A 144179-nucleotide genomic window follows, 5' to 3' on the forward strand; every position below is an offset into this window, starting at 1 on the left:
CAGCTGCCACAGTTCAGACCTCAGCCAGCTCAAATGCACACGCCAGCCTGCTCACATACTCAGCCTGAGAGCTCCTCTGAGAGATAGGCATGTAATTAATTAATTAGTCAATAAAAACATACACTCAGTTGCTGTTTGTTGGTTACTAGTTATCATACAGAGCTGTATTTACCCAATACCACTAGAAAGATATCACCAGACAGACCTGACCCCACCCTGTTGACTGCTGCCCTCAGCAGAGATGGCATCAGGCGTAGGCACTGCTGCATACCTGCATGGCCAGTTGCTTTGCCTTTTGGGAATCCAGACCTTTGCCTTGGGGAGACAAAATTTGTTTTTCTCAGGCAGACTGGATGCCTTAAAAACCTCCTGGAGAAGTAGTGTCCAACCCTTTCTTTCTCTTGCTGTATTGGCAAAGGGATGCAGGAGCAGGAGTTAAGGAAAGTGGAGACAAGCACTCCTCTGTCCAATACGCCCTTTCTCACTTGCACAGGAGGATCAGCTCCATAAGTGATGACGTTGGGAGCTTCTTAGAATACAGAAAAAAATCTTGCTACGTCTGTGTCCTAATGCCTCATAACAGAGGTGGCAGTAACTAAACATTTTAATCTTTCCCATTATCTTTACTTTGAAGAATGCTGTAATATTGCTTAATAAGTTTTCATTTAGATAAAAACAACATGCTTCTGAGTGCAATTCTTCTCATGCTTTAATGCACTCACTCAACTGTAATATTCAGGGAACTGAGTAATATGAGCAATATATACCCCTAATTCAAACTACTTAGTGGAAGGGTGATCTAAATTGAGTTTCTTCATTAAATGCAACCAGGACCAAAAATACGTTTTTGACTCACTGCAAAACAGTCAGGCCTATGAATTTTCAGTATCCTTTGTCAAACCCCTAAGTGCACAGAAATTTGTCAGCTCTTTCCAGAGGAGAAATGGTTATCATCTGCACTCAGTGTTTTCTGATGAGTTTATTATGCCCACGGTAGCATTGTTAATACATATTACTTGATTTTTTCATGACTTTGTTTCTGCCTCATCAAATGAAGTTGATTATATTACTTATGGTTCAAATCCAGCTAGAGTTTTCAGTGTGTATTACATGGACTTGGTACACACAATTTCCTCAATAATTAAGTAATTGCTGTGGGTAAGGCATGCCTTCAAGCATAATGCTTGGAGAACCTCTTCCTTCTTTACAAGCCTCATCATACATAAACGTGTCTTGTCATACCACACATCAGAAATTGAAGATGTTGGTACAAATTCGGAAAAGAGATGGCAAGCTGCCATATCATCTCAGGCTGTAAGCACAGCAGAGGTTTAAACTGACCACAGGTCATCAGACCTGAGGCAAGAGAAACTCTTTGGCCCTGTTTCACATTGGAGGTCAAACATAGCAGCTGCTGTTCTCCATTTGAGCTTTATCATTTATGAATCAACAGTCTTACCCTAAGGAGAGCCAGACCTGGTCAGCCTGCAGAGGGAAAGCCTTTATAGAGCAACATGAGTCACTTGTGGGAAATTACTCTCTCCTACTGGGAATGCAGAACGTCTTGGTGGAGACATCCTGATGGAGATGTCCTGATGGAGATGCAGGCAGTGCTATGCTGAGGAAAGGCCTTAGTTCACTGGAGGCTGTTGTCTGGTCTCTCCTAAGGAGAAACACCAGACCTTACAGTGCATCTATGGCTACAATGCCTCTGTAATCCAGCGTAGGACTGAATCAGAACCCAAGTCTAGTACAGTTGATCTCGATACGTATTTATGTTGGGATCACCACTTCCATTCTGAATATAAAACCAGTTTCCTTTAGCCAGGCATGCTTTTTCCTACTTGTCTATTTTTGTGTGTCCATTACACTAGGTGGCAAAGGAGCAGGGCCAGCAGTGACCTGCAAACAGTCTCTTCTTTTTATTTTGGGGTGTTTCAGGTTCTAAGATGGTGGTTTTAAATTCTCTAAGTCTACATAACTACTAACCCCAGCCTGACCCCTGTTTCAAATATTGCCCCAAATTCTACTCTCTATCCTTCCTTCTCTTACAAAAGGAGGATTGAGAAGACCCTGTACAAGCTAAAACAGATTGAGTTTCCTGAGGGAGTTGTTCTGGCACGGTGAGAGACCTAGTCCCTGGGACCTGGCCAGACTGAGACGCAGCACAGTGTACAAGGGTGAATAACTCCTCATAGATGAAGAAAAACACATTCTGAATCAGTGAAAGAACAAAAATAAGGCCTTCACATTTATTAAGGTATGTGATAAATTTTACCTGTAAGGGATTCACAGTGATTATAGTTATTATCTCACTGGTATCTCTTCAGGTATTGCATAGGAACCTCCTTGATTAGGAAGAGAGATGATTTTTTTTGGAGATTATTCTTTTTGTTTCATCTACTTTACCATACTGCATGCTGTTAAGCCATGTTGAAGACAATTGTCAGTGTTGTAGCACAAAGTAAGTAAAAGTTGAAACAAAACACAAAGCCTGTCCTTAGCTATGTTATTTCTGTGCTTTTACCTAGCCAGCCACTGCACCATGGAAAGCAAAGGTCTTGGCACAAAACCATGTGTGACCAGAGCACAGTGTACTCACTTCCCCAACAGGGCAGAAGCAACCAAATCTGGCCAGTCTTTTTTCTGGGAACTCTATTAGCTTAAACCCGCAGTTTTCCAGATTTTTAAGCAGAAGAGGGTTCAAACAATTTATTTCATTAGACAGCAGTAAGCCTCACCTCCCATGCCCCCCATCTGCCCCCATAGGCCTGGGCTTATGTATTCAGAGTGGTGTTCTCTGAAACAAAACATGGACAGCAATGCTCAACTGCAGCAAATGCTACTACCTCTGAAAGGCAATCCAGATGCTCAAACAACAACCCAGCTGCCTGGAAGGTTTGAGAGGTGTGGGCAGGCTTAGGTCTCTCTTCATCCTTCACTGCTCCTTGTACCTGCAGGTGCTGAAACCTGCACCTCACAATGGCAACGTTAGCTTATTATTTTGGGATGCTGCCAAATTTGCAGAAGGTTAATGATGGAAAATAACATCTGTAGCAGTTTATAAGTGAGCTAATTCTAAAACAGATTTTTGTGGGTGAAGACAAGGTATATCTGTAGATTAATATCTCTCCAGATGCCAAATTCCAACCATCTGCTATTGGCAACAACAGAAAAAGAAATTCTTAAAAAAAACCAATCTCTTGTACAGGAAAGCAGGCAACAGCCCAACTGTATAGGTAGATATCAGCAGCCCCCAGGCTGTACTATTTAAAACAAAACTTAGGAAACTGAAGGGGAAAGCACCTCACAAAGCTTCTGTTTTATTTTAGTTTTTGTGTTTCCAGTACCAGGTAGAAGAATTATATGAAAATCTGTCAGTGAAGAGTTACTTGGATATTTATTTTCAAAAAAAATGTGAGTCAAGCTACTGAATATGTTGTCTTTGCTGGAATACAGACATTATTCCAGGGCATTGTCATGGGTATGTGAATCTTCTTATTGCAGCCCACTGGCTTTGTTCAATAGCCTTCTTTTCAGTTACCTCCCTAGATATGCACCAAGAGCCAGGAAGCTATGTCACTCAAACCTCAGATAGGCACGTGCATGGTGGCAAAACCCTCATGTAGTCTATAGGGCTTTTGCTGTAGAGATGTCTGCAGACAGAGTCCAAAGTGCTGAACTAGAAAACTGGGGAGGAGCTGAGAAGATGACCAAAAAAAAGAAAAAAAAAAAAATCTTCTTGTGAACTGTACATCACTAAGAATTTAACAGTATTTTTAGTGAGGATTCCTATGACATTCATGGCAGATGTACCTTTCTGCACATATCCCCCCAAACATAAATACACTTTAAGATACTCAACAGAATAGAATGCTGTATTTTTCTGTAGTTGTCAGATCACATTGAATATTACAGCAAGTAATGTTACTAATGTATCATTACTGCCATTATTCAAGCCATTCCTTCTTTAGAAGTTATGAAATATGTATCATTAATAGAACCTGAATAAGCACATATTTTCTTTGTTATGTTAATGGACTGGCTTGTGTGTGTAGCTGATTGTTTTGTTTCAAACCTCTGGATACTTTACATACAGGCTAGAAAAAGGGCACTCAGCACAGATCTGCTCATTTGATGCTACTTCAGTCAGGACTATAGCCCTGTTCAAAACCTGGTTTTTTTAATCAAGACATTCTTACAATAATGAAAATAATTTCATAACTGACACCTGGAGAAAAATTTTCCCAGCTATAGGCAATATGACATACACTTTTGGGCTCCTCCTATAAAATATAATGTTTCTAATGTTTATCAGATCCTAATCCAGTGACATGAGGTGGTTCAGTTAAGTTACAGGATCACATGGATGAGCCAGCTACTCTAATAAGATCCAGTTCCTGTGATGTAAAAACTTGCCCAAACAATGAAAACACAGTTAAAGCACAAGCTAAAGAGATGGGTGAGGTTTTGAAAGGTTGGCCATTAAATCCTTTCAAGGCATACCCACCAGCTTGGTTTAGGAAAGCTGCTGGAAATAGAATTTTCATGGCATTTATGGTCTGATTAGAATAACACAGCAGTGCGAATATTCTGGTTTTCAACCTCTCATTCTGGTGTCCTCATGTTTTAGCCCGTCACCTGATCGGCATCTAGGCATGCAATCATGTTTGCTCAGACCTCAAGCTCTTTGCAATCTGGCAAAAGGCCATCGTGAACATTTTTTTTCCCAACAGGAAGCTGGGTAGACCATACAGCTGAGACTCATTAGATGCTCAAACACCTGGAAATAGAGGACACGTAAGGTGATCAAAAGTATACAACCACCCTTCAGTCTCTGAAAATGTCCAGGAGGAAGTGATATAGTTTCCCGAAGTGTTCAAATGCAAGGCCTTTTCATCTACAAAATAGTCCTGTGAGCCCTGGGCACCTGCCATAGCCCTGGCAACTTGCTTTGCAAGAACTTCCTGTGAGCTGGTTGCATCTAGCTGGATTAGTAAGAGAAGCTACCCCAGATATAATCTCTCTTGACACATGATATTCACTTCTTACATGCACTTACAATGAATAGTCATAAACATATGATCAGAGCCTCTGTTTCTCAGTGCTATAGGAATTTAGGCTGGTAAATACACCAGCAGCCTACACTTTTGTATTGTTTTACTGACATGGGTTTGGAGGTTGTGAGAGCCTCCCCGCACCAGCCATGATGCAGGAGTACCATGCACAGTCACATAGGACACATGGAGTTCCAGCAGCCAGAGTATGAGTTCACTTGCTCTGTGCCATGATCACATTTCACGACTGAACTGGACGAAGCACATTTGGTTGCGTCTCCTCTCTTTAACTCAGCCTTTTGTCTCTCTTTCTAGACTGAGAACAGAAGTGCCCGCTAGCATCAGTTGTGATATTAATACCTTTTAGAGACATTTCTAAGTACCTAATTGGTGTATGACAACATACCACCTTCACCACATCTAGGCTACCAAAAAAACTGCTGTTTTCTTCACTCTCTACAAGCTCAGGGAGGAGTGCAAGGAGTGGGGCAGGGAGGAGAAGGCAGGACTGCTGCTTTAGACACGTATGGTGCAACCAAAGCCCTAAGTGCTCCTCTTTCCTTATCCTTTATTCTTAAGCCAGAAGTAGTTATTGTCTTTCTGAGCACAATGCTAAGTCATCAAAGGTGTTGTGTCTGCCAAATCACTCACAGAAGATGAAGTTCCTTTGAGTGGTGCTCTCTTGGAGCCATTGTCTCCTCAAAGCACAATGCTGACACCACACCAGGTAACCAAACAGGAGAACTAGTTCCCAAGGATTTGCAGGCTGTGGGATCTGGCATCTGAATCTGCTTTTAACTTCTTGTGTAAATCAAGGGTAATGCCCTCCTGTGAGTGACTTTAGATCCAGGCTCTCAAATGGAGACATTCCACTTCAGCTTCTAAGATGAGCCCTTGAGCTATAAAAGTGCAAACCATTTTATGAATTCTCCCATACAAAATTTTCAAAAGGCATAAATACAGACCTGCAATTTCAGTCTGGAGCTGGCCAGAAACTATGTATTCAAGGGAGGCACCTGGAAGTATAGTAACAAGAGAGGGGAGGATTGCACCCATGTTGGACCTTTCACCCAAAGCAAACACCACCTGCTGTGCCAAGGCTGCAGCTTCACCTGCCACATCCTGCCTGCCTGACCCTTTCTTCTTGCAAGATCCCAGGCTGGAGCTGGCAGAGGCAAGTGAAACTCTGAGCCATACTGTGGGTGAGAAGCTTTCTGCAAGGAAGTTATCCTATTCAGGGAATCCAGCAGTCTGTAAATCACAAGACTAATGTTCATTGTAAATTAAGGCAGAGTCAGCCGGGCAGAAAACTCCCATGGTTGAACATTTTACACGTTATAAATAGAAGCAGTTGCCTTGTACAACATGAAATCACCAAGAAACAACAGGACATCCCTTACATTGTGGCTACAGAGACTCCCTCCATGCACCTGGAGGAAGCATGAACTGTAATAGTCTCATATATTTTATGATCAATGCTTAGGCTTCAAAGACAAATTCAACTCCTTTTTCTTGGTTGCTCTCGGGTGAAATTGAGTTTGTTGTTCACCTCCGGCACTAGAGAGGGAACAAAGTGTTATGTGTTGTTCATCTTTTATCAATGTGGAAAAGAAATAAACAGATTTCAATTTAATGTTTCCCTGTCTCCAATGCTTATCAAAATGCCATTGAGCCTGCTAACAGATTGAGCCTTAATAGCACACTTGGACCAATGGAATCACCCAAATCTGACTCAAGGCTCTCACAAGGTCAAGAGAGAGTCTAAGGACCAGGCTTGGAGCACGCTATCAACAGAATATATGGTGGACATGGCAGTGATTCTGGCTTCCAGGAGGGTCCCCTCATCTGCTGAATTTAACCCAATTCCTTCTCTCAGCTCTGGCTTTTCAGAGCTCTCGCACAAGCAGAGAAAACATCGAGATAATATTCATTTTAACATCATTGCTCCCACCCTTCCTACCCCAGCTGTCTGCAGCCTGAAGCAGTAGAAATCAGCTGCTCAGGAAAGAGGTATACCTCCAGAAACAAGTCAGATGTCTGACATTAATGAGTTATGTCACCGGTTTTTCTTTCTTAAAACAGAAATTGGTATGCCTTCATCCACAGCGATGGTGCTTGAGTCACATCTGGCCATGGCAATCTGCCTATTGGGAACTCCTGGGAGGTGTAACATTTTTCTCCACCTGGAATGGGAAGCCACATGGGACCACCAGCAGATGTAAAAACACATCAGCCCAGAGCCCCAGGAGGAATAACTGAACAGACCCTGTCACTCCCATGCTCTCTATCACTTCCCTGTTTCTATAGTAGCACTCATGTCCCACAAGCCTTCACTTTCTGTTTTTTAAAAAGCTCTAGATGTTCACAGCCAACTGCCTTTGAAGCTCCCTTGACCTTCCCATGCATGCACAACTCTTGCTGGTGTCCGAAATGATGAAGTCAGTGGTCTGCAGCATGAGCAGCCAGGTCAGGAATCTTCACTGCAGCAGCTCTACTTAAGTGGTAGGAAAATGCCATTCCTGCCACAAAAATATCAATCATCCTCAGTCTTCATGGGGAGATCACAGTCTCACCATGTTTCTAGGGATTCATTGTATTTTTTTCTCCACTTCTCCTTATGTCCCAGATATCAAACCTTAGCTCATTTGTGAACAACACTGATGAAAAGCATGCTCAAGGTAATGAATGTTATGCTTTGCTTTCTCTATTTGCTTCAGTCTATAACTTTCTAATTTCCCCTGAATGATGGCAACACCAGAGGGTCTCACACTGGTTGCAGCCATGGGTGATGTAACCCTCATTCCCTGCCAACCACTGGGCTCTTCACAAAATACCATTCAGCATCTTGAATCCCTGACCTAATAACAGAGTTCATTCAAGTCATTAGCAAGTGTGACATCAGCTCAGCAAATAACAGATGAGCACTCTACAGATAGGCAAAGCAGAGGCAGAGTGTTTGCATTGCAGAATATCCAGAAGACATGTAACCATGACTCTCTGCTGAGGAATCTGCTATCATTGCCCATCGATGCCTCTACTGGTTTACATCAGTTGTCAGCTTGCTCCCATATCTCAAGGAGTGATGTGTATTAAGGACCTCAAAGTCCCAGCAAGCTGGGAGGTGCCCAGTTCCACTATGCTCAGGGGGGGTTAGGCAAGGAGGACCACAGAGTTCAAATGCCTCTGCTGTAACATGTGCTATGTGGCTTCACATGGCTCCTCAGGATCAGCACAGGGCACCTCAGATCTGGTAGATGACAAATGTGGTGAAGTTACTCACCTGGGGACACCCAGGCTGTGTGGCTGCAACTGCAGCATGGGAATTGCATGGGACTCTGCACCCTCTCACAAGACATTAATGGGAGAGGTAGAGATTACACCTCAGTAAATCTGTCTGGTCATTTACAGATTCAGAGAGCAGGGTTTTTTTTCAATTTGCACTCTCCTTTATCTTCAAGTGTCCTGTTTCCCTCATTAATGGTGCCACTATCAATGAGCATTTTTAAGGCTTCAGATGAAGTCACTATGAAATCTTGCAGTCTTTAAATCTAAAAGGACTTTCGAAATATGGTTAGGGATTATTATAAATATACATGTTTGGTCACAAATCTACTGTTGGAATACTGCTGTATTGCTTCCCTAAAGCCTAAGAACCAGATATAGACTGAAAGTGTGGGACAGTGTGGTTTCCCATTCTGAAAACAGGTCTCCTCTGCCATGAGACGAGCAGTGTGTATTCATACTTTACAACGTTTTTTTTTCCTGTGTGGGGAACCCAAAATATAGCATCCAGGCTTCAGCTGGTTTGGCTTTCTTCAACAGCGGTGCCTGGAACAGCCTCATTTTCTCAGTGATAATCGAAGAAACTCATGACTTCACAGAGATACTGTGACTTTGACTGTCATCTGTGTATAATGAAGCAAGCAATAGAAATAGCACATCTTCTGTTACTTATGCTTTCAGTGTGTCAACATATTCACCTATATATATCTTACATCATCCTGTGTACATTGGCTCGAACACAATTATTTAGAAAATCTATGGAAAAAGCATGTGACCGAAAAACTGAAATGTTGTAAAATCCTAGGAACCCCTCAGTAACCTTACATAGTTCTTATCAGAATCTCTCTACTCATTTGATTTACCTACCAAATCCCTCATGCTTTCTCAGGCTACTTATGCTTGCAGGCTGGAGGTCAGGTTGCACCCAGAGTGGCAGATTGCTCTCTGATAGCATGTCCAATATGAGGGAGATTCCCTGCCTTCAGCAAGTGTTTTAAATTAGGTTATTGATTTCACTTTGCAAGCAAATCAAACTAGATCACCTGACTGAGAGCACTGGGACTTCATTTGTGGGGTAAGGACAAAAGGTGAAGGTTTTCCCGTGGAGCGATGAGCAGAACAAAGAAAGATAGACTACACTAGTTTTAAAAGTCCCAAATGTACCTTGGACATTATCAGAGAAAACAGAGCACAACGGAAACCTTCTTTTAGAAGCTCATTAAGTTGTGGTTGCTTAAAACTATGTAAGAGTTTACTTAAGACGCTTGGTCAATACAAGATATTACCTTCTCTGCATTGGTTATCAGATCTAGTACTGAAACCTTTAAGTGCAAAAGGTCCTTCATCTCTGAGTCTGTGGAGCATGTGGAAGGAAGGCCAAGCAATCTGAAATAGACAATAGCCCCAAAACGAGATTCTCCTATGAGGCTTGACATATAAACTGTTGCACTATCTTATAGCATCACTGTTCCTAAACTCTGCCCTGGGTAAGGTAAGGAGAAATATACATAAAAAAGGGAATAGCTATAGGCTAAGGGAAGTCTTGAAAAAAGCAACTCATTTTGGTAAAACAAATGTGGTCTCTTCACAGAGGTTATCACACACACTGTTCCAAAAGTCTCTGTTGGTTTATGGGTCATTTGTACCCCTGAAGCCAGTGCCTGGCACCAGTACATTCACCCCTGGGATAAGAGGCTCTGTCAGCAAAAACAAAGATGCTCTGTCCTCTGGTTTCTGGAGGGAGTGACAGAATGCCAGGCTCTACAGAGCTGAGTTGGTTTTCTTGCTAGAGCACCAGTTTACATCAAAGGCATGATCCTCTCTCCTGCCAGCTTGAAGGCAAAGCGTTTTGATGCCTGTTTCTGTTTTTGGAATAGGAGCATGTAGCTTTCTCCAGCCTCTGAAGAAAGGAGACTGAACTCCTGAAGTCACAGAATCACAGAATGTTTGGGATTGGAAGGGACCTCAAAAGATCATCTACTCCTATCCCCCTGCCGGAGCAGGAACGCCTAGATGAGGTTACACAGGAATGTGTCCAGGCGGGTTTTGAATGTCTCCAGAGAACGAGACTCCACAACCCCCCTGGGCAGCCTGTTCCAGTGCTCTGTCACCCTCACTGTGAAGAAGTTTCTTCTCATGTTTAAGTGGAACCTCTTGTGTTCCAGTTTGAACCCATTACCCTGTGTCCTACCGCTGCTTGCCACCGAGAAGAGCCTGGCCCCATCCTCATGACACTCACCCTTTATATATTTGTAAACGTTAATAAGGTCACCCCTCAGTCTCCTAGTCTCCTCTTCTCCAGGCTAAAGAGACCGAGCTCCCTCAGCCTTTCCTCATAAGGGAGATGCTCCACTCCATCATCTTCGTTGCCCTGCACTGGACTCTCTCCTGCAGTTCCCTGTCCTTCTTGAACTGAGGGGCCCAGAACTGGACACAATATTCCAGATGTGGTCTCACCAGGGCAGAACGTGTGTCAACGTGGCCTGCCCCAAGCTCTACCCTCATTAGTAAGTCAAAATAATCACGTTCTCAGCCAAATTCTTCCATGGGTATAGATGGGAAAGGGTGGTTCAACTGCAGGAGCCTTCAACCTCTCCACAGATCCGTGTCTAAGGTATTCCAGCCTCCTGGAGTTCAAATCTATGGCACATATCCCAGGCTGCAGCGAGGGAGCCCAGAGCATGAAGAAAGAGAGGCAAGCAGAGCTATTGCTGTTTCAGCCACTCTGGCTCTTGAGATCCTGGCTCTGTTCCCCGGCATAATTTCCATTACCTTGAAGAACAATCCAAACAACTCCCGTAGCAGGATCAAAAGAGTATGAAAATGGTTCAGAGGTGATTCAGCATGTTGGTGCCACTGGGGCATAAATGTACTGACATATGTCAGTCATCACTGTTCTTCCCTGGCTCCCACGCTGAAGGGGCTCTGCGGACCATCTCCCTTGCAGTAACAGAGAAAGCACAACTCAACGCATTTTCTGCAATTGCTATCTTTGGCCATTGATGGTCCCCTTTGGAGAGGGCAAACACAGAAAAGTTTCACTGTTTCACATTGCTGTGTGTTAGAAGTAACAACCTCTGGAACTGTAGGAGTTAATTTCCACACACAGTTGTTGGGTTTTGTATATTTTTGCTCTTTAGAGACTTCCATCTGCGGAGTGTAAGACAACAGCATAGGGAAAAATCCCTGTTATTGCCTGCTATTTTGTTTGATGTTTTTTCTGCTTTGCTGCTAATGTCATTTACAAACTTATCATAATAATGAACTCATTTATTGGTTACTTGAATTGTGTAGCATATTGAGTTTCATTACAAGTATCCAGAAAATATTTCTATTCAGATAATCATTTATGGCCTTAATGTTCGAAGATCAATTTGTCTCACAAGATGAAACAGAGGTCAGAAATTCAATGTACTGTGACAACGCTCTGTTATTCCACTTACTATTATGGCAACACGCACTGGTACCACAAGTGTTAGGACTTGCATAAACATTCCAATTTTAAATCTTATTTTTAGATGTTTGTAGCTCAGTCATAGAGATTTGCTGTAGGCAGAACTTGTCATACAAATATTCAGCATAGAACTAATTTTCTTTAACATGTTTTAACACCTTCCAAAACAAACAAACAAAGACTTCAGCACGGTTCTCTGTATCTTGATCAAAACCACAGGACTTGATTCAACAATGTGCAGCTCTAGTTTGAAATTAATATAAAGTATAATAACATTAAGTTAATTGAGTTACTCTAGAAACAAACTAGAATAACACACTGGTAGACCAGGCTCAATGTCTCTTTGTTCATTAGATACTCTGAGCCTCTACTAGATTCTACTTTAACACCAGCCTGAAGCCAGCTGAACTCCACTCCTCATAATAACCTGTCTGAAAAGGATAGAAATCCCGGGTTATAAAAATCTGTTTCCAGATGATCATATATCATTTACTGAGGCACCCAACAATGCTTCAAACTTGTCTCAGCCAAGATAAGTTAGGTGAGTGCATCTCACATCTCCTGTTCTCATTTATTCAAAATGAAAAATCACCTTTGAGGGATAATACCTTCTGTAGAACACAAACCAAGACTGACTTCAAATAATACAAACACTGATCATGCTTGCTAGCTAAAGCAGCTCACAATGATTTTCATTTTGTTCAAGACGTTAAAAAAATCATTTAAACATTAAAGGCAACAAAAGCAATGAACAATTAAAAACTCTGGAAAACAGAATGTACTGCAGAACTCTGCACCTGAGCTCCTTTTTTTGGTGCTCCCCTCATGTTGAAGAGATAGAAGCCCTGTCAGTGGGTGACTCACTTCAGAGAAGCCCCATGATACCGCTCAGCTGAACCATCCTCTGCAAACCCTTGTTTTCCTTCTCCAGCTATTAACAAAATGTACAGGATGAGTTCAGATATAGGAGGCTTCATCCAGACAGTTCTTCCTTGGGAATCTGCAGAAGACAGACAAGTGAGAGAATTGCTGCTCAGCACCCTTCTTGGATTTGCAGCAAATAGCAACAGCATGTTTGAAAAGAGTCTTAAACTAAAGGTTCTTTTCTTTTCAGTAACCACACTCCTCTGGGGAGTGTCAGCTTATGTAGATCTCACAGAAGGTGTACGTATGTGTCTTTTACTTCAACTTTTGCCCAACACCAACACTTCTGACTGTGTCTATCAGGACCATGTGTGCATCTGCGGATGTCTTTACCCTTGTCGCCACCTCCACAAATGACATACACAGCAAAGCATCTCCTGTCCTCAAACCACAGCCAGACAAAATCCCAGATGTAACAAAAAGAAAAAACATTGCTGCATCTCCAAAGAGTGCTGATGTTGGTGGGAAAAAGAAGCAGAAACTACAGTTATGCTGCGTGTCCCTGGATGGATGGGGTAATTAACTGTGCTGGTAAGGCTTCAACTGGAATACTGGGTTTGGTATTGCAGTCCCAGTATGAGATTGATGGTAATAAACTGGAGAGAGAGCAGCAGAGCACTGCTAAGATCCTCAGGGGCCTTAAGCATATGGACTAAAGGGGGTAGTTGATAGAATCAGGCTTGTTTAATCTTGTTTGATAAAGAAAAGAGCAAGGGATGATTTAATAGTAGTTTACAGCTATTTGTAGGGTATTTACACGCACAAAACAGCCAAAATCTTGGATAAGAAGGGGCAACAACCCCAGATTGTGGCTTGGGTGGACATTCAGAAAAGAAAACTTTACTGGGGGATAATGCAGTGTGCCCAGGGAGGTTATGGAATCCCCATCCTTGGAAGTTTGTAAGACTTGGCTAGACAAAGCCATACCTAACTTGACATAGTGCCAGTGCTAGTTCAGGAGGTTGGACAGGATGACCTCCAGTCATTCCTTCCAGTCAACATTTTTGTCACAAACTGTAAGTCCTGCTAATTGACAGTAACTGAAACAGCTTAAAAAGGAAATGTGTTTGCTCACAGGGGAGGGAAAAAATGCATGTATGAAAAATGGACTCTAGACCCTGCAAATCCATACAGTCCAAATGAAGAAAATGCACTTAAAGATGAATGAGAGCATGTACTTTTCTGGAAACATTGCCTTAGCAAATTTAAGGTCATCAGATAATTCGAAGAGAACAAAAAGCAGTCTCGCTAAAAGTTGGAGCTCTCCATACTTCCTGCTCAGAATTGGAACATAAAGGCCCAAACATACAAGGCTTCATAGAGAAGGGCTTTTTTAGACAACACAATACCTTATACATACTGGGGGTTGAAAATATTTGGAAAGGGATATATTTTCAACTGTACAGTTGGCTGCTTTAAACACCAGAAAAAATACTTATGCACGTTAAATATAACACCTATGGTTACTCCCAAAATAACTTAGGAACCTGAACCTGTTTGCCACTAGTTAAAGTTCTCCAATGTAGTTTTGAATCGTCTCAGGGCTTCTGTGATATTTGTTAAAAATTAAAACCACATTAAAAATTTATTTTAAAAATCCTCCTTAGGCAGTGAAGACTATCTAGCCAAGGAATATAGTTTATCCTCAAAATATGTGAAGTTTCTTGTACTGCTTCTCCCTGCAGATGACTTGAATGAGACAAACCTGTTTACATTTTTTTCAAACCCACTTTATTTCCTGCATTTCAAGGTGCAATCCACCGTTTGTACTCAGTACTGGTACCACCAGATTTTCCAGAGTAATCACTATATGACCACAAGCAAATGTTTCTAAATCACTCAGGTAAGTGGGAAGGACAGATAGTATCTCTTCTATTTGTTTGTTCACTGTTTACTGCATATGTGGTGTATGGATATGGATAGTTTAAAAGGCTACAGGAGAACAGTAGAAAGGCAGGCTGCTTTACTGTGGCATGCAAGCAAGCAGCTTGCTGCAGCACACGGGCAGGTGAAATACACTGAAGGAAATGAGGGAATAGAGAGCAGGCAGCATACTGGGTGGCTGGAGACTCTGAAAGGAACAGAAGACTTGCCAGTATCAAAAAGAGAAATAACCTGCAGGCTGCTGGGGCACACAGCACTTTCCTCAGGTGCCAAACAGGACCATGCAATCCAGGAAGCTGCTTTAAATCCACATTACGAGCAAAAGGAAAAAGCCAGCCCTCATGGGCAGGGGCAAAGATGTGGCTTGGAATACGAGGGGAAAAAAACAATCTGTCTCCATCAGAAGATTAGAGTTTCTCTGTCAGCAGTTACCTTGCTCTCATCTGTATTCTCATCAAATCAAGAAACAGAGACTTGAAGCTCTTTTGATATTTCAGGCATATTTCCTTCAAGAAAAAGATGCAGGTATATCTGCCTTGGAGCAACTCAGTTTCTTGCCAGCACAGTTCAGCAATCCCACTCATTCATACCACTGACTAAGGGGTTCATACCATTAACAGTAAGTGAGTATTTCCACTACAATTAAAAAAAAAAAAAATGCAGCTTGCATATTTTTGAGAACCTTCCTAGAAATGAAAAATAGTGATTTTTATGGAGGGAATTTGTAACATTTCTTGTAAAACATTGAGGCAAGTCATTATTACCATATTGTTAGTCACTCACTGCAGTGTGGTTTGCTGTCTGCATGGCTGGACAGAGAACCTGTGGTGCATTCAGGAATTATACACTGCCCTGTTAAATATGCAAGCCTAGCTATTTCTCTTTTTCTAAGAAGATTATTAAAGCAATATTATGATGTTATAAAAACACTTTAAAAGGATGCTCATCTGTGCTAATCAGAAGATTGATTTCACTTTTTCTCCTTAGGTTTCTTTCAGTCTCTTTTATTTTGTGTTTGGGGGTTTATATTAAAAAAAAATAAAGTAATAAATCTGCAGCTGAACAACACTGGGCTGTTCAGCAATAATAAACTAGGACAGACTGGGAAGGAAGGTACCGACAGAGTCTTAGCAAGAATTCACACTTCAAGAATCCAAGAGGATTTTATGCATGAACCTTAATAAGGCTATTTACAGATGATGAAACTCTCCTGTCAGCAATCCTTTAAAGAGTCTCTGTATAAATATCAACAATCTTGCCGGACAATTGGCGAGACGTTAGGAGGCTTACTGCACACTGTGCTGTGAAGCTATCTAGTTTTAGAGAGCAAATGACTCATTTAATAGATATGGTTCTGTTGAAAGAACATTCTTCAGAGCTTAGCAAGAGGTTTAAACCGCATTAACATTAGAAATCAATGAGCCAAAAAACTGTGGACTACTGAGGTCATGCTTAATAAAGAAAGGCTTCAATTTTATTTTCATATCCTGTTTTTTGGTCCAATCATTTGACCTCAATTTTTAAACATGGTCGGGATGTAATTCACTATTTCACACAAAGAGACCGATTCTTTTTTCCCAGTTTTATTTTCTTCAGCAATTTCAGTGATATTAAAGGCGATTTACACCAGAGGAACTGAATATATGTGCTGGTATTTTCAAAGAAATCAGCCACCCAGCCCACAAAGCACAGTCCAGTTTAATGGTACTATTTGGAGCTTTCTCTGGCTACATGATACACAGTTTCTGTTGGCTGTGCAACATTTAAATACATAGGAATGAGCCCAGTGTTTGCTTTCTCCTTTGAATGGCAGATAACTCATTCCTCATTCCCCAAGCCACCGTGAACTGGAACTGATGGAACGACATTTCCTTCACTGCACAAACAAGGTTGCCTCTGGTCTGCAGGCAGGGTGAAAGCATATTGAATAAAATTCTATATTAATTAACGCTTGTGTTAAAGATCCCCTGTATTTCCCACAAAATTAAGACATTCCAAGTCTGAAGCAGCTTTTTGTTTTGTGCTTATTTATGCTGAAACCCCTAATGAGAAACCCAACTCTTAACAAAGGAAGGGAAGACCAAGAATCTGGGAGCTGTGTGGCAGAAGAGAAATAGTCAACCTTGAGCACAAACAGCTTAATAAAGTTGTACTACTGCTAGAATATACTTCCTAGAGCACTGTTCTTACACACAAGAGAAATATTTCTTGTTCAAAAGAAACACTCCTCCTTGAGGTTGTGAAAGAAACGTCCATCATCTTGAATAAAATGTCTATGCAGAGGGAGAAACACAGCATTGATGAGAATGCAGATATCTCAGGTTTCCACAAAAAATCTTCAGAAAATATTATCTATCAAAGTTATGCCTGAGCTAAAAGCAAGACTACAGTGTTACCAGTAACAAGAACCTCAGACAGCTAGACTAGTTTTTACTACTGGACAACCCTCTGGTCACTTATTTATTCTATTATTACCAGCTTGGGTCACTCAAATAGTCACACACTTTAATTGTTTCCAAATAGGAATCAAAGACAAAATGAGTAAGCTCCTAGCACTTTAAATTTGAGTTCAGTATAACCAAGTCCCACTGCTTAGACATTGAGTCATAACTCTCTGAATACTGCACACCTTCTCCCAGATTTCTGGTCAGGGCTAACTCATGGTGAGCGTTTTTCCCCTGAGGTATTCTCACAATTGCTTTCTGGGTTCCAAAGAGTGGATTTACAAAAGATAAAACAACTTACACGAAAATTACCCATTTTATTAAAGTTCTAGTCTTTGGACACAGAGTTATCTGCTATCAACAGAAGCACAACTCATATATTGCCCATGATCACTACTGGTGCACTTCACATGTCCCACTTTCTGACATGGCATGTTTTTGTTTCCTTACTTTTCATCATGTGTCCTCAGAATTAAACACCTCCAGCTCATGTCTAGACACAAGGACACCTGAACTGGTATCAACAGCATATTATTATTTTTTTTTTTAAATGACATTGGTCAGAAAATGCCCATCCGCTGTTTTTTCCGATTTTGAGATTTAATGATTTGCTATTACATAGTAGGAACACAAAAAACCATGAAATAGATTTATAGCCTTTCTGCAAGACTAACACATTTGTATTTTTCATCTATCAATCAGCACCAGTTTGTTCCAATAAGGACAAGGTCAATATGACTATTAGTAGATTAATTCTGTGATGTTATGTAGCAAAGAAGACTTTAAATATCAATGGTTAGCAGAAGAAAAAGTTTTACATGTTAAAAAAACTGGAACAAAGGACACAAATCTCTTTCCCTAGAGAAGACAATAAAATAAATAGGATTCCAACATGGATATGTTTGAAAGCTTTTAGTGATTTCTAAAATGGAAGGCTATGAGCAATTTGGCCTATTCGTTCCATTCTCTGGTCCTGCTATGTCCCTGTAAGTTGGTGCAAAAGTAACCAATGCTGGTGGTCTGTCTCAACAGAGAATCAAAGCAAAATCTAAGAAAACGTCCTCTCTACCCTTCCCCCCCCCCCCTTTTTTTTTTTTCTTCCCCAGTGAAGGTTTTAGAAATCTTCTATAAATACAGTTAATCTGGAAATACACATTCTTGCCTGGTTGCTTTACCAATGACTGGAAAACTGATTCAGAAAACTAGTACTATGGTAAGACAGTGAGTGACTTCAGTGTCTGTAAATTGTACCTGTCTCAATTTCTGTTCTGCAGCCACTGACAACAACGAGGTAGGAGCACAGACTGCAAAACGATTAGGTCCTGCCTCTCTATGGCTTTGTCTAAACTCACACAGAGCTGTCCCTGGCTGTCCAGACCAGGGATCTGCTGCAGAAGTTTTTCTCCTGGCTCATGTGCCATTGGGTTCTTCTTGTGAGAAAAGCAAGGGAACATGGTGAGGCAGTGAAATAAAGGAAGTGCAGGGAGTTGAATGAAAACTACAACCAGTGTGCATGAAGAGAAGAACTGAGATGAAGCTTTATATTCCTAGCAAATTCATTTCCAGGATTGCTGAAGTATACCTTTCCCTCTCGGTTTGCATAATCTGCTGCCAAACACACAGAAGCAACCTTTTGTTTGCTTTTGAGTTGAAAGACATTCTTTTTCTTGCATTCTGTGGAAGAGAGAAGCTGGGGTGAAGAATAACTTGTTTTGGCAATAATTAATGGTTCTGATCATTTCAAATTGTACAATGCCAATTCCTGAGTTTCACTGACTTTCTTAGAATCAGCACAGAGAGATCAAGAAATGCTACAACAACAACATAATGCACTTAGCAATTCTCCTCTTTTTTTTCCAGACTGAAATTTTTTTCCAAAGCAACGGCCCACAATAAGCTAGTTTGTATTACAAATATTTTAAACATTTTCCCCACATAACTGGATTTCACACATGAAAAATACTAACTACTTTGACAATTTATATTAAATAATACACAGAGGACGTGGACAGCTTCAGTAGAAAGCTATCACATGCCTAAATCACAGTATGACATGCTCTCAGGAACAGGTAATGTACCAAAAATTATCCCTCATGTTTGTAATAGTGGTCTCAGAAAAAAAAGCTATACATAATAAAATACAGTCCACATTGTGAGAAACCTCTTAGTAAAGATCCCTTCAATAAAGATCTACATATAAATTAGGGTGCCACTTTTAAGGCAGAGCATTTTGTAATTTTGCCATGATTTGTCTTTGTCCCTTTTACAGAAGTAAACAGTCTGCTGTGCTGGGAAGACTTTGTTGACATTAAAACACTTCCACATTAGTGTTTTAATTCAGATCACAAAGACATCTTTGAAGAGAATTTCCCAATTATCCCCACTGATTCGGCTTTGGTTCATGTGGATTGGCCTTAGAGCACAGAGCATTCCAGGTGAAGCTAAGCCAGAGTCCACCTAACATACAGTTTTAGCCACAAAAAGGTGTCTAGTCACAGAACTGGACAAGAAAGAGACCGAAACATCTGCCCTCCACCCCCAAAACCTGGATTAGCAACACACTAAATGTTCCCAGGTCTCCACACTAGTTGCTTATGTAGACTTAGCCTTTGCCTCCATGTGACTAAAACAGGCATTTCTGTTAACAAAATGTCTCTAAAAGGATTATTCTTAAAAACCAGTGAATTAAATTGTCCAATTAAATGTCTTTTACCTATGCCAAAACTTTATTATGTTCTCTGATAAATATTGTATTCACATGTCATTAAAACAGTAACAGCCAGACTAAAAACTTTTTCTTATAGTGAAAGTTACTTAAGGAAGAACCATGTGCCTCCAACACAACTGCTTTGGTCAGCAAAGGGAATAAGAGATTTGTATACAAAGTTTTCTGTCACTTTTGGAAAGAAAATGCTTTCAACTGAATGGGAAAAGAAGAATGGTAACTACTGAAAATCCCTTTTGTGCAGGTAGCTATAATAATGCTTGTTTCCAATAACTGAGAGATAAAGAGCTAAAATGAATATTGGCTTATAAACTCTCATACAAACCTAATAGCATCCCTCAGAACAAGCTTATTCTCGTGTTCATTTCAGTTAGCATGGCTTTTCAAAGTGGACAAACCAGTCCTCACAGCAACATGTCCACAGACAAATTGCCCAAATTGTTCAGCACTGTTACTTGGCAAGGTCTCCACCCATATGGGTTTGCTAATGACTCCTGTAAGGTGCTCATATCAGAATCTAGTATAACACATGACTGCCATGCTTAATTACTCTGTTAATACAGCCTAATGGATATTTTTTTGTATGTAAAAGTCAGAGTTTTTGATGAAAAATATGAAGACAAAATAGTGTTTTTCATTTGAATGTAACGACACTAAGGCCTTGATTATCTGCCCCTGTATAACCTTTCCTAAGAGCAGTCACTCAGAGCAATTGTTATAGCAGAGGCAGACATTTGTTCAACTTACAAAACATTTCTTAGCCAACGTGCACTAACAATGGACACAGAATTTTCCTTGTATCAGCTGAATATATTTTTTAACTATTCAACAATTTTCTGTAGGTTTGGCTGAATGCATTCCAGCTGCTGAAAGGAAACCAGGATACAACCACGATCAGGAACTATTTTTTTTTTTCTCTCTCAAAAGGATAACTCAAATGTGCTCATTAGCTTCATTTCATTTTGCAAAACTGTACTTTTATGGCATAGACTTTAAGCTCAATACTACAGACAAAACATCTCACGTATGCTAAAATTGCAATCAAATCCTCAGTTGCAGATGCAGTTGCAGATCCTTCCTTCGGTCACTAATCAATGTCTGTTCACTGCTAAACCAGCTTTTGTTCCTTGACCCCTGAAGCTACGTCCTCAGTTATAGGACAAGACACACCAAAGAAATTAATTCTGATAATGTTGACAATCCCTCCTTGGTAACAAGGGCTCATGAGAGCTCTCGGGGGTTGGACTGTCTCTGGATTGAGAACCTAGAGAGGGGCCGAACAGCAACCTGCACTATTACTGATGACGGTGGTTACAGATAATACAAGATAAAATAATTCAGGTTTAGATTTTTAACATTTATTAAAAAAGCAGGATGTATGTTCATTTCAAATTAAACAGTTAAAAATGTTAAAGCATACAAACAAATCAATTGTGTACTAGCAGCATCCAATTGTTAGAATTTTCTAGAACTCCTCAGTACAGTCTTGGCAAGCTAAAAATATTACAACTTGCAACCAACTGACCTCACCATAGTGCAGATAAAACAAACTTTATAAAAACAACAATTTAAGGTTAAATAAGCTTAAATAAAGGTGTTAAATACAAGACACTTGATCAAAGCTTCTGTACAAAGATAAACAAATTTGGCATTGTACAATCGATTGGCTGGCTCACACCATACATGATTTCGATAGGTAAGCAGTATAACTGTTTAGCTGAACATCAACTATACAAAAGTAACTGAAGTTGGGAGTGGGCTAACCCCAGTGAGCCATTTACAAGGCATGTGTATTTTTAGAAAACCAGAACACTGTTTATATTCAGGCACCATTTTGTTCCTGCAAATAAATAATCTCTAATGTATCTGCATCCAAACTAGTGTTAAACACATCAGTGCTAACATTTTATAAACACAGCTTTGTGACTATTCACTATACCTCCATTCTTATTGCTATGACAATGTGGACTGTGGAAATAAAACTACTGTACATACAAAAAAATAGAGCACCTTTTAAACATTAAAGTATACGTCTGGTTATTCTTTTTATCTTACAATACTGAAGCCCAAGCTAATGTAAATTGCTTTAACGTCTTCACCAGCACACCTGAAATGCAGGAACTAAAACCCCAAATATTCCTCTTCAGGCAAGCCCCAGCCAGAGCATCTTCTAAAAATGTCTAAAATGACACTAAGGATTTTTTACATTCATCTGCACACAAACAAATATCTGCTATTCTCTGCTTTCTTCATATGAATTTAAAGACAGATTACCACAGTCGTCTCTCCGTTTCAAATGAATAAAGCTGGATAGAGAATGTAGCAGAAACACCTAAAATGGATTGTGAACACAGTGAAGTTATTACCCCGCTAACTCAAAAAATACAGCTGTTACACTGTTCAAATAAGTATTTGCCAGAGCCCCAGTCATTAGGACTTCTTGTCAATCGTATTGAAAAACCACTCTGTAAATTTCCTCAGTTGAGCAGCTGCTGTTTGAGACTCCTCCTGAAGCCTCATGTTATCTTGTCTCAGATGCTGTACCTCTGCCTGGAGAACCGCCTTGTCCTGTTTTTCCTGGTTAACAAACATATGAATCGAGTTAAGTGAGTAGTCGTGATGACAGCATTCATTTTTGTTGTTAATACTTCTGTGCAAGTCATACAGCTATATTTTCTTGAGCTCCCTAATCCATTCTGACAACCGTTAACTGTCAGCTAATTCCCCAAATACGCTCCAACTACCTTGTTCATTCTGAAAAAATATGGCCAGCTTAAAAGACAACTAGATGATACTTCAATAAAGAAATTATAGGACTCCACAAAAAAAACATTCCAGCACTAAAAGGATAAGCAGCTTTTAGCTATTACAAATCATACATGAGAGCTCAACTGAATTGATTTCAAACATATGTTAAGGAAGAAAAGTATAGAATTTCAAAATTTTCCCTCACATGAATATTTTCTTATCAAAAGCAGTCCCATTTCTACCAGTCCTGGCATCGTCTCCAGTTCAGAAATTAGATAGCAGATAAGACACAAAGCAAGTCATTGTCAGATGATCAAGACGCCACAGGGCAACGAGGATGATAAATCTGGAGTGTTAACTTCTTAGCAATAGTGCCTATGTCCATATCCCTATCCTCCTTAAATCTAGGGTACCATGAATGGAGATCAAGTGCCTCATCCTTTGTAGGATGTGACTGTATGTAGGACAGTTATTCTGGAGTAAAGACCCATAAACTAGTTAGTCTTGGGGCAGCTTGTTCACATAACTATTCCCACAGGACCTTCTCCTCCTCAGCATTCTGATCAACCACTAGGCTCTACCATTCATTAATTACACTGTTTGAACTGATGTGCTTTTTTTCAAGCCCTTGATGAACTCTGCATGGAAATATAACTATTAAAACTGGAGAGTAATAACATCACCAATGACCCCTTACCTTTCTCAGGTCGGTTTGTAGTTGCCGGAGGATGACTTCCAGCTGGTTTACTTTCCCAGTCAGAGTACTTGGAACATGTTCCCTGTAAAGTAAACCACTAACTTCACTCCCTGTTAGTAAAAAAACATTTCTCTCCCAGCTTTTACAGAGTAACACTTTCAATGACAGCAAAGGAAACAAATCAGTTTAGGCATAGTTAGGAAAACACAGACAAAACCAGCATCAGCAAAAGACTATTACAGGAACGCAGACCCATAAACTGTAATATCTGAAATATGACACTGTCTCTCACGTAAATCAGTCAGAAATTACAATGATTAAAGGGGAATGTTTTACAATTATTTTAACATACCCTCACAGTGCAAGTTGAACTTGCTGCTAAATGATGTGCCCAGCACATTGTTAGCAAGCTGCTTTCTGATAAGGAATGTACTAATGTGAAGCAAGCTGCAGCAGCAATTAATGTAAACCAAAAGAGCTGTTAAGAGTTCTTTTGTGTGGTCTGCAGTTGTGTCATTTCCAGTAAAGGAAAAACCTATGGCTTTATGGAGACAAATATTTTGTTTAAAGGTCAAAACGTATGAAATACTGCCACAGGTTAATCAAATGCATGACCGAAGGAAAATACTGAGAACAGTTTCTGTTTCCTGTATGACAATGAGCACTGTGGGAGACAATTTCTTTTATGTTATAGTTGAAATTCACCACGTGACTCATTTTGTCTAGAGAAGAGAAGCTGAAGAGAGAATCTTTATACAAAGCTGAATCAGCTGCTTCATGCGAGTGCATCAATCTGACAGATTTGCCAATGCTAAAAGTAGAAAATCTTTAACATTATTTCGCAATCCTTCCTTACTGAACACTAGGCTGGGGAAAGATATGTACTTTGTACTTAATACAATCAAAGCACTTTACCATGTAAGTAAGTTAATTTGTGTATAATTGGTTCAAATTAAAATGTGATAGTCTAACAAGCAAGAAGACTTCCCTTCATTTCCTGTTCTTCCATTTCTGCAGCTGAAAAGCAAAACTAATCAAAGATGTGTTTTTCTTTTAAAGTGTGCTAGTGGACAGCTTACAGGGCTGAATATCTGTGTTTTTAACAAGAACGCTCCTCACAGCAGGGAAGATGGGGGCGGGGGGTGGGGGTGGGGGAAGACAGAATTTGAAAAATTGGGCAGTTTCACATAAAAGTTTCCTGCAGTCCTCAGTTAAAGGTTCTCTTGATAAATTTGCCTATGTATAAATGAAAAATTATGGATTTGCAAGTAGTAAATAGGTGCAAAAGATAGGCAGGAACACCTGTTCCAAGGTCTGACGTTTGCTTCAGCTAAGGTTACTGCATGCTACAGAGCTGAACTCCTGTTATCAATTGTATTCAAATGCAAATAGAAATAAGCATAACACAAATCATTATTATTGTATAGGAGGAATACAGTGAAAATATTGATTAGCTGAAACTCTGCACCTAACCATACTGGACATTAGAGGCCTACTCTAGTAAGAGAGTTTTATCTGGCTATACTACAAATTTTCTAGATAGAACTGCTCAGAGGTTGACTCCAAGAAACAACATTTTTCAAAATTAAAGACAAGATGTAATTAGTCAAGGCAACAGTTCTGCCATCGGATATGCATATAGGCAATTTGACATGCAACACTGAGAAAATCAGGTGGGTTTTTTTGTTTGTTATATATATATATATGTATATATACATGCTTTAATTCTGACATACCCAGCAGCTTCAAGGAAATCTTTTCCATCTGTGGGACTCTCATCCAAAGGTAACTCTTGTGTTCCTTCCAAGCCCTCAGCTTGCTGCATATCATTCAGGGTGCAAAAAGATGCTACTCTCTGATCTGCAAAAAAGTAACACAAGGATATGTTTAAAGCTGGACATATATAAAAAATGAAAGGCTATATTACAGCCACTGTCCTGGTTCAGTTAGAGAAATCAATGTAGGTTTCTACACCAGAGCTTTGAAGACAATCAGCAGATGTAAAGTAAATTCCAACCAGTTGGCCTCCCCACATCTGCATCCAAAGGCAACCTCAAAGCAACGTTTTGTATCTATCAGCAGAGTACGATAGATTTGTTTGGACCAGTTAATGCTGATATGAACAGTAAATTGGTCTTGATGAAATCCACAGAAAACCAGTTGAGAATTCACAGTCACCACCAGTGACAATAATAATTTAGCAAAAAGGTTTGCATTCTGCATGGACTTAAAGCCATCAGATTCCTCAGAAATTTGCACTGTTCATTTTTGTACTGTTTTACTGTCTCAAGCATTTGCAGAACCTACTGGTAATCTGCATACTTGAAAACCAATAAATTCACACTATTTTTACCAATTGAGCTTTTCTTATATGTTACCAAGGCACGCTATTATCTACACACTGGATTCCACTAGAACATAATCTAACAAGCGCAGATGTAATTACCTATGGATATACAGTGTGGTTGCCAAAATACATCACTCACCACATAATAGAAGTATGCCATGCAGATCATCATTGCACAGAACAGGAGTAAAAATGATGCATTCATCATGATTCAATTTGTCATCTTAAATTAAAAAAAAAATAAAAATCCATATTCTGTGGAGATTGATTTAACTTATTTCTGTCAAACAAAATCCATGTCCGTAGGCTTGTATAAATTCTGGCGACAACATGCCTGCCTTGCCCTCTCTCCCCTCGCTCTGCCGCCCCGCAGGCCCAAAGCTTGCATCATCATGCAAACGTGCAAACATAGGAAATATTAAAGAAAGTTTACAAAAGGCAAAAGTCATCAATCCCAGACCATCACCTAGAAACGGCGTGTGAGGACAGAACGGCCCAAATTCTTCATCTGAGTCAAAACCTGGAATAAGATTTAGAATGTTCCTATAAACAAGAGAGCCCCATCTCCACTGGAGCAGCTGTGGCCCTGAGGTACAGCCCACACAGTGGAACATTCCCCGTCCAACTCACGTGGGCTCTCACTCAGCCTTGCAGCCCCGTTTTTGCACAACACTGGCATTACAGCGAAGCATGAGGTGTCGTGCCTCGTGTTTCTAATTGTAACATCCAGTATTGTGACACAGCATGACAACTTGGCATGATACAGGAGAAGACAACCCTCCATACTCTAAGAACCTGAGCAGCGAATACAATTTCAACTAGAAAAGAAATTTTGATTTAAAAGTTCTACCAAACAAAACTAGGAAATCACTAAAAGGCTCTTTAAAGAGATTTTTTTGAATGAATAGTTTTAGGGAATAGCAAAGATTCACAATTCATTTTATCACACAATGAAGAAAAGTTGCATGCCTTTTTTTTGTCCAGTTTGAAAGACTACAGTTCATTTCCTTTGCTTTTATCCTTATTTCTGATTAGTGATGGATCTCAGCAAAAATAAACATGACTTTTGCATTTGTGCCAATAGTAAGGTAAGAATATAATTTTAAACACATAACCACAGCATCATTTACAGATTTTAAACATATTAAGTTGAATAGATTTATTTAGTACAGATAAACTAAAACTAGTTTCCCAACTGAAACACAGTATGCAGGCCAGAAACAAGATTGTGTAAACAGTCTGAAGTACATCTCTAATTACTGATTCCACCTTTATACTATTTACATTTTCATTACCACTTGATAGAAGAAATCAATGCCAGCAACAAATGTTTTGTTGTTGCTATCTTTTCTATGGCAAACAACATGTGATATGTGATATTGTGTCTCAGAGGTAATTCTACTGTAATTAATAAACAATTAAAAAAAAAAAAATCTGCATTTTTCTCCCTTTGCTGAGTAAGCTTAATTAAAGACAGTGGCTGCTGGTTTGGTTTATTTTACCAGGTGAGGAAACATTTCGTCAGTGTGCTCTCTGTAGCAGCATTTGGAAGCATCTCTTTCTTGATGCATAAAAGCAGGTGGAAAAACAGGTACATACTGCTCTTAATGAAATCATGTGATGCCATTTTTAAACACAATATTTTAAAATACTGTCATATTATTTCAACACACCAACAAAAATATAAAAACATGAGCTCTTGCAATCAAGCATAATGCGTGGATTAGTTTTTTCTTCCTTCTGTAATCCCTTATGAGTTTCAGCTCCACATAATTTTAAAATAATATTAACATAGTAGGAAATTAATCATAAAACCTTTTCTATTTTCCTAGCACAACTGGAACTTATTTTTCCAATATTCACATCTTTATAAAATATGAAGTAATATTTTTGCATTCATGAGGTAAGGAATAAAACTACTACATGGCTGCTAATAACCAGAAATCTTCGATCACATAACTTAGTAGGCAAACTCCTGCATTCCTCTTCAAAGAGCAGTTCCTTCATTTTCAAAAGCCAACAAATCTCTGTAGTAACTAGTACAACCAAGAAGATCCTGGACTAGCAAAATATTTTGGCTTTGAATGCTTTTCAAATACTTTTAAAGATATATTTTTATTTTCAGTAACTGTATCAAATCTCACTGCTCTCCCTATAAGTATTCATGCTTAGCAATATTGATTATTTAAATCAGAACTGTTTTTAAACCTGAGCTGTGGTGAAGGTTGAACTTGTTCTTTAAAGAGCAAAATCTTCCTACTGATTTTTGTTTTATTTGTTCTTAACACAACTGGCTTGACTCTGTATTTAAGAAAATTAAATCAAAGGTACCTTTACCAACAGTTCATTTTTCAAAAGGAAAATGAAGTGTATTTATTACTATGATGCTGTAGAAATAAGTTCTGCTTCCTCCAAGCTACAGGGACACTTTCAATTCAAGTGACTTGTGCATACAAAACAGAAGAAAAGAGATCTAAACCTCAGAGCTCTTATTTTTACCTGGGACATCCTTGCTAAACCCCACATAGGACCCATGCATAGAAAAATACTTGCAAAAATGTATTTATGTCTATATCAAAAGTTTAAGGAACAGTTGGCTTAGCAAGACCAAAAATTAGACAAAATTCATGTCTCACGTTAAAGGAGCAGAATTGTGTGGTTGTAACCACTAAGAATTTGAATCTGGATTTCTATTGTTCCAGCCCACTAGCAGAGACCAGAAAAAAAACTCCAGGCAATTTTGATATATTGGAGAGCAGAAAAGGCTAAAATGAGTATAGTGCATGAAGCTGCTCTCTCATTATTAAGGCAAACTCTACCCACAAACATATACTGACGTATGCACTGAAGCAAAAAGAGTTACACATGCATGCACTAGAAATGACCAAATGTTAACTAAATATTTTCATTTTTTTCTTTTTCTAGCAGTTTAACATATTAACTTTTTAAAAATAATTCTCTCTCATGCTGAATGCTTCACTTCTTTCTCATTATGTTATTTGTAGCATTACGCACATTAAGATACAAAGAATATTAAAATAATATTAATTGCAGTAGCACAGATGTTTCTGCAAAGATAAATTGGCATTAAGGAACACTGCATGCTGATTGGCACTAGTAGATGTTCACAAAAATAACCTGGAAAAAACACAGGAGTTGAAACTACCTATTTTAATGAATTAAATCAGAGACAGAGGGACTGTACTCAGGTTGTTAATTCCCACAGTATGATTTACCAAATACTGAGCAGCTTTTTTAAAGCACAATAAGCCTAGTTTAAAGTAGTACAAACAGTACAAAGAGCTGCTGCTAATAATAATCCATATTTATGTTTGCACCAATTATCTTCTATAATGACAGTAAAAGATACTGACACCTAGAAAGGCTGACCCTTTTGTTCCCCAAAACATCGAAAAAATATTGATGGCTAATTCTGGATAAGACACACGTTGAAAGCCAGTCCTTCTTCCTTAACTTGGAGATCTACTGAAAGGACAACACAAAAAGAACTAAAAAATACATTCTCTCCTTCTCCCTTATTCTTTTCTGAGATTTCTTTGTTCTCCTTTTTCTAATTTGGCTTTCCAGTTTATTCTATAAAACCCCATGTCTTTATCTTTATTCAGTCCAACATTTTGCTTCTTGTCCTTTTCCACCTCAGCTGCACTCCCTAAAGCCCTACCTCTTTTGCTGTACAGTCCCATCCAATTCTATCTGTTCTTTATTGTCTGCTTCAGGGATGGATACAAAAATACTACAACAATGTACTTCTAGCACGTCAATTACTTCGTGACTACTCTCCAGAATAAAATAAGAGAACTGGAAGTAGCTTATCCATATATGACAGAAAAGGAAGAACACCCCTTGTTACTGACTGCATGCATGCTAAAGATGATCTCTGGATTGGTATCAGAGTTAAAACTATGTTCTGCAAAGGAAGGCAGTGGGAAGAACTAAAATAACGTTGCACTGTGCTCCAGCTCATGGACACTGACCCTCACCAGACACAACTCCAGCAAAAGCCCTCACTGATGTAGCTTCTGGAGCCTGTGGACTTAACCCCATTGCACTGTGAATTCCTCTCTCCGGAATAACAGAGGATTTTCAGGCAAAGTTTGAAAATTCAGCTTCCTACAAAAGTTCTTGCCAAGCAAAAGCAATGAAAATTAAATCTTCACAAAGTGAAAAGTGTTATCATCATACTTTCAATTAAAAAAAAAAAGTAATTACTTACTCCAACCTCATGGACCACAGTTTAAAAATTGCTGTTCTACATAAGACCAAGGCTTCAATTGGATAAAAGCAAATACTAATTAACAAATAACTAGTCAACTGTTCATGAGGGTGGGAAGGAAGCTAAATATGAGACCACTGTTCTTGTTACATCCATGTGTAAACTCTGAGTACAGATCATACTAGCAAAAGTCTTGCTACTATATTTAATTCTTTATCCAACTAATGCCAACATTATAAGCACTTAAAAAGGCTATATTTAACATTAATGGAGATACAACTGCATTTTAAGACAGACAGATGAAGGCCTGTGAGGCCTACATTATGGATGCTGAACTGATCAAAATATATAAGGTGTCAACATACAACCTAGAGACATCACCAGGGAAAAACCTTGACCTTGAAATCAGATTGGTAACTCTGATAAACTGATATTAGGAAAAGACCTTGTAGAAATTAAAAAATGGAACTAAGTCTTGTATCAGGGTTCTAGAACAGAATACAACATAGAAATATCAGGCTGGCAAAGCCAAACTAGAGAAAAATCTAACATTAATTTCTGAAGTCAGTATTAAACAAGTCCTATCCATTTTGTGATCTTTTTCACTGAAGATTTGGGGCGGGGCACATTGTTTGTTTTGGGGTTTTAACACCACCATTTAAATTAGCAGATAGTTCTGAAGAGGTTTTGATCAAATTGAAATCTAATCACTTCATACTTAGGGAAGGAATCAGGTACCAGAAAACTGATTCCCATGGTTGCTTTTAGTTAAAAAAAACCCAGAAGAACATCTCGTCATTAACTTCACAACCAGTTCTCCTCATAAAGTTAAGAGCTGTATCTTATACAGTGAAGACGGTGGCAATGATACAGATACCTCTGACTTTCCACACATTGACTAATGAGAGTAATGCCAGTTAAGAAATGTTGGAAATTTTAGGACAGCATCGTGACCTAACCAAAGCAGCCCTCAGAAACAACAAAACAGAAATATTCAACTACATATATTGATACAGACACTCAAACCAACATCCAACTTTCTGTGTTTATACATTGTGTGGGTTTAGCTATCAGAGAGGCCAATAAGGTCTTATAATTTAATAATGCAAATCTGGTTTATATCCCACAACTCAAGTTCTGCTACTGGAAAATATAGTGTGCATTTTTGCTGTTTTTCAAGGGCTTATTATGAAAACTGAGAGGGACTGCAACATCATTTGGACTACACACACAAGTTTATAAACACACAACAATGAACCCAGGGAAGTACTATTCCCAGTTTCATTTTAAACATCTAACATAAATGATTTGAATCTGTCTTTCAAAGTATCTGATTTTTCCAATTGATTGCAGAAAGAAGTTAGGCCCCTAAATGGATGAACTGCAATATCCCAAATTTTCAGTGACAAAGTTCCACACTGAGAAGTGATACTGCCAAAAGAACTAAAGGGCTATGGAAACAAACACTGAATTTTTGTAATTAAAAATATGGTTATACAATAGATATTTAGAAAAAAAATGTTTGTGTACTGAACATTGATCTTTATTCAAATTTTCCTGTTACCTTCAAACGCTCGTGCAGCATCTACCAGGTGGGACCAGTCTAGCCCTGTGGCAGTGTCTGGCAGGGGCATCAGGCCAGGATCATTGAATTTGGCTTTATCAGATAAGGACCCATCTGAGAACCAGAATTCATCTAAACAATAAACACAATAATTAGTCTTCCTATAACAATGCTGTACAATTAAATTTGAAGCTATTATAATGAACTGTAAAAATATATATAAGCAAAGGGTGCTTATCATTTCTCTTCTTTCCGTCTTTTCCTGTTCAATACTCAATATGGGTGGAACAATTTTTAAAACTTTGGTAGAATAAGATGGGAAAAGTTTCTCAAGATTTTTTTTTGTGTCACTTTGCACATGATATGCTCTTCGCATTTATGTGAATGCTGAGTAGACAACATGCATTATTTAAGCATACCGTATTAAGCCTGAGCACTGATTAGAAAAGTTGCTAGATACACAAAGTTATATTCTTAAGAAGACTGTGAAACAGCATATGAGCTATTTACATGCAGAGTTTTATTCTGAAACTTGAATATTTCAGTTCCAGAAGCAATTTTAAAATATACCACTTGCATTTCTTTCAATGCATTTGTATTCTAGCCTACATCCAAAACTCACTTTCACATTGAAAATAATACCCTATGAGTTTAATACTGTAGTTGTATATCTGAGGACATAAGACTCACGTGCCAATCTCTAAGCTCCACAGTGAGCTGTAGCACATTACATGCTGTAGATAGACTGTATGTTAATTGAAATATATACACTAAAAAGTTAGTTCAAGCACATCTTTGAGTTATGCAGTCTTTTAGAAAGGTGCCATGAACATACATCTTAGTAGAGGAGATGCTAATTTTCATAATTATCGCAAATAGTTTTATGTTTTCCTTATCAATCCATAGCAATCTTCACTCTGATTAATGTGAACACAGTAAAACGAATACTGTTGAACAGGCACACAGGGGTTCATAAGACTGAACATAAACCAAATATATTATTTATAATCCCATTTTGTTTTAGCCATAAAGTTAGTGATATAATATTGAACTTGTATTACAAAGTATAGTCAGGAAAATTCTTTTGCTTCAGATGTATCTACTTCTATTAAATAAAAAGGTCAAAACAGTAATTTTTCCTCAAATATTTCAGAAGGCAATTTCCATCTAGTTATTTCAGTGATCGAGACTATAACATTTATGAGGCATATATTTTTTCAGGAAAATACTAAATGCAAAAAATCAATGAAGGAAAAAATGCACACATACAAGTGGAATATACATTATCATTTAAGAAAATGGTGTGTTGTCACTGTCTTGATATCAATGAAAAAGACTAACCAAGTCCATTTGAATGAAATATTTCTCACCTAAAAATCCAAAACCAGTAACCTGTTACAGAGCATTCTACTGCACAAATCGATGATTAGAGCATATAATATTATTTGCAGAAAGCTTGGTGGTGTTTTTTTTTTTTAAAAAGCGAATAGGAGAGTGAAAGAAGTCTGCAATCCTGTCAGAAGTTGGGAATTCTGCAAATCAAAAGCAGTGCAGAAGAGGCAGAAATCCTGTTTACTGTGGAATTTATCTTGTTCAGCGACTTACATGAAAGATACAATACTGTTATATTATAATTGGAAGTGGTGTGATTGATAAAACTCTGTAGAAACATCCCTCAATACTCACTCTTACTGTGCAAAAGTGGATGTTATATGAAATGGAAAATGTTATATACAAATATATTCTACTCATATATCTAGTACTAAGATTTTATTTTCAGTTTCTTATAAACATACGTAAAATCTTACCTAAGGTTACCTTGGGGTAAAAATACATTTAAAGCTTAACATCAGAGCAGTCTCTGAACTTTTGTATATGACCTGGGAATTATAAGAACTTTATTTATGCAAGTACAAATGTTTTCTACATCGCTGTTGTGGAAAATAGACAGAATGCCTATTTGAAAGGCTGGCAAGCAAGCTTTTGGTTCTAGACCAGCAGGCAGGCCCCAAGTGACAGCCCTTGCTTTTGTGTGATCAGCCTATGGGGGCTGATTGTGAAACCTGTCAGGAAGATGCCTGTTCCCAGTGCAATTCTGCTGGCTTTCCAAATTAAAGTGTAGGAGTGATACATTCACCAGCAGTCATCCTTCATTATGCATTGTCTTTGTGAGAACTTCAGTTCACCTTAGGGTGGATCCTATTTGGTCCTGCATAAGCCCTGACAGACCAACTCGACTGCAGAAAGCCTGCCAGAGCAGAGATTTGAATATTGATAGCTCTGAAAATGCAAGTGCTAATGCTGACGGCTGAAATTATAAGTGGAGTAACTGAAAAATCAGAGTATGTCACCACAGAATAATTTTCAAGTTACAAATTATGTGTTCTTGCACAATGGGGCTGAGGGGGAATAGGAAAAATAAATTTTAAAAGAAAGAGAGCTCTAATGATACAGGTCTCTTTGTGCTTTTGAATTTCAGAGAATATTGTTTATATTTCAGGAATGCTCTGGGTGAGATGTATTATTTCTAGCCTCCCATATTTGCATTTCCTCCCTGCTCATCTTACCGCACTGTTACCTCCAGTGTTTCTCTGTATGACTGCTGCGTTAGCACCTGCAGGCTGCCTGTGGTCTTCCTTTTTGATTGTGCAAAGGTGGTAAGTTACGCTTGAGCACACCCATCTCTGTGTGTCCAGGAGAATATGCTTAAATCTTGTAGGCCACTATGTTCATTGCCCACAAGGTTGGTTTTGAAGCAGATTTACCCCTTATTTCCTCTGAGGAAACAATGAGTTATCTTTCAGTTTTAAAGGTTATTTTGTTTGCTGTACTCCTTTTGGCACAAAATCATTGATCTTCTGGTTTCTGTTCCTTTCAATTATGTCACTCTCTTCCTACAACTAGGAATTTTCTTTATTTTTATTATTGATACATACAAGTATAAAGCATTTTGAAGAGTCCTTATTTTCACCAAAATTATATGGTTAGTTCCATTTCCAACAGAGCTCCTCAAATTGACTGTCATCAATCCCACATACTTCTGTATTCAAAGAGTAACTAGTAACACAGAAAGAAGGATTCACCTGATTTAACCTTTTCTACTTCCAAGACAAGTATCCTGCTTCAATTTTAACTGCTACTTTTGTGTAGAAACTGGAGATCATGCTAAAATATCTGGTAAGTACTCCTCACTCACTGTGTTCAAACTAGACATGCCATTTAACAAGCAGATTTTCTCAAAAGATGGTGCAGCTGAAGGAACATACCAAGTCATATGCGGACATAAAGCTCAGTATCTGCTTTCTGTTGTTCTTTCCTGCCATCAGCAATTCTCTCTCTATGGTCCTCTTAAAAAAAGCAGCTTCTGCCTGCCAAACCCTTCCCTTCTTCAGTATTACCTAGGGTTGCCCAAAGTGTCCCCTCAAAGATGCCAGCCTGCTAGGAGACTTTCTCACGGACATACGCTCACAGCACTGTTACACTAGTGGACATGTGCTCCCAATAACTTTCGTTATTGAAGGTAGTCTCATGTTCTGGTGTGGTGGATTATTCATTGTATGAGAGTCTGTAACAGACAACATACATACTCCTTTGTTTGTGTGAATTATTTAATCAACAGTCTTTATTTGATTACTAAAAAACTGATATCCAAATTGTACAGTGATACATAGTGACGCTCTTCCATTTTAATACTGCTTATGAATGAGGTTAGTTTTGGACTGAAGCTAACAGTGGTAATAAGCCAGTTTTAAGACAGGCTTTCATCTAATAAGATCACTGCAGATACATCCGCTGCACTTCTGACAGCCTTTCCCCTATGGCATACGTAATCTGAGAACTTTCAAAATTCGTTAGTTTATAATTGCAAAACATTCCCTTCCTCACAATCCTCTTCACTACAAGTATCCTGCACCTTTCTCCTTTCCTCACAGCACAGTAATGTCATGCTAGTGTATCACTTAGGGCATTTTTCTTTCTCATTTTTTTTGTGTGTTTGGTAACAGGAGTGGACCACGGTGCCTGCAATGTCAGTCAGACTGCCTCCACATGTCATTCTGAGTCTTCGTGCTGGTACACTAGTTCTGTATCAGTGGTTCTCATTGTTTTCATTCTTTCCCTGCAAGACGAGGATAGATTTGTACCTCCAGCCATGTACAGCATGCTAGAATCACTCAACGTGAACAGTACTGTCTCAGGGAATCTTTAATGTCTCTAAGGTAAAATTCCAGATTTCTCAGCTGCATAAGTTCTGTTTTCTGGTTTAAGTTAAAAATAAGATAAAAATAAAGTAAATCCTTCTACGTTTGTGTACTATGCGCAATGAATAGCACTCAACTGTCAGAGTCTGCAATTCAGGCTTTACTGAAAGCAACTCTCATTTTACTTCCCTAACTGATAAAATAATTAAAAAATCCTGTAGCTTCATTTTCTCATCTCCTTCCCACAGTCAACATTGCATACAGTTGAAGTTTCTGTTTCTATATTCCCATGGTTGTTTTGTCTAATAATTCTGATTTCCCAGTAAATTAAACCCTTCAGGTTGCCTACTATGCTTTGGTTTTGTTGCTGGCCTTGCTTATCTATTAATCACACTCTTTTCCTCGCTAGAGGGGTCTCACCAGAGCTGGTGCTGCCACAATATTTCATGTACCACACACTGGGTTATAGCATGCAGGAACATATCTTTCTAAATATGAATTCCAGCCAAAACCACACTATTACCACTGATTTCTGTAAACATTAACTAACTGTAAAATTAAAATGCTTTAAGATCACAAATGTATGTATTTTACAGAAGAGACTATTATGACAGATAAGAATCCTGATATCTGAAACTACAACCTCAAGTTAAAATTAAAAATTAAAAAGAAACCTCTCACATCACCACTGTTACAGAATGTAAATACCTGCTACACATTGATTGCAAAAACCTTCTTAGCCAGAGCCAAATTTAGTTTCTTATACGGAGATACTGACTAACCTATTTTGAAAACAAAGGTGGGCAAGTCAAGATGTGTTTGTTTTCAGAGTGTAATTACAGATAACCAATTAAATCTTCTTTGAAACAGCCATCATAAAAGATCCTATATTGCTGGTATTGAAAGGCACTTTTATAATACAAAACCAGAAGCAGAAAATAGAAGTTGTATACGAAAACAGCATGAACTACTTAGGAAAGCAACAATTAGCTTCATTTTGATTGACATGATACTAGTTTTTTTCCCAGGTATCTGTGTAAATAACTTTCTGTATCTAAAAAGCAGGAAGAATGGAAAATAAGGTGTTTAAGACAGAACTAATACATAGACCACTAAAATTTCACTGCTGGAGGAGCAGTATACAGCTGGAGTGCACACCAATAATTGACTTGTGTCAATCTCCAGAAAGAAAGCACACTGAAGGTTTGATTCTATTGCACATCTACCTTTACAAGAAATGCCTCTAAAAACACAGGCCTAACAATGTAAAGGAAGAAAATACCATCAGGATGCCTGATTATATACACAGCTCCTTCACAGACTACAAATGAAACAAAATGGGTCTTCATTTTCTATCAGCAATAGCAAAGGATCTTTTCATATTAAATCTATGGTAAAGAGTTTCACTCTGCTAGAAGAATATTTTCCAAGCGGCAAAAGGTCCACCAAGCACGTATTCCCAGCTGAAGCAGGAATTTAGTGCATGTTTGTGTTACCAGTTTAATCAGTGGCTAGTGACTGAAACCCAGTCTCATAGCTGAGGCCATTATATCTAGAAAAGTGTTTTGTATAATACATAAAGGTGACTTCAGAAAGTTAGCAAGTGATTGCTAGTTCCCAAAGGACACAATGAACGACACAGCCCTTTTTATTACTATTTATTTTAAATCACCTGTCTGTGTTCTCTCTGGACATGTGCCTACAAAGTCCTTAATGCTTTTAGGGAATCTACCCACAGCTTCTTGGCTATGGACTTCAGAGTCCACAGGTGCTCTATTACATTTTCAAATTGTGGTCAGCTGTGATGCAATGTCAAAGTAGCTAATTAAAAATGTCTTTTTTAAAATTGTATCCCCTATAGGTCACAGCCTAAAATAATTAGCTGAAGAGATTGAGCATTTTTTAGAAAAAAAATAGTTAACTCTGATAAAGATATAAATATGGATATGTAGCCTAAATATATATATACTGGGTATATCTGGCTGTGCAGATGTGGGCTGTGGTATATAAGCATATATATTTTTCACAATTTCCTTTTTCTTTTTTTTTTTTTTTTGTAGTTTTCATAATTTTAATTCCGTATTTTCCACAAAATTACTACAAACTTTATAGTTCATCACTCCATGTTGGAATTATTGCAAGGTAAGCATATAAAAGAGATCTCACTTATGAAGACCTTAGAAGTAAAGAGATACCTTCATAAAATAGTTTTAATTTGGCACCACAGACTACTCTTTTTCTGCCATTAAAAATTAAGTGTTATTTGCAAAGGTTTTACTAACATGTTAAAAAAATATCAGCAAATTCAGTATTGAAATTAGAGATGAGGACAAGTATTTGCACATTTCCTTTTAAGATGTGACCAAAAGGATCATCTAAATATAAGCTGTCCCTTTTACCTATTATTTTGAATGTACTTGTGAATATTTCAGTAATATGAGTGCACACAAAAAATTAACAAAAATATCAAAATAAGACAGGCCAGCTTGGCTTAATTACGTCACCACTGGCAAATAAAATTATAACAAGAAATATCTTCATACAAGTATTTGTTGCCTACCACTGGTCTCACGGAAATTTTTTGGGAAGTCGAGTCAGTGCTATCTCCAAACATGATAAAACTGAATTGATCGCTAAGGCAAGCATCGGCATGTACTGCTTCTACTGGGATATTCAAAACATTGACTTGACATTTCATAATTTCACCTTAAAAGTTAAATTGAACTTAATATCTGGTGATCTGTTTATTACAAATATTCCAAATTCAGCAATAGCAGCAACAATCACTTACTTCTCAGATTTCCCATTCCAGGAGTCAGGCTCATTCTGGGAGGCAACGTGCTGTGATACGGGGGAGTAGTGCTGAATAAGATATCATTTGGCAGGGCCTGGTCTAGCATTGAACTTCGGGAGCTGGCATATGAAGATCCTCTCCGATTGCTACATATACTCTCATCAGATAAGGTACGGTAAAGTGTCCTCCGTGGAGAAAGGTTTCCATAAAATGAAAACTAAACATCAAAATATAAAGATATAAGAAGGTTAAAACTATTCACGTGATCACAGTCCATCATCAATTCTTGAGAGTGTTTTTCTGGGTAGGTACTCTGGAATTGGTGAGCTAATAGAGATGATCAGAATTCCACCATATCAGATCCACTCAGGCCTCAAAAGAGTTACTAAACTCTGTTTTCATACTTCCTCTTGATATTTTGGAATATATCACCATGAATTTATCAGATACTGTACAGTTTTATTAATTCTGAAATGTTAAATGTAACCTCTATAGCCTTATGACAGCAATGTTTTCCAGAAATATATGTAAGATTACCAACTCTGGCAACATTTATTCAAGACTATACAGAAAACTGTTTGATTTTAATTTGAAGTGACTATGCTTTAACATTAAACATTCTGAACTGATACATCATACAACATAATTCATAGGATGATAAAAGTGACTTGAGACACTGCATCTCCCCAGATATCACAAAACAGGCTTAGGGAAGAGGATAACAGAGTTCAGTGAAAACTGTTTGTGCATTCCAAAAAGTTCCTTAAACCACAACCTGAATATCTACAGTAAAACAAGATGTTACTGTATTGCAAAACTGGGCCATTCCACTTCGTAAGTCATTCTTCAGCACAGCAAATCTAGTTGTTCTTCAGATCTACAAATGTCAGTTATTGCCTTAATTATTTTAACTGGTTTGTCCTGCATAACACAATTTAATGTCCTATCCTGTTTTCATTGTAATTAATTATGAATTTTCCACTCCATATACAGAACATACGCTTAAGAGGAGTAGCTTTTTAAAACAGTGAATATAGCATAGAACTAAGGATATTTACATTGTTGTATTTCTGAACAATTTGCCCACTGATGAATACTTCAACAAGGAATACGCAGAAACACTCAATCATGCCACAAGACAGAGTCTTTACAAAACACTTAAAACCACTTCACAGTGCTAGTTCAGGAAAGCATCTGTCTTGATGACAATACAGAACATACTAAGCTGTTAGAATGCTTAACTGTGTCCCAGAGAAAATCGAGGGAAATACCACATAGATTCTAGAGATTTGCCTGAAATAGATACAGGCCGTGGGAAAAAGTATCATGCAAAACTTTATTTTAACACAAAGGTAAAATGATCACAGCAATAGACATACACAGCATCCTTGAATTAATGGATATGTGGTATCCTTTTATAAGCAGAGATAAAAAATATCAAAAGACTCAGCCTAATAAGGGATGACATTGGGCAAAGGCCTTTACCCTCTGAATTGGAGGGTCTCGGATCCTCTTTCCTGCACTCAAGATTCCCAACAAGCATCCTGCAGCAATTCTGGGCTGCTACGCGAGTCTCCTCAACCTTATACTGCATCTTCTACCTATAAAGGTTGTTTACTAGCTATCTGAATATTATTGGCGCTTTACAGAGTTTCTTTTCAGGATGCATTAAAATTTAAACATTACCTGCAAAGCTCATTATTTCCTGATGTATGAAGAAAGTAAAACCAAACATTTGATCTGATTCTGTACAATCTTACATATTCAGAAAATGCCTTTCTGTTCTTTCTGTCAAAGACAACTGATTCACCTCTACCAAGATCCCTATCCTCTATGAAGGCATAATCAAAGACTGGACGTTGTCGAGTCCTACAGCTGGGGATCCCCTGCAAGTCAGGGGCTACGGTGTCTCTCACTTAGTGAGCTTTGCTTTGGGTATCTTGGGTGGGGAAGGAGACAGCAGTAACTTATCTCAGATGGCCACACCTCCTTACTCCTTGTTGTGTCTCATTTAGATAGCCAGAAACATCGGTAGCTCTTGAAATCATCACAGAGAACTAATTATTGTATCAATCAGAAATCATAAATCCTCTAAGACATTATTAATGAGAATTCAAATACATATAATACATACTCAACATACTGCATGTTAAAAATATATATTATCTGCATTTTAAATTCAACTCTGCACTTACAGGATTCCCATGTGTTACTTTTGTTCAGACATGATGATTATATTATTTAGTACATTATATCAACACAGTGGGTTAAGAGAGCATGGAGTTACTATCAAAGTGTGACAATTATCTCAAGTAATTTAATTGCTTTGTGCTTTATTCCACATCAAGCACAAAATCCAGAATCATCTATACTTTGGGGAGCAGTACATTTTAAGTTCCCTATCCATTTTTTGTGAACTTTTAAAAAATTACTATTGTCTTCATACTATTAAGATTAGATGTATGCTCTCTGCTAGTACTAACAATTATATGCCTTTTGAGCAGTTGCCACTGATACCTACATGAAACTGATTCAGAATTCAAATATAATCTTTGGTACTAAGTATCACAGGGTAGGAGAAAACAGGCTACTTTTATTCATGTGACTTAATATCATATGAGGTGTATAAATTTAGGCATCCAACTCTGAAAATGTTACTTTTAATCTTTGAAATTATAATTAGGTTGCTCAACCTGCACCTGGCTCTGCTCAAGCTAAGCAAAAACATACTTAAACAAATACTGTGTTTCATACATAATCATCAAACTAGAGATAATTTTCATATTGTGGGAAATGATATTTTGGGAATTAAGGTCAGTACTTATAGCATCCCAATGGAATATACTTAGGTTATCCAAAATGATATTGCCTTCTCTATAGCAATTTTGGGAATACCAGAAATTAATTTCTAAGGTAACTGTGTCTGAGATACACAGAGTCGAAGAAAATAGCTCACCTTTCTTCTCCCCTCCTCCATAGAGAGGCTGTCTGGCAGCATCAGCTTCAGAAAATCTTCTTTGGACAAGACTTGTTGGCTTTCAACAATGACAGTCCTCACGGAAGTTTGGAGTGGACTTGATGCAGACACAGCATCAATATCATCATACACTCTGTTGAGACAATTGGTGTTTTTAGCAACAGAAGCAACAGTGCTCTTGGATTTGAAAGACTGCATGCGTTTTCTGTCACAAAGTACAAATTGTTAGCATTACCTTCTGACAAAGAGCACTCATATTTAAAACTCTTTTTTGATTGCTTTACATTTATGAAATTATTCAACCAATGAAAAAAAAAATCCATTTTAGTAATTCTAAAGAACAATTTAAAAAAGCATAATGCTTGTTTTGTCTAGCTTGCCTCTATTTTTACACTCTGCTGTTAAAGCTGTATTTATATCAATATTTCCTATCTTCATCACAAGGTATTTTAACTTTTACTTCCTTAGCAAATAAGAAATACAATATTTTATATTGTGATATTGTATCCAGCTTCACAATCTGGTAGAATGACTATGGTCATCAATGGCAGCATTTGGAGTGTATTGGTAATCAATTGTGCCTTGTGCCAAGTATGTCTTATAATCAGTAATTTCATAAAGCACTTCAGACAAAAAAACCCAGCTGCCTTCCTTAATTATCAGCACATAAAAATGTATTTACAGTCAACAAAAGACTGTCAAACTGAATTATCTTTTAGCTTCCTTCCAGTGAGACAGGAGAGAGAGAATTTTAAGAGGTTTACTCTGGAAATGCAACTGAAGGAACTAGAGATTCCCAATCACACGGAACACACATTTGAAGCCATTCCTTACTGCCAAGTGCAGCAGTGACTGATTACAGTGACTGTTTTCAGTAAAGACAAAACAAGCTTCACTACGGCAAGTGTAATTCTCAGTGAATTATATGCTATAGTGGCACAATATTCAGCAATTGACCTGATTTTCACCATCATTACTAATTAGAGATATAATTAACCTCAGAGAGATCTTTCCTCTCTGTCATGAACAGAAAGCTTTCCTAGAAAGAAAGAGGCGAAGCAGTGCTGTGTGCCATGGAAAAATCTGAAAATATGTTCTGATATATGAAGCGCTGCTATATTTAATTAATGTTTCTTAAATAGAACTAGCTCTTGAAGATGCTTTTCTAAATTGCTGTGGTTTCACTCTAAATACCATGATTCATTATGCAATTTTGTTTTAAGGCTTAGGCTTCCATTCAAAATAAAGATAAATCAGTTCAAAACGCAAAAACTTGTGGGAATCAATGAAATTACCACTTTAAGTGCAAATACTACTACAACCGAATGATTTAAGCAATTAAAACTTTGGGGCAGGGGGGGCGAGGGGGATGTGGGATGAAATCTCCAGTACAAAGCCACAAAGAAATACAAATAACCAGGACATGAAAGTAGTAACATCTGCTACTTTTGAAAATTAGGAATTTAAGAGTTTAACTTCAGGATCATATTTCATAGCACATATATTCTAGCTTATATTTTCAAATATGAATTTGCCATAAATGTGCACATATATGCAATATGTAATATTAGATGCAAATGATGCATTCCCATGAAACAGAGTAATCCCCATTAAACATTTGAAAAATAAGGTACTGCATGTCATCTTGTCAATTTATCAAGATATGCAGGGCTGAGTATGATTTATTGAGAGGTAGAACTGAATACCTTATACACAGAAAAAGCAGGGAGGTTATCTGAGAAGATGATTTTGAAAACAACATGAATTTAAAGGTTAGTTTTAAAAAGCAGATTCCAACATTACTTATTACTGCTGCAGCAGCATAATCCATGCGTATTTGAGATAGTATGTCTTTTCCTTTGAGTGCAAGCCTTTTTCTCCCACCTAAGATGACAATATTTCTCATGAGCTATTCCTATGTTAAGCTGTACATATAGCTGTTCATTAGAACCGCTCTGAATATTTTTGTCTAAATATCACTTGCTAGAAAAATACATTGTTTGATTGAAGGCTACACATTTTTGTAGAATCTCATGCAGAGAGTGTCAGATCTATCCACACTTAGTCTTTTCTTTGAGGTCCTAACCACCACTATTTAGCTGTTTATTAAAAACAAAGTCAGAAAAATACAGCAAAGAACCAGTAAAATACCCCTAACTGGCAGTAACTTTTAAAAGTTATCTACCATAGATCACTGATATGTTTATGGACATCTCTCTCATCTGTAATGTATTTGCTGAGGCAACAAGGTAGTAATGTTTAATGCAGAAATGTCAGTAAAAGCTTTTTTCAACTAACTAAAGTTCTTGAAGATTTGTAGAAAAGGTCTTTAAAACCATAATAAAATTGTACCTTCCTATTTGTTTCCTAGAGATTCAAAATGGAAATTCAGAATATCTGACATAGCCATACTTTTTGCATACACACGTTTTCAGAAATCTCCATCGGCTTGCATTATTTGACACATGGGAAAAAGTTGCAGCTGGATAGAACAGAGAAGAAAAGAGTATCCTGTGTAGTTATTGTATTTTTTGGTTTGGTTTGGTTTTGGTTTTGTTTGTTTGTTTGTGGTTTTTTTAGATGTACCTTTGATACACAATGGTAGAGAAAAAACCCCAAGTGTTTAAAAGTTAAATAGAATTTTTAATTTCTCATTTTTCTATGTCCCTTCCCCCCTCCCCCCAAGGTTAAACAGAGTTCTTACTCATGGCATTCAGAAACTTCAGATTCTTCAGGTGTAGGACTTCCTTCTGATTTTTTCCATCCAATGACGTATTTATTCACTGCTCCTTGTCTGTGGTATGGTTTTGAAAGTGAACCAGAAATCTGTGGACTAGTATTCTGTGACACTATATAGACTTTGGAGGTATCTAGGGAGCCACTTTTTTTAGAGCAATGTGTTGATGGGCTTCCTGAATGATGTGACCCACTGAAAAAGTAAAGGAAACACACAAAAGCAAAAATGAAATCTGCTATACGAAACCAAATCAGGAACGTTTCACTTGGTACAAAGCTATAATTCTTAATGTTGAGTTTTTCTCATGATTGAAATAAAGGTAGCAATGTTAGTGCAGTAGTCTTCTACGTACTAGCAGCATATACATTAAAGCTCTCTGAGTTTCTAAATCAAGTAATGTGTATAATTCAACTTGCTGAAATGTCAATGCAAAGTGATATGAAATAAAATACTAAGTTCAAGACATATGTAGAATTCGTGTGTGCAATTTAAGTAAATATGGACACACATTATTAACAGTGTAATTCCATTTACATCAAGAACTACATAGGGAATTACTCCAAATATCTCTCTAATTATTAAACTTCTGTGCCTTTTCACTTCATGTTAATTTTGCCAATTTAAGCCAGTTTAAACTGTGCTTTCCATTCTGTACCACTGAGAATTTAATATTAACAGAAATAAATTTCAGTTCAAATAAACCAGTCCTCTGGATAATTTTAATAGCCTCTTTTATTATGAATAATAGCACTAGTAAGGACTAATAAAACCTTTTACTGATGACTCTCAAAATGATTTAAAATGAACTAAAGCAAACATTTCCTTGAAGAATAATTTCTTTTTCTTCTCATCTTGCAGGTGAAGGAAATGCAGCATTCACAAACCAAACGCCTTGAACCTGAAGCAGCAGCTCCTAACTTTCATTGTGGGTTTACAAATACCAACACTGTGCTATCTTTTAATCTAATCCCACGAGCAATGGATTAATTCACAGAGGACCAGAAGGTGTTGCTGAAAGTGTAACAGACATGTCTACTTTGCTGTCCATGCAGAGTCAAATACAAGCAACACATGTGCATGGATGTCATGAAATCAAATTAAAATGCCCACTGTGGAAGAAAGTTGGATCACTAAAGCAATGGATTAATAATTTTGATCACAGCCTGTGCATTTAAATTTTAAAAAAAACAATATTTTATCTCCTCTCCTCCCTCTTTCTCCCCCAAAAGTAGAAACAAGATTATGAGGTTTTGGGGGAAGAAAATAATGCAGGTCATGCTAAAAGCTTTTGGTTCTGCTTCCCATCCTTCCAAATATGCAAAGAAATGACGTAAAGATCTGGTGAAGAAAAAACTCAGTTATGAAAAGAAATCAAAAACTGAAGCAAACATTGAAGCACAATGTAAAACACAGATCAACAGCAAGGACATTATATAGAGGATTTTAGACTTCTGTTTGTAACTAAACTCAACTAAAATTGGGCATCCAACCTCATTCTGTAGTTTTAAATAAGGAAATATTCAGTATGCAATTTTAGGATTCAAAGATGGCCTACATAAGAAACAAAGCAAAACCAAAGGCAACGAAGCTAAGCTGTTTCAGCTGTGTAACATGAAGGTACTTAACAACTCATGTGCATAATTAATAAACAATAGGAGAGATAAAACCATTAATAACAGAGCTGTGAGACAATGTTGTACATAGCTCCTTGGTCTTGTAGTTGGAGATACTGTTTCACACAAAAAGTTTAATTCTGTAAATCTTACTTGGACGCTATAGTATTAAATTTTTTCAGGGGCTTCTTTATCTGACAAAGCTAGATAAACAGGTCAGTATTTTTTCAACCAACCAACCAACATCTTTCCTGTGCACTGCACTTTATTCAGTAAATAGAATGCAATTTTAACAAAGAAATGGTGCATTTATAGATCATTGACTTCCCACCAGCCTGTGGGCTTGTCTCTTGAAGTTTTACACTGTTTAGCTGCTGCAGAACAAGTTTACTATTTAACGTTCATAAAATAATTGTGAATTAATGCCTCAAAATTGCGAGAATTTCATTGTTACAGATTATGAGGAAATACAAACTCTGCATCTGACCAGCTGGAAAATAGATATAGGATACAGCAGTAGATATCACCCACTTATATGTTAACTCAACTTTCTTTGTCTATTTGAAGAATGTTGCAGCATCACAGCTATGAGATATTTTTTAATAATGTATGCCTGTGGCTCCTGTATAGGTGGTGCCAGCTTTTAAACCTAGCTCTAAAATTATTTATCACTCCAACATAATTTGATGGATATTTAAGCAAAGTTTAAATAAAACAGTCAGGTCACATAAGTCTGACATTTTCTATAGTAAAAGGATTTGGCAAACAAATTGGAAGGCGATCATTTGAAAACATTGGTACTGCCAAAGTGGAATTGGGCAATCCTAATGTGAGTCGGTATTTCAACAATAATTACTACTTTGGAAATGCCTGAGTAAATCACTCAATCTATATGCTTTTTATTTATTTTTTAATTAATCTGCAAAATGTTGATTCCGTAGACGTGAGCAGCATTTTACTTGCCTGGCACTTTAAATATGACAGCTGTCACAGAAGTGCTGCAAATACACATTTCTAGCCATTAGAAATCTATTTCAGCTCATAATGATGAAGTCCTAGAAGCATAGAGCTTATTTCTAGAACTTTAGAAGTCTCGATATAAAAAAAATTAAATCTCAATACACACAGAGTAAATCTGGAGCTTTTATATTACCACAGGGGTAGTAAAAGCTTAATGTAAAAGCATTTAATCAGTCCTCACAATTGGCTATGCAATAGTCTATATTATCTTCTATAACTTGTGAAAAAAGAGGAAGTATACAAGACTAATTCATTCATGTCAAGCATATAAAGAAATGAGGACAGAGAATACTATTTGATTATTTTCCTGTACTGATTGACACTGAAAACAGAAAAATCAGAGGGAAAGACTAACAAATTCCTTCCATCCTTTACAGAGTAAAAACCTTAACACATAGACCAAAGCTTCAACTTCAAAGTCACCATAAAATTGGAACTGGGAGATAAAGGCAACCAGCTGTAAAAGTGCTCTTTCAAAGTTTGCCTTACAACAGATGTACCATGCACACATTCCATTTGTAACAAAAAGAGGAGCTGAAAATCAATCAGAAATTCAGTTCAAATAACAAAAGTGTAAAGCATACATCACAAGGATATAATTTAGGGGGGATGGTATAGAATGCAGTTTCACTGTATGTAAAAATTGTCCATCACTTTACGTAAAAATTTTCTGTTGCAATTTCCGATTTCCCTCAGCATTAACTCTCAGGTAATTCGTTGCACTGTATAAAAACCAAAAAAAGTATGTCAAACAAGTTCTAGGTGCAAACTTCACTTTTACTCAGGGACGTTTCCTGACTTGAAAAACCTATGCAATGTGCACAAGGTCACATATAAAGTCTCCATCAGATCTGGGAGTTGGGCTGGCTATGCTTTTTAGGCTGATCCACCAAAAATTGACTGAAAATTGCTCATATAAGCACTTAGATACAACAAAAAAACCACAAAACTAGTTAAGTGCACTTTCAAAGAAAGGTAAACGGAATAACAACAATGAAAGAGACTTCTCTTTATGTTAATCTATATTCCATAATCCCTAATTTGTAAGAAACATACCTGGAATGAGAGGAGATTTCACTTAGGTCTCCCATGCTGCCTTCAGCTGTATGACTGGCAGAAATAGCAGAGGCATAGCCATGAACAGTGTAGATTTTAGCTGGATCATCATCTGGCCCCGGAGCTTCAGAAGACTCGGTCCACTGCTCTGTACGACAGTGCACGCCGGACCTGCTGGCACCCAGGTGCAAAGGGGCCAGGACAGGAGCCGGCATGCAGGGAGCTGTATCGATGCCGCTGTCAGTAGAAGCCCCCTTGATGTATGTTAATCCAAGCAGCTCAGGATCCATCAGATCTCCAGAACCAAAGTGTTTCTCATCACTGTTGCTGGATGTGTTACTGGATAGGGTGTTGCTGCTTGAGTGGCTTGAACAGCTTTTGTCTCCAATCTTAACAAGAAAACAAAGACCCACCCCCAAATTAAATAATAAAATATTTATTTTCTGATCAATTACTGAATTTGTGCCATTAAAAATAATTTATTTTTTACAGTATGCTATAATATAACTGCAAAGTATGAAAAGAGCTTATTATAACATCAGTGTCTATGAAATGAGTTGCCCAGCTGGCTAGACACATTAAAGGTTGATGTCACTGCAAATAAAAAGGCTCTAGTTCCATCTTCTGTGGCAAATCTTGAAATCACACTTGAATTTTCTGATTATAGGACCTGCTTAACATCCATAAAATTGCATTTCTGAACACTTAAAGTAAGCATTTGTAAACCTAGAAGCATTGGTAATTATTTGTTTAAACAAGTTCTACTGCAAATCTGAAAAACACTGCAGACTGAATTATCCTTGTTTTTTTTTTCCTCAGTGTGGGTGAAATACGCAGTTTATTGGATCAAATCCAACTGGATGTGTGGCTTGTCAAACTGAAGCCAAATGCAGTGTGTGTGTACCAGATGAAAGTAACTTCAGTCACAGGGCCCTCAGCTAAACAGGGCAATTGAAGTGGAATAATTATGTTAGGCATTTGTGTCAATAAAGTTGAGTTTGATTTTTGTTTTTTAAAGAGATTTTATAGAGTTGGATTAACTTATCTATGTGACAGAGTAGCCACAGTAAGGGCAAATGGAATTCTACGAGGTAGAATTTAAGTGGGAAGGGTGACTAACTTTTTTACAAGATCCCTGTCCTAGCAGATGTATACAAATGTAGCTATTGCTCACAAATTAAAGCAATTAGACAAGGCAGCCTTTCCATAAATTATACTCCTATTCCATATGGAAATTAACAGGCCTCAAAATTTGAGAAAATTATTTTATAAAAAAAGGGGGGGGTGTCATATTTTCATTAATTCTAACCTTTACAAGATGACTGTCACCTTAGAAACAATGGAACAATTGATAAAAATAAAACAAGCAGCTTTTCCAAGGAGAGGGACTTGGACGAAGGTGTCTGGAGAAAATGTCATGTCACTTCTTATTGTGAATAATGTAAAATGGAATCAAAGTGGAAAGAAACAAGGTCGTGGAGGGAGCTCAAAGGCATTAAAATTAACCTCAGAAGATGTATTGCATGTATGAACCTTCCCCAAAATTTCCTGTATGTTGCTGAACATACACAGGCACCTTCCTGACTTCACAAGCAGCAGGGAATTTGGACAACAACTATTGCTAGAGAGATCTTGAAATGCTCAAAATTCACTATGGCCACAGTTTAGGATTATATTACAAATTTCCTTGTGGTAGCACCCTAATTGTTACATGTGGTTAAAGACTCAGTCATGGAGCAAGATTTAAAAAAAAAAAAAAAGGGGAGGAATATGATATTTATTCTAGGAGAACAAAGAGTTTGAAGACAGCCAGAGAAATTCCTCCCCTCCTCTCTCCACCAAGTTAAGACTGATAAAAAGACAACATAGTCTCTTTTTTCTAATATTTAAATATTTTGCAGAATTCTTGTACATTTGCTGTAGCACTCAATGGGAATTCCAGTGGCTGGCAGAGTCTCATGTGGCAAACTGATCTGAACAAAAAGGACATGCACAAGAGAACATGAAAAGATCCTTTACAAGGTATTGACCACTTTTGTTCGTTTTTACAGCATCTAACAACAAAGTAGCCTGATTTAGTTAGTATTATCTTTATAATAGTGCTGGTTTGTACTTTGTACAACGTTGCACCTGCTCCATACATATGCATATGCATGCAAACACAAACATATGCACATTATGAAATTTTCTGTTCAGATCCTCACCATTCTAAAAGCACAAGAACTGCCATTAGCATAAAACTAACTTAAGTAAACTCATCATTAAACTTTGGTGTTGGTGCTTTGTTTAATACTGATTGTTACATACTGATTCTAGCTTCCTGTCAACTTTGGCTTAAGGTCAAAGAAAGTCTTTTTGTCTTCATGTGCATAATTCTATGTTATGATTCTGTTTATGGTAGTACTTTGAGAAGTATCAAGCAAGATTCTTGTAAGATACCAATGTACACAAGAGGAGAAACTGGCCTCATTCTTACCCATACAAGTCTACAAATAGTGTAGATTCCTATTATATATAACAGGTTTTTCCATATAACAAACATATGAAAAAATAAATAGAAAAAGAGCTTGCATATCATTAGTGTACCTTCCAATGCTAAGCCATTGAGGATTTCACTATTACTGAAGACAGGTAACTGAACTATGTAGACTAGAAATCTGTTCAGCATTCTCAACACACAAACTGTACTTTTATACTGCTCATTAATAATTATACTACATGAGTATTTCACACAACATGACAAATGGTACAGTGAATGTACTATTTTTTTAAAGGACATTAAATAATTCACAGATTAAGCAAGCCAGTATAAATGAAGCTATAAATATACACCTGAGTGTAGGCTATTCTAGGTTTTATCTCCTCAGTGCCCGAGACCCAAGCAGTCTTGCAGTTCTTAGTTTATAAACACAGATTAACCATACTCAATCCCCCCTGCATCTAGGTGACCATACTCTTTGCCTCCCAAAACACACAGTGGTCTTCATAAACCACTAAAATGTATTATAACATGTGTTTCCTAGAGTGCAGGATGATTTTTTGGTTGGTTGAATTTTTTGGGGGGGTGGTGTTGTTGTTTGGTTTTTGTTTGTTTGTTTGTTTGTTTTTAAAGAGTTTGAATTACCTCCAAGTAAAAGACTTACATGTGAAAGTTTGTTTGGCGACTCCTTGCCACTGCCTTCTTTCTGTAAAGCCCGGTCTTTGTAGGAGCTCAGGACTTTGGTCGATGGTGCATGCCACTTGGTTTCTGCCATAAATAATTGTGTTTTAATTTCTGAATGCTAAAAACGTGAGTATACTGTACAAAGAAAAAAGGTACATGGCTTCACATCAGGTTTCAAACCTGTACACTCTTGGGAAGCAGAGACTTGTATCTTTGCAGAATTTCCTATGATCTAGTTTTTCAATGATAATTGAACAAAGTTCTACCTGCTCTTCATCATTCATGACATTTTCTGAAGGTTCAGAAGAAATATATTCCAAGTATTTTGTAAATATCCCACACCAAATTCTGTTAGACTGTCTGTAACAGTCCCTGCTTTCACATCATATTATATGCTCTTTGTGTATCAAACCTCCGCATCAGAAGGTGGCTGCACTTCAGCAAAGATCATTACTTTTGAGATACAGTGGTTTTTATTACCAGAATGCCTAGTTCCTTCCAAAGTTTCCTCTCGTTCTCTGCCTCCTTCACATTCCAGTGATCCTGAACCTTGGTGGTGTTCATGGAGCAAAGGGGACTGGCACCTTTTAACATAAGCAGAAAATTAAGCTGTTTAGGTTTTTTTCCCTAGGAAACTAGTTACATGATGAACAACAACACATTTTATTCTTCAGAGCAAATATTTGTAAGTGATTTGTTTAAACAATCAATCACTATCCCCACCCAATGTGCCCAAGTATAGTAACATTTCCAAACACTGCATGGAAATATTTACATGCAATTTCTTCTAACAGCACGCTGTTATATCTTAAGTGTGAAGAGGCCAAGAAGACACTGACCTTTAAGAAGAAATGCATTGGGGCTATATAGCCAAAGGTTTTTGCAATGGAAAACTATGGTAACAGATGTTTAACTGCTTTATGAACTAAGCCGCACAGAAAGTAACTCTGTAGTTTTGCAGGTTTGCACACTCTGAACATATCAGCTGGTACCAGATCCATTGCCTTGCATTGTATTGCAAAAGTTAAATTATTTCACAAAGCAACACACTGAAAACAAGCTTGTTATTAGAAATAACCACACTGGAAAAATGACACGAGATGCATTTTCATGTGTTTACTGTCAAAAAAATTGTCATAGTTTTATCTGAATTATTAGCATCTCTTTAGCTGCCACAGATTTCAGTGAGTATTCTGAAATTCCTTGAGGAGTCTCCAAGATATTGCATATATATCTGCTACATGGAAAATCTTATCCACAAACAGTCATGCCAAAGCAATATTAAGCTTACAGAGAAGGAGTCAAGCTTATGTTTTCAATATTGACATTTTTTTCTGAAAAGTAGCTTCTGAAAGTCAAGTGGCAAGTCTGGAATGCTTTTATGTCATGCTATGTAGATCCTGCCATAGCTCAATATTTGATAAACAGGAGTGCTCTCAGCAGCTTGTTATTTATAAAACAAAGTGATATATTTAAAGTAATTTAGAACAGTTCTCTCATAATATTCTTATAACATAGACAGTTTATTGGGGTGGTCTTTCATACACAGATAACTAATTTCTGAAACTTCAGCACCAAGGGATTAACAGGGATGTGAAAGACCCATTGGTGTATTGCAACAACCCTTGAGGGAGATTTCTGGAAGACTGCTACTTTTTTGAGCAGAGATGTCAGGGAATGGATGCCACTGCAATACGCACAGTAGGAAATAAAACCTTTGAAGAACCATAAAGATGATTTTGTAATTGAATACTCTTCCACTGAAGCAGATTTTGCCAATACATCTATGATATAGGACATCCACAGAACTTTGCTTCAGAAAGAAGATGCATGGGAGCTATGGCGAGAGTTATGAAAAAAATAAATTCACCAATACCCGTCATATCCCACTTGCTGTCTCCATTGGCTGCTCCCGCTGGGTCCTGGGTCACTGGAGGAAGACTGGTTGCTCGGAGAACTTCTGTAATGTTGACCACAGTCATTAACAGTGCACCAAGTTATTTATTTGTGGGGCTTCAGATTTGAAGAAATATATTTGTACAAATACATTCATTTTTACAAATAACACGGATGCAGGATGAACACTTAATTATATTCATTTTGTGAATTTACAGTTTTAGCTCAGTTTCATAAAACTTGAACAAATATTTTTGAAGTATGTTATTTAATCATTAATAAAATATTTCCAGCTGAAAACATTAAAAAGCCACAAAAAGAGAAAGTCCCAAATCCTACTTTCCTTACACCTAACTTTATTTCTGAACAAGTGGGATTATTCAGGAGCCAGAGGAGCTGGATTAGGCCTCTACATTTGTGTGGAAAGCTCTCATACTGGATCAGAAATGATTGTTCATCGCTTTGCATGTATTCCAACTTTGAACATAGTAATTTAGAAATATTAACAGCAATGTCTTTTTATTTTATAAATTACTTGATGTAGAAGAACAATAAGTAAACATTTTCATGAATAGTATTCTTCTGTACTTATTATTGAAACTTTTTAGCCTCATCTTAATGATGTCTCTAATTACTCTTCTCGGATTTCCAGAGAGTTGAAATGCAGTGTTCGAATTTGGTTTTGATCATTCTCCTATCCTTCACTTCTGTGCATATCAGTCCATAACTACAACACAATTTCCCTCAGTGACATTTCCTTGAATTTCCCTTCTTTTTTCATTTAGTGTTGTTTGTTTTTTGTTTTGTTTTGGTTTTGTTTTAAAGGCTATGTGTAGAAATGAATGTATGTACTCAGGGACGAGGTGAAAAGAGGTAGTTTCGGATTTAAGTGCAACACTCTCTCAAGGACATGACATTCAATAAGCAACTTTAGTGTTCAGCTTGAAAATTAAGACCTTAGCTATTATATTTTGTCTAACAGCCAAACACACATACAGTAAGTAGATAATGTAGTCCCTAATTTTTCAGCATGCGTCTCTCTGGTAAGTATTGACAGGACTGAGCCTCTCAAGTACATCAGTCTGTAGACAACAGTTGAACGCAGTTGCATGTTCTTGCTTCTTGCCACCAAGAACGTTGTATGTCTTGCACAGCTTAAGTGAACTAGCATTAAGAGATGGGTAAGTTATGATCCTGTATGTTTCCGATCTCCAGACTGGAAACAGACATTGTCCTCAAAACCAGGACATTGGTTTGTACTATCCCAGGCTGAGGAATGTGTAGATCCCAAGCCTCCCATTTGCTGGATAAGTGTTTAGCCATTAAGCTGATAAACAAAGGTGGTCACAAAAGGAGAACCACAGCAATGCAGCCAGTGAATGCCTCACACAGGTCCTGTACAGAAGGGCTGCAGTTGCCTGCTCTCAGGAATGAATTCTAGACTCCAGGTGAAAGGACGCACTCGCTTACAAGACTTCTTGGTGTGAAAAACCAAGTGAGTCTGACTGAAGCTTTGGTCCTAGGCACTTCGCTATGAGCAGCTGTCACAGAATTAGAAATTTTGCAAAAACAGGAGTAGGGTCAAGTATATCCTTGTATTTCTTAGTGACTAATTAGAGGAAACCCCTTGATCAACACAAAAACATTTGGATCGCCTTCTCAAAGCACTTAACACTCCTCAGGAACTGCATTAGGAGCATAGGTGTTCAGCTCCCAGTTTTTAATTTCACTCCAGGGAGTTGGCACTTAACTGCTGCATGTCACAGCAGTTGAACTGCTGCTGCTTAAATCTTTTGCTACATCTAGCACACATTTTTGTTGCTTCTTCCTCTTTTTATCTTCAAAAAGAACCATTTTATCACTGACTTCAATGCTAGCTCATTTTCAGATCAGTTGCTTTATTTTCCTGGTTTTGTCAACCTGCTTTTCCTTGCCTGCACTCTTCAATTTGTCTAAACTGATACTGGGTCTCTGACCCTTTAAAAATCTCTTCATCATTTTCCCAGCCTGAGTATACATTTTCACCCTTCCAAGACTACCTATAAGTACTAATCAACCTTGCTTCAAACCCTCTTGTTTTAAGCCCATCCCTCTGTCATCAACTATGCCTCTTCCCATGTGGAAAGACCTTGCCAATTAGGGTACCTTTCTTTTCATGTTTCAAGACGCATACATCACAGTTCATAATTTTCCTCTCTTTTCATTATTTATAATCTGTACCACGTCTTCCCAAGAATAGCACTTCTACATTGCACTTGTTTTGTTTAAGTGATACAGGAATTTCTTCACGACAAGAGATAGTCTTTGTCTTAACATCTTTCCACATGCTTCACTGAGTGTTAAGAAAAGCGCAACTTATGTTTGTGAAGTTTTTTGGAAATGAGTAGTATGTCAGAAGCCTTTCATTTTGTCTCTGTATAGACATACAGCATGCTTAATAAAGCTTCATAAATCCCCAAGTATTTCTAGGCATTTGATACATTGTCTCCTTATGTTAGATGTTACTGAGAATTTCACTAACAAGACATTAGGAAAAGTTTAAGCCCGATAATGGAATATACATGCACGCTTACAGAAATGCACCTCTCCTATTTTCAGGGGGTGAGGAGGTGAGTTGAGGACAAGAAGAATGCAAATGATCAAATGGTCATAACTGGGAGTCAGGCTTCCCCAGACATATTTGGAAATATGTACTACTATTACCTGTATATGTTTTAAACAATGTAAAAGTCACTAATTCTTTCCTACTAAATTAGATAGTATAGCAATAGCAGTATTTCATTATTTCATCCAGATTTTTTTAAAGCTTTTTAAGACTAGTATTTAGATTTTCATATCAATTAGATATATTCAACATGCATTTTCCTTGGAAATTAGAACTACTTCACCCCATGGAAAAAGGATATAAGCATAAATAATTGCAAACAGTAAAGGACAGAGAGTTCAGCTCAAGACATATGGTTTTCCTAAACAATTCAAAGGTCAAATGTATTTACAAATTTTTAATCACAGAATCATAGAATTTCAGGTTGGAAGGGACCACCAGGATCATCTGGTCCAACCAGTCTTGGCAAAAGCACGGTCTAGAAAAGACGTTCCAGCACCTTATCCAGTTGAATCTTAGAAGTGTCCAATGTTGGGGAATTCACCACTCCTCTAGGGAGATTATTCCAATGTTTGATTGTTCTCATTGTGAAAAATTTGTGTTCAATCAGTAACTTTACAAATAAATTTTTGTCTTATGAAGAATTATTATTAAATTAGAACAGAGCTAACATTTAAGGATACCATCACACCATCTAAGAGGTATTACATATTCAAATCACAAGCTCTACTTTGTTTAATTAAAAGCAAAGCAAAGTATAAGGACTAGTAATGAGTCACAGAATCCTTTGAAACTATGCCAATAGCTAAGTAATTAGATTAAACAATTAATTTTTAAAGGAATGACTTCATCTTATTTATGCTCATTATTTGTTTGAATAGGCTCCCAAAAGGTGGGAGACAGGACATTATGTAGATCAAAAAGTGACAAAGCCGTTTCCCACTCAGGTCAGCTGTCCTCAGCCCAGTCCACTTCCATCACAAACAACAGAAGTTGTTCCCTCAAGTAGAGGGAACTGGGTTCAGTGATAGCTCTTTAATACCACCTCAGAATTTAAATTACTGTCAAAGCTCAACAAAATAAGGCGTAAAAATGAGGTTTACTGAAGTTCTAGAAAGCAGAGATATCTAGGGCAAGGCACATTAGGAAAATGGCAGGCATTGCCCCTCACTACAAGCAAGACACAGAGGTGCTGGAGCTAGTTCAGAGGATAACAAAGCTAGTGAAGGGTCTGGAGCACCAGTCTGATGAGGAGCGGTTGAGGGAACTGGGGCTGTTCAGCCTGGAGAAAAGGAGGCTGAGGGGAGACCTTATCACTGTCTACAACTCCCTGAAAGGAGGCTGTAGCATGGAGGGTGTCAGTATCTTTTCCCAAGTAACAAGGACAAGAGAAAAGGGCCTCAGGTTGCACCAGGGCACATTTAGATGGGATATTAGGAAATATTTATTCACTGAAAGGGCTGTCAGGCATTGGAACAGGCTGCCCAGGGAAGTGGTTGAGTCACCATCCCTGAAGGTGTTTTAAAGATGCGTAGATTAGATTCTTAGGGACATGGTTCAGTGCCAATATTAGGTTAAGAGTTGGACTCAGTGGTCTTGTTGGTCTCTTCCAGCCAAAATGACACTATGATTCAATGACGAAGCGGATGGGCTCTCACCTTGCACCGTCTGGCAGCTTTCTGTCGAAGGAGGTGCTGCGAGGAATGGCTGGCTGAGCCTGCGGGAGCAGCGGCTGGCAGGGCAGTCTGTCAGGTGTTCCTAGGATTGGAGAGGCACGAGAGAGGGGCTGCCCAGCGGGAGTCGGCACCCGATGCCAAGTGGTATTTCTTCTGAAAGGGGTTTTATACTCACATGGGGTGCCTTCACTGTCTAGTTTGTATTCCACCATGGGGATACGACAAAGTTCTGAACAACCCCTGCGGAACAAATAAAAATGCTGGTCAGTTTCACTGGAGGGAACAGAAAAATAAACCTTGCATTCTGCAGTCAGAAGTGTGTGTATATTTTCCTTCTAAGTGCCTGAAGGGGTTCATATAGCATCGTACAGCTCTCCAAGTGCTTCAAAACTATCATGGCAACCAGGTAGGAAACATTTCAAAGCAAAGGATTTGCTCTCATATGCTCGAAGGTTTTTGAACTCTCTCCTTGCTCTACAAAAGGCGAAAATAGTAAGCTTTTGTAAATTAATGTGCAGCTTGAATTCTACATTATAAAAACTAACAGAAGCAAAGCATATTCAGAAGTCAGCAAACATCAAGTTCTTTTAAAACAGCTTTAGTTTGTTTAAATTCCATAAATACAAATAATTTCTTAATGTAAAAATTTGCATATCCAAAATTACAAAACACGTTAACTGCTTTGCAGCAAACTAAACGCTTCTTAGTGGTATTAAGAACTTTCCTTTAGAATCCTGCCTTGTCCCCAAGCAATGACAGAGCACATACACTGTGATGCAAATGATTATGTGGCATCCAACTATTTTTCTATTTGTTTTCCATCTGTACTTTCTAATGTTTCTCTTCCTGGGGCTCTCTATGCCTGGAAGATAAATGCAGAGGCAGAAGGATGGGGCAAAGGAGAACCAGTCTGGCTTACGTCTTCTCCTTGAAGCTTACAGCATGCTGAAATACTGCAGTACTGAATACTGCATTACTGCATACTGAAATACAGCATTCCCAGAAAGCGTGAAGTCTGGTAAAAGTAGCAACAGTGTTCTCCAAATGATCAGTTTGTCTGTGGGATATTTTCTGTAGACTCAGGCTGGATGTGAATTAAGGGTTACTGTTTCAAATATTAGTTAACAGAAGCTTCACACCCATTTTAAGCCAGCATTGATTATCATTGCAGATATTTTGTATTATGACATACTGCCTCCATTATCTGTATGATAGGGAGTGCATATTAAATTAACATCTATAACAAAAACACCCTAAATTATTCTAATGCAACCCACTAAGTAAAAAATACTGAAACTTTGCTTCTCTGTCTCAACTACAATTCTCCTTTATCCCCTGAGCTGAATCTTGATCAAGTTTCACTTTGTTGAAAACTCAACATTCACCATTTACGACTAAATTAAAATCACCTGGAAAAAGTGTAATAAGAGTGTGTGTAACGCACTCTCAATCCTGAAAATGTTTTGGCACAAATGACAACACCGATGTGCAGTTCAAATAAATTGTACAGATTTTCACACATTAAATTACTGTGCCCCAAAGCTTGTGAACCAAACCCCAAAAGAATATTTTCATTGTCGGTGTTCTGATAAGCAGATTAAATAAAACAGATATTATAAAAATGTTAACTGTGTTATTCTAGGTTGTTCAAGACTAGATGCATGTGCAACTGTAGCAGTTAAGTTCTAGACACCCAGTCTGATCCAGCCAAATGCTTCAGGCTGCTGAATTGTGTGGTACTAAATAAGCAAACTGTTTATGTCCCATAGCATCAAATCGCAGTCCCTGCTGGCACTCAAACGTATGAAGAAGGTAAAGAACGAACTATAAAATATAGAGCAGGAGTGTCAGGCTTATTTACACAGCTACTCCTACATTTATACAGTCCTAAAATTGCATTGTGCCCTGTGAAGGCAACTGCAAGGCTTATGCAGCCCCCAGTGAAAATGAGTCTGACACCCTCAATATAGAGGATAAAGCATTGAGAGTGGAGATTAGTAGCCAAAGAAGAGTAGACGACACCATGATGAAGATGAGCTGAAGAGGAACCACCAGAATGCTTCAAAACAGATCCCAGAATTCCTGCTTTTTCAAGGTTATTCTCTGATCAGCAATATCAGTATTAAATGCACCAGTAAAATCTGGCATGTGTAAACTCTGCTGACAAATCATAGCTGGACATGTTGGAAGCAACAGAGAATTTCACAGTAATGAATTTCTGGTTTTAGCCTCCCTGTAGAGGTAAGACCACCCCAACAGTCTCCTTCCACAGACAAGAAATGGAGCTACACAGAAACCAATGTTACAAAACTATCAATTCATTTCAGAAGGTCAATTTGATATATCTATAGCTTTCCTCCTGCCCTGAAAATGCCAATGTTATTCAAACCGCCACTTCAAACTACATCAGTGCATGTATCTATTTTAAGAAAATTCTTTCACAGTTCTGAAAAATCAGAAAACACATGTCGTATTCCTAGAATGATGAACACCATATAAAGGCCAAGTTTAGCAAATTGCATAAAATCGTGCAAACATTTCTATTGCTGAACCATAAAGAGGATACATTTCTCCCTCTCAATATTCAACTACTTATATCCCAAGACCATTCTACTCTTCCTAAAGTTCCCTGTCACATTCACTGTCTGCAACAAATAAGAGCAAGGTGCAGGAGACAGTAGCCTCCAGCCATGCAATCTCAATTCATTTCCAGAGCAGGTCCACATTATGTCAACGCAGAAAGTTCTTAAAGGGAAAACATAACCTAAGATTGATTATTCAATTAAAGACTTTCATAAAGCTTTATATACAAAACTAACAGAACAAAGAATGCACAGATGACATACCAAGGTTAATATTAGTTCAGTGCACAGCATAATTTTTCATGTGACCATATACACACACTTTGTCATTTTTTGACTAGGAAGTTGAACAATTACATAGGCTACAATTTCAATCATCCCTCTGCTAGCTTCTTAGTATTGTTTCACTCCCTCCTTCATTCCTATAGACCTTAAGTGTTAGGAACAAATCACTCCCTTCCCAACTTTCATTATTAAGATATCTACTTCACAGTTCATCTTGGTAATTGAGAAAGTTATAGCACACAATTGTTATTGCATTTCTTATTAGATATCCCCCCAAAAAGTAATTTAATTGCTGTAAAAATAGCCATGGTTTTTGAAGGCAAAAGGGATTGTTACTATGGTTTAGTTTGACTCAGTTGCTAACTGAATAACTAAAGCATGATATAAAATCTGAAAACAACAAGGTTTCCCACATAAAAGAAGAATTTAGAAGTTTGTAAAATGTTGTGTTTGTTTTCATCACAACAAGGTATTCCTCTGACAAATGAAAAAACTATTCAGGACAGTATTCCTGCAAAAAAAGGCTTACAAAACATCCCTATTTCAAGTCACTATAGAAATCTAACAACGTTAATTTAAAATTCAAAACAGAGACCCAATGTGAACGTTGTAACTGTCCCCCCCAAATTTCCATGCTTAAAATTGAACTACTTTATATGGCTTCCTTTGTCACACACTTTTAAATTTTAATTTAAAAGTGCCAAACCAATCAGTTCAACATTTATATGAAAAACTATGCTTCACTGCTTCACAAGCACTGCCTAAAAATCAGCTACTGCAGTATATTGATATATGTAAAGTCATAATTGTAGCTACCTCCTGTATCAGAAACAAAGAAAATAAATTACTTCATGCCTGCAATCCAATAAGGATCCTCACCCCCCACCGTGGATCAAACACACAAACTGAAATGCAACTTCCTATTAAATAATTAATTTGCCCATTATCTAATATCAATTTATAATATTGTTACTTATTCCACTGGATGAAGACTATACATTGACACTGGTATTAACTGATAGCTTTCAATTCACTTTTTTTTTTTTAATTCACTTTAAATAATATGAAAAGACATTTCTATATCTCATGGTCTTTAAAAGATATTTAAATTTATGTTAAACAAGTCCAGGATATCAAGCACCTTTTCCAATTATGTTCAAGATAACACTTTGAAAAACAGACTCGTTATTTATCACGAAAGTGTGACCAAGTCTTAGCCACACATCAGAAATGATCGCACTTCCTCTCCTTTGCTATAGTTTGGTATTAATTAAATCAATCCTTCAACAAAGCACAGATTCTTACTAATATATTTGGTTTCAAGAGTCATATTACCTTATTAAAAATTTGGTTAATAAAAACGATTCTACAATTACATAGGGCATGACTCTATGATACAGCCAGTAGGTTATGAGTGCATATTAAAATTTAAGAGTCCACTATAAAAATCTGCAATATTGAAACGTTACTGCAAGGAGCATTATGTTCTCAAACAATTATCAAGCAGTCCATTAAATTTTTCAAACTACATTAACCAAACCGTTCAATATTAGTTTAAGATTCCATATAAAGGTTCTATAAAAGCCTGTGAAGGTCCTACATTACATTTACCTCATTAAAAAAAGGTAAATGTTCATCTCCACAGAAAAGCTAGAAGCTTCCATATATTATGACCAGCAGTTTGCCATCTTGATAACTGCACAAAAGCCTTCTTTTTAGTGGTATCATACCTCTACCAACTAGTAAGCATGATTTCCGTATTTGGAGCCCAACTATCTACAGATTTCATGTATCATGAACAATTCACCAGGGTAATAACAAAACTAGTATAACTGGTTACAATTTAACTTTAATTCAGCCTGTCACAGATCTGAACCACTAAAGGGGTAGGGATAGAGAAATAATCATTGGTGTTCACCAGTTGCATTACACTGATAAATTATCCCTTACTATCACCATTTCAATTCAAAACACTTAATCTTGCTCAATATGGAATCTTTATTTATACCTAGGAGTACAACAAGTACATTCTTTTTACTCAAACATTGTGTTTGAAAGAAATCACTTCTACTACAGTACACATCTGTTCTTAAACTACAGCAGTTCCTATGAAGTGTCACACCTGAAGACCCATCATGCAACCTATGAAATCCACATAATAAAATATAGATTAGTTTAACATAATTTTAGAGACTTAACTGAAAAGCAGAATTGAGTAGCTTATTTTTTCTTAGACTCACCATGTAGTTAAATAAGACATACATACATTTCCCCTTCTCTGACACTTTGAAGTGCCTCCTATACCACCCACAGTGCAAGTCCAAGACACCAGATAAGATTCCAATGGGCTAAGAGAACTTTGGTCAGAAAGACAAAAATTGCAAGTTCTGACATCTCCATATTATTAACAGCAGTCACATTGCATCAAAAAAGAAAGAGAAGCCATTTGAAAAACAGTAGATCAGCTTCACCTTAAAATAATTTCATAGCACAACACATGTATGCAATTGCATACAGCAACCTCAGATCAGGCTGCTGCCCACTTTCTCACTCCTGGTTTAAGGTGAGCGACAACTTCCTCACAGTCCCTTCGGAGAGCTAAAGCTGACTACCCCTCCTCTATAAAGATACACTTATTGTTCTTCTGATCTGTGTTACTATTCAGTTTTAAACAGTCTTTGCATTGATGAGTTGACACACAATTTAGAGGCCTCTTAAGAGCCTCTACACCTGCATTGTTGCATGAAAAAGACATACAGGGTGTTGTATGAAAGGAGCTTGAAAGGAGAAAAAACCCAAAACCAACCAAGTTGTTTGGCTTACTCGTATGAGAAGTAAGGCAGTAACAACCTCTGCAGTCTCTGCTCATGGAAACTAGGACACAAGCAGAGGAAGTCTCATTTCCAAATCCCAGAGAATGGGAAAATAGCTAGATCAAAAGACAACAATTAAGGGGAAAAAAGGCTTGAGAACCTATTGGCAAGAAGGAATAATCACAGGGAAAAACAGATAAATAGGAATAGGATGTCTTTGTGACATCAAAGAGAAAAGCCTTCAAAATTCACCATAAGATTGTACAATCAAGAAGAGTTGGAAAACCATTGCCGGGATGTAAAGGTTATATTATGCTTCAACTGAAGAAGCAGAAGGACAAATGAAGTGGGGATCAGTATCAAATGGAGACCTAAGTCTTTGAGCTCTGAAAGGACTGAGTTCAGAATGAATCGTGATTTTGAAGTAGTCTTTCAGATACTGAAGAGACAAGATTAGGAAAAAAGACCACACAGGAGAAGATACAGGAATCAGTCATGAGGAAGTAGTAAGTAAATGTATTTTACATGATTCAATCCATTGAATCTAAAATAAATAGAAAGTTTGGCTTCATAGGTATATCATTTAATGACCTACAAATCTATCTTTAACAAATATGTAAAAAATGTTTGACTCAACAAAAAAGCTAAACACAACAATTGGGTGCACTAACATACCTTTTAAGTCAGAAATAGCACCTTTGGAATCACAACAGGCTTAAAAAAAGCGAAGAAAGAACAGGAGATATAACTGATTGTACTAGAAAGCATGTTCAGAGATTCCTTATTTATCCCTCCAGCAGCCAGATTCACGGGGCAGGTGATTCTTTCAGACTTCAGACTTTCAGGTTATCGAGAGTCCTATGAAACATTCCCTTCTTTACTTCAGTGGGAAGAACTACGCTATTCTTCAAAGCAACTCCCCATAGCAGCAAAAATGCATTCATTTAGTATCTCCTGCCTTCTTTATTTGAGTCAGCATAAAGACATCAAGCCACAGATATCTATGAAGAGTTCAACAAATTTCAGCAATTGCACACAGCACAGTAATCACCTAAACTGATAAAATACCGATCTTCAGATCAACTCAGTCAAATGCATTTCCAGAGGTGCATTTTAAATTTTGCTACATGGAACTCTCACGCAGTTCTCTCTTACAAAAGAAAATGGCATATTTACCATACTTCCGGTAAAGAAAGATAAAAATTCCTTAAGCATACTCTAAGCGGTTACATCTATATTTTACTTCAACTAATGGACGAAATTAACAATTTGAAGTCCAGGACCTTCTGAGACCTGACATTTAGTATCCAAATTGCAATAACAAATACCCTAAAGCCAACTGAAGGTGTCTGTACAGCTCTTGCAAGCCGTATTCTAAATACCAGGGTCCCTTGATCTGAACACTCCCAACAGGCTCCAAGGTTCACACTGCAGCACCAGTCAGCTACAGAACCTGTGAGGCTGAATCATGAACACAGGTAAATGAGGTGAATGACATGAAATTAATCCATCAGTCTTTTCTCTGCAGAGCACTACTTCAGATGCCAAATTAAAGATGTTTTAAATGTCCTTCTCCACTTAAGCGGGACATGCACATGCTGCATAGTAAAAACCTTCTCAATGCTGCCCAGAGTTCTTGACAACTGCCAGAATGTTTGCTCCTAGGAGTCAGTAGGGCAACTGTAGTAACACTGTGGGAATAAGGCACATCTTCAAATGGAACAGGGAAAAGATTTCAAGAATGCTGTATAAGTTATTTTGTGTACAGAATTTATTTCACTTATCTACACTATATCTTTACATCAGCTACAGAAGTAAGAATTGAAAAGAAAAGAAGTATCAGCCATCAGATTCTTGATACCAGTAATACTGTATGGACTACAGGAACACTGCAGAGTCCACATAGCAATTAAAAAAAAAAAAGAAAATAACTAGAAGCTGCTCCAACTTGGCAAATGATCTGCCAATATATATAAGATTCCCTGCTTGATACAGCTAGACACCGCAGACACTTCTCACGCAGTAAACCCTTTCAATTCCTAAAAACATTTTTTCAACCATTGTATACTCTGCTGGTTATCTGTTACTCTAAAAAAAAGCCCTAGAAACATAATTGTCTAGTAAGATCACAATCATTTAGGAGCAACAAGCATCAGTACTGGAAAATACAGGAAGTCATTACACCTATTTTATTTGCACGAAAGAGTTTGCAAAGCTCAAGAGAGTAAAACAAACTCAAAAGAAATGCAGCACTACTTAATAACAGCCCACAGGCAGTTTCAGTCATAGTTAGTAGAATATTTCAATTTCCAAAATTACCTATAACAGCAGGAAAAAAGTTTGTTACCTGTTCAGACCAACAGGTAGAAACTACTGCTGCTACATCTCTCACATTGGTTGTACCTGAGCTTCTGTTTCTTGCTCATCCCTGGAAATTTTTCTTAAAGTTTTGTTTGTTTTCCCAACTTTCCAGAAACAGTTTCTTAAGCAGTTCTCTTAAGCAGTTTTTTCTTAACATGTAAGTCTAGTTGAAATAAGGCAGGCACATAAGTTTCAATGCAGTAAGATTCTAGCAGAATCTACAGCTTAAAATGGATTTGGAAGTACTGGAACACCTTGATTGGATTTGACTGATATATATATATATATATATACACATATAAATAAAATACAGTGTCCTTGTGCATTATTGTGACATCACCAGTGAAAGCAAATTAGAATGAACATCATTATTCTCCTGTTCAAATGTGTACAATTCTAGTTACTGCACTGCAGTACTAGGTAATATTGACAACAACAGGAGAACAAATCAATAATTCTGAAGGGAAAGATATAGAATAGAAACAAATGACACAAGGATACTTATTCAGATCTGAATAGACTAACCAGCATTTTTGTTCTAAGACTGCTTTGTAATTTACATAATTCATGTATTAAATAGCAATTTCTTCTTTCTATCCAAATATCAGCCTGGTGCCATGCAAATAATTATGATTTCTCAATTTGTGCATGATTATTCCGTGATTGCTTTTGCATATACTGCTATCAAGACTATAAGTAGGAGAATCTACCTCAAGTAATGGAATGCACTTATTGAGCAGAATTTTCCTCTTTCATTTCCTAATCTCCCTGTAACATTCCTTTGTAAGCACCTTCAACATTCCAAATAATTTATTTTCATGCTGAAATAAATTAATACAAGACAGTTTGCAGCAAAAAATAAATTCATTGTTTATATTCTCAATGTATGCCTACTTTCACTTCATTGGTTTTAATATATAAAGGGCTGATGGACTGAGGATTATTTGTGGGTAAGCTATCAGAGAGGGGAAAAGAAAAAAAATCAAGTTAAGAGCTTGAATAAAGATCTCCACTTCAGCTGATATTTTTCCAAAGCACTGGGACTGCTTTGCAAGCACCCTTGCACACTTGAAACTCATTTTCTTTTGAAAGGTATAATTCCCAAGACACTCCATTGCAGTCATGTCCAATCTGTGCAATCTCACTTCAGAACTTGATCCCAGCAAGGAACCAGTGTTAATAAGCAACCTAAAGAGAAAGTCCTCATTGCTTAGTATTCCTAAAATCCAGCAGACAGAGCTAAGCAGAAACTACTCTTTCAAGCAGTAGAAATCAGCTTATTATCTCAGTAACAGAAAAACGGGCATTAATAAAAAGATACATGCAGATTTTTCATAAAACTAGTAATTTTTTTGCTAAAATGATATTTACAGTCTTGTAAATGCATGTAAATTTTTAACACAACTGATCCTTGTAGAAACAAAGATGAAAGTATTTTTATACCTATGCACTGTGAACAAAAATCCTGTGTCTGAACTTGAAACCCCAGATTATGGCATTTAAAGTAATTATGCATAAACAGAAAATTTATTATAAACTACCAGTATCTACCCCGGGAAACAACACAAATACAGGAAACAAAACCCCAACTGTCAGAAGATCATACGCTCTGTACAATGAGTCAAACTTTCAAGGTATTTATTTCAGCCTCCAAATCTACTGTTCTACATATGAGAGACAGAATTAAGTATCATTTCTTGAAAGAAAAGCTCTAAAACAGCTGGGAATGAAAGCAATAATTATTGGAGCATACATGTGAAGCTGTCTCCTGCTTTTGAACTATCATTCTTCTATAGGCGCAGGATGTGGACCAAAGACTGATATTTTGAATGAAATATCTGCACATCTGTTGTGAGTGTTATTTGATAATTACTAGAGCTACTGAACAGTAAATAAGTTCTCTCCTGACAAGCAGGCACACCTGCCTTAATTGTTGCTCATAGATACGTATTGGAAATCACTCTGAGACCTGATTCTATCCTATACAGCCATGCACGGTTTCTCCAAGGACAGTGACATTTCTTGTCAAAGGTGAAATGCATTCTAGTTCTCCAAATACTCTTGTTTTACATGCAAAACTACTGCCTGTAAATTTCTGGGTAAACCTGATACCGGGTACAAGAGAGATAAGAACATACTGGAGTCCAGCAAAGGGCTGCAAAGATGATTAATGAATCAGAGCATCTGCAAACACCAGACGAGTTTGGGGGGGCTGGGATGGTTCAGCCTGGGAAAGAGATGGGTCAGGCAGGATTTTATCAATGTGTATAAATACCTGTGTGTGTATTTGTGGGTGTGACTGGGAGAAAAGATGACAGAGTTAGACTCTTCAGAGTAGAACCCAGTGAAAGCACAGGAGGCAAGGTGCACAAATTGAAATATGGGAAACTCCATTTAAGCTAAGTAAAAACATTTGTTACTGTGAGCATGATCAAACACTGGAACTGAAGTTGCGGAGTCTCCATCCTTGGAGATATTCAAAAGTCAGTGGTCATGTCACTGAGCAATCTGCTCTAGCTGGCCTTGTTTTGAGCAATGAGGTTGGACTCAACAACCTCCCGAGGTCCCTTCCAACCTCAACTACTCTCTGTTTCTATGTTTCTGCAAGATAAGACATTGCAGATGGCTAAGACAAGCAATTGAGGAACAGACAATGAGATAGTCTATCACAGCTTCTTACTACTTAAAATTTGTGCAAATCTATCTTCTTTTTCCAAATCTCCGGCAATTTATGCCTGTCTGCCTTCTCCTCATTCCCCCTCTCATTAATATATTTTACAAACAATGTCAGAGGTCACATTTATCAACTGAAACTCTCAGCCTTGTCACGTTATATCTATATTGCTTTCTATCTGCTCTGTTTAGATAATAAACACTGAGAAAAGGCAAGCTCAAAACTCTCTGGATATCGGATCCTTTTCAAGTTGGGCAATCAAAATCATTAATCATATTTTGGAGATATAAGGGGAAAAATTAGGAGCTTTCTGTTTCAGTGAGAAGCTGATATCTAAGAAAGAGGCATTAATGGAGACTTTTTTATACTAGAGAGGTTAGGCTTAAAAGAACTTAAAAATAAATGCTTTGATGTTTTTTATATTTTAGAATAGAAACAGTTTAAAAAAATCATTTTCCTTAGTAATTAGTCACATTTTTAAATGAAAAAAATTATAAACAAGAACGGTTTTGCAGATTTGGTGGCACTCAGTTAAAACTCCTCCTACACACAGAGTGAGTGCCATATATCACACTGATTTGGGATTTTAACATATTATTTCTAAAAATGTATAAAAGAAGATATAAACAATTCATACAGCATGTGTTTTTTACTAGGGCCCAGAAAATACACATTTTTACCTTCAATATAATAGGATTAGCTCATTAGGCTCATATTCTATAAACAGCTTGGAAATGTATACCAAACAAATCAGTGAAAATTCATATCCAGAAGCAGATGGTGAGAATAGCAAAGCTAAGCAAAGAGAGGCTTAATTGCAAATTCTATCTAACTAAGCAAAACGGTGGTATTCTACATTCACAGGCATTTTCTTCAGAAAGGAACCCAATGCTTTAACATGCAGGTTGAGGCAGGAGGGGGGAGGCACTTCTGTATCATTCATCAGGCCAATGACTACTTGGAGAATTGCCACCAATTAAACAGTATTCGTGTACAGTTGGCACCAGCTTCACAGTGCTGCATGCTACGTAAAATTTTATGGCTTGTTGTGTTGCCAAAAGCAACACATCTAATGTTTTTTCTGTTAAATTAAAAATCAACAAGAGATTTAAAGTTGGCCTTCTACAAGAAGACAAGTAATTCAATTTACTCTGGTACAGTTCTCATTTATAATGAGGCAAATTAACAGTACCTAGACAAGATATGTGAGAAATGAAGTATAATGTTTTAAATTTTCCCTACTTTTCTCTACCTTGTAACATTCAAAAACGAGGAAAAGTATTTTTGTCACCACAAAATGAACACTGATGAAAGAAAACTGCATTTCATTCCTGAAAACAATGTACAGTCACTATAATAATACTTTGTCTTTTCCTCAATGTGCGAGCATTTATATCATGTTGTAGCAAGATTTCTTTGCTTTAACTGATGCTTTCATTGATGTAATTGACTACTTAATACCACTAAATTAGATATCTGTGGAAAGTGAAAAGGACTCTAAGAGTTGATACTGTGGATGTCCAGAATCCAGTATTTCACTACTTTTGTTAAAATTTCAACATAAGAAAAAATAAACCAAGACTTTTTAAATTGTCAAGAGTCAGAGAAATGTCAAAAGACAGATCCAGCATTTTTCAGAGAAAGATTTCCATTTTTCAATTTTAGTAATAAAATATAAAATCCTCCTGTGGAAGAAGAGAAGTCACATCAGCTTTCATAAGAGCTCAGTCAGGATACACTAAAGTTTACTTTCTTACAGGATCCCATTTTATAATGTCTTTCAAGCCAACAGAGGTTTTGAGGAAAAGATTGCTATAAGAGCCTCAATGATATTATCACCAAACATGAGAGATGACATCCATTTCCTGAGGGCCTTCAATAAAAGTCATCATTTAAGCAGTAGCAGAGAGAAAAGAGAAAAAAAACAAACCAAACAACAACAATAACAAACCACACACAAAACCACAACAAACAAACATACAAATGTCACATAGAGAATTGTTGCTCATTACCTTCTGGGTGCTCCATCCTCATGTGGTTGAATAATCACCACTTTTACTGTCACTGATGTACGTAACAGGTCAATCATTTGTTCATGAGTCAAAGTTGCCACAGCCACTTTACAGATCTCAACCAGGCGGCTCCCCTGCCGCAGTCCCGCCTTCCATGCAAAACCAAAGGGCTCCACATCTGCCACTATCCCTTCAAAGTTCACGTGGAATCCAAGTTGGCCCAAGCCATTCCTCCGAAGGGTCATTTCTGTAGTTTCACATCCTCTGGTCACTATCTAAAGAAGTATCAAGATTGTTAAGCTATTGTCAGGACACTCACTTCTTTGAACACACAAACAGATCTGTTTTCAAACACTATAAAGCCATGTGTGGCTTTGCACTGCATTTCTTTAATATACTAACAAATATTTTCACATTTGTGGTTGAATGAAGGCTCCTGCACAGAACAAAATGAACAGAACGTTACACAATGCTAAAAATCTTACATCCCCAGAGGAAGCAGCTGACCCATCTCAAGTTCCTTCCCCTTTGCCCGACATTAGCACAATACCATTTATATCTTATTCATTAAGGGCTAATCTTCACTAAATTGGGAAACACTGGAGAAAAATCTCACAAGGATCTGATGGTCTGAGAATCACTGCCTGGCAAATTTAGGCTACTTAAACTGCAGCACTTCAACTTCCTAAACTTTCCAGCTATTTCTGAAGATGCAGGATTCTAAGTTGAAATGTGAAAGTCATTCTTGAGAGGTCCAAAATGTACTCTGGAGGTTTTGTATACAAGATCATGTTCTGGGTCTTCCTATCAAAAAAAGCAGCTATTTCCTCAGCTCTGAGTTTTTGGTACCCTTTAGGAGCTTTCCCTTTTAAACAGAACTTTCTGTTTATAAAACTGTGCACACAGTATTAGAGCTATACAGCATGCAGGAAGCACTAAGCTTTAACTCATTTTTTTCCAGCTCTGAGGTTCACCTTGAGTCATAACTAATTTTCAACAAGACTTTCATAATTTATGAGCTAGAAAAGTGAAAATGAAATTTTCAGCTCTTCATTCATTTCCCTACACTTCTGTCACAAATTTTCAAAATCTATAAAATATTTAGTCATACAGTGAAAAGAAGAACATGCTATTAAGAGTCAGGAGGCCAGCTGAGGGATGGAATTTTATCTTTTATGAAATTATACAATATTATTGGGGGGGAGGGCAGACACCTCTTTATTATTATGTCACAATTACAAAATACAAATGAATGCACCAAGATATATGGATTTCCCCAATTGAGAGCACTCAGAATCTATTCTTCACGTTAGCTAAATATTCAAAGGTGAAAAGAGATGGAAGATAAACATTCCTGCCAAAGAATAAAGGATTCCAGGAGATCAAGTCCTCCACAAGTATATCCCCTAAAAGGTGACACTGCATGACACATAGTAGTGCCACATAAAATATAATGCTGCTCCACTTAGAACAGGCCATTCTGCTTCCTTGGGTGCCGTTTCATGAACACGTGCTTGCGTATGAACTAAGAGCCAGCTCCTCTGAAAGCACAGAGGAAAAGACAAGGATCCTTTAAGTCCCATGAAGAAGGTGACAAGTTCTCAGTACAGAGGCCTAAGGAAATTGAGTCTAATCCGATTCTTTTCTACAGATCCATTCTCTGTTTTTGTTTAAACTTGTACCACTCTGCTATTCTCTGTTACCCTAAAGCTCAGAACCATGGCTTCTTTTCTGCCTTTAAACACAGCCCACCAAATTAATCTATAGTTTGCTCTTGGTGCTCCTTTTTTCAGTCCTTAATTGATTCTTTCAGTTCAAACTGAGACTCAGCTTTCCACATCTTTGCTTTATCTGAATATTTGCATAGGTTTCCTATTCACCTGCATGATTTAAACCCAGGCAATAAAATGTAGTTATTTATTTGATAATTTCATTTAGTAACAGCAGCATTTTACACACTAGTTTTAAAAAATGCTTTTACCAGTGCCTGAAAAGAGTTAGTCATCTGGTTCCTGAGTTTGATATTATGTCATAGTTTGAGCCCTCATCTTTAGCATCTGCTCACACATGTGGTTGTTGACCTTATCTGTGTTCTGAGTCACTTAAAAGGTTTTTAAAGGGTGCATATGAAGTGCAGAATCAGAGTTTTAAATTCCTTTTAGTGGTTTTAATGGTCAATCTGAGCTTCTGTATCAAAATATATATAAGGACTCTTTAGAAAACATTCAACATCATAAACCAACTAAGGAATAAAATAAATATGCAGCTTTCAAAAGAAAAGAAGCAGCAGGGAAAAGGAGAAAAATATAAGCTAAGAAAGGAGGATGAAAAAAGTTTTAAAACAGGCAATTCTTTTAAGCAATATGAAAGTTGCATAAGTGGTAGTAAAAGAGAGAAGGCAGCCAAGAGTTCTTTGGAACAGACACTTGAAGCTAATATTTGGGTTAACTTGGCAGTAACTGATGCTAAATTTGAGGCTTAAAGCCAATTTGTTACTACTTAACCCAAAATTTGACCATAAAAAAAGGAGGAAGTATTCAAGTAAATATAGATAACCATTTAATTTTGCATTTTTAATTACTGAATTTTAAAGGTCTACCCTCAGCAACTGTGATATTTCCACGAAAAACAGCAAAAGAAATTGTTGTCACTGATGACAGCAAAAGTTGTCACTAGAACTTTGAATCTTGTCTTCCATCTGTGTTAAGCAATTTATATTGTTAATTTAGCAATACTTAATAGGAGTGAACTATATGTAAACTGTTTTTCAGAAGGGAAATATCTGTGTAAAGAAAGTGAAACTGAAGACTTCAGTGAAGAGGATAACAGTGGCAAGAAGATTTTAAAGACATTCATCTATTGAAAGATTAATTGTACTTTGGAAGAGAAAGGTAACTATTTAGACCATGATACTGAGCAATGCTAAATGTGACTGCAAAACTAGAGAGGTCCTAAAACATCAGCCACAATCCAACTGTTCCAGTGTGAAAATGGTAAGCATAAAGATTTATTTTCAGTACAGGGCTTTCTAATATAAAGAAAACTGAAACCACATAGATCACCTAAATTACAATCAAAGGGTGAAGTGTAAGCACATGAAGTAGATGCATCAGCACTTTAACCTTGGAGTTCCTGTCAGTTCATTTGTATTGACTGAAATAGTTACATTACAGTTGTGCTAACAGGGTCAAGTGTCTGAAAAACTTTATCTGGTCAGCTGTAAAAACTGGCCTTAACGGGTCTCGTTTTCTTTACTCCCTGCAGTTACTCAGTATAGAGGAACAAATCAGCAGAACCACTTACATGAATTTCATAACAACCCATGTGAATATTAGTAGAAAAGTCAAAGTAAATATATTTTACACATTAAGAGTCTGTATATTTTTATATTAAGGTATATTTCTACCTACAAAGGTGTGATTTGAGAACAGGCTATGGCAAGAGAAGACAAAAGCTTAGCCTTCCCATCCTTATTTCAACACCAAAACCATCCATGGCCTTGGGCAAATCTATCAGATTCCTCATCACTGAAAATGGGTTGATAACACTTATCTCATATGCTGTTATGAAGATTATTTGTAATGCTCTCTGAATACTGAAAACACTTCTGAAGTATAAAAATAGGACATTTTAAATTATATCTCAAAGGAGATGTAGACAAGTAACTCTTCATTAAAAAATTAGAATTCCAATTTAGAAACTACTCACTTCAAGTCTTTGAACAATTTCTCTGATGTCTTCAGTACAATTATCTGCTGCAGACAGAAGAATACATTCTCCTCTTTCATAAAATATTTTTATGCTCATTAAGCCAGACGTCCATCCAATAACATCTCTGCAGGAGCAGTTAAACACAACATTTTTTGATTCCTTTTCAATCAACATGATAAACTCATTGGAGATTCCAAGGAGACATTCTATATCAGCAGACTGGCCAAAATCTCGTGCAATCACATTCCACATAATCGCTCCAACACTGAATAGATGTGCATCCTTCCTTGGTTTCACTTTTTCCTTTTTTTTTGCCCCTAAAGTAATAAAGCTAAACTTTGCTGAAGTATCCACTGTAGCCGTGGTAACAAAATTTTCTGCCAGATCTTTCAAGTATTCTTGACGTGTCCTCGTGGCCATGGCTCGAAATTTTTCCGACTTATGTGCTGCATTTTCGGCATTAATGACTTTGGCTAAAAGGAAGTCCCTAAAGACTGCTGATTTGGGGAAAGTTACTCCTTTGGGAATGGGTGGACCAAATGGAGGTACATCTTTTGATCGTGAAACACCAACACTGGAAACAGGAAGAAAAAAATACTGTGGTTAATTCCTGAACAAAAGATCAGATGATAAGCAGAACTGTGATCTATGCAGTCCATTTACACAGTTGGCTTTAGGCTTGACATGTCAACTGTCAGATATTTTAGAAAAACCAAAGAAAACCAACTGGATTGTCTGGTTTAAAATGACTTTTTTATTTTAAACATATAAAAGACATTATGGGTGTATCTTACTAACACAAAAAATATCAAGGATGACTTTTTAGAGTTTCCCTGTCTCCTTTCTTTAACTGAATAAATATAAAAATGCTTTGTGAGACAACTGAGAACTATTTTAAATTTCTTTTCTATCAGTTTCAGCTGTCACTCAGTTGCATGACTTGAAACTAAAAAAATATATAAATAGAAACAATATATTTTAATCCTCAGACATTTTGTTACAATGAAGTGTGAAGAAAAAGTATCAGTATCAAATGTGACTATAATGGGAGCATTCTGCACCTGTTTAAGTTGCCTACTCTATGTTCATAAAGTTTCAAAATACCTGAAATTCTTCATATGGACAGCTTACAGCAAGATGTAAAAGAAACAGGAACATTTTCTCATTGATATATTTATACTTACAATTTATATCTATATAATATGTTTCAATTGAAAAAGGATTTCAAAATACTGTGCAAGCTACATAAAACTGTTACAAGCTTGACTGAAATGCAGTCACATTTGGGATGACAGACAGACATCACTGAGTAATGTGAAAAAAATTTAACTCATAAAATGTCAGGTATTATTAAACACAAAAGAGCTACTGAAACAAAATCAAGTTCTAAAAGATAGCTTAGGTTCTACAAGACAGCTGAAAGATAGTAATGTGACCCAACCTCATGATGTAGTTTAATTTAATTCTAAACAAGGAATAAATAACATTCATACATGCTAAAGCTGCACCTTTATGCTTCAAGGCCATATCAGTATTTGCACAATTCCCAATTCAGATCATAATTATGCTTCTGTCCTGGTTACCTTGCTAGAATTCATGATGTAGTAACGTAAATATTAAGGTCATCTGGAATTTGAGATGTGTTTACTCTCCCCAAAAGTCCTAATTTCTGTTCTTAAAGACCACGACTCATCCTGACATCATACTGTCATACTCAGGGATTTATACAAGTTAATAGCCTTCTAAAATACTTTATTTTAAATCACTTGCTTTGAAAATGTTCAATACCAACTGTAAATTAATTTCCATTACTATGTTTGTAAATCTTATTTTCAGTAACCTGTTATATCTCTATTTGGTGCCAATAAATCAGCACAGAGTTCTGCATACACCCATTTCATCTACAAACTGTGCTCCATAATTCTAGATGTGTGCAAGGGAGACACTGGGTTTTCATACTCACAGAAAATTTAACAGAATTTCTAGAACTGTATACATAATATCTCTAGGAAATATAAACCTGGTAGAAGAGGCAGTTCAACTGTAGTCTTAACAACAAACTTAAATAGTTATAAGGCTCTACTCACCTATAGCACACATTTTCAGTGCAAGGATTATGCACTTTGACTATGACAAATACATGTTGAAAGTGGGAACGAATATTTTTTGGAGTAAAAGGAAGTGCTCCTGGCTCTTGGAAGACAATGGTAACTATGTCATTTCCTATATGCCTTTTCCTTAGCAGCTAGACAAGAAACATGCATTGAAAAATTAGTTATTAAAAATAATCACAGTTTCTTCATTTTAGTAAAAAAAAAAAAAAAAGAAAAGAAAAATGAAGCTTAATTTTTCAAAAATAACTTAATTAATCATATCCTGGACACCTACAAATAAATGATATTGGACTGGACTGCAAAAATACAGGGAAAGGAAAATCATCTAAGTTCACAAAAATACTTAAGAGTTCTCTTGCATACCCACACTAGTTCTGTAGAGTTTCTGCTCAGTTATCTTTCATTCTATGAGAAAAAATATACTTCTCTTACTTTAGTGCATCACTTCAGTAACAAAAAAATCTTATATCACTTGACATTTCTCACTGTCCAGAGAACTGTACATATGTTCCCTTGTAACAGTGTAATATTTGCCTCTATTTGAAAGATATAATATTGTTTTCTTTCCCAATAAACCTTCCTTTTCCATACTGCATTTTTACTTAACACTGTCCACAATATTGTGCTTTTTTTTTTTTTAATAGAATCTCATGAATACTCATGACAAATTTAAAGTGTTGTTAACAGAGCTGAGACAGAATACTCATGGAGAAACAATAGCTATTAGAAACTCATTAATTAAAAAACTTGTTATTGGTAGCTTTTATCATCACAATATATTTAAGGAATAATTTAAATGAACTGATTCATTGTTACAGGCTAAAACTTCATAAAAACTAAAAAACATGTCCAGCAAAAAGGGACCCCTAAAAAACAACACAGTAACATGATGACCATTTTCCTCACAAAAGTATATAGCACCTTGTTTACATTATTATCTTAAATACCTTTGCTTATGAAACGTCCATGTATATCATCACCAGATGGAAAAAAGTAGATTAGCATGTGCTACATTTTAAGTATTCACCTAAGGTCTGCCAAAGACCTTGCATTGTCAACTAATCGCATACTGACACTTAAAGCTTGACCTTAGCTCATGTGTAACTAAAAACAATACAAGAAAAATTTGAAAACTTTCTAAATCAAGAAGTAAAATTTTCTCTATTGAGTTAATTTTACAGAATATAATCTTCCTTATAGAAGAGTGTTTGCTTATATTTTCTCAGTTCAAATAAAAGTTAGTATTTCAGCTACCAACAAAAAAAGCAAAGCTGCACATGCTAAAGCCTAAGACCTGCAAGTAAAATAAGACAAGGGATGGTATTCTAAAGATAGTAAGGAGAGCTAAAGCCACAATTTTAAAGCTCTCACTGTATCTGTATTATTTTAAACATAAAAAAACTCCCAAATGCAGATCAAAGAAATAAGACTTCCGGTGACACTTTAAAACAGATATTAGAACAGAATGTAATATTTGGTGTAACTCATGTGGCTCTGTCAAGTTTTCAGATTTTTTGGACTACAACGAAAGTAACTGGCTATTTAAGCAATTTAAGATCCACATCCTGTTGCATACAAATTACACTGGCAGTACACTATAGGGAAATGATCACAGAACTGTGTCAGATATACTTTAATTTGCTGAGTTAGTGAACCATACAATTAGATCTTAGTAGTGAAGCACAAGTTCATGTTTAGAGGTTATTATTATCTCCCAAGTCAGAATTTACACCACAGTTAAATTTGTAAGAAACCCTCCAATTATGAGGCACAAGGCGATTCATTTCTGCCTTTGTTATATAACTAACTGCCCAATTACACGCTCTTGCTATAGTGATTCGTGCCTATGCCTATACATATCCACAGAGTAAAACTACAAAAATTCAAAAGTAACATCCTGTTTAAAGCTATATTTCTTTTTCAAGATAGTCACTGTTTTCAATAATATTTTCTCCTTTTGTAGACCTCTTTAGTGGGTTCTGCTTGCCATCACAGGTTGCTTAGGCAAGAGTAGCAGTGACATAACAGGGACGTTTTAGAAATGTTTGAGATTTACTAGGAAAGTTAGTCTTTTCAAAATTACAACAGTTCCCATAAAAATCTACTAACTTCTGTCGAATTATAATTGTCCAGTCAAACTGCAAAACAAAAAGGAATTCTCTAAGAGCCACAAAAAACAGGAAATAGAAAGTCAGGTCATCATTTTTAAGAACCTTACCAAGCTTGCAGAGATCTTAGTGACTTCTTCAACATTTTAAAATAAAATCAGTGTAATACCATTATAAATAATTGTCATGCACAAGTGGTCAGTGAACTTCAACACAATGCAAAGGCAAAGCACAGTCAGGGCTGTGCACAGAGTATCACAATGCAAAGAACTTGGAAAGGGGAGAGAAGTAAGGTGGAGCGATCTGGAAGATGGAAAGAAGTGCTCTGGATAGGATAAAGGAACAGGAAAATAAAGTGTTGAACAGACAAGGAGGAGGGATCACATACTTCCCTGGAAAATGTGAGATTAGGATAGCATACTGAAAATGAAAAAGGAATTGAAGGAAACTGGAACTAAGCAAAAAGATTTATAAGAAACCCTTTCCTAGTTTCCATTACTATAACCTAGATTTTCCTCCCAACTTCTCTGTCCTAGTTTTTTTCAGGTTCTCAGTTTCCCCTTCCTCTCCCATTTTGAGGTCTGCTCAGGTTTGGGGTCCTGGATGGGGGGTTTTTTTGTTTGTTTTGTTTTTTGTTTGTTTGTTTTTATTTTTTTAATCTGCCTTTCTAACATACTCCGAAGAGTCTCATGCCAATGCAGAACACAATAAGAACTCTCAACAGGGTGCACAGATTACAGAGGATTACTTAGAGTAAGGAGACAAACACACTGAGATTGTTCTACTATCAGTCTAAATTGGCATGGTAGAATTTGAAAATGAACCCAATCAAGTACAATAAGCAGACAAAAGGAAATCAGTTAAGTTTCATGTAATAATACAAGACATGCAAAGGGGAGTCCGCTAAGGAAAATATGTTAGAAAAGCAGAATCGATTCGATTAAAATTATTTGTACCAAACAAGTTACTATATTGATTTTGATATTTTAACTGCTTAATTCTTAATGTTCAGATATGCATCTCTGAAGAAAAGTACTGGCTGAAAACTTAGCATATTTACAGGTTATGCACAGCCACAAAAATCTACCCACTTCTGTGGAATTTTAATTGTATAGTCAAACTGCGAAACAACAAGGGATTCTTGTTGAAATAGCAGTGAAATATATTCTTCAATTAAATGATGATATGTTGAGACAAATGAGAAAAATCTTCACATGTATTTTAGTACATTTCTAAGACAAGTAGTTTCAAAAGCTTTATTTTCAATTTGTGTTCTTATCCAGTACAAAAACTAGAAACCAACAGCAAAAGATATTTCATCAGATCACGTTAGAGGGAGTTTGGCATAACCACGTCTTCTTGTATCAACCATTTTGACAGTAGCTTAAATTCAAACTTATTTCATTATTGCATATCTGTTTCATTTTTAAGTTTTCATTAAACCAAGTGAAAACTGACTATTTGAACTGGTTTGGATTAATCAGGTCTGACCATGTGTACACAAGCAGACTGCAAATGTGCAAACGGGAAACTTGCAAAGGAATGATCTGGAAAGGGGCATCACAAAGGTACAGTTTGAAGGGGAAAGCCTTGAACTATGATTTGAAGGCCAGTAAAAGTAAAGATACTGGCCACACCAGGGCTGGTAGTCTTTTCTGTCCTAGGGAAGGAGCAGCTGACTTGAAAGTTCCCAGCCTATGTTGCAGTCAAAGTGAAAATTACCTTGCTCTTTGGATCTCCTGCTGGCTCTAAAACTAGAGGGATGTCCTGATCAGGGACCGAGCAGGGCGTAGTTATGTCCTGGAAGAAGCAACAAACAATTCTGGTGTGGCCTATTTTTGGCTCACAGGTATTTGGAACACAAGCAATGCTCAGTGCTTGCTCATTGAAGACTGTGGTTCTAGATGACGAAGAGTGACTCAGTACCTTGCCCGGTCATTAGCAAACATGAGACATAGGGATAGGATGCAATAACCGCATTGCCAGTACATACACCATATGCTAGCAAAAAAACCTTCTTAAATGGGGGTCTTCATTTCTAACAGAACGTAAAAGAAAAATTACCGTGGTCCCTAACTTCCCCTTACTTGGGTACATAGAGTTAAGTGAGCCAAACCCTGAAGAGAGAAGAAACATTCATATTCCACAGCACCTGTAAGTCTCTTTCTGTCTTTAGCACAACTGATGCAACTGCATCTGTGGTCTTCAGCATCTAAAATATCTCAAGGAAAAAGACCTAATCAAATTTTATCCTAGCTTGTGAGAAATAGCACTGTTGATACATTCACACTTCAGTATGTGTGTTTTGGAACTGAACTGTAATAGAAAATTAAACAATTATTATAAATCCCTTTTGCACATTAAGGCTGGCTAAATTCTGGTCATATGGGTGCGCTTGTCACATCTCATTAAGACAGCGTCCATGATTTGCAAATACTGCTAGATCCCAGCACCTAAAAAAAAATAATGTGGTGGGTCTTCAACTAAGCATACTACTTGAACTTGGAAAACTGCCACATTATTTTGATCCCAGGAAAGCCATGAATAACAACACGGTGCTTCTACTAAATATTGAACCTGTTAAAGTGACAATGATGACAGCTTACTAAAACACTGTGGGAAAAGAGTGCTTGTTGCTGGGGAAAACCATGGAGTTCAAGTCAGATTTTGCTATACACAAGTATCAACAACTCACTACAAAGAAAGACACATACGGAAATTATAAGAATGAAAGGAAGGCACAGGAAGAAGTGAAGGACAGTAATGTGGGGGAGCTGAGCAACACAGCAGTGAAGCTGACAAACAGCAAACACAATTATGAAAATTAGTGGATCATGGCAAGAGGATATCCTGTTCTCACAAACAAGGGAAAGTCATGAAAGACAACAACAAAAGTAACAAATTCCAAGTAAGGCCATATTTACTGTCAGTGCCTGTGACTAGCTATGAAAATATTGATTTTGTCCTTTTAAGGCAAGCTCATTCAGTGTATTATATCTTCTCAATAGTGTACAGTTTTCCCTATTCACATTTGCTTTCCAGTCAAAGTTTGTTATGACTGATTACAGACAGAATAACTCCTAGTGTGTTTACTAAGTTAATCCTGTATAGTAATAAGCTGTACGTGAAAGTTTAGAGAAGTGGAGCAATCTCAAATCAGTGACGATGATCCCACACCTTGATTACTCGCTATTGGCACAGTTGAGTGTGCGATATAGCTGAGCATTCCGTCTTCTGAAAGCCACACATTTTAAGATGCGAGTCATCTAAACATTCATATTATTCATATGGGGAAGAGCTTCTGTCTTTGGATATCTAATTTAGTTTCTTTAAACCACATCTAAATCCTAAGTTCAGTGGAGTACAATTTGCAGTTGTTTTAACTGTTCATTTGAAACAGTTCTTCAAACAGTTCAGAACATTAGGCATCAACTATTTAAAATACATAAATGCATTAAATACTTTCTTCTATTTTAATTTTCATTTATCATTTCTCAAGAATTTTAATGACTTTCTTTTATAGTTTTCTCTCTGCCTTGACACATCTCCTTTTCTTCCACAAGACCTATTGATACGGTAGATATGAAAGACACAACTCACGGTTCAACAATCAGTAACCATCTTTTGTGTGCTGCTTAAAAAGAGAGACAACATCTTTATTTCATTAAAACCCTCCAAAATTACTGAAATCTTTATACCTCGCATGGCAATGAGAGAATATTCTTAAACTAACCAAATAAATCCAACACACATTTCTGCAGACCTAGAGAACTGCAGAGTGGTTGCGCAGAATGTTATGAACTAGCACCAGTCTGACCTATGAGCAATTCTACTGCCTTTTTTTTCCTGAGTGTTAATATTGATATATTATACCAAATGTGCTTGTACTTTTTAATTCAGTTGCAAGAAATATCCAAGACAGGCAAGACAGAGCAACCTTACTGGTGCACTGCACACTTTGGATGCTGTGCTGGTTTTTAGCCATCCTTAATGCTTTAAAGATATTCTAAATTATTATATAAGCAAGGAGAATGCTCCAGAAATAAAATAAATTGTAGTTTTCTGTCTTCACAAGCAGACACCTTGAAAGATACAGTTAAGCATTTATTAATAAGCTGACACATTAATAAACATTTCAAGATGTGTAATACAAGGATTAACTGGAATAGTTTCTAAAAATCTTATCACATGCATATTTTAACCATAAGACTGTTTTCATGCTTCATTCCATTCAGTGTTTAAGATACACATAAGATGTAAATCCAGTCCAAAATGAAAAATAACTCATTCACCACAGGCAACATTGCCTTTCAATATAATGATATCATGAAATGAGAGAGATAAGTTCCTGAATTACATAATACAAAAATCCTTTGAGATTTCCAATGCCTTACAATATTAAAACAAACAAACAAACAAACAAAAAAACAAACACAAAATCAAAACAAAACAAACCCATAAAATTGAGTCTTCATATAAGACAATTCTGTTTAAAATCAGCATTACTTTTTAAAAAACCCTCCAGGTTGAACATTTATAACGTAAAATTACAATGAAAAGTTAAAAAACATACCTGTTGCCTGTTACTGGGCATGTATGGAAGCATTGTTGATACGTGAAACATCAATTCATAATCTTTATAGGTAGTATAAAGGGAATGAGTTCCTGTTGAATCAGCTGAAAATGGATTTAAGGACAAGAAGGTCAGTAAAATAAAACATTCATACTAATTTTTAGGATGTTACTCTTTTTATGCTATGATTTAAATCTACTAATGCAATTCAAAACTTTTTTCAATAGAACAAAACCAGTTTGCATCAGCTAAAGATCTACTCTTTAGTTTCATATTATGACATAGAAAGGTGTTGCAAGAAATTGCCCAAAGAGTTTGCTGTCTATGAGGCCTAAATGATCTAATTTCTCATGTATTGGCATTTCAAAACAAAGAACAAGCACTTAGCTCCTTGAGTATAGTTTTATATGATACATTTTCATTATTTGAAACGTTAATAAGGGCAATTTACTAATCCTGTACTTTACCAAAAATAAACTGATAATGCTACTTCTATTCTGACATTAAAACACATACTGCCGATCAGACATTTAAAAAACATAAAACATGTACATAATACACTGTAGTATAATGTCAACATTTTATTGGTATTTTAATTTTTTTTTAATTATTAAAATACATTTCATGATATGACAATATTTCTTTCTTTCAGAGAGTCAACATTTCAGAATGTTTACAGCAAATTAGATGACTACTCCATACTAATTAATTACACCTTTTTATTCACCCTCTTTAATATGTCTGGATGACTTAAGTACAATTAACTTTAAAGCAGGAGGTGGGGAACACCCTGCTGAGTCAAGACAACCATCAAATTTTCTTATCCTTTCCCATGTTCACTCTTTTTTCTATGATTTTATATTATCTGCATCAATAAACACTTTCCAGCACCCTCTTCCACACACTATTCAAGGTTTGGGCATTTTGTTTTGTTTTAAATAGTAACAGTATTCCAGAAAGAAATTTATTTGCCATGTTAGTTCTCCAGTTAGTAGTATATAAACATACACTTAATTGTAAAATTCAGTGACCATACTGTATCTGCTGCCCTAAATCTGAAAATATTTATGTGTATCATTCTGAATACATTAACATTACAAATGGCTTCATCAGTTACATTTGTACAGTAATAAAATGATCTTCCTTTATTAATATTGATGTAATATAAATTGCAGTTACATAAGAAATTCGGAGCACAATTTCCACTGAAGTTTGTTTCTTAAATGTTGCTAAAAAATGCAAACATTATTGCACTCCTTTATTTTAAATTATTTGTTGAAAATACAATTACTTTACAACCTTTCCATGGCATTTTATTTTGAAGAGATAGAAGGAGGGAATCAGTTACACTGGGAAATACAAATATCTGCCTAAACTACACTGATCTCTGCAAACCTACTCCCAAACTCCTTTTGCAACTAGATATTAAATAAAGTCAAATTATCTTGAACATATACTACACAAAACAGTCCCTTTAACTACTTATTACAGAAAGAGATTATTTACCCTTAAATCAATGCTTTCCTGATACAACACACTACTTAGTTGAATACTTTTGATTTAGCAACTTGACTTCAGAAATGAGCTAACAAGTTCTTCTTCTGAAATGTAGTCCCTTGTATTAAGCAAGCTGAAAACTTCTAACTCAATAGATGCTTTACTGAACACCTAATAAGGACCACTAATTACATTTACATAACAATTGTTACTACAAACATTACTCTGCTGACAATTTTAGTGAAAAAAAATGATATCTGGGTTGACCTTTTTTTGCACCTTTCTAAACATTAGTTTTATTTCACAAAGTTTGAGAAAAATTGGCGAAACTTTCAGTTATGAAACATTTCTGCTTTTTTTGCAGAAAAGCACCTTTTATCAAATGGAAGTGAAACAGCACTACTCTTCTTTAGATAAAATTGCAATGTTTCCTCCATTTCTGTCACCTTCATTTCTCTCTTTACAGGTATAAGGAAGTTAAATGCAAACATAATCCAATTTATCCATAATCCAAATCCATAACTAAAGTCTGAACACTACAAGTGAGAATATTAATGTTCCAAAAATAATATTTTAATTCCTCATTTCTAATCAATAGATATGCTTTAAAACATGTACTAGACAAATTATACAGTGTCAAATTGGTAACATTTCCTCTAATATTCTTATTTCTCAATCTTGCGAATGTGAACAGCATGTGGAACATATTAACTACACACTCTTTTCTGCCCTCCTTTAGTGTGCTTTAATGTCATGCCATTCTGAATCACAAGATTGCACAGCATCAGTGCTTTCTGTGTTTCTCAAGATGTTCGTCATCCCATCCTGGGAATTATGCTGGGGAGGGACAAGAGCTTAGGGGTACACAGGTGGGATCTCGAATTGACCCAAGATATATTCCATACCATGTAATGTCATGCTCTGTGTAAAACTGGAGCGGGGGCAGTTTTTCCATGGTAGCTGTTGCTCAGAGACCTGCTGTGCACCTCTCTGCTGATGGGAGCTGCCAAGTGGTTGTCTTTGCAGCACATTTTTGTGGGGGCTTTTTGTTGGTTTGTTGTTGTCGTGGTGTGGTTTTTTCTTGGTGTTTAGAGGTTTTTTTGGAGGGTGAAGGGGGTAAGGGTGTTTACTTTCTTCTACTTATTGAACTGTCTTAATCTGAACTCAAGTTTTTCTCACTTTTGCCCTACTGATTTTTTTCCCCATTCTGCTGGGGGCATAAACAAGCAAGTGGGTGGGGGCTTACAACCCACTGCAACATTCTATATTCCATGAGAAATGGACCCATTAATTTCCTATCAAAATATTAAATAAACAGACCAAATTTTTAACTTAAAAAAAATAAAGAAAAACACCACAACTAAGCAAACAATTGAGAACAGAAAAATTGAATAAATGAATAAATGAACAAAAACTGAGAAAGAAATATTACTGAAACATTATTCCTACCAAAAACGTAGCTATCAGATATGAAATTTTTACACTATACTGAACCTGTTGTCAGTCAGATTAATGTACTATCCAATTATAAATATGACATGCAGTAATACTTGTTGTGCCATTACATTAAAAAAACAAGTATGACAGAAAATATTAAGTCAGTATTTTACATATAGAACTGAAGACTACTAATATTTCTGTGTAAACTTTCCTAATGCCATTGTTTGCTGCAAACTATGAGAACGTATGACAGACCAATATCATTAATGGCACACAGCATTAGCAAAACATTAAAATTATGTTACTACATGATATGTATACAATACGAATCAGCCATGTACATTCATACTGAACCAAATACAGAAGCAAATACATACTGAAGCAAATACAGAAACTGAATATGCTGACAGATGTGCACATGTTTTTCATATGAAAAAATTAGTAGGTGATGCTTGGTAATGCTCTGATTGAGGAAAAAAAAGCAAAACCAAAACACCCCTAATTCCTTTGACTTTTTCATCCCTATTTAATCTGACAACCATAGTGTGTTAATGAATATTTCTCACATTAATTTGAAAAACGAGTTATTATTCTGTACTGAAATAGGATTCAATAGCCTCTATCAAGCCTGCATTATTAAAGTGAAACAAGCATGGATTTAGGCAAAGAGGCAATAATATTAATAAAAAAGAATGTGGTGCTTATTCAGGTTGACAGGGCTATGGAATTGCAGCTTTCCCATCTTGTAAGTAATAAATTAGAATCTGTCATAGGATTCAGCTCACTTTATTCACTGTTCCTGACCACTATTGGAGATGGAGAATGTGAAAGACTTAGTGAGTCGCAAAGCCAGTCTCCCTTCACTGCGAAATCATAAGGTTTTATCACCAGCTTTGCGTATCTGTTTTCCCACTGTAGATGGGCGTATGGGCTGTTTATCTGCACTGGGCACCAACTACAATGCACACACACCAGATATTTCCAAAAATTTCTAATGCTAATCATTAAGTCTCTCTTCTAATGCTGTACAGAAGATGACAATCCATCAAGGTCAGTAGCAGTTTGATAAGAGAAATACTTTTATGACTATGACACTTATCAGTGTTCAAACATACTACTTTAAAAAAAAAAAAAAAATCCAGGTGTATTCCAGTTAAATGAAGACTGATGTTGAAGTAGAAAAACGTGCAAAAGATTGCTAAGAACCAGGTTAGATCAGGTGGATAAGTGGCAGGAGGAAGACTTCCTGCCAAATAGGACTTAGCAATTCTTAGATCTCTGTGATTATCTGAAAGGCAAAAATATCCCTTGCAAAAAAATAAGATATTCTGTTAATTTCCTTTAAGTACATCTTTCTAAGCCTCCTTCTTGGTAGCTTATCTGTAACAGTTCAAGAAAGTTATCATTTGATTAGAAGAGTAAGTAGCATATACACAGAAGTAGCAGGATTTAATAGTTTCAAAAAAAATATCCCTCTTCTGTTACACACAGGCAACATCCAGTATGTACATATATATCTATATCTATTTTCAGGATGCTATAGGCAAGCTACAGCAAAAATAAGGATACAAATCATATCATAGCTCAGAAAGGTTTGTATTGGAAGGGACCTTCAAAGGTCATCTAGTCCAACCTCCTGCCATGAGCAGGGACATCTTCAACTAGATCAGGTTGCTCAGAACCCCATCCAGCCTGGCCTGGAATGTCTCCAGGGATGGGGCATCCACCACCTCTCTGGGCAACCTGGGCCAGTGTTTCACCATCCTCATTGTAAAAAACATCTTTCTTATGCCTAGTCTTTATATCTATTAAAATAGTATGTTACCATAAAGCAGATGAACAACCAGATATCCTTAGATCAGTGCTCACAGTGATCAGTTGTTCAAAATCTTGTGAAAACTGCATTAAACTAAGAATGAGTTATGTTTAAGTATAGGCCAGTGAAAAGCAGTACTAGTAGTGTGTTAACATACTGACTTTTTTAACAGCAATACTTCAGCTCCTCTTTTTGCTACCAAACCCACCAAATTTGTACAATTAAATTGTTAAACTATTGCACTTAGGGAAACTGAAAGACCAAAGGAAATGGCAGTAATAACGAAGTGGCTGGGTAGATTAAAACTTATCAGTTGCCAAATTGTAACATGCTTATTGTGTATGTGTGAGAAACTAGAAAACTTGATTGCTTCTCAAAATATACACAACGACATATGTTGATGAGAAATAAGCACAAAAGTTTAGCTGAAAAAGGAAAATGCTCCTCGTCATGACTCCATGTTTGAAATATATATATATTTTCTTTTGCCTTTTTAAGGATAAGATTACCCAGGTAGCTGGGAAATTCTGAAATACATAAAAAAATATCACTCACATAGTATGATTTTAACTAAGTGCAAACAAATCAAATAAGTTGCTTTGATTTTCAGTTGTACTAATGTAAATAACCTTTCAGACAATGTGTGATACACGCTCTTATCATATGCTTCATCTTCCTCATTTATCATGTAATATTACTAATCAAAACCCAAAGTCAAGAGCCTGAAAAGACAGAATAGGACTTGCAGAAGATCAACTGGATATTTCTACCATACATCAGAAACATAACTTACTTTTATTATCTAGCTGAGCCCTGTATTTACTAAATCCTTTTAGCCGTACTCTCTGGCCCAGAAGATCAAGGAACTCTTCAAAAGCTGGTCCTGCCATCTCATTGTTATACATTTCTTCCTCTGTGCTTTGGCCTGCTTTGCAGTAAAGGATACCAATCTTGTGTTGAAAACTCAGCTGAAATTTTAAAAAAATAATAAAAAAAGAAAAAAAAAAAAAGGAAAAGAAAGGAAAAATTACAGGAGAAAGGTCATCGCTAGAACAAATATCAACTATTAAAATATTAACATTGTTATAAATCCCTGGCAGAAGTTATCTGAAAGTGAAAAAAAATACATGTTCTGATTTGGGAAATTAAGTCACTACAGAAAAACAAACAAAACTGAACCCCACAAAACAACCAACTTGAAAGAAAACTGCATTGTCACTATTCAAACACGGATAGACAAAAGCAGCACATGAAGACATTCAGACTTTTAACTTAGACAGTTATTTATAAAAGCATCTTACAGCATGACAACTTCAACTGGCAATTTTTGTGTAACTGTCTCCTCTCAGATTCAAAACAAGAAGAGCTTATCATCTCTTATTTCTACCCTTTAAAGTTCAGTGCAGTTCAGTTAAAATAGACCCTCAGAACAGTAATTTCTGTTGTATGTAACCTTTTGCCCTCTCCATAAAATTGTCCATTGTTAAAAATTATTCCCCGTTTTCAAAAGTATACTTCGAGCTAGAAATAAGAAGTTGAATAATTTTGTTAAACAAACTAAGGTCTCAATTCTAGAACATTAAAAAGAGATAGATTATTTTGTTTAAAAAAGAAGTATAAAAACTACAAAAAGCGAAGCGTAAAAGAGATGGTTACTTCTTGAGAAGAGTATTGTCTCTACTTGCCTTTTATACATACTTAAGATGACAAATGGGAAACCTCCATGTGAACGGATTAGTCCTATTGTTCTTACCTGACAACTTTTAGAGCTTCACAAACTGACAGAGACCATCAGTCACACCAGATTCCCTTAAGACATTTATCTATATTCACAACTTAAATCAACTCTCCAGCTGTACAGAATTCTCTTAATCAAACTTCAGGATTAGTGGCTAAAATGTATGTTATGCAAGGACTCTATATTCCTATTAGAGCAAAGGTGACAAGAACAGTCTGCGTCACCTTAGAAATACATAACAGTCTGCTGTGTTAAGCATATTGTAAAACCCAAATACCTAGACATGTTACTGCACCAATGTTTTACCACAGCAATTTTGATGAAAAGCTACCAGATGAGATTACTAAAAGGTCAAGAAAACATACACACATGAAAGAAGTGTCAAAAATATCATTCCAGACTTCAAATAATCCTTAACCTTCCCTCTACAATAAATGGTGTGCCTCTCCATTTTAAGTGGAGAGCTGTATATAAGCAGTTGCCAACACTCAATTAAAAAACGAAACCACCAACCAACCAACAACAAAAAAACACCACACACAAAAAACCCACTATCCAAATCATTATCTCCCCTGAAGAAATAAAAGCTTTCACTATGCTTTTACTAACCTAGTGCTTTCATGATGCTACTGCTTTTCTAAGCTAGTATTCTTTTTTTGTCTTCCATTAAACTCAAGATTTAACTTGACAGCATTCCTGGTTTAACTATTTACCTTCATACACAACTAACATACAAAAAATCCCCAACATAGTCAAGTTAATGAGGAGTTTTGAAGGCCATAGAATCATTGACACTAAGAGTCTCATGACCAAAAGATAAATGTATTAAAATGAAGTAACAGGGAAATGTTAGACTATCGAAGTCAATAGCAAAACACTTCAAACATCAATTGGGTCCGGAGTTCATATTTTATTACGAAGTTAAGCCTATCAGTAGGGCAATTTCTTCTCATTTTAACTTGTGCAAACAGGCCTAACTCTGTGATTTCAGCAGATCTACATTCAGGGCAATGCACACTACAAAATTTGGTTTATTGGTGTAGAAAACCTGCAGCTCAGCAGGAATAACAGCAATGTAAGGTGGCCACCCTCCCACCCCTCTGGTGAACCCAGGATGTAAATCCATCTTCTCCCTTTGATAACTTGCTTTATACTGGGGTGAACCCTTGTGCAACATAGCCTGGCAGGAGGCCATTGACCAGCCACCAGTCATGAACAAAGAATAAGCACAGTAAGGACAGGAATGAATGGTGCTGCAAAAAGGTTTCACCTAGGCAGCACAGAACACGGAAGAACTAGGAGCTGTGCCAAAGTTTGGTGTAGAATGGCAGGGGTGACCATGTGAAATAAAAGGAGATTCTGGGTTATGGATGCACTGTAGGAGTGGCCCAAGTTAGACTACGGAACTCTGGAGAAGGGCAGGGTGAAGACACCAGCTTGCTCTTGTCATTTCCTTTTGACTGGCACTAGATGTTGTCATCCATCCAGAGTGCTTCCTTGTTTGATGCCCATTTTGAAGCACTGCCTGGAGAGAGCTGGGTATTTAACCAAAGGCTCCAGATCGCTCACTGGTGACTATTTTATTCAGTGGAAAGCTAGCGTGAATGTAATGGAGGAAACTGGCAGAAAACTGCTCATACAAGAACTAGACTACAGGCAGCAGTGCTGTTACTTGACATTTCCCAGCAGAGACTTAAAATGATTGTGACCACAGTGCCACTTCTACCCCCGCTCTGTGTCAAATAGCTTAGCTTAAACCACATGGAGTTTAAGTTAATTTCCTTGACTTCACACTAGAACTGAGAAGTGGAGACGTTAAATGCTGAATCACTAACAACAGGAGCAAACAAACAGCAGTAAAGAAGCACCTGGGCAACATATTCAATCTAGAAATACTCAGTTACATTCCTTCATTCTTTCTGAGACCAGTTACTCCTGAATTTGTTCAAGAATATCAATAGAATTCAAAACAGAAGTGAAGTATCTTCCAAAACAATGTACCATCTCGTGGTTTAAACATTGTCCTAGGAGACAAACATTGTTCTAGGAGCTCAAGGAAGGAATTCATCCAGGGTTTTCACTTCATGGACAAGTACCATAAACTCCAGACACTTACATACAAATTTGATTCTACCAATACCATTATTGCTAAACAAGGCAGCAGCTACAAGCTCACTGCAGAAATCTGAACTGCCTACCCCTCTGCTTGGAACCTTCATGACTGTGAAATTAGAAGAATTAAGCAAAAGAACTCTCATGACAAGATCATGGGCAATGAACAGAAGCAGAAATAGGGATACCTTCAGAATGTCAAATAAGCTTTGGCAGGATCTTAGGAAAAACTATCAGAATATTTAAACCTGATAAAGTATCCCAGTTTTGAAATGGCACTGCCTGCTTATTCAAGTCTTTTTAAGTAAAAAACTGCAGACATGGTTCTGATTTCGTAATTTCTAAACTAGAAATTCTACATTTAATTTGATATTGAGAAAAACTTAATAATGTGACATTATAAATTAATTTCTAAATCCATTCAGCTACTTGGGTATATGATATGTATTAAAGTTGCACAGAAGTCCTTCCTGACTCAAAATGACCGTGTTCTAGTCAAAATCACTCATACTGAACCTTGCCATCTTGTCTTGAGCAGTACAGATTCTTTATCATGTAACAACAACTCGTCGACTTTCATCATGTGAGGATTTTGGAGTTTTCCTGGCAAGGAACCTGAAGAGATTAGACACTCAAGAGCCATTAAATATCACTGCTACCAAAGCTCCTAATTTTGGGGGGCTTTTTGTAAACTTCAGCCTTTGGCCTACAGAGAAGTAAATATTCCCAGAGGAATGTGAGGGGAGCCAAAAAGCATAATAAGCAATGATTAGAAGAAATGGGGAGGAGGAACTACAGCAGAATTAGAGAGGAAAAGAAGCAAAACAACAACAAAAAACCCAAACAAAATGCTGTCCAGCTTACAGATAGTTGACTTTTATGTAATTTTACAGCCAAATCTATCATATACCAGAATAAACTGGGAAAACGCAGATTGTTTATTTATATATTCAAATTAGGTCAACCATCCAATTTGCATCGACTTTCTACTGTCATTTTAGAGACACAGTTTTACCCACGTTTCCTCCATAATCCATACTAGATTTTACTGAATACTACGAAACAGGTAGAAAATGAAATCAAAACACCAGTTTTTAGTCTCCTAAGGAACTATGCAAACATTCAATACACCATTATACAAAATGAATATTTATCCTGGTGACAGTATTAATCCTCTATATCAAGATTCATATTTTTAAATTCATGACACTTCAGCCAGCCATCACCTTCAGTTCCAAGCATAACTCTCTTTATATTTGCTTGATTAATAAACTCAAAGCATCAAGTACATAAGAGGATTAACAGCATAAATGGATCTCATGCCAGTTCTATGCAGCGCTTTCTGTTTATGTTGAAAGTAATTATCTCATAATAAGCAGCACATAACACACATTAATATTACATTTTGCCTGGTGACAGGCCATTTCACAACAGGATTGAATTTTCAGAATTGATGACCCAAAACAAAAAGAAGTGCTATGTATGCTGTTTCTCAAAATTAGGAGTTGATGATGAAAGAATTATTTTGGTCAGTTACATGGACAATCTCCATTTGCAATTTGTGCAAAATACAGTGAATTTGGGAAATATTTAGGTCAAGTCAAATAAAAAAGTACTCTAGACTGCCTTGAACATAGTGCCCCTCTAAGCAGTGAAAATTATTTACTAGATTAACCCAACTCACTCTGGAGCTCAAACAGGAAAGACAGAGCAACATCAGGAATTCCTAGATTCAGAACTTGGTGCTTTTGATTTCCCTTTGTTTTACCAGAAAAACTGACAAACACGGAGGAAAAAAAAAGGACATTTTGCAAAATGAATTTTCAATTAAAAGTCCTCCCCAATGACTACAGTGAACAGAAGTAGTAAAATATACATACAAAACTAGCTTAACATCCCACCCAAAAAAGCATTTTTCTTCCCCTGTCTACGTTTACTCTGCTTTGAACTATTTTTATAGCCACAAGAGAGAATTCTGACAGATAACACCAACGTTAGACACAATCACTACATTCCAAACTGAATTAACATTAAAAATTAATTACACCACCATCATAATCAGCTGAATTCAGCAGCTGATTCAACTTGAACAGAGAGATACAGACCTTTGCCTAGAATCTGCACTTTAAATGAATATTTTTTAAAACATGGGTTTAAAAATTTGTTTAAAAGCCATCACAAGCTTGTCCTTCACAAAATCTTCAGAAGCTATAAATTTAATCACTAGCTTTTAATGAAGCAGATTTGCTGTACAGAACCCAATACACCTCACCATTTTTTCTCCAAATGTAAACAACATTAATATTTCATTGCCATGCGGTTAATTCATTAGGCTCAATGACAATTTCAGTTATTTGAACTCCAAAGTATTCTATTCTAGTAAGATTACTGCAAGTTAATAAAAAATGTTGTTGTAAAAAACAACCCAAAATTTTAGATGTTGAGATTTAATGTTATATCCTTTTGCCTCCTTACCTATGCACATTAATAAAATGTTAGATGTCTTTTCATTTGCATTCAGCATTTGTGCGCATTAAAGTGCAAATAGAGGTTGTGAAAATCACGTCTTACCGATGTTAAAACTTTAGTTATAATCTTTCTCACTCACCTAAAGAGATTCTCCATAGACCAGTGATTTTTTTTCCTAAGCAGCAATGTACTTTAAAAAGAATTTGCTTAGTAAAGCAAACCTCATATTATCTATGAAAATACACAAGCATCTCCAAATCCATCAAAGTGAAAGGTTTCCATTACAGATCCATGTTTATTAAAATTGCCTCCAAAATATTTAAGACTTTTTTTTTTAATGACTATTCTTTAAAGGAAAGTTATGTGCTACATACCCCTTGTTCATCTAGTTTAAGCAGCTGTTCAGGTACTTTGGGTGAGCTGGAAGCCTGCCTCAGGCACGGAATGCTCAGCTCTGGTATCACATACTCCAGCACCTCTTTGAGTGGCAGACCTCTTGCTGTGCCGTGCCGAGCAGTGGATGGGATAGCGTCTTCTAAAATTGCTCCTCTAAGTGTAGTAAGCTACAGCAAAAGTAAAATGCACAAAACATTTTTAGTTCTAATACTACAATGGCTTTGAAAGTTATAAAATTCAGGTTTTAGCAAAAGCAGGGAAGAAAGACTGGGAAGAAAAATATTCCTATTTTTAATTTTCTTAATCTGTGAAAAGATTACTAAATAACTTTTACAGAGGAGATAGGTTCTCACCATCTCAGTGACAAATACCTTTTATTGAAAGAAATTCACCAATGATCTTATGAACTTATTCTAATTCCTAAGACTATTACTTTTTGGGAAAAATATTTTAAACACCAGGAAAACTAAAAATTGATAATTTTAATGCCATACTACCCTAGTAGACATAGTAGTTAAATGTGAGGTTGAACAGGTGAGGTAAGCCACGGCCAATGGCACCTTCACTTAACCCATCCACCTACTTTTTAAGCCATGCTCCTTTATCTTCATTGGCTTTGGCAAAGAGAGTAACTTCTTAGAAGTGAGTAATTTCTTAGAAGTGAGTCAGCTGAATCACCTCTCCACATATACATACAGAGATTGCTTTTTTTGGCAATAAAAGCAAAACCTAGCCTAAGAATTGTAAGTAGCCTAAGTATTATATGTGTGTATATATATATATATATACATATATGTTTCTGTATCTGTTTCTAAAAGCACACGAGCCCAGAGATATCAGGTCTAGCTAAAACTTCTCTATGTCCTAATCACAACAAAAAGCAATAGTCCTAAAGATTATGAAAATTTAAAGTTGCTTACTACAATAATAACATTGCATATTTTCATACAAATCAAAGCTAGTTGCTGTGATAAAGAAGAAATTAGTTTTGCAAGAGATAATAATATGCTTGAAATAAGTTATGAGACGTGCTTTTCCACAACAATCAGAAGCGAGCTATTCTTTCAAATAAGACCATTATTTTTTATCAACATATTAATATTCCTTCCACAAATCATGTCTGTAGAAGTGTTTAAAAATATCTCACAAAAAAAGCTTATAAGAAAATATTTTGAAACAGAACAAAAATAAAGCAATTCATAGTACTAGCTTTCACATTTTTCCCTTCATTCCTTAATCTTTTATTTCTGTCATTAGAAACATAATGTCAAGCAGCTTGATCCAAACTTTTATTGAGCTTTGTTCTTCCATCAGTTTCCTTGCAGTTACTTTCAGGGAAATTACCTTCTTAGGGATGCCTGTTCAAAATGAGAAAAAACTCATGCAGTACAGAAGTGGAAAACTGTTGCAGAAGCAATTTCATGTACTACCACTACAAGAAACCCCCTTTCCCATTAACAGATTTACTTTCAAAGTTGGGCAACATATCCACAAACAAGTAGTATCCAAAGCTCTACAGGAACTTTTCAATTCCTTTGCAGAACTACCGAAAGAACTTTACCTCACTTGTCCTGAAAACAATACGATAGTTGAACTGAGATCCTTCTTTCTCCTTGGCATCTTCAACCTTCTCCCTCCGGATGCTGACTGCAACAGGTCCAAGATTCTCATCTATTCCAAAGTAGTTCTGATGCTCTTTTGCACAAGAGTGAATGAAGATAAAAGAGAATAATGAAGTATGAGTCTCCTAGAAAACGTTCACATCTTATTAAACATTTCTGCAGCAAGAGAAAAGTATTATTTTTAATTGAGCTATAAGATCTGTAAACACTGGCTTGTAATCTTCTGAACTGCACAGTAAACACAAACGACAAAATGTTAATTTTCATGAGCAGAATGATCACTCATGGCACATAATTCAACTGACTGCACCTGCTGCTACTACGAAATAATATTTTTTGCATTTTTTTGGTACTATGAAATTAATAATTTTGCTTGATGCTGTAAGAAACTACTTTGGAGAAACCATGTCTACATAAAGTCTTCAACAAATGCCAACAGTCTTCAAACAAGGTGTTATATAGGTTCCTTAATTTCATACAATTTATTCTTCTTTAAAGCTTTACATTCAAAGCAGCAACTCACTTTTAACAAATGAAAACTGAGCCTAGTCTTTGATTAATAGCTAAATTCATCCTTGAGCAACCTGGCTCAGCCTGGGAGAGTAAAGCACTACCACAGAATAGGAAGATCAAGTCAGAGACCATTTAAGCAGACTAGACACATTCAGGTCCGTGGGACCAAGCAGAATGCATCTTGAGGAAACCAGCTAGTGCCACTGTAAGGCCACTCTGTATCACCTCTGAAAGGTCATAGTGAGTGCTGACACCCACCTTTAAAAAGGGCAAGAAAGAGGGTCTGGGAAGCTGTAGACTAGTCACCATAACCCTTAGTTCCCAGGGAGATTAAGGAAAAAATTCTCATGGAAGACATTTCCAGGCACAAGAAGGACAAAAAGATGCTTGGAAACAGCCTGCATAGATTTACCAAATGCAAATCATGCATGACCAACTCAATTGCTTTCTACAATGAGATGCCTGGCTTTGTGGACAAGGAAGGAGCCATGAATGTCACCTACTTGTACTTTAGCAATGCTTTTTAAACAGTCTCCCACAGTATCTGTGTAGCTAAAATGAAAATACACAGTTTGGACATTCAGATTATAAGGTGAACACAAACTCGCTGGCCAGCTGGCCTCAAAGGACTGTGATCAGTACTATGAATTCCAATTAGTGCGCAGTTAGTAAAAGGTTTATAGAAGGTTGATAGTAGAGCTGTTACTGTTTAATATTTTTTTTTTAATTATCCAAATGATAGAATGGGATGCATCTGCAACAAGTTCACGTACATGACCAAGCTGAAGGAGTGCAGTTCATGTATTGGAGGTTAGGGCTGTACTTGGGTGCAGCAGATGAAGGAGAATAACTGGCATGCTTTTAACAAATATGCACATAGAGCAGATACTGAAATGCATAAACCCTGCAGTATTTTACGAAAGCAGGCAAATGAGGTTAATCCATCCACACAGGCAGAGTCCTATAGCAGCAGGGGTGCCTGTATTCGCTGCTCACTCCCCGCTTCCCCTGGAGGCAGCAGCTGCTGAGATGGGGCAACTGAGCTGCACGTGAAGCAACTCTTAACACGTCAAATCAAACTCTCCCTTTGACAATCTGAAAACATGGACTGACAAAAATCTTATGGAGACCAACATAGTCCTGCATCTGGCACAGACCAAACTCATCCAACAGCACAGGCTGGGGACCAGCTGCCTCAGGAGCAGCTCTGTGGAAAAGGACTGGTGACCCTGGTGAGCACCAGGCTGCAGAACAGCCAGCAGAACCCCCAGGCAGAGGTGAAGGCTGCACCAGCCAGAGCATCCCAGCAGGTCAGGAGAAGACATTATGCCTCTCTGGCACTTGTGAGGCCACAGGAAGAGTAGTGTTCAGTTTTAGACAGAATGGGACAAGGCCAGCAGGAAATTGGCAAGACAAGTAGGGGCTGCAGCATATAACAGATGAGGAGAGGCTGAAGGAGATGGGCTTGCACAGCCTAGAGAAAAGCAGCTTGAGGGGGGAAATAATTGCAGGACCCCAGGAGCTGGTGGAGGGTTATAGAGAAGGGAGACCCAGACTCTTCTCCAAGGCAACCAGCACAAGATGTAGCCCCCCACTGAGGGGAATCAAACACAGGAACAGGTTGCCAGGAGAGTTTATGAAATCTCCATCCTTAGCTGCTCAAAAGCTAAAGAGACAGCTAAAGGGGAACAGGTTCTGAGCAACCTACCAGGATGTACCTTGGAAGGCAGCTTTAAACAGAGAATTAGACTGGCTAACCTCCAGAAAGGTCTTCCAATACAATTTATGCTATAATTCCATATTTCAAATAGCAATGAAGTAATATACTAATTTCTCCTTTTAAGATTGTCTGGACGAGAAAACACTTTGCTAGCACATTTGATATAGTTTGATTTTTTTTTTTTACAGTGCTTTTATAGAAATTTATAAGGAAGATTTTGCAAAATGTCATGCACTGAGAAGTCATCCATATTCTTAGAATGGATACAAAAAGATCATTATCTCTACATAAATGACAGTCTTCTTTAACAAACCAAGTGCAACTGAAGTGTCCAGTAGCCTTTCAAAAACCTATCTATATTGCTGGTTACAGTCCATCTCCCAGTGGAGAGACAATGAGTATCAGCACATTACAACTAGTAACCTTTTTCTGGAAGGAACACCTGGGATCCAAGGGGTATAAACATTAAATTATTCACTCATTCTCACCAACCACATTCTTTGCCCAGCCTGAGCATTCTGCCTGCATGGATGAATTATACTTCATGGACTTCCCAGTGTTCAATTAAAACTTTGAGTCTTAGTGGGCAAATTTATCAAATGGAACAGGATTTTGCAGACCAGAGAGAGAGAGTCAGGGGCCAAACACTTTCAACAACATAAAAACTCCTCACAGCTGCATATTCAGGTTTTGACAAAAGGTAAAAAAAGCATGGCAGATACCTGCTTATTTCTTGTACAATATGAAAGATACAAACCTCAATACATTATTTATCTCCTTTAAAAAAATAATAGATAAAACAGTTTCAAGAACGGGAATTTTAAAAGTTTAAGTAAATTAAAGAATAGTATGACTATATTCTGGGATTTGGGAAAAACATTATGAATTCAAGGCACTTTCTTTTTCCCCAAATCTCATAAAACTCATTAAGCTCATTTAAATGTATTTGTGTTGATTTAAAAGTATTGACTGGAGAGAAAAGTAGTGCTATTTTCTAGCTGTTTAAAGAAAGACTGCAAAATATTCCTTTTTTTTTTACTACTTATTTTTGAGGAATAATTGTCAACTTTTCTTCTAATACAAAAGTCTTACACAAAACTGAGTTAATACTAAAAGCTTACTAAGCCTGTACATTTCTTCCAGGACATTTTTTTTCAGTTTGATATCAGCAGATACATACAATAACATATTAAATGGTTGCAAAAATCCCTCAAATAAAAAGCATGTTAGTAAATGTCAAGTCTCAAGGTATTATGAGGATAATTGCACAAGGGGAAAAGGACAAATCAATTACAATAAAAGCATATTTCTTTTATCCTTTATAAAATCAACACAGCTTTTTTTTTTCCCCTTCTCATCCCTTTTTATCACACAAAAATATAGTTCACTAAAGGACACCATTAATAAATCAAAGCCATAAGACAAAATAAATTATTCTGGCTTTTCCAAACCTTAACTGAAAACCGAGAAGATATTTTCCATAAACATTAACATATTTTACATCAGTCATGTTGGATTTGATTTTAACAATAGTTGCAAAGCTTATAAATATGCAGTATAAAACTACAGCTCATTTCAGAAGACACTGAATTCGAAATCTCTCATTTCTTGAAAGGGAACGGAATAATTAGTGCCACACATGCCAGGGTGTTTCTTCCATGCATCTTAAAACAGAAAGAAAATTTGTATGCTGACAAGTGCCAATTATAAAGCTGTGAACTAAATAAAATATTCAGAAAGTTATTTCTTTTCCAGAGATATTTTGCAAAAGGCAAAAAAAAATCTGTGGTATTACATATGTCTCTACATACAAGTTACTCTTGTTTACTAAATTTTTATTTTATACTTCCACAGTTATTTTGCTAAACTCAACTGTGCTAGTGAATCTACAATTCAATGAACAATCAGCTAGGAGTGCTCACTGTCATGGAAGAGCATCAAGTAAGACTCAATATGCATAGAAATGTCACTTTTTCTTACAAGAGAGATCCACACAACAGCAAGACATTGTGGTGCCCAAGGCAAAATGCCTGTTTTATTTCCTCTATTCACAATAAATTTTGCTTCGGTGAGAACTGTGTTCAGCTGGAAGTAACCTGGAGATTCCTTACATGCTTTGTCCCTTGAGATAATAGGTATTGAAAATTAAGTTTTTAGTTCCATCAGGCTGTTTGCCCTGTCTCATAAGAGCCATCCAATACAGATTTCTTTCATATAGCTTCTGTTGTAGCTCTATAGAAATAATGTGGAACAAGGCGCAGCTTATATGTCATTGTAAAGGTGAGAGAGTAACAATTTATTAATGAATATTAAATGCACCACATCATATTTACTTTTGAAGAACTCTATCTACACAACAATTAGTAAAAAGGACAATAACAATTAAAGTTTCCTAGTAATGTACCATGTGGGATAAAACTCTCAGATACTATTTCTTTGCTTTTAGTACTATATTAAACATACTTTACATTTAGTCAAGAGATCATATATACATAATATCAGAAGTTAATTAAAACTAATTATATTCAGATCAGTTTTCCAGAAAGGTCATTAGGTTTGTTTACAGTATATTATTTAAAGTGTTCGAGTACTTTGTATTTTCTTTTCTTTTTTAATCTTTCTGACAGGAATTTTCTTCACAAGAAAATGTTCAGCCCCTCAGAACCTGTAACTCACCCATGATAAAACCATTTCACAAACATGTCCTCTTTCATTTGGCTTAACCCTTGTTGTTTTCTTTTTGTTTTCCTATCCTGCCACCACCTTTGTCTACTGACAAACTTCCTTTCATTTCCATCTATGTCAATCCTTTCTTCTTTCTGTCCCTCAAAAAGTATGCCACCCTTTTGTTACAAACTTCCCTTAATTCTCTTCAACTTCAACTCATTCAACACTTTTTAGTCCTTTACAACCTGCCAAGCTTAAAAGTCATTTTGAACCTCTGAATTTACTGCCCATTCCTTGCTTATATCTCTGAGTCTCTTTTGTCCTCTTCCATGACAGATCTAAATTATTTTCTTCCTTGCCTTTTAAACAGAATGTTTTTACAGACAATATGCTCTAGGTGTCTACCGGATTGTGTAAACAAGCACTGTACTGGATCCTCTTTCGAGACCCTTGTGAAGAGTCACAAGAGGAAGAAGCGCAGTACAGAGCTTATTTCCTGCTGTTCAAATATAATTATAATAGAAAGTGGAGGAAGTATAATTTCAGGAAGACTCGGGCAGTAACAGTCTTTTAAGGACAGAAGGAGCCTTGTTTTATTCTTTTAATAACAGCAAAAAGACTGAGCTGTAATTACTAACACAGAAAGAACAGAGACAGGTGTTTTGGGGTTCTCCCCAGAAAAATGGAGATTTCACATACTGAATACAGCACTGAATACAGACAGCCAAAGCGGATCACAAAGGGGAAACAATGTATCTGAATAATGAGTCAAGTCAAGATAATTACTCTATTGCGAAGAGTACCCTGGCACTTCGCAGTGTGAACATATCCTAAAAGAACAGGGTAAAGGGCTCGGAGAACAGCATAAAATAACCTTCTTTAAGCTGAAAAACTACATATCATCGAAGCTCTCTGTTTAAGGAGTATGTATGCATGCACACAGTATGAAAGGCCCCAAGAAACACCTGAAGACAGCAGAATCTAGAAGAAGGAAGTCAGAAGCCTCAATAATAAAACCTTCTCTTTCGGAGGTACTTTTAGGAAATAATGATAACTACTCTGGGTATCGGTATTTCCCATGCATTTACTGGATATAAATGTATTTGTTCCCTCCTGCCCACAGAGAAAGTTTGGTTCAGAGCCGTTAGCTTACATACCAATTTAAATGACCCCACACTCAGTGAACTTAGACAAGTATTGCATAACTTTATATATAATCCACTGGTTGTTGAATATCCCCCTGGGAAAGCAAGAATAACAGGTTTAATTTTAGTAAAGAGTTTCAGGATGCTCTGTAATACTTAGGTTTCCCTATAGACAAGAAGAATGAAAAAAAAGATAATCTTCACTAAGCAACTTAAATCTGATGCATGAGTATATCAGAACTATTGCATTAGAAAAACTTACCTTTTCCATAGAAGAACTTGCGGTAATAATATGCTCCGAGATCAATGTGTTCTATGATGTAACGCTTCACTTTCTCTCTGTGAATGGACTGGTTTTCTCTTGGTACTTCCAGTACTGAAACACCTGCATTTGTGCAATGAGAACTCAGAGAGGACTCAAAAGAACAACTTTCACCTGAAGAAAAAGATGCTGAATTTGCCCTAGAAAGTGCAATCCGTCTGTCTCCTTCCCCACCGGTTTCGTTCCTGAAGTAAGGGCAACTCAGTACTAAATCATTGCTCTTCCCATCACCCTCATCAGCATCTAAATTCTCTTTTGAATTGAGGTCCTCTTTGCTTCCCAAAGGAGATTCACAGTTTCCCGTTTGGCCTGCTGGCATCTGAGTCTGTGACGCAGCTGAAGCCCCAGTGGTTATATTTTTTCTTTTTCCTACATTTACTCTGGTAGCCATTGCTTCATTTATGTTAAACAAAACACTCTGAACATCATAATGTGCAAAACATTTCTGATAGTTCCAAGAACGAACATTTCTGTCAAGTCTATCATCAAGATCAGACGAAAACTTAAAAGTTTCATGCTCACTTTTAACTGTTCGCAATTTTCTAAATAGAGATGTTTCTACTGCTTCTGATTTTAGTCTCCTTTTGAAAGATTTCTCCCTCTCTCGACCAAGAAGTAGGGCACTGTCCATGTAATCCAAGCCAGAAATCCTGACAAATTCTCCCCTGGAAATCTGTGCAGCAGCATGGAGACTTGGAGAAACTGCAGGGTCACAGTGGAAAAACTCCGAAAATCCAAATGGAGCAAGGGTTTTATGTTCAAAATTTTCCACTCGATATCCTCTTAGCATGGCAAAAAAATTTTCTCCAGACAAGCCCTGTCTATCAATGGAAGAGGTACTGCCATATTCTCTATGAAGAGCTGCTCCGGTATTTGGGTTAACAGCATTCTGGTCTAATACGTCTTCAGCATCAATATCACTTATTGTCACATCACTGTTGCTTCTTTGTCTTATGGGATGAAGTCCCCTTTGAGGTGAATGAACAAAAAGATCTCCTATGGAATACTTTCCCTCTGTAAATTCCAATTCTAGCTCTTCTTGCTGTCCATCACTTTGGTCATTTTGTCCATTTGGAAGTACTGAGCCAACACTTTCGTAATTGGCTGGAGGTCTGTTTTCCCAAGCAGCTTTGCTCAGCTCTTTAGAGCAATCCTTTTTAGGAGGCCATTCAGATACCCTTGCTCGAACACCCATTTTAGGCACAGCTGGTGTACCATTTGTTTGATTATTTTCAGTTTTGCCAGATGCAGTTGAAGAAACAGGAGGCCCCATGTTACCATTCAGAGCTTTGAGTTTTCTAGCAAAATAATCATCAGATTGCATGCTTCTTGAAGACTCCCTGAACTTGGAGGAAGTTCTGCTAACTTTGTGCTTATCTTCTTGCAAAGACCTTTGATCACTCATGTCCAGGCAGTGGGAGAGGAAACGCTACTATTGCATAAATTGACTGGTACTTTTGTTATTACATTGCCTTTTATGGGCCAATAAACTGCAATATATAAATACAGTTACAGTCTTCCCAGTAGTGCAAGCAGAAACCTCAGTGTACCATTTTTGTACAACTTCTGCCAGGAGAGCAATCTTAAAACATTTCCTTCGGTTCAGATGCATTCAGTTCAGTATTAATCCAGACAAATTTCTTTTATCTGTTCATTTAAAAAAAAAAAAAAAAATATTAAAATGTTTATAGTCAATAACAGTAAGCTTACAATGTTGCTTGTATATACACAACACCCCTTGAAATTAGACCTAATGAGACTTGCTTTGTATGGTTTTGTATCCCCTGCCTCCCTAAAACACAACAAATGCAATAATCCCAGTTTCCCATGTGATCCCTACAGGATCCGCGTATCTCCCATGGGCAAACCTATACACACACATTGAACTGCAGGCCAGCTCCTGCCAAGCAGAACAGCCACACACAATTCTCTCTGTGTTTCCTTCAATCCTGAAATCAATTTAGATCCCTGTTCTCTGTCTAATCATAGCACAGTCAGCTCTAAGATAACTTCAAGTTTACTTAAAACGGGCTAACACACACAGGAGTTATGGTGCAAGACTGGTAGGTAACGTAAGCAAAATATATGAAACAGGACCTTAGACCAAGAAAAGTGTTTTGTCCCATTTAAAAGAACACTTTAAAGGAAGTAATCTCTCCACTATGATTAATTTGGTGCATAAATCTATCTAGCTTTTTTTTTCTCTCTCTCCCCAAAGGGAAATTTACCTACATTCCTTTACTTGGAGTGTAAATTGTTATTTAGCTGCATGAAACAGTTATAGTTTACTCTGTTACATTATATTCCTCTGTTTGGAAACTTAGACTGTTAATTCAGTTACTGTGCTGAAGAACATATCCGCTGTATTCCACAAATAAAATAGTAGCTCTATTGATAACTGTTAATTTGCTCACAAAATTGGAATTGTTAGGGTATAAAAATATTCTTCAATGGCTTTAATGGTCCTAAGAATGACCATGACTCATGCTGTGAAGATTAATTTGCAGGCAGAGCTCATCCTTTAACCCATTGCACAAAACTAAGACTAAAATAAGAAACAAGTTATGTACTTCCTTTTCAGCTTTTGTTCCTTGAACTAAAAGAACATACTGATGTTTTAAGATGCTGCAAATAAGCATATTATGCATTTAGAGGTTAAAAAAAAAGGTTTGGTCAAATTAGCCTGGAATATGAATCTTCTTCTGACTTCAGGGAAGATACAAAGCGGTTAAAGGAGTTCAGAAGATAAGTGGGGTTTTTTTCCACCTATAATTTATGCCATAAAAAATTCCAAGAGTGTGAAGCAGGTGAGCAAACTTTAGGATCCTTCTACCAAAATCAGTCAATAAAAACACAAGCTAGAGGTACAGTAGCATCACAATCGACATTGTTTCCATGTGACTGTTACTAGAAATGGGTAACAATAACAATACAGCTTACTTTCACTACATATTAATTCCTCAGAACTCCTATTTGATGGCCAATAACATAAATTTAAAAAAATGGGTTTGTTCCTTTTTTAAACAACGGTGTTCAGAGCAACAGCACTTCAAAATTAGCCTGTAGGATTTTTAAATATTGACTTACAGAACGACAGAATGGTTTGGGATTGGAAAGCACATTAAAGATCATCTAGTTCCAACCTGCCTGCAATGAGCAGGAACATCTTCAACTAGATCAGATTGCTCAGAGCCCCACCCAGCCTGGCCTGGAATGTCTCCAGAGATGGGGCATCTACCACCTCTTTGAGAAACCTGTTCCAGTGTTTCACTACCCTCATTGTAAAAAATTTCTTCCTCATATCTGGCCTGAATCTCCCCTCCTGCAGTTTAAAACCATCACCCCTTGTCCTGTCACAACAGGCCCTGTTAAAAAGTCTGTCCCCATCTTTCTTAAAGGCCCCTTTTAAGTACCAAGAGGCTGCAAAAAGTTCTCCCTGGAGCCTTCTCGTCTGAAGGCTGAACAATCCCAACTCTCCCAGTCTGTCCTCACAGGAGAGCTGTTCCAGCCGTCTCATCATCTTTGTGGCCTCCTCTGGACCTTCTCCAACAGGTCCATGTCTTTCCTGTGCTGAGGGCTCCAGAGCTGGATGCAGAACTCAGGTGTGGTCTCACCAGAGCAGAGCACAGGGGCAGAATCACCTCCCTTGACATTCCGGCCACGCTGCTTTTGCTGCAGCCCAGGATACAACTGGCCTTCTGGGCTGCTAGCACACATTGCTGGGTCATGTCCAATCTTTCATCCACCAGTACACTCAAGTCATTCTCCACAGGGCTGCTCTCATATATATCAACACACTTAATATTTTGGGGGCACAAATAATATTCCAAAGATGGAATACAAGAAAACTTCCGTGGTATACACATTAACACAAACAGTTGACAGCACTTTTATCACGTCTTAGAGTGTTCTTTATACAATTGCGTAAGTCTGAGAAACGTTTGCCAAATAAAAACACTGAAGGAAACGTAACTATCCCAGAATCACCTTTTCTGTTTCTGCAAGAATATAAAATAGTGAGAACGCAGAAAGGTCAATTTCGTATCAGGAAAGGTATTTAACTTTTTATCGAAGATTAATTAAATTTTCTATGAAATTAGGGTGAATTACACCATTTAGCCTTCTTGCCTTTTCATACAAAACCAACATTCATAGGAGTCATTAGTATATGCATTTTTTTAAATTAAAAATAATCTCTTAGAAAATGGAAAAATACATAAGGCCAGAGAAGACTATCCTCCAAAAATTCCATTATTTTCTTCCCTTGTGTTAACCCTTTTTCTGTCATAAGCATTTGTGCAGAAGTAGTGAATTGGACCAGGAACAAAATCCAGGTTGAAATTAAATTACTGATGAGGTGGTAGAAGGCAGAAGGAAAGAGTAACAAACATACACTATCACCCCATTTCCTTTCAATCCAGATCCACAAAGTGATTGACCATTTGGCCTCACAAACAGCTGTATTTGTGGAAGGTGACAGAGAGCCTGAAGGCCACAAGAAAGCAAGGCATTTTTTTTTTTTGGTAGTGGTGGCATTAACTTAAATACTTCATGAAGTATGGCCTGAGTATTTTAAAACAAAGGTACATTGTAAAGGTAACTAGATAAGATAACTATTTGCCTTTATATTGTAAGGCTGTTAGGATAAAAGACCAAAGAAATGCCGGTATTGGAACTGTAGATTGACTTTTTATTGGAAATATTAGTATTTGAAGATGTAAAGATGTAATGCAGTATATTTAAGGTACACTAGCAAATATTTCTGTAAAAAATCTGAAGTTGGCCTAATTGACAAAACCTGCCTGTTTTTAATATAAATTACCATTCCTGTAACTCAGTACAAAAGCATATTTTGGTTGACAGCTGACCTATGCCAATGGATAGCACTATAATCTCCTACAATCATTAAGGTTTTTCCCCTCTCATAGTAAGAATTTAGCATCTGAAACATCTCCCTATAGATGCTAATATTATATATTATCAACCAATTTTGTTTGCTGAAAGTAAACAAACTGTTACTTTCACAAAGAATGTTGCCAATGTGATCATGAGCACCCTTCTCTTCAGACCTGTATAGTCCTCTTGGTCAAGTTCTTCACTTCTCTCTTTCCATCCCAGCATTTAAGAATGGAATCACTGATAGAGTCAGTCAGAAAAGCAAAGCTGGATGCCCACACCCTGCTGTTCTGCTCCTGCCAACCCTTCCCACGAAGGCTGCTGGATGTGATGCAAATAACTGAAGTTCCTTCCACAAGGCTACAAAGCCTTCCTTCTGAGCTCCGCACAGCAGCTGGTTTGTTAGCCACAGTTACAGTTCTTTAACGTGGAACAATTCCAAGTTTCCTGGGGACCTGGATACGTGCCCACAAGTGTTCCTGTGCCAGCAGCACAGCAATGAATAAGAAGTGTACTATTGGACTATCCTGTCAAAAGGAGGCTGTTTGGTAACGTTGCCTCATGACAGCCTTGATAGATGGAAATGAATTATTTACGAAGTCTTTCTGTGATCACTTTGTTGATCAAGACTTTGGAAATCTGCCCTTATTATTATGTAATGTTATCATCCTAAAAAGAATGCATAATTTGGACAAAAGCATTAATCTCTACTATTTATCAAGATGACAATTCTATAAACCATGACTCTCAAGCTCTACTAATCTTAAAAAATGGGAAGTGCAATTTGATAAAATAGGAGTATAGGCAGGAATAATATGCCAAAAGCTGAAGATCAGACATTTAATTTGCATTCAATTGATTCTGCACAGCATCTTCTGTATGCTCAGAGTCTGGTTGTTTTCCGCTCTTCAAAGGAACACATAACAGGGTAGTAGTGTTGTGTACTTTGCCAGTACAGCAGAGCAGCAGTTACACAATGGCTGCTTTATGGGAATCCAAAGTTTGCAAGAAAATTCTGCCTTCGGGCCCACACTTTTGAGTGCAATGAAAAAGAACAATGCAAAGGAGAAATGAACATAGTTCATAATCTGCCTGTATTTTCACAAGTTCTGGACCAGATAACCCACTGAACAAACTGGTCACAAGGTATCCTAAAGCTAAGGTTGTCTCTAGAAAAAGGGCAAGTAATTTTTGAAAAATAAGAAAATCATATAAAAAGTTGGGGTGTTTTTTACTTTAAGTTCAAACTTGTTCCAGTTTGCTTATTTTTTAAAAGAAGACTACATTAGTAAATGTTTTTAGATTTACATATTTTCAGTATATCTATTAGCTGCATTTGTATCTTAATGATTCCTAAATCAGAACAATTCAATTTTCAGAAGCAAAATGATGGCTATGCCTGATTTTCAAGCCATGCTACTTACTTGCATGTCCAAGCCAGAAAATGTTGGTCTCACTGAACTGTGATATCATATCATATGACAGTTGATTATGATGTCACACAGAAGAATTATTACTGCAGACAAGAGTATCAAAGAAGAAAATGAGTTCTTCAAGCATGTGTTTTCATGCAAATGTCTTTAGAAAACCATGATATTTAAGCATAATTGTCTTTAAATAGAATATTTCTTTCAAAGTTTTCCATGAGGCACAGTGAATATTAAAGGATAACACTAACTATAATTGAGCCACTTATTCAGATTGCAGCTGTGGAAAATGGATTGGAAATATTACAATGAACAAACTATGAGCACAGCTCAAAAAAAAAAGTTTGAATTATTATACATCAAATTTACAATTAAAGCTATAACTGCTACAGTATAAATGGTTACTTCTCATATGCATATTTCAGATACTTGATTAATATGCAGACAGACAAGAGGCAGAAGGATGAGAAGCTCCTCATTGGACTAATGGAAATACGTACGAGCTGCTGCGTAGTGAATATTTGCTGCATGCTCCCTTAGTTGTGTTCTATTTCTTCTTCTTATAGTCTTTGCCTTCATGAGAAATACAAGAGCAGAAACCAAAAAGAATCCTTGGCTGAAATTATTCTGTAGATACAGAAATGTATCTACAGAATAATCCACCAGAAATCACACTACAGCTGAGCTGATCTGGGGGTTGATGGAAGGAGCTATAACTAAGAGTGACAACAGCCTACATGATTGTCAATGCTGCTGTAAGACCATCACATTCCTTATCAAAATAGCAGAATTGCACTAGTTCAGGACTGGTGCAAGATTTGGGGTAAAAATAATAATAATAAATATTATATAATTTTACTCTTATATATTATATAATTTTGCTCTTCAAATATGGTTTCCATCTCCAAGGGAAATGGCAGATACATGTAAATATTGAGACAGAAATGCAACATGTAATTTTGGAGCAATGGATCTTTAGAACAGATCTCTGACTTCCACAGCTGTTCGGTACTCAATGAAAGGTGTTTGATTTCTAAGAAAGAGACATCTCCAATCATAATGACTCTCCTTCAGTCACAGGTTGAGAAATATCTCATCACCATCAACAAGAATAACTGTATAAGTTTAAACAGTAAAACACAGACCCCCTCAAAAACGTTTGTCTTGAATTTGTCTTATGGTCAAGTTTCCCCCCATCATCTTGGACTTTCCAGGGAAAATTTAATAAATCACATCTAACTTCTAAAATCACTACTATTTTTTATTTTTTAATATACCACAGTCAATTATTAAAAAGAACTAAAAAAGTAGTTCCAGTAGTTCTCTGGTGTAATTCCTTATACCAAAGAATACCTACCACAAAGTTCCAGCAGCTTCATAGAATGGGTTTGGGTTGGAAGGGACCTTACAGATCAGGTAGTTCCAACTCTGCTGCCTTGGGGAGTTGCCTTTCCACTAGACCAGGTTGCTCAAAGCCCCATCCAGCCTGGCCTTGAACACTTCCAGGGATGGGGCATCCACAGCTTCTCTGGGCAGCCTGTTCCAGTGACTTACCACCCCAGGGTAAAGAATTTCTTCCTTTTATCTGATCTAAATCTGCCCTATTCCAGTTTACAACAGTTACCCCTTATCCTATCCCTAAATGCACACTTGTAAAAAATACCTCTCCAGCTTTCTTGTGGTCCCCTTTAGGTTCTGGAAGGTCTCCCCAGAGTATTGTCCAGGCTGAACAACCCCAGCTCTCTCAGCCTGTCTTCATAAGAGAGGTGCTCCAGCCCTTTGATCACCAACCAATACACACAAGTCCATCTCCTCAGGGCTACTCTCAATTCATTCTCCACCCAGCCTGTATTTGTGCTTGGGATTGCCCTCACCCACGTGCATTACCTTGCGCTTGGCCTTGTTGAACTTCAAGAGGTTCATACAGGGCCAACTCTCAAGTCTCTCAAGGTCCCTCTGGATGGGGCCTCTTCTCTCTAGCACATCAACTGCACCCCACAGCTTGGTGCTGTTGGCAAACTTGCTGAGAGTGCGCTCAATTGCACTGTCCATGTCACTGACAAAGATGCTTATCAGCACTGGTCCCATACCAGCCCTGAGGAACACCACTCATCACTGGTCTCCACTTGGACAGTGAGCCTTGACTGCAACTCCTTGAGTGTAACCATCCAGTCAACTCCTTATCCACCAGCCTCTCTTTAGCATATCTTCTATTACTTTTCCTGAATATTTGCTCTTACACATCGTATCTTAATGCACATTGTATCATTAAAAAATGTTGTTCAAGTTTTTCTTCAAGCAAATGAGGACGGAGCCAGGCTCTTCTCAGTGCCAATCAAAGACAAGGGGCAATGCATGCAAACTGGAACACAGGAGTTCCACTTAAATATGAGAAGAAACTTCTCAGTGAGGGTGACAGAGCACTGGAACAGGCTGCCCAGGGAGGTTGTGGAGTCTCCTACCCTGGAGACATTCAAAACCCGCCTGGACACATTCCTGTGCAAACTGATCTAGATGCTCCTGCTCCGGCAGGGGGATTGGACTAGATGATCTTTCAAGGTCCCTTCCAATCCCAAACATTCTGTGATTCTGTGAATCTAAATTATCTTTAAGTGAAAAACAATGTTTTATATAAAAATATTACTGATTACAGTATTACTGTCACCGATTTTAAAATTTCGGTTAGAAATCACCTTCTGTTACAGAAAAATATGCTTAGATGAGTTTGAGACTGGTTTAGCACTGTATTTTCTTAGAATGCTAATACCAATATTCTATTGTTCCATTTGCACAAGTTTTGACACTGAGACACATTAAGGCTAATTTGATTTCCAGAGCAAACTGGATATCCTCCTATTCTTATAGCTCTGTTATAAACAGTTCCATTATGCAGGCTATGCAGAGTCTAACTATGAAACTGGAATTGAAGTTAAATCTCGTTCAGGTTGAACTATGTGAAGTAGCAGAGTAAAATCACTATGTTGAAATCAATAGCAAAACCCACCATCTTTCCTTTGCACTCTTCCAATTCCATTCAGCTATTTTAACTGAAATTCTGGAACCTAACAAAATACATTAAAGCCTACAACATAATGCAATTAATGAGGTAAAGCAAAAGGTCTTAACATGAAATTCTTAGACCAAGGAATTTTCCCAGGGGAGAGCTGAAAGAACATCCGCAAGCACTGACTGCTTACTATCCCACGAAAGAGAATAAAACAAAAAGAAGCACCAAACTCCTCATAGATTATTGTTATCCAATACCATTTTTTGTCAGTCTGATTCTTTACTAATTGCAAATAGCAGCTATATACCTGTCAGTCAAGTTCTTTTCTCAGTGAAAGTTTTAAATAAACAGAATCCAAAGTGCCTTTGTTTCCCTTCATTCTCCCCATTCATGAATCTAGGTGTCAAAGGGCAGGACAACAAAAAAAAGAATCCTATTTATTGAGCATTAAATAATCTGTTTTGGACAGGGAGACTGAAATTATATTCAGACCATAATTTACATGCACGCAGATTATCTTTTCAGGACAGAATGAAGTATGGCAGACTGAATGATTTTAAAACACTTCCCTACCTCGAAGTATTTAGATGTACTTATCTCTCTGCCTACAACATTTCATAGTAATTACAATTTCCCTGTATTTATCCTTAAAATACTGATAATACAAAATATTCATTCCAGTTTCATCTTTGAGAATTAAGAGTTTTAACACATAATGATATAGGTATGGTATCAGTCAGCAGATAAACACAAGTAAATTTTGTATAATCCTTTACATATCCAGTGTAGTTCAACAGCTTACAAAGTAGGGAGTAAAAAGTTGTTTGCATGACATGTACCTTTCCTCAGCTAGTAGAACTGATTCAGTAAGAGAGTTCAGATTAGACACAGCATGAATGAATCATCTTTAGTCTTCCAGAATCACTTTCAGTTACAATACTGAAATACCGCATTGAAGCAAGTTCCATACAAAAGTAATTTTCAGTGGTCTTCTCAAGCAACCTGGACAACCTCTGAATCCTCAGTAAAAGCCGTACTGTCGACAGGCTCAGAAACTGTCACATGTCCACTGATCATTGAATGTCTCCTTCCTGCTTGAATAAATGTATTCTAATTTTAATTTTATAATCCCCAAGGCAGGGACTATTTCTTTGTCCTGTCCCAACAGGATCCTCACACGATGACCCCACTGTACAGGATGCTAAATACTATGATAATCCAGTTGGTAAATAACAAGTGTACCAACTCACTTTCAGAGGCAAAGCTTAGAAAGCTAAAGATAGGATATGTGTACCACATTTGCATCATTCAAATACAAGGAAAAGGACAACAGGGTATTGACCCTCAGTATCCATCTGCATAATCCAAAAAGAAAGTCAGGAGCTGCTGTATAACCCGTGGCATGAAAATGAGCTTTTGACAGCCAATTGTATGCATTGGGATAACACTCAAAAGGGAAATTCAACATCTGGAAACCGAACAGCAGAAGATTATAGAGAAAGTAGAATATTCATACTATATAATGACAAAGGAACATACTGCACGTGTTTTGTTTCTAGACCTTTTACCTTCAAGTTCTAAAACCACATTAACAAATACTAAGAATGCTAGAAGTTTTTAATACAGTTCTTGTAAAATACTGCCAGAAACAAAGAGCCACTCAGCAATTTAGAAGAAATAATGGAAGTATATTCCATTATTTTAAAACAATGAAAAGAACATATTCTACCTTCTCCCAGAATTAGTCACATCAGAAATTATCTTTATTGTAATAAACCTGGTTACCAAAATTCCTACAGAAAAGCACTCTGGCCAAGAGCAGCCACAGAGAAAACCAGAAAAAACACACAAAAAACAAACCTCACACACCAAAACTCCCCATAATATTAAGAAATGTCCTGCTGTCTGGTTTCATACAAGAAAAAAGTAACAGTAAAAATTTTTGCCTTTGCAACATAAAACAACTTGCTACAGATTGAATGATGAAATAGAGAAGTTAGAAGTAGTTAAATATCATTATCTATACATATAAAAATCAGCCTACAGAAATTTAAAACTTCAGGAACAAAAGGTGATTTCTAAGGGAAAAGTATGTTTACATAAATTTCTGACTGTGTTAGGCCTATAAACAAAATATCTCAAACCTTTCTTGGGGATATATAAGGCTGTTTTCACTTACTGCATACAATTGCTCCCAATTATTCTGAAAAAAAACCTAAGAATATTGGAGTTGGAGCCTCCTGGGGTATCTGAAGAAATGGGTTTTAATGAAAGGTTGATGAGAAAGGGGAAATGTGCTAACATTTTGACTGTTATTTCACATTCACAGGTAGAAATTTGGTAGCAGGTTCCGAGGCTGCACTGAAGCTGAATAAGGAATCAAGTAATGGAGGAGGATAAACTGTTCAGTAAAGGAGAGAAGACTGCAAGCTTTGACTTTTCAGAGTCAGTATGCCACAAAAAATCCTTAGAGGCAATTCCATTTTTAATAGGTCTACTACAGTAAGGCCCAAAATAAAGCTTTTTCATCCACTCCCTAAAAAGATAAAACAATAAATCTATTAAACAGCTGAGGCTGCCTGTTTCCATCAAGCAGGTTTCAGATTCTGACACAGGACTCAAAAGAGCTTTTGAAATGTAGAAAGCCATTTTTAGCTGGAACAAGAAAGTTCTTTTGTATGTTTCTATTACAACTGTGCTTCATAGTAAAATGCTGCTCCAGGCAGCAGCAGATGTCAAGCCTGCTGGAGAGGTCAGACCGTTTGCATTGTCCTGAGCATGGACTTGGATTCCGTGGCATGAGCTCACAAACCCATACATCGGACATCATCTCCAGAGATCACCAAATTCCTCCAGACAGCAAAACACTCATCACTAGAACAATATTAATGCCACTTCCACCAGAAATACTCTCTCAAGTCATATTGCATGTAACTTTTAAGGCCATCTAGTTTTTTGAAGTAGAAAGAGCCTACTTAAAGCAAGAGAGACACCCAGTACATCCATTGGAGAAAGAGATAACAAAAGAGGGTGCATGGACTTTAATCATGGGACCACAACAGCTGGAGTCTGAGTTCTATTCCAAAAACCTTATTTTTTGACAAATTACCATCAATAAGACTGTTAGTGCCAAAAGAAACAGACATTCCAGAGAAGTTTCAATGGTATAAATGGCAAGGGCTGTAAGTGATAACTAGAACAAGAGTCGAACCTTTTCTCAGTTATGTTCATGAGAAATGGATAAGGCATACTACAGGTCACCACATACATACTTGCAACATACCTTACTAGCTCATTATAATTAGATTTTTTGCATTTAAGGCACACGTACAAGAACATATTTTACAGATAATCTTTCAAAGGTCCATCAACTGTATAAAACTTTGCATAGCACAGAACATTCGCATGACACTAACGCTTTGTGTCTTCAGAGTTACCCTATTTTATTACACATACTATTTTATGCCATTCTCCACTGTATGTAGGTGAGAAGAAACTGCAATGATTAAAATTAGACTTGAGAAAATGTGTGCTAAATGTGTCCTGTCTTGGTGCTATCTTGACCAGTCACGTTTCTCCAGGATGGGTGAAAAAAAAATATCTGTAATTACTAAATGCAACCATAGACATTGACTTACACACTCTTTAGAAACTGAGCTGCTGCTACTGCAGCTGCTACCACTTTTTCGAACACCTTGCAACCTCTGGGCAAAGAGGGAATCACAAAGTAGATAAATGCAGTTTTAGAAGTTCAAGTTAGTTCAGTTCTAAGGGACAGAAGAGCTTAAGGCCACTTCAGTGTTAGAGAATCTGAATAATCTCACCCATCATAAAAGTTCACAACATTGAAAAAAACCTAAAGGGATATGGTGTCTCACTAATTAATAAACAAACATTGAACACTAACTATTACAACAGAGGGAGTGTTCAAAAACTCAAAACATTCTAGTGTGGAAGATAACTGCTCAGTAGCAGGAGAGCACAGAGGTACATTTTACGGGAAAACAAACAAACAAACAAACAACAACAATCTAGCTTTGCTTCTGTTCCTAATGTTTTCATTGAAGTAAAACAGAAAATAAGTTTTATGCCATGTCTTTTGACAGAAGAATGGCTCTGATGTCATCGTTTTGAATTATTTTTAGTAGTAATGAAGGAAGTGGCTGATTAAAGTAAACCAAGGTTTTTTTTAAAAAAAGGAAACATTAGCCTTTATCTTCATTGTTTTTTATGGAAACTGTTTTAGTTTGACCTTGGCTCTTTATTAAGTGGCATGAACTGTGAGGTAGCATAAACTGATAATATTACTGGCCAGTTTTCTGAATCTTTCAAGCTGACTGGTGTTCTCCAGTTTCAGATGTCACTAAGTGGCTTCTCACATATTTTTGCATCACATTAAAGCTTTAAAGTATTATTGCACATCCCTGCACAAAAAGATCTTTTAAAATTATATTTTGAGAACAGATGTTTCACTTTTTTCTATCCTTTCGCCCCGAATCAAAAGAGTAGAAGTTCCATATGAACGAAAATCTATCAAAATCTACGGTGACCACAATACATTTAATTCATACAGTCTTACTACATAAAACCAATTTTGTTCTTAATTTTACAACGTACATTTGGAAGAAGTGTTTCATAATATTAACAAAACGCATTAAATACCTTAGTAGTTACCAAATAAATTGGTAGCTCATGTTCACACAGCATTTCCAAGCACATGGAACTGAGCCTGGACCACCTGGCATCAAATCATACAGCTTGGGCAAACAAGCACCCCTGAAAGAGCCAACCTATAGGACAATTGCTCTACAGTTTTATAGAGTCAATAAAACACTTTCCCAAAATTCTAGACAAACAGAAGAACAGTAACGGGAATAAGAGAGTTGCTCGCAGAATGCCGTTCTTCGTTTTTCAGTAGTCCGCTCAAATTCAGTACAACCTGAGAGCAATAAAAAGTCATTGCCATCTGTTCAGTGATCATTTGATATCTTATTTAGAATCAAATTGCTGTCATGCTAAAAACCCCCACCTTGTTATCAATGAGACTTAAGAGGGTCATAATGGAAAATAATTTTGGTTAAAGTTTCAAGTAAACTTTATGGAACAAATACTTTTGCACCACCACCATCCCACCCAACCCTCCCCCCCACCCCCCAAAAAAAAAAATCAAAATAAAAAAACCTCAACAACATAGCTTAAACATTGCTCTACAGTTTTGCCTTTAGTTCAGTTAAAGCACATATCATAGAAGTTTCTGGAATTGTCCTGCTGGAAAAATATGCTATAATTTTCATTTTAAACAGGAAGAAAATAAGTCTCTTCAAAATTACAGTGTGGAAACACATCTTTGAAAAATTCCAAGCCAGATCAGCAAGCTTCATTTTCCTAAACTGAAAAGATGACTTCTGGTTGTACACATGCATCTTCCAGACAAAGCTGTCATCATGACTGGGGTTAGAGAATGCAGATTCTATTCCTTTCTGAGACATTAAATGCCTATAAGCCTCAACAATGGAGTAAACTGGCCTTTAAAAATCTACAATCCTAAAATATTTTTTTAATAATTCGGGAATCTTATGTCTTTGCACCCCCATCACCCATGCTACTCTCATTCTTATCTCTTTCTTTGGATTCTGAAAAAAATATCGTATGGAATAACACATGAAATGATAGCTGCAAGCTATCATACGCATGCTTTCATCTTCCTGACTGCTTTATGATAAAGGGCCAAAAGGTACAGATTTTGCAAAAAGAAGTCTTGCTTTAAGATGACTTACGGAAATACTCAGTAATTTAATAATCAGCAATTTACCTTTTCATAGCTCTCTGAATACACTAATAAGAAATCACACAGTTCGGAAGCAAGAAAAATATAACTGCAGTCCACTGTTGGTAAGCACGGGGAACATTAATTATAAATTCACATTTTTCTGGAATGGTTTGCTTTTATAGGGCCAGCTTTGTTCTAACTTTTGCTTTTAAAATTCTGATTACATAACACCCCAGCCAATAATTCAGACACTGAATTTTAGATTTCATCTATCAAGTTCTGCTCCTTATGTAAATGAAAACATTCAAACTGATCCAAAGCGTTCACACACAGGCATAGTAATGCAGTGTAGGCACTGTTAAAAATCTGCTTCTGAATTTCATTATTGGTCTTGATTTAGCACAAAGTTTCTGGTCAGCCAACAAACTGTATATCATTCATACAGACAGCAAACTTCTGGAACTGTGTTTTTACTTGGTGTCAGTGTGTATCTCCCTGTTGTTTTCTTCAGCATATTTGCATTATAGAAACTACACGTTTATTTCAAAATCCAAGTTTTTAAAGGAACAATCACACTTGCTAAGTTTCTGACCCTGAAAACGCTCATATTAGATAATAAGAGAAACTATACATTTGATATATAGCCCAAGAAAATGTCATTCCTTCTCCTTCCTAATACATACTCACCTACTTTATCAATAAAATTTATAGATTATTTTTCCCCAAAATTCAGGACATTATCAATTAAATCTTATTTTCTTTATAACCTAGAGAAATGTTTCCTCTAAACTGAATTCTGATTGCACTTTTGTCAACAAATTATAAATGGTTTACAAAAGGTCTCAGCTATTTATGTCAACATTATGTATGACCCTTTAAGAAAAGTGTGCTTATCTAGGACAATTCATAAAGCAAGTGATTTTAAAGAATTTTCTACAGAATCTGCTCAGCTAGCTTTTCTGCATTTTTAAACAAATTAACATACAAGAGAATAAAAAAGAACCCAAACAAGGCAGTTAAAGATGCACTAAAATAAACATACAATAAGTTTACATGAATTTTTATTGGCTTGATTAAAGTACGATCAGTAGTTTCTTTTAATGCAAAAGGCAATAAAAGCAAAATAGTCAGGGACTTAATAACCATCAGTTGTGGTAAATTATTTTTCACTTAAAAAACCCCTAGAATTTTAATAAATACTTATGTTTCTATGCAAGTGTATAGTTCAGTTGTTTCAATTTCTTCCAGACAAGCTGTATAGGAACAAATTTTTCTGCATATCCAAGGCTGCATTCCTCAATATGGACATTCACACTGCAGTGTGTGCATAAAGCAAAAACATTTTTGCATACAAATGCATCCACAATTCCATTAGTTTAATTCCACATTAAAAATTATTTGAAAAAAAAGTGTATGGAAATTTTAGTACTATCCTCAAAGTTAAATGTAAGCACAGATTCCCTTTCACCTTGGTCTTTAACTACTTAAAAACTGTTTTATAGACTTAAATTGAACTTAGAGATTTTATAGACTCCAGAGTATTTTTAAGTCTATGGTGTCTAGGAAGATAAACACCTCTCCTTCCTAGAGGATAAATAGCTTTCTGAAAATGTAGACTTAATTTCTGGTCAACAGTTTTGATTTTACATGAAGGAAGACTTCCCCCCTACACATCTCTTAGCTAGAAAACTATGTTAAAAATCAAAAGCTTGGGCAGCAATCTGGGCCAAAACAGAGGGGTCAAACTTGCTATGTAATCACCTAAAACGATATTTAGAAAAATCAAAAGGCTTGAGTAGGCTTGATAACATGAGGCATGCATTGGAAGCGATAAATTTGAACTAGTAAATTGTAGAAGACTGTTCTTAGAATGGGAGCATGGGGGACACTCACTAAAAATACATTTTAAGGAATCATGTCATTCTGCTTAAAAGAAGGTTGTACAGTTTCAGTCTTGTTTTTTATATTAGTCTTATTCAGGAATCCACTCACATTTTCTACCCAAAATGCCAGGTCTTGAGGGGAAAAAACAGTGCCAGTCTCAAGAACTGCTGTTGCAGCACACAGCAGCCTTTCATCACATCATTAACTATGTTGTCCACATTTCACTAGGAAGATTTAATTATGCAAATGTATATTTACAAAACAAACAGCATATATACGGCTTTCCTTCCATTTCAAGGATTTGTTAACTTTCCATAAAAGTGATGGTGCACATCTGCACACCATGTTTTCTGCATACACTGGAAATCCTTTGCCTGTCACGATGTAGTTCCCATCACTATATATTCCAGTGTTCTCCTTCTAATGTAGGAGTCTTTCAGTCTCCCGTTTTTACCTGACAGGTTGAAGACTCTCTGTGCTTCCTCACTTCCCCTTTTCTCTATTTCCACACATTAGGAACCAAGTATTCACCAAATCATGTTTATGCAACATTTACTTTCTCAATCCATGCTTATATCATTCTCCTTTCAAGGAGTACAAGCCAGATCGTTCATGTGTGTCAGGACCATGACAGCCCTTGGGTCTGGAATGAGAATGGTCACAGATAACAGTTATTCAGGAATAGCTATTCAGACTGTAAACACGCCAATAAGGTAAATTAAGATGCCACGTAAAGTTAGTATGGTGATGGTTGTCATCACCCATTTACTTAATTAGCAGGCAATTACAGAGATGGCAAAGCTAGCAGCTTTTTGCTAATCACCAGCCAAAAGCTCCCACATGTCCACACTACCTTGTTTGTTTTCCACCCAAATCAATTGGTTTCTGCTCACTGATGCCTAAAACCATCCTGGAATACTCAGACTTACTCTGACCACTTGTTAAAAATCGTCTGTTATCAAGAAGTGATCTATCTGGTCCTGGCAAGCTCAGCCTCCTGTAACACCTTGAAATCAAAAGAAACATCCTATGTCATCGTCTTCCCTCAAGCCCATTTCTTCCTCTTTTTTTATAAAAAAAACTTCTCCCTGTCCTTTCCAAGGCCTGCTACCCTGGCAAAAGTCCAGCTTTACACTATAGTGTTTAAATTCAGCTGACTTTAAAAGCATGTCTCTTTGTTTTAGCCTTCTTACCTAGAAATATTCACTCTAGGTTCTATTTAATTCTGCATTTTTTTTATTAATTTCCTCACTGAATGCTTTGTCCTCTATGATGTCTCTACTGTTCCTCTACTGCCACTTCCACTATCTCAATGTTTTTTCCTTCTTAATAATATCTTCCTAAAGAATCATTTATCACTCCTTTCTATTCTACCAAGACACATCTTTGTAGTATCCAAGACAGCCATATGACACACTGTACAGCATTACTAGCATCAGTTACCTTTATCCTTCTTTCCAGGAGAGCAAGAAAGCTATGGGAATTTTTTAAAGCCATACATTATGTTGTATGATTATATAGATGTTGTTTGTTTTCCATTGAATAAGAAGGGTCAGTACCTATGCTCAACAGTTAGTTCTATTCATTACACTTAGGTGCTTATCCATCCATCCACCTCCTGTCAAAACTAAGGCAAAACAAACACATACTTCAATATGCCCTTAAGGTCAGCAAATGACCTACTTCAAATAATAGCCTAGAGAGAATTCCAAGGAACAAAGCCCATCAGAGAACGCTCTGTCAGCAACCCTCCTGCAATTACAAAAACTGACAAGCCTAGTGAGAAAGTGAGTAAACACAAGTAAGATCTTAAAGATCAAATTACACATTTTTTTAGTACAGATAAACTGAGACATTAATATGGAAAGCAAAATATAGTATCATACATTTTTAAGTATAATTATTTTTTTCTAATCTATTTCACTTTTCAGCTATTGTTTCTATAGGAAATAGAAATGTTTAGCAATTGCTTTTAATAATAATACTTCAGAAATTTATTAGAGCTACTTAAAAGTGTTCAATTAATCTTTGAGTTTTAACACTGAGATGACTGTGTAAAACCCTCTAAGATTCATACCAAAGACACAAAATAGTTTGAATAGATGGATAACATATGAAGAAAAAAGTTATAACACCTGTATCAAGAGAATAATTAAAATAACTGTTCTTGATTAAAGTACTTTATGAATGCAAGAACTCATCTCGAAGATGAAACGGTAATGCTATTTTGTTTTGCTACATCTTCCTGGAAACCTGCATTTTATAAAAGGAATAATGCATTAACTGGAATTTAGTTTCTTCTTGCTAAGATACTTCAAAATTAACTTTCAATAGTAAAGACTAGACTTAGTGTTCCAGTCAAAACAACTCTTCCACTGATTAAATGAAAGTGGGGCTCTCTACACTTACCAATAAAACTCTTAGTGAAAGAAATAAAGGCCTATCAACTCATGAGCCAATCAGTTCTTCCATTCTAACAATCATCGTGGAAGTCCTAAACCATGTGAAACTAAGCCAAATATTATTCCTTGTCAATAAATGCCAGTCAGATAGAACTAAAATAATTAGCCATAGCAAGAAGTAGCAGACCGATTTGTTAGTCTTTGCAGAACATTAAGAGCAAATCAACAGTCACATTTCCCAGGTAAAACACTGACCTTTCCCCATTTGCCTTGTTTCACTCCATCCCCCGACCTTCCCCAGTTTCAGATGAAAGTGTATCTCTAATCTGAATGGACGCCATTTACTAATGACTAGACATAAGAGGTAATCTTGTTGTGTGTAGGAACCATTAGGAAGGGGTATTCTTTGCCACTGTGTTTTCTCCAGGAACATAAATTCCCTCACAAAACTGTACAAGCAGCTGATACCACGCCTGCCGTAAAGGCCACATGCTGTCAGACACACCTGTCTACTCATCTGGAGGTAAAGTGATTTGTCCATCTAATTCCCTCCCAACTACTTATCTTTTTAACAACATATCAGTAGATTAATGCTGCCTTACAGAGTTACTAGAACCGACTTTCTAGTTAGGCAAAGGCAATTAAAAGCTGCGAAAGAAAATAAACAAGTCATCTTAATGCAACACTTCATACTTGGTGCTCAAACAAGGTATAACTTTAATGAGTATTTGTCGAATATATTAATTTTTAATAAATTTTAAACAAACCTGATTTTTAAAGCAGGCATCAGCAACAGCATTTAAAACTAACTTAAAAAAAATACACATTACTCAAACAAAAAAATTCCATTGTTCCTACACACACAAATGACTCCACATTAGAATGAGATAGAATCCAATATACCATGCAAAGAGCTTTGCAGATAAAAAAAGTTGAGTAAAACTGCTATAGTAGTGTATTGTGCTTAAGCTAAACAAGACAGGCATTATTTCCATTGAACTCCACTGAACCCCAGTAACAGCGTGAAGTGACTGGGGAAAGGGTACACATTAGCATAAAAATTCTGAGTCTATTGGAGAAAAGCAGCTTTGTGAAAAATTGCAGAACTGAAATACAAATACAAAAAAAATTATCCAGATCAGCCATACAGTACAACACAGGAAACTTCTCCCTACCCTGAAATACTCTGAAAAGGAACTGAATTTGAGTTTGTTTTTTGGTGGTAGCGTTTCTTGCCCCCCCACCTTGTCTGTTTGGATTTTTGTCTGTTTGGGGTTGTTAGGTGGTTTGTGGTATTTTTGGGGTTTGGTTTGTTTTTTTCTTGGGAGGGGCGCAATAGAGGTGTTTGTTTTTAGAAAACGGGGTTTTTTATTAATTAAAATAATGAATACAGCCTCTCCAATAAACAGCTTGTTTTCTACGCAACACGTATTAATATAACTATGTATTCCTGCTGTGTTGCAATGTCAGATTCCAGTAAGAAATAAATTCTCACTTTTGTTTGATATAGGGAAGTAAATTAAATCTTATTGCTATAAGTCTACACAACAACCTCAGCAATCAACACCCCAGTGAAATACCTAAACTACCACACAACTGGCTACTCTGAAGTGGGGAGGCATCTAGAGGAAAGTCTGCAGTTCTCCACTTCATCCTCAACAAATACAGAAACACTCAAACCAGAATACTCATGTAACAACAAAAAAAAAATAGCTTCCCATTTCTCACTATCATCAACATCTAATTAACTGTAGACGAGACAATGGAAGTAGATTCTGAGTCTGGACAATGGACACATAAGCAGCACGTTCCTGGAAATGTTTGCTTCCAAAGAAGGAATGAACACCACTTGACAGACCACATATGTGGTCAACTGAAAGATTTATTTTGTTTTAAACATGAATCAGCATCAAAACCAGATGTCCTTTGATTCAATTAATAAGTAGGTTTCATAACAACTGAATAAAGAAGGTAGCATGTACCTTATGGAATAAATTAAGTGTAAATGATATGCTACAAAGTTTCATCCATAGAATACATACAGACACTTCTATCCTGCCTTTGTAAGGGAACTTAAGAGTTAAAAGTGCTCAAACAAAACCAACCACCCATCCCAAATCCATCATACAGATAGCCTTCATAGGAAGTATGTGATACCAGGAAGGCCTCCTTCCCCACTATGGAACAAGGTCATTTTACAACATTCTATAATTTAAACATAAATTGAGAAACATCTATTTATACCATGCTTAGCTCTACTTCTGCTAACTAGAGAAGAAGACGCAAGTAAAAATTTATTTTAGCAAAATCTTCACTGAGCAGTTTGCCCAACATAGCTGGGCAGTTGCCAGCCCAAAAACTTAAGGGAAATGTACCATGTAAAAAGGACAGAGCATCAAGGTGATAATACTTGAATCAAAATAATGGCAGCTGCTGCCTGCATGCAAATCAGCATGGGTATCAGGGGTTGAAAGGAGACAGTAAGTATATTCTAGTCAAAGCTGACACTTAAAAGTCAGTAAGAGCAATTAAAAAAAAATAAAATCTGTCAGTTAGAAAACTCAAGTTTTATGTTACCAGTCCAGGCAGGGAGTTTGGAGAAGGACAGGAAAGGACAAAGAAGTAAGTCAATTAAATATAAAGAGAGCTGCTAGAGAAAATAATTGAATAGGACTAGACAACTAAATTAAGCACTACCAATTAATTCTAACTAAACATGTTTCTCTATACAACATCCAAAACAAATCAGTTTTGCAGTCCTTCTTCTATCTATGGCCTGAGAAAGACTGGATTGCTTGATCACTCAGGTTAGGAAGCACATGAACACATATGCCTAAAATACATATCAGATAGAAATGTATGCACCAGTAGGGCCAGGAGCTTTTCCTGTGACACAACTGAGCTGAGTTCTCTTTAGCAACTATGTGGATCGTGTGTGCATAATCTTGTGACTTAGCTGAAGCAAAAGGAAAAGAAGCTCTTCGACAATTCTTTTAGGGAAGGCACAAAAGACAGGGGGGAGTATTACATTAGTTGGTGAAACAAAGAGAATGAAAGAGTATGAGAAAGCTCTAGAAAAGGGAGCATCTGGGCAATGAAGGGTATTAAGTAGAATGCATGTCCCAATAGAATGCAGCCTGTCATCACCCATCCATTGAGCTTATGGCCCACACTGGAGGGGGTAGCATGAAGGACTAATTTTTCTGGCAAAAGAACTAAAAAAATAAAAAAAAAATAAAAAAAAATATCAGTTTGGTTAATATTTATTCATATTTCACTCAGCACCAAATTAACGGTTTTAAAACAAACAACCAACAACCAACCACCACAAAACAAACAAATTTTAAATCAACCAGAGGAGTGAAGCACTAATACTACATCATCCACTTTAGCTGGATATTCACAAAAAAGAGAGACAAGATATTATAGAGGTTTTACTGGGTTGGAACTCTCATTTTATCCCAATACTCCAAGATACCCTTATTTCTGATAGTACACTACAGAAAGGTCTATACCTCACATGACCCTGAACAAAACACCTTATGTCCAGAGTATTTGTTTATGTTTCTATAGGTTCCTTCTAAAATACTTACATATATTCATTCTCATTTTAAAGCTAACTTTTAAGTTTTAATCTCCCTGAACTATAAGGAAGATTTTAATTTTTTGGATGATTACTTTAGAAACTAACAAACCATATATCTGCAATAAATTATTAACTATACCTTGCATCACAGCAGCACCAAAATGTTCTTAAATTTCCAATTTTTGCTTCAGAAATAACCATCACAGGTATAACTTCGCTAGGCCATATACCTTCTGTAGGCTTGCAGTTGTTACACTGGCAACTGTCACATTCATGACAGAGGAACATATCTCACTTCAAATTATGCTTTAGTTCACTTTCGTCAAACCAGGAAACCTGAGGCTTCTAACAATGAAATAACTACTTCAGCATATAGTTCCAGAAGCCATGCACACAACACACCTCATAGTAAGCCACACACACTTAACACAGTGGATAATTCTATTTTGCTATCCTGTGTGAGCTTAGTAACAAAAAAAGTACAAGGCCAACAGGAACATAAACATGGAGGCTCAGGACAAAATCACCTTATTTCATAAACCATACTCACCAACTCCAACATAATTTTAGTATGCAGTCTGTCAGTTTCTATATTTTCAGTTGCTGCTTTAGAGTCACTCTGCTACCCACCCCCCCCCAAAAAAAAAAAAAAGCTTAAAATTTAAAAATAGCCTTCATTTTAATTTAATTTATTGGCTACATCAATTACCTTGATACAAAATGTCAATCCCAACAACTCATTCTAGTGGTAATAATCCTATGACAGAACAAGTCTCCTTCCACCTCATCCAGTAACATCACACTCCAGTAATTTCAAACCTGTCATGGCTACATACACTAACCTCATCAAGAAAAAAGAAAAGTATTTCAAACACGTATTTCTATTGTGCAGCTTAAGAACACTGTTTCAAAGTCAAACTATATCAAATACAAAGTAAGAGAGACCCGAGATTACCCAGCTAAATCTAAAAGTACCATAAATGCCATTGAGACGAGGTTAGCTGAAATGAATACAGCTGTCATCCACATTCTTCCTCCTCCTCAGACAGAGCTACCAACTGCCAAATGTAGTCTAATAATTAGCATATGTAAAGCAAAACGGCAAAACGGCTAGACTATGACATCAGTTTAACTGCTCCTAAGAAAATAGCTCGGAATTGAGCCTGCAGCCCACTTTGACCTTTGAGATTCTAAAAAAACAAAAACAAAAACAACTTGCCACAGAGAATAAAACAAGACATTTACAGGTGTATTCTCAGTTTTAAAATGAGGAGGAAAATACTTTTAGAAGTTCTCTTAAAACACAATCCTACTTTAGAGAAAGATGAAAACAATTAGAGTCAAAAATCAAAGTCATATTATTTATATCTGGCTTCTAAACATGATACAAGAGGAACACTGATCACTGAGTAAGAGAAATAAAGTAAATATCTGTGAACAGTTCTTTGGAGCCAAATGAAAAATAAAGAAAGGCGAAGTAGAAACAGGCAGTCTATCTAATATGTCAGTCACCCAAACATAATTAGCTGTTATTATCATTAACAACAATGAAGATCACTTTTCTCTAATCTCCAAGAGACAAATGACAAAAGGAAGGATGTCACACACAGAAACAGCTGAACTCCTCCTTTCTTCTAGGAAGACAGCCAGTATATATTAGTAACAAAGTACATGAAATTAAAGCATGTGTTCCTGCTTCTCTTAGAAATAACCTCTACAAATAAATGTTTACAAATATAGTTTACATTTTTGAGAAGACTTTGTTGCTGTGCCCTTCGATCCTCAGCGTTTGCTGGCATGGAGCCCTGCCCTTCCTGAAACTGCCCAGAGCAGCTAATTTCACTGGTCTGAAAGATGACAGAAATCTCAAGAAATTTCAAGAAAATGCTCCTTTTTTTTTTTTTTTTAATATAATTACTTTCCATCCATATCACTGTCTGTTTCATCTTACTGCAAACGGGAGAAAAAGACATATACAAGCAGACAACAGATGAAGTGGAGGTTCTGGGAGAATTTTGTATTCCTCCTTCCCCACCCCAGCCAGGCTGCCATGCGTGACAGAGTCCACCCTCCATTCATATGGAGGAATTTGATGAGGCAGCAAATCAGATTACTATGCTAAATGACAGGAGTGAGTTTGAAAGACAAAGTAAACACTTCAAAAAGTCTAACAGGTAAGAACTAAAGTATTGTTCAGAGCAAATGAATGACTTTAGTGGACTAACAAAGATAAGCAGAGTACTTCTGAGATTTCTATTTTTGCAACTAGATTCTTGCTCATTCCTTCCCTCCTCTTCTCCCCCCACGGTCTTTCTAAATAGACAGGGCTCAGAGTGTGCTGGGTTAATAACCAGGCCAGGTCAGCCTGCAAGAGATTATTTTTAAGCTGTCTACATTTTTTAGATAGGAGTGGATGTGACAGGCTAAATAAAAGAAGACCAAATATAAGAGGTCATCTGTATCATATTATCAATATTTTAAGACTGAAATTTACTGAAAACAAAACCTCAGACATTCCATAGACAAGGTAAAAATATTAAAGCATAGTCAGTTTCACAAAATTCAAAGCACTGGTGGCTCTTTCAGACAATCCATTTTGACCCTGAAAAATGCTTCCAAAATCTCATTAAATCTTTCCCCCCTAATGAACTGAGCCTGAAAAAAATTCTGATGCTACCTAAAAAAATTACCCTGCTACCTAAGCTCATTAACAAAGGAATAAATGGCCTGAGCATTTTCCCTACAACTTCATTAAGAAAGAGCTGCAAGAGACCTTAATCTTTTTAATTCATTGAATTTATCAATATGTTCCAGGTTTTCTTCTGCTTTGAAAATACACATCAATTTCTCCTCTTCTCCTACAAATATATCAGTACATGCAAGATTAGACATCTGTAACTGTCATTCTTTTTAAAGCATTATTGTAGCATCATAGAACAACAGAATGGTTTGGATTGGATGGGATCTTAAAGATCACGTAGTCCCAACTCCCCTGCCATGGGCAGGGCCACCTTCCACTAGACCAGGTTGCTCAAAGTCCCATCCAGCCTGCCCTTGAACACTGCCAGGGATGGGGCATCCACAGCTTCTCTGGGAAGAGAAGTTCCAGTGCCTCCTCACCCTCATAATGAAGAAACTGTATTACAACTACTATTAATTCAAACCATAGAAAAAGAGCAAAAGATAATTACAAGTTATACTTTTTTCAGCTTCTTCCAGATTTCTTTAAACAGCTACTGTGTCTTGGCTAACTATACAGCCAAAAGAAAAAGCAAATTCAATACTAGAAGTGGTTATCACAGCATACTAGACTAGATTTACCAGTGTTCTCTTTTACTACATAATTAGCATTATTCAAATGCAGGTATTCTTGGCAACATATAATACAAAATACATTACAATATTGTCCTCTCAGTCTGCCACACTGTGCATATGAAAAGTAGCGGGTAAGATTTTCAGAGGTGTGTTCTACACTGCTGTTAATATAGCAGAGCTTCATCATGCTCAGTAACAGGAGGCCGGTGATCTTATTTCATACTACAGAACAGACCATTTATTGAAAAACAGCCTTAGATGAGGAGGGGAAAGAAACTATTAAGTTGATGTGAGCAAATGAAGTCACTTAAAACCTAATAAACGATAACATGTAGCTATTGAGCATCTACCTAGTTTAACTGCTGTAGCACAGAGGGGCTCAGGTGGCTGGACAGACAGTTCAATTTTGTTTCTTGCATCAAAGCATAAGCCAACCATGCCAAGCCACTGGCAAGGAAGGTCAATCATTCAGACTCTCCTAAATCTATGATTCTTTGAATAGATTGACAAACCTGCACGGAATCTAAAAGTAATTATCTTACTTCACACAAATCTCTGAATGCATAATAAATTTGAAATAAAATTTAAAAACCAATCAATTCTTCTTTCAGATTTTTTTTTTCTCCTGGAGACAATATGTAATTGGAAAGGAACGTTAAAAGTTTTATGGGTGTCATCAATAAGATACAGATAGAAAACTACTGCAGTGGAAAAAAGAATAAACTGCAATTGCATGTAGAGTATTATGATGTATAAAGCAAAAATTATCTTCAAGCATGAATCTGGAACACATAGAATACTCTGGAAAGACAGTTGTCATAGAATCATAAAATTGGTCTGGCTGGAAAAGAATTTTGAGATCAAGTCCAACCATTAGCCTAACACTGCCAAGTCCACCAGGAAACCATGTCCCTAAGTGCCACATCTACACATCTTTTTAAATTCCTCCAGGGATGGTGTCCTTTGTCTTCAATAGGCACAGGTACTTCACAAGCAGCTTCCATTAGAAATTCTGTCCTCTGTCTGCTCTGCCTCCTGTGCCTGGCTGGCTTTCCACTCAGATATCTCATCTATGCTATAGATCTCCGTCAGGGGACCTGCATGACTATACCTGGCTCAGTGAAGACAAGAGAGGGTTTTATTTAGAAGTAAACATGCATGGACACATGGACAGGAAGGTGTTCATTCTCTAATAAATTATTCATTTCTTCACTGTGCTGAAGGGAGCATGTCTTCATTAGATGACAGATTGTGTTCAGCCAACAAGAAGTATTTCTAAACCTGAGCTATATGCTAGAACCATAAAGCAACTGAGTTGTATTAGATCAAGGGTTTTGCATAGGAGAATGACTGCACCTCTAACTCCTTTTGCAAAAAAAAAAACATCAAGAGATCATGATTTTTGGCCAGTGTAGGCTCAGGATTTTCTACAGGCAGCCTAATTAGCCTTCACAAAGGACATATTATGCTAGTGTCATTTCTGGTCATATTAGCTCTTTTCCAGAGGAAAACCAAGCTAAGAATTTCCAGACCACCAAAATTATTATTTTATTTTTGGTTTATCTGATGGATTAAGAAATGTAATCATCCCTCTGTATAGTAACGGCTGTATAATAACCATTGCCTCAAAGTGATTGTACCATATGCTTTAATATTAATGAGAGGCAACCTGCCAAGTTACAGATTTCAAAAAAAAAAAGAAAGACTGAACTTCGCTTGTATGCTGGGCTATATAAATGATCCTCTTATGGGTTTGTTAAGATGCTTTAAACATCCCAAAGAAATTCAGTTTGTGAAATGTCAAGCTTGAAAAAAGACAGCAGCACAACTGCCATTTTATTTAAAAGGCAGGGTAATGCTACATAAATACTAAAAATATATTTGTGACTGGTTAGAAATTATTCTTACCTTTGGCTAGAAGGATTCCCAAAGGATACCAACTTGAGTCACTTTTTTTCCTCGATATCAGTAAAATAGAGATACCTGCAAGTCAAATGAGAAAGGGTTGAGCTTTTTTTGGTTTTAGGTGAACATGTCCGCTTACGATACTGAGGCATAAGTAAAACCAACCAATCTTCAATGAATGCTTGTGTAAAATGAGAGTCTACTAATTTATACATGAAAATAAAATATCAAGAACAATTCAATGGCTTTAAAATTCAGCCTAGTGTAACACAGACCATGTGTACATGTTGCAATATTATCTGTGTGTCCTGGTTTTGGCTGGAGTAGAGTTAATTTTCTTCCTAGTAGCTGGTATAGTGCTGTGTTTCAGATCTAGGGTGAGAAGAATTTTGATAATACACTGATGTTTTGGTTGTCGCTAAGCAATGCCTGACTTGGTATAACCCACCAAGGCAAGCACCATGTGCTTACAATGGCGAAAGCAGCCATGGGATGGCTGGAAACATACGCTGTGTCTCGTGTCATCACCCAGAACACTATTCTGGGCCTTGAAAAACAAGTCTTGTGGCAATATGGCACCTCAGAAAGAACTGAGTCAGACAATGAGACTCATTTCCAAAACAACCTAATAGACACCCAGGCCAAAGAGTATATAGGCTAGGGTAAAGTTAGCCAGGGTACCACTGCTCAGAAACTGTCTGGGTATCGGTTGACAGGTGGTGAGCAATTGCATTGTGCATGACTTTTTTACAAATTCTATTATTGTTTTCCCTTTCTGTCCTATTAAGCTGTGTTTATCTTAACTCATGAAATTTACCTTTTTTTCCAGTTCCATCTCACTGGACAGAGTGGGGTGAGTGAATGGCTGTGTGTGGTGTTTAGCTGTCTGCCAGGTTAAACCACAACACTGTGTAAGGTCCTGGCAATAACTGGAAAAAAGCTTTGCTAGAGGAAGAGGTCACAAACCAGTAGCTGCTCAACCATCAGACTGTTTGATTACGGCTCTGCTTCAAAGGCCATGATAAAGGGTTCATAGAACCATAATATAAAAAGCAAGTAGCTTAATAATATTTTCAACTACAGGTATGAGAAAAATTCGTGAAGATCCATAAAACATTTTGAAGGAAGATAATAGTTCATCCAAAAAGTTTAGAAACATTCTATGAGAATCTGTGGGATGATTTACAGCAAATAAAGTAACACTGCAAACTTTAAATTTGATAGACAAAAAAAAAAAAATTAAAATTGTTGAAACATCAACAAAGGCAACTGAACTACAGAAAACTCAACTTCAAACAGGGAAATACAAGTACTTATGAATGAAGCAAAATAAAAGTATATGTGAAGTAAAAATATTTCAGGTCTGTTGGATCAACATATAGAGATATAGAACATAAAACTATCATGTACCAATAAGGCAATTTGGCTTTCTATTTTATATCTGTGCTAACACAGTTTCAAAGGGAGTTCAGCTTAGCATGACCTCAGATAGTGAAATCTAGCTTCAAAATACACAATGTTACATTCATATTGAAAGAAAGGAAAAAGAAAGCACACACAGGAGGAACGGATGTTATTTCCTGTAGTAGATCACCAGAGGGATAAAAATAATTCTAGAATTGTAAAGAATACTGCATACAATGGAAAACAACACAGCCTCAAAATCCTAAATCAGCTGCAAATCTAGGTATTATAGACACCAGCAACATGAACAAAAAAGCCCATAGAGACTGAACGCAGGACAGTTTACTGTTATCCTCATTTTAGGCCTAATCAAAACTAGGCAGCCACTTAAGTCTACTTTTACCAGTATGCTCACATCAGCAAAAACTTCCCTGTGTAGTTATAACCTAGAGCTTGAGCAAACACTTCTGCCAGTGCAGCTTTTATGGAAGAGCTAAAACAAAACTAAAGTATACCATAACAGTAGTAGTGTTGACCTATGTTATCAGATAGCTAATCTGTTTGCTAACAAAAGACACAATTAAAAAAACCTGGATATTAAGAAAAATCCCATTCCTAAGCTAGAAACTGTATCTGACAAAGACAGATTTCAAACAAACCTCACTCAAGTAAAAGCTGAAACTAAAGCCAGAGACAAACATTTTTTCTTCCAGAGCTCATGAATAAAGAAGTTAGAACTTGAGAACACAATAACAACATCTAAAACCTGTAAGAAATAAGAGTATCCAAATCCTAAACAATCCTTGCATATGGTAAAACAAACAGCTAGAAGAATTAAAGAAGTCCAGCAAGAGAGATTTGTTTTCTCAAGTAGATTATTTCTGGAAGCAAAACTATATATCCTTGTAGAAATTGTAGACTGACACATATTTTAGTCTAATCTGACAAACTGGAGACAATAACTTACAACAAGGGTTATCACAATTTATAAATTATACACATACTTCTATTTAGGTACAAGTCCACATTGTAATCTCATAGCATCACTGTGACATAGACATCTGTATCAATGTAAAACTGAAATTGAGTAATAAAAAAACCAGATATTTTTATATATAATAAAGATATATAAACCAAAAAATGTTCAGTAAGCCTCTCCAGACAGGTAAGAATAACCAAAACCCATTTTTATTTTCCAACAGGAGCCTCTAGTTTTATATATTATATTGATATTATCTGGATAAGAGGAAATACCAGCCATTACTCAGCACAGGTAGGGAAATAAGAAAAGTACATCTATGAAAAGCAAGCATTTGCAAAAATGGATTTTTTTTTTTTTTTTTTAGAATAGCTATGGAATCCGGTCAATTTTCCAAAAGAAACGTTTCCATTTTCTATAAATAATTTTATAAGAATATTATCATTATTAATGTTGTCTTTCTCACAAAAAAAAAAAAGATATTTCATACATTGCAAATCACTAGAAGAGCAAGCTTCAAAAACTACCTCTCTCAAAGACCATTTCCAGACTGCCTATTTATGGCAGTAGAAAGCAGAATCAATTGATCCATCAAGTAAAGTAGGATTTAAAAGATCATGTAATTCTTTTGTGAGACAGCCAAATGGGAAAACACCAGGCTTTGTCCACATATTTTTTAATCCAATATTCTTATGCAGAACACTGCATCGGAGGAAAAATAATTTAAAAGAAAAATAATAATATATTTTAAAAACAATATATCAGTTGACCAGCATTCTAAGAGTTTTCTTTGTAACACCTTGCCCCTGCATTCATAAAGATCTACAAATGGAAAAAAAAAAAACCCAACTCAAAACTTAAAGTAATGTATCATCCTTTAAACTCATGTAAATTAACAAATTCTAAATTGGAAATCAGCAGAAATTATGCCCATTTTCTTAAGTGTACTTTAAAACTTATTTGTAGCATTAGACACCATAAGACTCCTGTACCTAAGGCAATTATCATACACCTGTTTTGCCTGGACATTCCATCTTTTACTGTTCTTAGAGTCCATCTGGGTTGCTTTATTCTCCAGGAAGCAAGTTTTTTTGCTCTAAGAAGTTCTGGCCATGCAGAAGAAACTGATTCCAGAAGGAACCAGCAGCATCCCAGTCAGGAGAGGCCAGTTCCCAGCAGACTTCCCACTGCTCTGACACACTGTACAGACAGTCACTGCACAGATAAGCTCCAAAGCAAGTTCAGAACATCCAGAGTATCAACCTGATGCAATCAATCTATACAGTAAGTCTGATGTACCCTGAACATGCACAACTCCTAGTATAGGAGCCATATTTCTGCTGGGATATCTGAGGGGAAACAGAACTGGGAAGGAAGAAACAGCAGAGAATCTCTGAAAGATAAGTCCAGCAAATCTATGAGGAAAGTTTGATTCAAACTCCCACACATACAAAAGGAAGCTCGATTTATTACATTTGCATGACATAAGTAAATAATTTATTACAAGTAAAATCTAAACCTACTAGTTACCTCATTAAAGAATACTCAGGGCAAGAATGTAATTACATCTGAGATCACATTCACTTTGAAAAAATATTATGTTCAAAATCATAAGTAGTCCAGCAAAATAAATTCCACATAGCACCACAAAGACCAGCCAATGCCTTGCTGAGCCATTTGGTCTAGGTTGTAGGATACTATTGGCATTTGTTTTTTCAAAACTCCAAACTTTTAAGAAGAAATCTTATGTTTTCTTCTACACCTAGACAAAGTCTCATTCATGACTGCAGTAGCTCTTTTGGTAACACTCTACCTAGAATGAAGAAAGAATTAAAAACTACAGAGAAAAAGTTAAAAAGCAGACAGACACTTCTGGCCCAGAAGAATACGAAAACACAAGCAAAGGAACCATTCTATTTCTTCTAAGGACAAAGACAGGGCACATGCTCCATTCAGCAAGAAATTTCTTAATATCAATAATTCTCAGTTGCCATTGACATATACACACTCCTGTGTTATTTGCCAAATTAGACTGAAATATTCTGTGCGAGGAACTGGATCCATCATGCAGGAAAAAAATTTAGTTCTGTAACAGGGAACACTGCTCTTAAGGCTTTTTGTATTTAAGTACCCATTTTGAAACCCAAAGTGGAGTTCAATATCTATTAAGCAACCAAAAACTTTTACTTTCTTCATTTCCATTGTTACAATTAATACTTGAATACCAAGAAAGGGTAACTACTTCTAATATATGGAGCAAAGAAATGATAAAAACTGCTACAATAAATTTCCATTTTCAAGTGTGACTAAAGAACTGCAGATAAAATAGATACAGCTAGTGACAAGTGATATTGTATGCATATTTTTCTCTCTCTAAGTTTTATTAGCAAAGCTATCATCAGATTATTGTACAGTGCTTAAGTAGAATTTAAATACCTTATCCACAATTTTTGCTGGTGCTAAAGGTTCTAGCTGGTGCTACAAAAGATAAATGAAAATCAAATAGTATGCAGAGAAATTAGTTTTATAACACAGGCAAGAATAAGATATCCTGATTCACACCACAGTTACAGTTAATACATTTGACAGGTGAAGCAGAACTTTGATAATATGTATGCTCTACATGTACATTTGAAACCGTTACTTTCATAAAAAAATCCAATTATGACATTTTGCCAGCAAAGACAACTGTATTTCAAAGACAGCCAGCTGGAAGACAAGTATGCGAAAGTAATTTGAACCAGTAATTAAAAGTACAAGTATCAAAAGTCCTTGTTTTTAAATAAAAGCCACACACCATAAACTCTTGTCTTTTACTTTGAAGTGTAGTCTGTATCTGATCAAGTTCTTACAATGATCAAAAGTTACAAATAGTATTTGGGACCAACACTTGATGTCCTAACTCCTGCTTTGATTTCAGCAACTAATGGGGGCATCTAGGACTTCTCAGGGTCAAGACTCTAGTGATTACATGTATTTTGTGGTTTATTTCCCTCCAAACACTAAACTCAGTTTAACTCCACATAATTTTCAATATTGCCAACACAATAGGCTGATCTCTGGAAAGGCACTTTTCCTTCCTTTCATACAGAAAATATCCTGTAAACACCCTATTTCCCACTCTCTAAGTGACTCCTTTTGTTTACAGGAAGGAAAGGCAACAGAAATCTTGCCATAAAACAGTGAGAGCTAAAAAGTTCTGTTCCACTTCCTACTGTGCAGGTGTTTCACACATGAAATCTATTGTAATTCTTCATTTCAGAGAGAAAACACACGGCTTCTTTTGGAAATACAGACTGAGAAATGGAAAACAATGTGGTTCAGGAAGCAGGAGCATGCTTTACTGTGAAACAAAGCAAAGATATACAAAAAAATAAGCCATAAACAAGATTGACAATGTATTTTTGCCCCCCTTAGCTGTGTATAATGAGACAGAAAAACAAAAGGCACCAAGACTTAGAAAGTGAAATATAACAAAAGCTTTGACTCAAGAAAAATAACAGATATACCTGATCGGGCACTCACTTGTTTTCTATTATGTTCCAGTTCTCCCCAAACTCAACCCTCTGTCTTTCTGTGTAGCTACTGCTAAACAACACAAGGGTTTTTCAAGACCCTAAATGTAAGCTATACAAGGCTGTATCTTTGCTTTAGAAATTGTAAACTCCGTGGCTTGGGACACCGTAATTCTTTTATATTTTGACTTGTGAACTGGGTTTTCCTTCTAAATCCATTTTAAGTTCTTTCTCAATTTTATGCTGCCCAGATAAACATATACAAATCAACATTCCAGCCACCTCTGACTACAAAAAAACCACAAAACTTCCCTTATTTGACAAGCTTTTTTCAATGAACGTGTTGGTTGCAATGTTACAACGTCTATTTAAAACACAAAGTGGAATTCCTTGTTTATAAATTTTTATTTGACTGCTATACCAAAGCCATAAGCACAATGAAAAATAACCTCTGTTGGTTCAGTATGGCTGGCACCTCAGTTTGTACCCGTGTTTGTGAGTTTCAAAAATACCAACATTCATTATAATAAGAATTACATTCATCACTCTAAGATCTATAATTCTCTATTGCCCAGTAGTGTGTGGAAAATTCAAATTCTAAAAGAAGTCAAGCAGATGAGGGCACTAATCATACAACAGGCTACACATACCACTCAGTTTACAAGGAAAATGGGAATTTTATCACTATCACGTACTATCACAGCACATCTATCACAAATAGTCACAATACATAATTACATTAAATATAAAAATACTGTCACACAGTTAAATTCGCCTCTCTATGGAAGGTGCACTTTATTTGATCCAGGCTGGCCTAACATCACCAGCTACAGGTCAGTTTGGAGATATTTCACCATCACAGTAAACATTGTTCCCAGTTCTACATACCAGTCCCTGTGCCTGCAGCGAAGGACAGGTGCCTCCCCAGTGGATGCATTTCTGAGCTCTCAGCATCAAGACAAGTGTAGCACAGGGAACCGCATTCAGACATTGGGGAGCCCCCAGCCCAAAAACCCATCTCCTACCTTGAAGCAACAGCAAGCTGGAAGGACTAGGTGGGCCCAAGATGATTTGAGAGTCAGACAGACCACCACTGTTTCAATCAAAACACTTTCAATCAAACATGTAATTACTTGAAGTTTCTTAAAAGCAGCTTGTTAAAAGCAAGCTGAATTGTCCTGTTATGTGATCAGTTACCTGGGAAAACAAATTACATCACTGCAGTCTGAATACTTTAAGAAAGATTTGCTAATTAAGGGCAATTAATTACACAGCAGTACTAATTTGAAAAGCAATATCCATTCTGCTTTTGTCTGCTTAAGTCTCAGATTGACTGCTGAGCAAAAATGTTTATGGAACCTGCTGAGCAAACTGTAACTTTGGATGATCCTTTCTCTGACACAGATAATGAAGACCACTTGCCCCATCCACCTTCTATATTTCTTAGCAAAATACACTATTGGTTCAACTCTCCAGTATAAGCAGCAGTGCAAATAGGTCTATCCTTAAGCTATCATATTTTCTTAAATACACTCAAATGTAACTATACCTTTATCCTGAATATGAAAAACCAACTAGCCCTGCTCTAACGTGGAAGACTTTTGTAACATTTTGATTATCACCTCAAGTAAAGAATATTCTTCATTATGAAAACAAAAAATGTAAGCTAGAAACAGCTCTACCTTTTGAACTTTTTCAATTGGGAAAGGGTTTGTGCATTACACCAAAATGATTTTGTGAGAAATGAACAGAACATATCACATTGCCCCATCATTTCGCTAGATGTCTTTACCTACAATATATTGGCAATTAATAGGGAACGTAATAATTTTTTAATAAAAGGTAAAAACCAAAATCTTTATATTCTCAACATGCCACTTCACACACAGCCATTCATATACCTAATGTGAAAATCATCTTCATTCCCATCTTTTTTTATTCTTCTTCTATGAAACAATGTTCAGCTCCAGGGATATTTTTTCTGCCTTTGCAACATCTCATTTTGGCTACATAGCAAAAGTATATAATAATCAAGACCACAGAGAGAGCATGAAATTGTATCAATTCTGGCATTGCAAAATATCATGCTTGGGCCACAAATTATGGAAAATACAGTAGATAATATGGAGTAGATAGTATAGTCACTTCCAGATCTATTCTGTCTTTGTTGCTCTTTCCTTCTCTGCCAGGAATAGTTCTACATTTATTTCTCACTATTTTTTTTTTTTTTTTAGTTTGTACTATGCCAGACTTCATCACAGAAATGAAGACGTATACACCTTAAATGTGAGTGGCTTGGTATATCCACAGCAAAATTGAGTACCACACCCCACAACAAAAGACATAGGGGCTCTTAACTTGCTTGTATTTTCAGAGTACAGCAAGACAACATTCATAGTGCTTTTCATACACCCTAAGCACAAAAAAAAAAATGTAACCTTGTGTAAATGTAAATGCTGAAAATAGTAATAATAAAGGTGAGTTACCAGCCTGGAACTAAAGTTAGTAACCAAGACAGAAATCATTGATGGTAACCACAGAAAAGCAGATTTTAAAAAGTCAGCTAGAGGACGAGTTTAAGTTTTGGAGTGGTTAAGAAAGACTTCTGGAAGTCACACAGTCCAACCTTCTGCTCAGAGCAGACATCTGGTAAGTTGAAGTTCCTCACATGAACAAGGGCTAGCGATCATGAGACTTCTCTCAGTTTCTCTGGCTGGGTGGTCTGTAGCACAATCCCATCAGGATACTTGCCTTGTTGGCCTTGCCCCTGAATCCTACCCATAAACACTTGACCCTATCGTCACCCTCATCAAGCTCTAGACAATCAAAACACTCCCTCACATACCTGGCTACCACACCTCCTTTCCTTCCTCCCTGTCCCTTCTGTAGAGTTGATAGCCATCCATTGCAGCACTCTCATTGTGCAAGTCATGCCACTGTGTTTCTGTGATGGCACCTTCATTTAACATGAATCAAGACCTTTAACATACCATCCAGCTCTGTGACTGAAACATCCAGTAATTTAAAGAAACTTGTTTGCCAATCCAGAAATCAGTTTGATCATTTCTCAATTCAACACAATTGTAACCTCATAGTGCTTTTCATACACAAACTTACGCATTTGACTGAAAATCCTATACAAAATTCTGTACAGCCCTCTCTCCCTTTGAATATCAGAGACAAAACCCAGCATAATTGGTCATCAAATTAATTCCAAGAATGAGTCTCAATTTACTACCATTTCTTTTTATGGTCCACACTCAATTACATAATGTAATAGTAGAGTGGAATAAGCCAGATTAAACACACACAACATGCAAAAACAGAGGAGTATAAAAGGTAAATACACAATAGTAAATAATTTATGATAATCCTTTTGAGGAGTATCTGAGCTGATAAGTACACGATAACAAGACCATTATCTCTCTTTCAGGTCCAGAGGTACTAAACTGGAATCAGCTCAACACTTTCAGCACCCCAAATACCATTAATCCATATCCACAGAGCAACATAATTTGGTGACAGATTTTGGGTAAATGTCGATTCTAGTTTAACTGAAGTCAAAGAAGGTTTGTCATAAACAGAAATCACTACTCACCACTCTTTCACTCATCCAGTGTTTCTGTGAACAATTACTACATAATTGATGTCCTGTGTTGGGAGGCAGAGGAAGTTCTTGGTTTTGTGTTTGGTTTGGTTTTGGTTTTTTGTTGTTGTTCCCCACTGCCCCCTATCTCCCCCATCTCCCTGATATAGCTGCAGAGAAGGCTCATTCACAACCATTTTTCATATGGGCACTTACAATCACCACTCCACTGTTTCTTCCCAGGCCTTTGTTCTTTACCAAATGGCAAAACACAAGAGTCAGTGAAGAAATGTAAAACTTGGTTTCCGGTGAGGACTGCCTCATTCTGATTACTTTTCCATTTATGTTCGACAGATGTCTTTTTTTCTCTTCTGTTAAAAAAACTCACAGAATTTTAATTGTACAAAATTTCCAGGTAAAAATCTTAAACCCATTATTGTTGCAGATAAAGCTTATGTAACTTACTTGAAACATGGCATAGTTTGTGCGGTTATGAATGAAAAACACAATCTCTATTTCGACATGCCTAAATATGCCAGCCTGTCAATCAAACTAAAAGCATCCCAAAGGCACTATTGCACAAGAAGAGAGATGAGGAAAGGCACAGATAATAACCTGCCTCCTGTGAAGCAAAAAATTACTAAGAGCAAGGTTTGTTTGCTGTACCAGAAATATGTGAAAGCAGTATTTGTCAGACTTTTATAGACTTTGCTCTCTGGGGAAAAGAAAAAAAATACAACAGATCTATATTACTGAATAATTAGCAGGGATAACAGTTTCACTTCATTATGTGCCATATACAATAATTTTCCTTGCATCTTCAGTAAGATAGTAGCTGGGCTTATGTATTTTAAAAGGCCATCTGCTGCTGAACTTAAATAAGTGCCCTTCACTGTGGAGCAGTTACAGCTCTTCAGTATTTGTGAAACAGGAGTAATAGCCACCTATCACATGGGAAAAAAAAAAAAATTGGCCAAGACATAAATGCACTCCCCATATTTCTGCACACAGTCTGGAAATTAGCACATACCACAGAAACAAAGACAGTGTTGAACAGGCATTTACAATATCAATTTAAAACTTCACCAGTTGAGAATTAGTAGATTTCAACATGATTCAGATATGATCTAGCCTACTTCTAAATAAAACAATAGCAACAAGGTTTTGGACATACATATTTAAGAGCTTCAAAATAAATCTAAATATAAAATTAGGAAACTACATTCTGATAATATAGCTCAACATATTCAAATAAGTTTTCTGTGAAACAAAATGCAAATATGTATTTTATAACTCATGGGTTGTACTTTTTTTTCCCTCCCCAAACATTAGTTATAACAGCTCTAACTTAAGGTTCATGCTCCTAGTCCGTTAATAGGAGAGAGTGCAAATTAAAGTAATGAGGTTTGTGTACCTCAATCAGGACTTAAAAGGACAAAGTTTCTCACCATCTTTTATACCCAAACATTTTATAGACAATCTCATTTGAGAAAGACAGCAAGGCTCCTCCGTACCTTCATGCTTTCTGCTGGCTAGTGCGGGTTGAGCAAAGCTGAATAGCTTTGGCACCATCCCACGTCACATCTTCTTCCTTAAAAGTCTCCCTCACTCATTCAAAACCTTGATCTTCAGTGCTGTTGTTAAGTAACTAAGAGGAATTTAGCCTGAGCTGAAACAAACTTTCAAGGTTACCAAAGTTCTAAAAACACATCCTTTATCTCAACCATTGAATCAAAACTAAACCAAACAAACTCTTCTACTATAAAGCGTTAACTGCTACTAGGAAGAAGGTTGGAGTAAAATATCAACTGACTTATTAAGTATTTTGAAACTGTGTGTGCCACCATACATTTTTACCTCAATAATGCACTTGTATAAAGATTTATACCCATTAAGAATGACACCTACAGGATATACCATTCTAAAAACTACAATAGCATGAGAGCAATGAAAACCAGCAGTCAAGTAGTGTAGTATTTCCACCAGAAATAGATATCTAACAATAAAAAAAAAAAAATCTAAATCATACCACCACAAATCAAGGATAAGCTGTTTCCTTCTGTTGACTTACAAAACCAAGTTCACCAAAAGAACAAAAAAGAACCAGTGCTCTATTTCAGATCAGAGAGTGTTTTGCTTCTTTTGCACATGTGGAACAGGCAATGCAAGAGTCATTCACAGGTACATTTTATTTCTCTTTCTCCATTTCAGATGTGTGCACAGGCATGCAGACATACACACCCCATTCACTCACTGCCCTCCTGTCTGGCAAAGAGTTCCCCGCTCCCCAGTCCAGGAGCATTACTCTTGGCTTATTTCTTCTTAGTAGAAGACTCTACTCAAGAAATTCTTACCACTTATCTACAATGCTGAGACTGTCTTGACAAGACAACAGCACATCAAGACTTTGCAGTAGTGGAAAAAAAAAAAAAAAGGCTTAAGACAACTGTAGAATTGCAATACACTTTGCAGCTATCACAAATACCCTAAACACCACCCAGCCCTTCTTCTCCCTTGCCACAAAGGGATTAGTATTTCTTGTTGCAGTCATGATTATCAGCTACAGGATTTTTAAGCAGCTCATACTTTCAAGAGTAAAATAGGTAAATGGCTGCTTTTTGCTGAAACCAAAAGTATTTTCAAGTTAACATACTTTTAAGATGTATGGGCAAAAAGAAAATAAAAGACCATCTAATATATTTTGGAGTATGAAAAGAGCAGCATATTTGTATTTGACAATTTTTTTTACACCTCACAACTGGACAAAAACAGTATCTAGTGTTGATTATTGAAACAAAGATACTTTAAAAACTGGCGATGAACTTACAAAACACAGAAAAGTCAGGATTCTAGACCTTGGCAATCTGATAGGACAAGTGGTCAATAACCTTGCAGGCATAAGACTTGACTTTATATGAAAACCAGACTAGGAGAGCAGGAGTAAGTCCAGGCACAGGCTTTGTCTCTTTTGTACTGAAAGCGACAGCTGAAAAGAGTCTCTATCAGCTGAGCAGCTCAGTGACAGTTCTGTACAAAAACAGGCTCACTTGGCAAGTTTTTCATTTTTCTCATATATCACTCAACCACAAAAGACAGCACTAAGTTTCAGACACATCTTTATTGTTCTGTTAGGGGCACAAGGTTAAGGCATTCAGACTAGTTACTGACTTGTGAACTCCTATACAAATAGGTCGTCATTTTGTCATAAATTGCTCCCAATATAATAATGGAAATGTAGACTTGAAAAGAAAATATGGAAAGAAATACAAAGGAACCTTGGGGTTTGCTTAATATAGCGTCCAAATATTCAAACATTCTACTCAAAATATCAATGATCACAAGATACAGATCTGCACTCCTATCTGTACTAGTCAAAGAGCAGCCAGGAAAGAGCTGAAGGGGATTCTTTTTATATAAGAAAAAAATACACTATCTAATTTCATCTTGTACAGAGCATAATATCTAAACACAAAACTTGAAGTGTTTGGGTTTTTTTTTTTTTTTTAGATGAACAATTCTTCTAATATAACAAAAAAATTGAGAGCATTTTGTATATATGGAGGGTATTCTTAATAAGTATTTTCATATTCCACATGTGTGCTCATTCACTTGGTCTTCTCACTCTCCATTTAAGAGCATCATAAAGGCTACAAATATCCACTTTTTATACAATGTATATAAATACGGATAGCTAAACAAAAGAGGACCTATTCCACAGCACATCAGTTTGCGGAGAGAAACTGCTGTTAGTATATTAACTTCCCATAAAACATAACCTTACACCTTGTTACCTCTTAAATGTGAACATTATTGATCCTTCTTATAAGATAATGGCATATTTATTAACTTACTTTCTCCATGTGCTAGTACTCTGTAAGTTTTAAAAATGTCTCATCTTTGGTTATAAAAATATTGTTAAAACATACCAGTGGCTCTGGTGGTCACATAGAAGAAAGGGGAAAAAAAAAAAAAAAAAAAAAGAAAATGAAGGAACAAGGAATCTCTGTCAAGGATATCTGGGTTATGATTAAATTTATGAATAACCTCCAGAGTTTACATACTGCCTGTATGTGCCAGGCAAGATGTTAAAACAAGAAAACAAGAAACCCCCGACACCTGATTCTACAGAAGACAAAATCTGTCAAATTATTCAAAATATTGATGACATACAGACCTCAAGAGGCTTTTATCACCATCATACCTGAATGTCAGATTACTTATTTATTTTAATATTTCATCCATGTGATAAAGGGTGCTAATCCTGTAGGTATCAAACAGAAAAAATGCCAAGATTTGTATCCTGAAAAGTGTTTAGGCACTTCAAATCCATTGAATAAACAAACAAAAAGACCCCCATTATCTTTGTGAACCATATACTGGCTTCCTCATCTTTGGAACCTCTTGCAATTATTCACTCTAAGTGATGAGACAGAAAATCATTGAAAGTCTAACTGGCTTCAAAGGACAAAATATTCTCCATAAATTTGAAAAAAACCCAACATACTACTATATATTCCTTTATTGAAAGGACATGCTATCACAGGAAAAAGAATTTAAAAACAAAAGAGAAAAAAAAACCCAAACAAACACACACCAACACTCTTAGAGGATGTAACGTAGGAGATCTCAAAGTCCCATCAAACTCATAGCTGGAAAAATAATTTGCCAGTGGTCAAGGTGCAACCTGTGTCACCAGCCTGCTCGGGGGCTGCGAACA

The 144179-nt window shown here is 36.7% G+C and overlaps 1 protein-coding gene across 2 annotated transcripts; it reads right to left on the reverse strand.

Moving 5' to 3' along the window:
- Positions 1-22200: 22200 nt before the first annotated feature.
- On the reverse strand, positions 22201-103780 carry SIPA1L2 (signal induced proliferation associated 1 like 2; the record flags this gene model as incomplete). 2 transcript variants are annotated; one of them, XM_080342775.1, is made up of 21 exons in its annotated part: positions 101727-103780; positions 95359-95492; positions 93776-93964; positions 87876-88050; positions 82330-82433; positions 75622-75779; positions 73532-74108; positions 69824-70098; positions 57079-57336; positions 52796-52879; positions 51400-51503; positions 50900-51003; positions 47757-48145; positions 44035-44259; positions 41310-41463; positions 38351-38570; positions 31361-31492; positions 26029-26082; positions 24952-25075; positions 23216-23297; positions 22201-22347 (listed from the first exon to the last, which is right to left on the reverse strand). In XM_080342775.1, exons 1-21 carry the CDS (start codon positions 103189-103191, stop codon positions 22201-22203), a joined length of 5154 nt encoding a protein of 1717 aa, XP_080198901.1. In that variant the 5' UTR covers positions 103192-103780. The 2 variants fall into 2 exon arrangements, with proteins under 2 accessions (XP_080198901.1, XP_080198902.1); XM_080342776.1 differs by lacking the exon at positions 26029-26082.
- Between the last annotated feature and the right edge of the window lie 40399 nt (positions 103781-144179).

Source organism: Nesoenas mayeri (genome assembly GCF_963082525.1).
Source record: "Nesoenas mayeri genome assembly, chromosome: 3".
Taxonomy (NCBI): domain Eukaryota; kingdom Metazoa; phylum Chordata; class Aves; order Columbiformes; family Columbidae; genus Nesoenas; species Nesoenas mayeri.